At 36.3% G+C, this 142,630-nt stretch overlaps 4 protein-coding genes across 5 annotated transcripts in view; 1 reads left to right on the top strand and 3 right to left on the bottom strand.

Annotated features, from left to right (window-relative positions):
• Window positions 1-23,194: 23,194 nt before the first annotated feature.
• On the bottom strand, window positions 23,195-24,530 carry LOC123235077 (protein FAM209B-like). Its single transcript, XM_044661129.1, has 3 exons — window positions 24,279-24,530; window positions 24,159-24,170; window positions 23,195-23,532 (listed from the first exon to the last, which is right to left on the bottom strand). Exons 1-3 carry the CDS (start codon window positions 24,528-24,530, stop codon window positions 23,272-23,274), a joined length of 525 nt encoding a protein of 174 aa, XP_044517064.1. The 3' UTR covers window positions 23,195-23,271.
• Window positions 24,531-27,837: 3,307 nt separating this feature from the next.
• RTF2 (replication termination factor 2) lies at window positions 27,838-103,755 on the bottom strand. The gene is made up of 9 exons (XM_044663836.1): window positions 103,621-103,755; window positions 91,965-92,059; window positions 91,431-91,524; window positions 90,083-90,222; window positions 87,589-87,667; window positions 39,919-40,032; window positions 30,531-30,585; window positions 30,347-30,442; window positions 27,838-28,400 (listed from the first exon to the last, which is right to left on the bottom strand). Exons 1-9 carry the CDS (start codon window positions 103,687-103,689, stop codon window positions 28,222-28,224), a joined length of 921 nt encoding a protein of 306 aa, XP_044519771.1. The 5' UTR covers window positions 103,690-103,755; the 3' UTR covers window positions 27,838-28,221.
• Window positions 66,617-79,348, top strand: LOC123237143 (beta-1,3-galactosyl-O-glycosyl-glycoprotein beta-1,6-N-acetylglucosaminyltransferase 7-like). Of its 2 annotated transcripts, XM_044663834.1 has the most exons (5): window positions 66,617-66,780; window positions 68,573-68,684; window positions 71,370-72,414; window positions 74,276-74,371; window positions 79,075-79,348. In XM_044663834.1, exons 3-5 carry the CDS (start codon window positions 71,430-71,432, stop codon window positions 79,299-79,301), a joined length of 1,308 nt encoding a protein of 435 aa, XP_044519769.1. In that variant the 5' UTR covers window positions 66,617-66,780; window positions 68,573-68,684; window positions 71,370-71,429; the 3' UTR covers window positions 79,302-79,348. The 2 variants fall into 2 exon arrangements, with proteins under 2 accessions (XP_044519769.1, XP_044519770.1); XM_044663835.1 differs by lacking the exon at window positions 68,573-68,684.
• A 10,889-nt stretch (window positions 103,756-114,644) lies between the features above and the next one.
• Window positions 114,645-142,630, bottom strand: part of CASS4 (Cas scaffold protein family member 4) — a 58,743-nt gene continuing 30,757 nt past the window's right edge. The window contains exons 2-7 of the mRNA XM_044659631.1: window positions 138,674-139,111; window positions 128,035-128,139; window positions 126,715-126,786; window positions 120,380-121,759; window positions 117,601-117,678; window positions 114,645-115,112 (exon numbers count right to left, since the gene is read on the bottom strand). Coding sequence (XP_044515566.1) covers window positions 114,702-115,112; window positions 117,601-117,678; window positions 120,380-121,759; window positions 126,715-126,786; window positions 128,035-128,139; window positions 138,674-139,111 — 2,484 coding nt within the window. The 3' untranslated portion in view covers window positions 114,645-114,701. The remainder of the gene's footprint in view (window positions 115,113-117,600; window positions 117,679-120,379; window positions 121,760-126,714; window positions 126,787-128,034; window positions 128,140-138,673; window positions 139,112-142,630) is intronic.

The following is a 142,630-nucleotide window of genomic DNA, read 5'->3' as shown; positions in this document are numbered from 1 at the left end:
ACCCCCCAGTTTTTCAGTCCAGTGACACTGACCTCCAGGTTGTTCCAAAAAGAGATTCCATCTCTGGACTGTAAGCTTTTTCTCCGGTTATCCTCCATTTGAATGCTCTCCCTTCTCCACTCAGCCTACAAACCTCCCGGGCTTCCTTTAAATCCCATTAAGATCCCACCTAGGGCAGGAAACCTTCCAGAACCTTGCCAGTGCCTTCCCTCTAGATTATTCCCTACTTAGGGGGAATATAATTTGCTTTGTGTATGTTTGATCATTGTCTCCCAGATTAGATTGTCAATTCCTTGAGGGCAGGGATTGTCTTTTGCATTTTAGCATCCCCAAACAGTGGGAGCTCACCGAAGGTGTTTAATAAAGGCTTTTTGTCTGATTGATTCCAACCCATCTTCTCCTGGCTAGCCTCCAGAATTCTTTAGGACTTCTCCAACTTCACCCCACCCAGGAAACTCTTTTCTAGATAGAACTCATCATCCTGTAAAATCCCTTTAACCTAAATCCTCCACCTATTCCTTACTCTCTGCCTCCCTCCAGAAGTTAAGGACCATGAACTTCAATCCTCCATTTAAGGAGAGGATTCTCCTCATTTCTCACCTGACTATATACAACTCCAGGGCTTCTTTTCCATCATGCCCCTCTGCCAGGTAGTCCCACCTTTCAGCTTCCTTTTGGGTGTTTTCTTCCTTCCGCATTAGACTGTAAGGAACTAGAGCAGCTAGGTAGCAAAGTGATTAGAGCACCAAGCCTGGAGTTAAAAGGACCTGATTCAAATTTGGCCCCAGACACTTCCTAGCTATATGACCCTGAGTAAGTCACAACCCCAATTTGCCTAACCCGAACCACTCTTCTTTCTACCTTGGAACTGATACCTGTATCTATTCTAAGACAAAAGGCAAAGTTTTTTTTTAAAGGTTGTAAGGGACTGCCCTCCCCCCCATCCTTAGAACTTAGCACAATACCTGGCACATAGAAGGTATAAAAAATAAATGTTTATTGACTATTGACTGTCCAAACAGAACTACTCTCTCCCCACCAATTTTCAGTCTCTTTCCCTACTAGTTACATCCATACTACATTCAAAAATGTCCAAGTCTCCCATATCCTTAACTCCTCTCATTTGCTTATGATGTCACTCTTTTTGTCTAGGTCCTGTAACCATTCGGAGTTTGCCTAGTTTCTGTCAAAGTGTTCTATGATTTTCCCAGCAGGTTTTGCCAAATAATGAGTTCTTGACTCAAACTCTAAACTTGCTAGACTATATTAATTTACTTCTATATGTTGAATATGTAATCTGTTCTACTGATGAATTGCTCTCTTTCTTAAGCAGTATTCAATTACTCTTTTTTTAGGGGGGGGGGGGCGGGTGAGTCAAACAGGGGTTAGTGACTTGCCCAGGGCCACACAGCTAGTAAGAGTCTAAGGCCAGATTTGAACTCAAGAAAATGAGTCTTCTTGACTCCAAGACTGGCACTTTATCCACTACACCACCCTGGAAAGTGAACCAGAATGGGGCACATGAATGAAGATGCTGGAATCTAAACCAAGTAGAGAAGTTGGTGCCAGAAGGAGTTTTTTGTTCTGCCTGACAATCCTTCCATCTGAAGAGCAGAAGCAACTGAGGGTAGTGATGAGGTGGGAGTATTCTGGCTTTGGGAACCTGTTTCAGTCTGGCTCTAACCTGTCCCTCCAGTCTCTTTATACATGACTCTCCTATCCACACTCCTTAATCCATCCAACTAGAATCTTCTGCTTGTTCATCAAATATGAAGTGGGTAGTCATTCTGTTGATCAGAATACTGAGGTCTTTTAGTATTGTTTTCCTTTACATTGTTGTGATATTTGTATGTCATTCTCTTGGTTCTAATTATTTGACTCTTCATCCTTTCATATAAGTCCTCTCACTGGGATTAAATCTCTACCACTTAGTTGTGTGACCTTGGGTAAGTCACCAGGACAATAATTAGAACTAGTATTTCTATAGCAATTTTAAAAAATTTGCAAACCTCTTTACAATGTGTTATCTCATTTGATCCTTCAAAAACCTTGAGAGATAGGTGCTATTTTCTTGTTCTTGTTCTTGTTCAGTCACGGCTGAGTCTTGGTGACCCCATTTGGAGTTTTCTTGGCAGAGATCCTAGAATGGTTTACCATTTCCTTCTCCGATTCATTTTATAGATGAGAAAATGGAGGCAAACAAGGTGAAGTGATTTGCCCAGAGTAACACAGCTCGCAAGTATCTGAGGCCAGATTTGAACTCTGAAAGATGAGTCTCCCTGACTCCAGGCCAGGTGCTCTACCCACTGTACCACCAAGTTGCTCCAGATGCTATTATTTTTATTCTCATTTTACAGATGAGGGAACTGAGGCTGAGAGGTTCAGTGACTTAGCTTTATCACTCAATACCTATTTCCATAGTATTCCTTTTAATACAAGTACTTCTTCCAGAAAAAGAGCACTATTAGAAATTTGGGAAAAGAGATGATATGTTTGGTTGGAAAGGATAACACATCATTTGATGTAGTTAATAAACAAATGAATATCAATCTTTTCATGTGTGTACTTGTAAGGTGTTAGTGGGGCCTACAGACACCATTAGAAGTAGTGATCACTTTTATAGAAGTATTTCATGCAGAATCTCCAAGAGAGATGGGATTGCAGAGGCCATCTAGTCCAATCTCTAGCTACTTAGCTGTGTGACCTTGGGCAAGTCACTTAACTCCCATTGCCTAGCCCTTACCACACTTCTGCCTTAGAGCCAATACTAATTATTTATTCTAAGATGGAAGATAAGGATTTAAAAAAAAAAAAGAATGAAGGACAAGAATTTCCCACTGGTCTATTCACCTACTGTGAGAGGAAGGGAAGTCATCTTAAAGTTCCAATCTCTAGCTACATGGGAATCTCCTTTACTATAGCCCCTATGGATAGTCATTCAGTCTTTGCTTGATCATTACTATAAAAGGGAGTCCATCAGTTTATAAGGCAGCCCATTTCATTTTCAGACCTGTTAGAAGTTGTTCCTTAAATTTGTCCCTCTACAACCTCCATCCATTACTTCACTTTCATATTAAACAGAATAAGACTAATCTCTCTATCATATGATTGATGCCCTTCACATTCTGGAAGACATCTATCCAGCTCCTCTTAAGTCTTTGGCTTCTTCAGGCTAAACATCTCTTATTCTATCATCTGATCCTTCTATCTCTTGATTACTGAGGAAAAGTGATCGGAGTAGGCTTCCTGGAGGAAGTGAGATTTGATTTTGAGCAAAAGACTATCCCCTGCCCTTGAGGAGATTACAGTCAAATGGGGGAGACAATTTGCAAACAAATATATACAAAGTGAGCTATATAGAGGATAAATAGGAAATAATTAACAGAGGAGAGACAGTGGGATTAAGAGGGGTTAGGGAGGGCTTCCTGTAGAAGGTGGGATTTTACTTCACTTAAAGGAAGCCAGAAGGTCAGTAGCCAGAGGATTCTGCTGGAGAGGGACCATTTTGACTGGAATGAAAGGGTATATATGGAGATGTAGCATAAGACAGTAAGTAACAGGGCTGGGATTTGTCCGAATTCCTTAATGTTGGAAAGGTAAGCCCCTGCCACTCAGCATCACATGATCTTAGGTTAGTCTTAAATGCACTAAGGCTCAGATCCAAAAGTATTTTTTTTTTAAACCCTTGTACTTTGGTGTATTTTCTCATAGGTGGAAGATTGGTAAGGGTTGGCAATGGGGGTCAAGTGACTTGCCCAGGGTCACACAGCTGGGAAGTGGCTGAGGCCGGGTTTGAACCTAGGACCTCCTGTCTCTAGGCCTGGCTCTCAATCCACTGAACTACCCAGCTGCCCCAAAAAATATTTTTTAAAATTATACAAATGTGAACAAAAAGGAGCTCGGGCACCTGTAACTTGCAGTGATTCTATTGCTTAACCCAGTGGTTCCCAAACTTTTTTGGCCTATCACCCCCTTTTCAGAAAAAAAAATATTACTTAGCCCCCTGGAAATTATTATTTTTTTAATTTTAATAGCAATTAATAGGAAAGATAAATGCACCTGTGGCCATCACCACTTCCCTGGATCGCTGCAGCACCCACCAGGGGGCGGTAGCGCCCACTTTGGAAATCACTGGCTTAACCCTTTAGTGTCTTCCCATGGGCTTCAGGGTTCATTACTTGATTAGCATCTGACATAAAGGTTCTGGGTCCCCTTTTAAATGGCACCTTGACCACTTTTCCAAGGCAGAGTAACAATCAAATCTTTTGTGGCTTACTTGGCATAAGTCAGTTTCCTGGGCAAGGTGAGTGGAAAGAGAATCTTTGATATTTAGCCCAGCCTGGCAGCAGATCCTCATCTTCTCTGAGAAAGAGTTTAGTGGTGTGAATAGGTCTCTCCCATCACTTCCCTTCTCAGCTCCACTTGACGAATCCCATTTGGGAGTATTATTATTGACCTTCTGGCCTCAGGTTTCTCCATTACAATCCACCCTCCACACAACTGCCAAAATCATGTTTCTGATCTGTAATTCTGACTACTTCAACCCATGTTCAACAAAGTACAGTGGTTCTCTTCACAGAGGGGGCCCGCCAAGGATTAAGACCTCCTGGGTCTAGCTATTATTGCCATTGATACATACTATATAAAAGACATAATTTGTACAAACATGTTTGTCTCCTGGATGATGCCTTTTGTGATGTGGGAAGGAGGGGAGGATGTGAGGTGATACCTCAGAGTTGTTTTGATAATACATTTTTAAAAGCAATAAAACTTTGTTGTTGTCGTCCTGTATCTTATTCCCTAAGGGTCCTCCTTACTAAATCCATAGCAACAGAGAACTGTGTCCATTCATCTTTGCATCACTACGGACACTTAGCACTTAAAAGTTTAATAAATACTTCTTGAATGGATGAAAAAAAAAAAAAGTCTGGTTTGCATGGCTGGGGTATGGGAGATCAGTGGTCATAGTACCACTGGGACTCCCTCCCACCAACAGCTAGATAGCCCTTTGGCTTCCAAGATGTTCAGCTACAACAAAGTCCTTTTACTGAACTGTTCTTTCCCAGTGGTGTAGAAATCATATAAAGGCCATGAGCATGACCCTATTACACCTTGTCTTCTCTTTGGATGTTTGTTCAGATATGGTAAGCTCAGTTCAAGGCAATTAGCCAATGTTTTTTATGTACCTCCTAATTGCAAGTGCTATACATCAAGAATGGCCATTGGATGCAGAGAAAGGAGGTTGGATGACAGAAGGGTAAAGGATAAAGATAGGGACTAGAGCTGCTGATTCTTTGGTATTCAGAATTCCTGGAAAAATTCTTTTTTTCAATGCAGAAGAACACCTTCTTTGAAACTTAAAAAATTTTAGAGAAATACCCAGATGGAGCACTGGGCGGCAAAGTAATTTGCCCAGGATCACACAGCTGAGAGGACTTGAACATGGCTTTAAGACTGGCTCTCTATGCTAAGACTGCCTCTCATAAAGGGGGTGGTAGCAATGAGAAGTGGGGTCCCCAAGAAGAACATACAGAACAATTATCAGATCTATGTGTCCATTAGCTATGCTGGTTCCTCTTTTCAATATGCTCCCAGTACTGTGCAGGTTACAGTTTGCTTTCAAGAGGCAGCTGAGGCTACTACTCCTATCTTCCTTTCTTTTCATTTTGCTTTTTTTCTTCCCTCAGATTAGCACTTAAAGTCCCTCCCAATGTGGCTTCAGACTGCCTTTCCTGGTTTATTTTACTTTACTCCCTTTTGTACATTTTACATTCCAGTCTAATCTGAACAACCTACTTGCTATTAATTGAATTCAGCATTCTAATTCAGAGAAAAAGAGAGAGGAGAGGGAAGGAGAGAGAAAGAAAGAAAGAAAGAAAGAAAGAAAGAAAGAAAGAAAGAAAGAAAGAAAGAAAGAAAGAAAGAAAGAAAGAAAGAAAGAAAGAAAGAAANAGAAAGAGAAAAAAAGAAAGAGAGAGAGAGAAAAAAAGAGAGAGAAAGAAAGAGAGAGGGATGGAGGGGGGAGAAAGGAAGGAAGAAAAAAGAAAGAAAGGAAGGGAGGAAGAGAGAAAGAGAAAGAGAGGGAGGGAGGAGAAGGAAGGAAGGAAGAGGGAGGGAGAAGGAAGGAAGGAAAGAAAGAAAGAAAAAGGAACTAATGAAATATATACAGAAGAAAGCAGAAGGAAGTTCAGAAGACAGATCAACAGGACAGATTTGGTACTACTATATTAAAATGTATGTGTGTGTATATATATATATATATACATATATGTTATACATACATAACATATATGTTTAAAGCCAGGATATATATAACAGATGAAAAGTTTTATACAAAGTCATCTCTTCCAGAATTCTTTGTATAAGGACATTTTCATGTTTGTTGATAATTTTTTTCTTCATAAAAAACAAATAAAATAAAAATTTTAAATACTTGTTGGATTGGATTAATCTATGTAGGGTCTTTTTTTCACTATTTTAGACCTCTTGTCCAGGCAACTCATTTTCAAACTCAGACTGTACAGTACCCTTCTTCCTCCTTTAATGACTCATCTTGAAGTGCTGATGACTTTGGGACTCTTTCTGAAGATAGGCCAAGTGTCGATCATCTAAGGATCAGTCTAGCTATCTAGATTTAGCTAGTCCCCATCAATTGTTGGCTATCAATTGATGAAATTTCATAGAGATGATCCACTAAGGCCTGGAGAAGGGATGATTGTGCCCTAATGGAAGGAGCAGCCATAGTGATGAAATCACAGATCTTTTAAAGTATTGAAGGATTATCATAGACATGTCAGTCAAGATTATGCAGGTAATTTGGAAAGGATTCATGGAGGCAACTTTTAGTCTTAATCAAAATGGGGCCAGGCAAGGCCATTTCTCTACCAGACTTGTTGGTGTGCAATCTCTAGATTGATCTGATTACAAACAGCTCATCATGCCTGTTAGGATTGCCTTACATTGTCCCCACATGTCCCTGGGGATGAGAGGTAGTGTGGGAGGAGGGTGGAAGGAAGCAAAGCAGATCTGGCTCCCTTTGAAGCTTGACTGAGAATCACAGAATTCCAATTTAGACTTTTTCCCCTCGACTTTTGCACTCCTCAAGAGAGAATGGTTTGCTTTTAGCTCATAGCTGACTTGGTTTTCCTGATGACAAGAGGCAGGGAGCTTCCATCTGCCTCAGCTGTTGACCTTGGTGCCCTGAGAGCCTGTTTTGCTTTCCAGTCCTATGGTAACTTCTGCCATTTTGTCCCAGTTCTGCCTTCTGGGGCTACACAGAACAGTCTAATCCCTTGCTCTCTCTTTCCACTTGACAGGTTTCCAATCGTCATCCTTTTCTAGGCTAAATGACTGAGAGAGTGTAATAATAAAAAAGAGCTATACAAGAGCTATAGATTTGATATGGCTTCTAGACCACTCTCTATCTGGGACACTAATTGAGCATGGGTCAGATAAAGGGAAGCCTGTATTTCCCAGTATGGAGCATAACAAGTACATGCCTGTTCCCTCAGGAACCACATTGCCTGTAAGGCTCAAGGTCCCAAAACTTCAGCTTATTAGCAAGATTCCAAGCCTTCGAGTTTCTGTAGAACACTGCTGGCAAAGAAGGTACAGTATCACAAGGAGACGGGGAAGAAGAGAGAAAAGTGGAGCCGTATTGGGAAGACGGCAAACACATCCTGTCTCATTAAGTTGACCAGAACCAGAACCAAGGAAGACTGGACAAGCAGACCCTGACCCTACTGTGAGAGGGTGAACTAACAGAGCTGCCAAAATATTTGAGGTATTGTTTTCTCTAGGTAGGAACCTGGAAAAAAAGGGAAATTTCCCCTCTGGATTATGCTGGGAAAGAGGAGAATGGGAGTAGATTATGCTGGGAAAAATTGAGATTGAGATGTGGGAAGTGGGTATTGAAATGGTTTCTAATATTGTTTGCTTTATCTTCTTTTCCAATTAAATATGGTACTAACATGGTATACTTATTCCTATTAAGTTTCATGATTTATTGCTTTTATGCTATGGTTTGTCCAGGTTTTTTTGTTAGCATATCTAGATCCAAATTGACTTTAGAAGTTCCTAGTTTTACCCAGGGGCTCGAGCCTAGTTTTGGTAAATTAATTTCCAGAGTGCCTCATGTTGAACTGAGTGATCTGTGGTAATGCCAGCATAGAAAAGAAAATGAGTTTACGTGCAATGCAGTTCTTGGCATCTCATTTTAAGAGGAGCACTGTCACAGCCTCGATAAACTTTGATGCAATCTTGAGATTCTTCTATTAATGTGGCTCCTTAAAAAGTCAATCTATTCACTGCTGGAATGGATGAAGACATTTGGCCAGACCAAAATTAGAGTGTTACTGCCTATGGCTCCATTTCATTGTTGGCTCATTTTGACTTAATGGCCAACCAAAACTCAGAAGCCTTTTTATTGGGGACTGTTGTTAAGGGATGTCTCTTCCATCCTATACTTGTATAATTGCTTCCCCCATTTTAAATGTAGAAGTTAAGGATCAAAATCTAGGACAACAGCCCCATACTTCTTTCCTAATGTTTCATATTGCCCTAAGAGCCCAAGACTACTGCCTCATAGTTTCTTCCTTATTCAAAATGATTTTAATATTCTTCTCTCCCAACTGTGTGCCACAACAGGCATGCTTATCAAATTAATGACAATAATTTAAATGAAAACATCCACCAACCTGCCACGCTAACATTTTAATTCATCTAGGCGTGTACATTTAGTGGCTTACCCCGGGACTCTTAATTCAGCCGTGCCCTCTCTGAGCAATCAAATCCAGAAGTATTAATGAACTTACCTGTTTATCTAGCCTACAATTCCCTTTCTTATCCACAAAAATATCATGAGAGACTTTTTCTCCTATACCCTATGTCTTTGGTCATCAGTACCAGTACATTATAGTTACTAATGAACCCATGTTAACTCCTAATGATCATTGCTTTCATTTCTAGTTACTTACAAGTCATGTTGAAAAAAATTTGTTCATTTATTTATTCATTCACTCAATAGAGTAAGCAATACCAGTGTACACAGCACTTTGCTAGACCCTGGTAGAGATAGGTAGAAAGATAATCCAGGATGCTATAGAGTTATCAACTGGGGATGCCACAAGCATAGATAACTACACTTATTTATTTATTTACTTATTTACTCATTATTACTTATTATTTATTTGTTTGTTCGAGCATTTATTTATTTATTTGTTTGTTTGTTTATTTTTAAGCCTTAACTTCTATCTTAGAAACAGTATTGTGTATTGGTTCCTAGGCAGAAGAGGGGTTAGGGATAGGTGATGGGGGTTTAATGACCAGGTTATACCGCTAGGAAGTGTCTGAGACCGAATTTGAATCCAGGACCTCCAATGTGTGAAAAGAAATTTTTGGTTCTCTTTGTCTATTCTGAGTTTACACTTATGAAAAGGGAATCCTTTGTTCTCTTTGCCTTATTGGAGTTAAAACTTTGGTTAACAATAACTTAAATACTCCTACTTGGTACCTCACAAGATTGTGAGGACTTAACTCTCCTTTGTCTACTTTTGAATTAATTAACAAAAGCAATACACCCATACTTAACTTTACAGTAAGAGAAACTCTTACTACAGGAGTTTGTACCTTCAAAAGGAAGATTCCCCTACTTAACCTTAAGTAGGTGGAAGTCTGCAACCCACTGGGCTAGACTGGGTGATAACTTAGAAATGAGTGAATCCTAGGAGAAGAGTTAACACCTTTAGAAGTGACAAGTCAATCCCACAGACACTGCCCTTGGGCAGGGCTGGACAATTTGGAAACTGTGATTGGCCCCTGTGAAGAGGGGCAGGAACAGGAAACCACCATAAAATGCACAAAATCCTTGGGCTGGGGAGTCTTGTGAAGTTGAGTCTCCTGGAGAGTGTCTCCTGGAGATAGTCTTCAAGGGTACTTCATTGGAGATTTTGGTGTGAATCGTGGCTCTAACTTAGATTCTGACTCCTGGGCTACTTCGTTTGATGAGTGAAAAAGGCTGACTCCTTTCTTAGTTTCCTAAGAGACTAGCTTTCATCTTGGAGGAGGCCTCTACTTACTCACTACCAGCCCTCCTGGCTGAGGACTAGTATAGGTATTTTCTCTAACCTCTCTCACATTTCTCTACTTTATTGTTTCCTCTCTAATTTGGTAAATAAACTTCTAACTGGAGATATAAATAACTTCGGTGACCACATTATTTCATATAATTTAAGTCCAACCACTAAATTTAACCTTTACAAATGTCTAGGCCTGGCTCTCAATCCACTGAACCACCTTGCTGCTCCCAGTTTTATTTTATTTTTTCATTTTTAAAATTTATTTTAAAAATATCTTTCCACATTTACATGATTCATTTTCTTTCCCTCCCCTCTTCCCTCCTCTTTTCCAGATCTGACAAGCAATTCCATTGAGTTGTACAAATATTACCACTTGATACTTATTTCCATATTATTCATTTTTGCTATAGAGCAATTTTTTAAAGCCTAAACCCCAGTTCATATACCCATATGTACAAGTGATAAATCATATGGTTTTTTTTGCATTTCTATTCCCACAGTTTTTTCTCTGAATGTGGATAGCATTCTTTCTCATAAGCCCTTCAGGAGTGTCCTGGATTGTTTGCATTGCTGCTATGAGTAGAGTCCATTACATTCGATAGTTCCACATTGCTTCACTTTCTGTGTACAATGTTCTCCTGTTTCTGTTCATTTCACTCTGCTTCAGTTTCCTGAGATTCTCCCAGATCTTATAGAAACCTCCAGATCATCACTCCTTACAGCACAATAGTATTCCATCACCATCAAATACCACAATTTCTTCAGCCATTCCCCAATCGAGGGACACCCCTTCATTTTCCAATTTTTTTGCCACCACAAAGTCGTTGCTGCCATTTTAAACAAGATTTTGTCATTTAGAGAACACTCACTGAGGAAATCTCTGTGCCAAAAAGCATGTTTGGAACTTATAGTCTGAGAGAATGACTTCAAGAGAGCCTGAGTGACTTTTCCAGGCTTATATACCCAAGGTGAGTCAGGGATGGGCTTTGCACCAGGTCTGCCTGACGCTAAGGCCTATTCTCCATCCGCCATACCAAGCTGCCTCTCAAATGATTATGATAAAAATAAACAGATCATAAATGCATTGGAATGATGGAACACCATTACCAAATGTGTGGGATCAGGGAAGTTTTCATGGAAGAGGTGACATTATCTCTGGGATTCAAATGGCTAGGAAGTGACAGGAAAGGCAAAGGGTAGAGGGAGGACATTCAGGCCCAGGACAGAACCTAAGTGAAGGCACAAAGGCAGGAGAGACCCGGGACTTTGGAAGAGAAAAAAGTAATCCAATTTGACTAAGCAGGGAAATACACAAAGGGAAGAAATGGAATAAAAGGCCAGAAAGTTAGAAAGTTAAAGTATTTATTAAGATGCTTTATGTGCCAAGTACTGTGTTATAAGCTCTGGAAATAAAAATGGAAAATCAAAACAGGCATTGTTCTTCAGGAAATCACATTAAGGCAGAAAAGTGGTATGGGCTAGGCAATTGGGGTTAAATGACTTTTCCAGGGTCAAACAGATAAAAAGTGTCTGAGATCAGATTTGAACCTAGGACCATCTGTCTTTAGCTTTGACTCTCTATCCACTGGTGCTCACATTCCAATTGAGGGAGATAATATAGGAGAGAGAATTCAGCTGTAGGGCAGATGGTAATGGTTAGGATTAGCCATTCCTTTCCCCGAAACCCAGTCAGACAATCCTTTGGAAGGAGAGATTGTGGTAGGAGCAGAGCAGAGGATGGCCTGGCAAATTGGAGGAAAGGAGCCCAAGTTAACCAGGTGGCTTCCACCCCTTTGGGCCTGGTGGTGGACACTTCAATACCATTGTCACCAGATGGCAGGGGGGTTTGAAAGCTAAGCAAAGAATTTTGATTTTTATTTAGTAGGCAGTAAAGGCTGTTGTGGAAAGTTTTGGAGTGGGAGTAACATGACTACTAGATCATTGTATCAGAGGAACCTAGATTTAGAGCTAGAAGTCCCCGTAGAGATCAGTGGATCCAACACCCTTATTTTCCTGCTGAGGAAATTGAGGCCCAGGGAGACTGTAATCTGTATTTAACAGTAAGAAAAGTTATTCTTCCAGTTTGGCGAAAAAAGGGGAATTAGGGGAAAAGCAGAGGTGGGAAGACCTGAAGAGGTTATTGGAATAAACCATTTGGATATTCAGAGACTTCAGTATGAGAGTGGTTCTTGGATTAGAGAAGAGGATACAGGCACTATAGATATTAGTTATTATTTTAAATGTTGTCCTAGAATTGATGTTACCGGGTAACTGAAGAAAAAGAAGGATGAAAGAGAAAGAGATCAAAGATAACCTGAAAAATTTCTGACATGGGAAAGATACTGGGTGAAAGGTGCTGTTACAGACAGAAATAGAGAAATCAGAAGAAGAAGGAGCCAATTATATAGGAAAGCTAATTAGCTTAATTTTAGATATGGTAAATTTGAAGTGTTTGGGGATATCCATGTAGAGATAGAGGAAAGGAAACAAGCATTTATTAAATATCTCTTGGATGCTAAGTGCTTTTACAAATATTGTCTCATTTGATCCTGGGTGTTAGTGCTATTATCATTCACATTTTGCAAATGAAGAAACTGAGGGAAAGAGTGATTTAGTGACCTGCTAGTAAGTAACTGAGGCTTGATTTGAACTCCAGTCTTCCTATTACAGACCCCAAATTCTATCCACTGCACCACCCAGATGCTTCTCCCCAACTCAAGGTGTCATGTAAATAGTTGGAGATCAGGGTATGAAGCTCAGAAGAGAGATTCAGGCTAAGGATATAGATTTGGAAGTCAGATATGCCCAGAGGGTGTTATTGAAGCCATGGAAGAAGGATTGGGTTTTAGTAAGAGACTTTTTTTTAATGTGTTGCTCAATTTTCAAGGCTTCTCTTCCTCTTTTTTCTTAAACATTTTTTTGTTTGTTTCAAGGAGGGCAAAGGGAAGAGACACAAAGGGAAACCTAGATGCTGTAAAAACAAAAGATATCAATAAAATGTATTTTTTATTATTTTATTTTTTTAATTACATGTAAAAACAATCTTTATACATTTGTTTTTTAAACATCTGAGTTCCAAGTAACCTCCGCCCTCTCTCTCCTCCTCCTTCCCTGAGAAGGCAGGCAATTTGATATAGATTATACATGTGTAGTCACGCATAACGTATTTCCATATTAGTCATGTTGCAACAGAAAACAGACCAAAAACAAAACCCAAGAATAATGAATAAAGTGTTGTTTTTATCCTTCAGTCTGCATTCAGGCTCCATTAGTTCTTTCCCTGGATATAGATATCGTTTTTCATCAATAAATCCTTCAGAATTGTCTGGGATTATTGTATTGTTGAGAATAGCTAAGACTTTCATAATCAATCAAAGTAGGATATAGGTTACTGTGTACAGTGTTCTCCTGCTTCTGTTCATTTCACTTTGCATCAGTTCACGTAGATCTTCCTAGGTTTTTCTGAATATATTCTGCTCATCATTTCTTATAGTACAATAGTATAACATCACAATCATATGCCACAGCTTTTTCAGCTATTCTCCAATTGATGGGCATTCCCTCAATTACCAATTTTTCACCATCACAAGAAGAGCTGCTATAAATATTTTTGTACACATTGGTCCTTTCCCTTTTCCTTTCACCTCTTTGGGGTACAGGCCTTATTATGGTATTTCTGGGTCAAAGGATGTATATAGTTTTATAGCCCTTTGGGCTATAAATTGCTCTCCAGAATAACTGGATCAGTTCACAACTCTATCAGCAGTGCATTAGTATCACTATTTTTCTACATCCCATCCAGTAGTGATTTAGAGCATTTTTTCATATGCTTATAGATGACTTTGACTTCTTCTGAAAACTGCCGGTTCATATCCTTTGACCATTTATCAGTTGGGGAATGATGTGCACTTTTAAAAATAAGACTATGCTCACTATATTTGAGAAATGAGACCTTTACCAGAAAAAAAAAAAAACTTGTGGCAAAAAGATTTTCCCAGTTTCCTGTTTTCCTTCTACTCTTGTCTGCATTGGTTTTGTTTATGTGATTCCTTTTTAATTTAATGTAATCCAAATTATCCATTTTATATCCCATAGTATTCTATCTCTTATTTGGTCACAAATTCTTCCTTTGTTCACATATCTTCTAGTTAAAATATTCAGTTCAATTGTCCTCAGGCATGCAGTGCCCTTTACCACCCTGCTCCAGGACATGGATTGGGAGGGGTTCACCATATTGGTAAAGGACTTAGTTTGGATACTTGAGCAACTTTAACCCTACGGCAACTCAGAAATCCCAAACTCAAGAGATCCACTAGCCTCAACTTCCCTAGAAGTTGAGACTAAAAGCCCATGCCAACATACCTAGCAACCAAAGAACAATTTGTACAATACTGGAAAGAAGAACAGTCTTGAAAGACTTAGAACTCTGATCAATCTAGTGAAAAATTACAAACTCAGAGGATCAATGATGAAGTCTCCTACCCATCTCCTGACAGAGAGGTAATAGACTCAAGGTGAAGAATAAGACATTTTTTTAACATGGCCAATGTGGAAATGTGTTTTATTTGATCATGTATATTTTTTCAAAAAGCTCTTACTTTCCATCTTGGATTCAATACTGTGTATCAATTCCAAGACAGAAGAGCAGTAAAGACTAGGCAATCAGGGTTAAGTGACTTGCCCTGGGTCACATAGTTAGGAAGTGTCAGATTTGAACCCAGGACTTCCTATCTCCAGGCCTGGCTCTTAATCCACTGAGTCACCTAGATATCCCTCCATGAAGCATATTTGTTACTAAAGGTTTGGTTTAGTTTAAGCTGATCTCTGGTATCTTTTGAATGAAATCATGAAAAAGTGAGCTAAGGATGCACACCAAGATTAGTAAAATTCTTCTGGTGTTAAAGGCTCTTGGATTTATCTATAAATTCCATCCATTCATGCCTACTTATTCCCCCTCCTTTCTTGAAGGTGAGAAGGGGGAAGAGGTTTAACCCAGGCAGACCAAATCATATGTAAATAACCTGTGATATGAATAGGGGGTCCAAGATGGCAGCCCTACCCATGCTCTCTTCTCACCTTTGTGGGGATTTGTTTTACCTAATCCAATTGAAATGAGTTCATTCTCTTTGATGGAGATTCAGAAGGAAGCTTCCACTTCAGTTCTCTCAATAGATGATGGAAATGAGGCCACTAGGTGGCTGAATGAATAGAGTGCTAAGCGTAGAGTTGGGAGGACATTGGTTCAAATCTGGTCTCAATCACTCCCTATCTCTGTGACCCTGGGCAAGTCACTTAACTCCGTTTGCCTAGTTCTTTTCCTTCAGTCTTAGAACTCTCATTAGGACAGAAGGTAAGAGTTTAAAAATAAAATTAAGAACAAAATAGACGATAGAAGCAAAATAAAGCCATGGCTTGGGGACAGAGTAGCAGAAAGCAGGATGACTCAACTTTCTTATTATTGTTCTGAACGAAGCTTTAACAGATCTTTTTTGTGCCCAGTTTTTGTAATCTAATTTCAAAGGCTCAAACCCTGAAGGCCAAGCCCGCAAAAACAGCGTTTATTTTTTGATCCTGGGATCTTCTTTCCATATTTAATGTTGTTATTGTTATTTTCATCTGAGCTCATTAGAAAGCTCTTTGCATTGGTTTCTTTTGCACGTTTACCTGTTTTTTTTTCCTTCCCTCCAATCCATCTCCAATCTGCTGTAAAATTGATATTCCTAAAGTGCAGGTGTAGATCTCAGCACTATGTTGCCCAAGAAGCTTTAGTGGCTCTTTATTGCTCTTAAGATAAAAATACAAACTCCTCTCTTTGGCATTTAAAAGCTTCCACAGTCTGGCGCCAGCCCATCTTTCCATGCTGATTTCACTTTAGCTTTGGACTGCAAACTGGAATATCTACTATTCCCATCTTCAGTCCCCATGACTTTGCACAGTTGCCTTTACCCAGAAGGCTTTTCCCCTCCTCATCTCCACTTCTTGGAATCCCTGGGTGCCTACAAAGCTCAGCCCTAAAGTCATCTTTTCCAAGAGGTGTTCTACTACTCCTCTCATGAGTGTGAGCTTTGTATACAGCCTATGTTTATGTATTTGTGAACACGGTTGATTCTTTCCCCGTTCCTTACACCTCCCTAACCCTCACCCCTAAATGGCATTCTACTCCTTTAGGGAAGAGACAGTAGGCACTTTATAAATGTTTACTGGTTGAACTGTCCCTGGGAGAAGTCAGATTTTCACACCCGAGAAATCTTAGCTAGTTTTCTTGTGGCACAGGAGAAGAGCCCTGGATGTGGAGGGTTTAGTACAGGGTTCAAGCCCTGGTTTGGTAACTGATGTTACAATTGGGAACGTGATGCTCAATGGTGAGATGAGGGTCATGGTACTGCTCAAGCTTACTTCATAAATATTGTTGAGCACTCCAGGTATATGAAGTGCTTTGCAAACATAATGTGCTCTACAAATGTCACTTTTATTATTATTATTAATTAATAATTAATTGTTATTAATATTTTGTTATCATTGTTATTCAGAGACAGCAGCTAATGGTACAGTGGATAAGAGATCTGGATCCGGAGTTGGGAAGACTTGAGTTTGAATCTAGCCAAAATGTAACTATGGGCAAGATACTTTTTAAAACTTTACCTTCTATTTTAGAATTGACACTGAGTCATAAGGGCTAGGCAATTAGAGTTCAGTGACTTGTCCAGGTCATACAGCTAGGAAGTATCTGAGGTCAAATTTGAACACAGGACCTCTGGTCTTCAGGCCTGGTTCAAAATCCATTGAATCACCTCGATGTTCCTTTGGACAAGATACTTATCCTCTGTCTCAGTTTTTCTGTAAAATGGGGGTAATAATAGTAACTACTTACCCACTATTGTCATGAGGATCAAATGAGATACTTTGCAAACTTTAAAGTATTATTTGTGGTTGTTGCTATTATTGTTATTATACCTCTCTTTTTAGAATTTCTGGCACTGGGATTATGCCACTTTCCCTTGAGCTTTTTGATCTCTTTAAGAGTCTGGATGTATTCAGATTTCTCTTTTGTCACCATTATCAATTCTGGAGTGATTGTTGTTAATAATAAATAACACTTATATACCACTTACTATGTGCCAGGAACTGTGCTAAGTGTTTTACAGTTACCTCATTTGATCCTTACACTGACTCTGGAAGATAAGAAGTATTATTTTTATTCTCATTTTATGGATGAGGGAACTGAGGTTGTGATTTGCCCAGGATTACAAAGCTAATAAGTGTCTGAGGTCAAATCTGAACTCAGGTCTTTCTGATTCTAAGACCAGCACTTTATTTTTTATGCACTTCCAGGCTGCCCCAAATCTCTTGGTTCTTAATGCTTCCATCTTCATCCTCTACTGCTCAGAATTATTTGTCAGTAAGGGAAGTTAAAAATATTTCTCTTGGCAGGCAAAGAAATCAGCAGAGAATGGTTGTCATGTAAAAGCAAAGCACCTGTGGAAATTGGGAAGGTTAGCCTCCCAGTGGATGGAGACGGTTGAATTCTAAGTCCTTCATCACTACTGTTTTGTTTCAATATAGAATACAAAATTGTAAAAAGAAAGCATCTCTCATCCACCCCTGGTCAGGCTCAGTTTGCACACTGATTACATTTGTTGCCTTCTTTTTTCTTCATTCATGTTCTCCATGAGGTTACTCCCCTCAGAATTTCTTATATTTTTCTGACCTATAGATCCAACAAAAGAAGAGTGGGAAGAGGCATTGTTTCTTCTGAAAAGGTTTTAGTTCTAAGTATTGGGCAATAGCTCCGAGTTTGGACTCAAGAGATGTGGATCTGTCACAAATTAGCTGAATGACTTTAACCAGCTACCTCTGGACTACTTTCATCATTTGGAAAATGACATTACAAGTTGGAAGGGACTTAAATAAGTAGCAACAATTCCTCCACCACCAATAACAACAGCTAGCATTTATTTAGTGCTTTACAGCTTGCAGCTTTACAAATATTATCTAATTTTATCCTTAAAACAACCAAGGGAAGTAGATGCTATTATCTCCATTTTTTACAGATGAAGAAATTGAGTTAGAGGTTAAGAAACTTGTCCAAGGTAACAAAGCTAGTAAGTATCTAAGGCTATAATTGAACTCAAGGGGGTCTACCTGACTCAGGTCCACAATTCTATCCACTTGCATTGGTGGGGCTGGACTATAAGTGCTCTAAAATGATATTTTATCAACATTTGGGAAAAAATTCATTTTTGCTTAAAAGCTCTTGGTACTCTTGGTACATTAATAATTTTAAAAAAGCATCTGAGACTAAATGTATTTTTCTTGATTTAATACCTAAAATGGAAAGAAGCACCAAAGTGCTTACCAGGAATGATGTGGTAAAAATCTTGTCACATCTGTTGTGTTTCATTTTGTCTCAGTTTTTCCTAGGATTTTACTCTCTCTGGCTAAAAGATTTTAGTTTAAAAACTTTTGATTAGGTCAGCTAATCTGACACACTTTATTCCCAGTCTTCATGAGATATGTACTCCATGCCTGACCAGATGCCAGTCACTCTGGCTGAAGGGGAGTTTTGAACCAAGGTCTTTTGTCTTTACCACTTACCTCATAAAAATGGGGATAATAATACAGCCTACCTCACAGAGGTAAAGATGCTAGAGGTAAAGCATCTTGGTAAAAATTAACTCACAATTCCACATTGCTGAGTATTTTTGAGTCCTCTAGTGCTGTACAGAGTTAAGAAAATTTTGGAGTTGACACTTCATTGATTTGGGGGCAACTCTCTCCCACTTCCCAGCCAAAGTATAATAAGGTGTGTATACATTTTTATATTATAGTGATTTTGTGTGAAATTCTCAAAACAAAATTCCCAACACTGCCAAGATTACCAGGTACATTGAAGAAAGGGCCTATGTAAGAGGTTGAAAGTAGGGGGTAGAAATTGGCTTGGAAGAAATAAGCTTGGAATCTCTTTCATAAAATAGAGTGATTGTGGTATAAGTTGCAGTAGCCAGACTGCCTTCATTTCAAGCCTGGACTAACTCATGAGCTAACAACAAATGAGCAAATCTTCTGTGGCCAAGAAATCCTACCAAGGATTAAAACTTGAACCAAATCTCTTTGGTTGAGTATAGCATAAAGTACATTGGCTTTGGAGTTTGAATCTTTATATATATGTATATATTTTTGTTTCTTTGAGCCTCAGCTTCCTCATCAGTAAGATGAGGATGATGAATGAATTGATGAAAAAAGCATTTATTAAGCACTCATTATGTGAGGATACATTAAAAAATGAAGAGAATTCCTGTCTTCAGAGCATTTATACCTTAGACATACCTTAGACCAGCTGTGTGACCCTGAGCAAATCACTTAACCCTCATTGCCTAGCCCAGTGGTTCCAAAACTTTTTTGGCCTACCTCCCCCTTTCCAGAAAAAATATTACTTAGCACCCCTGGAAATTTTTTTTAAAATTTTAATAGCAATTAATAGGAAAGATAAATGCAACTGTGGCCATCACTGCTCCCTGGATCGCTGCAGCACCCACCAGGGGGCAGTGGTGCCCGCTTTGGGAATCACTGGCCTAGTAGTCCTTACTACTCTTCTGCCTTGAATTCAATACACATGACTGATTCTAAGATGGAAGGCGAGGGTTTTTTAAAAAATAAAATAAAATCAGTGTGTGTGGGCTAAGTCCAAGAGAACATAAAAGACTGACTTTCACTCCAATAATATCTCCAACTCTACCTGTATAATGATACACAGTAAATATGAGTTTTAAATAATCAGTCTCATTCTTTGGTAAATACTTTGAATGGATACTACACATTTCCCATACCAACATCTAGAGATTTATTCCTGGTCTTCCCTCACAGCCAATTTAAGGTACATACAGGAAAGCCATTCTGATCACTTTATAGTCATGATATAGTCTTGGCATCATGTGATTTCTGGATGTTTGCAAAATAAAGACCCCATTTAAAGGAGACAGATTATGCTACTACTGAAGAGACTTAGAAGAATAGGGACTCTAGCAAAGCAATTTCTACACATTCCAATGAAGGCTCCATTCCTCAGAACACTTTGCCTTTTAAGGGGACTACACTGTATGAGACAGCAGTCATTTTTTAAAAACCCTTACTTTCTGTCTTTGTATCAATTTTCAGACAGAAGAGTAGCAAGGATTAGGCAACTGGGGTTGTGAATTGCTCAGGGTCACACAGCTAGGAATTGTCTGAGGCCAAATTGAACCTAGGTCCCAGATCTGGGGATCTAAACACTGCATTATCTAGCTATCCCCAATCATTTGTTTTTTAAAAATCCAATTATATGTATAAACCCATAAGAAATTTTAGATTTATTGTTATAGAATCTAGACTCATACATGTTCAAGAAAGTCCCACCACTCAAAAATGAGCTCTTGCCATGCAATAGATTTGTTCATGACTTTCAGAGAGTCCAATAATTCTTAGATTGTCTCTCCTGGTTCTAATTTCAAGGTCAGTTGTTTTTTTTTCAATGAGATATTTCTTATTGCCTATTTTTTCATTCTTTTCATTTTGTTTCTTGATGTCACATGAAGTCATTAGCTTCTATTTGCCCAATTCTAATTTTCAAAGACAAATTTTCTTTCATGACCTTTTGGTCCTCCTTTTCCATTTGGTCCATTCTACTTTTTTATGGAACTCTTTTCATTGGATTTTTTTACCTCCTTTTCCAGTAGGTGAATTTTTTTTTTAAGAAACTAATTTCTTCATTGATTTTTTTGGGTGCCTCTTTTTCCACTTGACCAGTTTTACTTTTTTAAGCTATTTTCTTTTTGCATTGCTTTTGTTTCTTTATTCCATTTTATTTTACCTCTTATTTAATTCCCTTTTAAGTTCTTCCAGTGCCTGAGACCAATTCCCAATTTTTGCTAAAGTTCTGCATGTGCTTGCTTTGCTTTTACTTATCCTCTACTGAATCAGTGCCTTGCTCTTTGTCTCCATAAACATTTTCCATAGTTAAATTTTTTTTTTTTTTGCTCTTTGCTCATTTTCCTAGCCTTTTTTTTGCCTGTGGATTGGGCATTCTGAATTCTGAAAACTGTTGATTCTGTCTCCTCAGCTGATGGCTTGCAGGTTTTGAGCACAGTGAGCTATTTTGCCCTGGAGCTATGGGCTTCACCAGTCTTGAAAGGGCCAAGCTCTATGGACTTGAGGGCCTCACCAGGGCTGGTGCCAGTAAACTTCACAGAGAGGGTGAGAGGTGCTCTGCTGTTGGCTTAGGCAGGGATGCAGGATCCCAAGGTTGGCCTATGCCCAGGTTCAGAACCTGGTGCAGTAGGTGGGGGGTGGTCAGCCAGTACTCCTATGTGTGAAGTTTTACTTCATTTCACTTATCCTGTGAAAATTCTCTCTGCCTACCTTTCAAGTTGTTTTCTGCAGGAGAGCCCCCTCACTCCATCTTCTTGTTAGATCTCTGACTTCAGTCATTTTGAGGCACTATTTTATGGTTGGTTTGGGTTCTTGGAGCAGTTTTAGCTTTTGCTGCTACTAAGCTGCCATCTTGGCTCTGCCCCGAATGCAACATATTTGTAAATTGGTTATTTGGAAGTTGGAATATATTTTCCATCAAAACACTTTTATTGATTCCCTTCTACTAATTCAACCTCATTCAGTCATTTCAGTTGTGTCTGACTCTTCATGACCTCATTTGTGATTTTCTTGACAAAGATAGTAGAGTGGTTTGCCATTTCCTCCCCCAGCTCATTTTATAGATGAGGAAACTGAGGCAAACAGGGTTAAGTGACTTGCCCAGGATCACATAGCTGGTGTTTGAGGCCAGATTTGAACTCAGGTTTTCCTGATTCCAGACCCAATACTTTATCTACTGAACCAATTCTAGCTGCCCATTAGTAGTCACGAACACAAATGCTGACTGGCCAATCAGAAGGCTTCTCTAGACAAAGATTTTTGTAGCCAGAATGGTATGGGGCTACTCTAGGCCTATATTGTAAATCCAGATTTTCAGGTTGCTTCTATCAAATTTGTATTACTCCATTTATATACTTCATAATAGCAAACAACCAAGGAATATTTGTGTGACTGAATCAGCATCAAATTTCTACTTTATTAATGAAAAAAAAAAAAAAGGCAAAATAGCTCCACTTTACCTAAATCAGAGGACTATGGTTTGTACACTTCACCAAAATTTCCCCAAATTTCCAGTGACTGCTTGTTCCTCTTAACAGTTCATAATCATCCTGTTGGCAAAGATTCCTTTTTGTGGTGTATATGCTGCTCTTCAATATTTTAGAGGTTAATCATTTATATTCTACTGATGGAAAATGTGGTTGCATTTCATTTCAGTGTAGGAATAGTTTTCATCATCCAAATGTTCTGAAATCACATGAACTTTATTAAGGATTGTACTAAACATTTATAAACAAATACACATTTGCTAATTACTGGCTGAAATGGAAATCCATTTCTTCAGCTTCCGTAATGTGAAACACACAGGGGAAAAATGATGGATCTAAATGCAAAAGTTTTCATGCTTATAAAATCTACTCTTGAGGAACTCTATGCCACCACCATCAATATCAAAGGACAAGGGGCAAGGAATAAAGAATTTTCATCTGATCCAATGTTCAAACTCTTGGGAATGGTGAGAAGAATTATAGCTACATGACACATTCTGCAGGGTTGCATAGTCACATTCCAAAAGCCATATTTGAATTTGGCCCAACTTTAATACCATTGTCTTAAAGATACCAGGAGCTCTCTATTCAGGCAGCTAAATCAAAGGCTATATTTCTGAAATGTACATTATCAGGACAGAAATAATACTCTTCACTGAACATATATTTTTGTAATTAGGGAAGGAAAAAAAGTTTTTATGAAAAAATTAGGCCCTTTCCACAAATGTATTTTTCCAATAATTCTCCAGACCCAGTTAAAACAGAGAAAAGATCATTAGTACTATGGCCAAGGAGAAAGTTTCCCTTGCAATTTTGGAGAATGTGTTGACTAGTAACATAATTCCCCAGTTAAAAATAAAACTTGAAGTCACCAGTTTCACATGACACAGAAGTTAAAATTTTTGAAATATTAAAAAAAGGTACAAATGAGGAAATCATTTTCTTGGGAATAGTTTATTAGTTTGCATAGTGTCTGTCAATCATTCGACTTTTTTTCCTTCTCCTACTTTGACATCCAAACCAATCTAGTCAGAGTCATCTTCTCCCCATATCTCATATATTGTAATATTGTTGTGTGGATCTGAAGGGACTTCTGAGTCTGGGAGTTTGAGGGAACTACCAGTTGCCATGGCGACTTTGAGACTTCGCACTTTAGACACAAATGTCACCAGATCCATCTCCAGTTGGGTTAAGGTATTCAGTGCATAGTCTTTGTTAGGGGCAGCATTCTGATTTTTCTTTTGTAGGGAGCGGTATGGAGAGCCTCCGCTGTTTAGGTCTTTATCCTGTCAAAAAAAATATTAGTAATGAATCATTACTTGGGGGACAGTGTGAAAGTCAGTCTAAAGTAGTGATTCCTGTCAAAGTATAACAAATATATTAGCTGACCTTCCCCACCCTCACCCCAAGTGACAGGATAAACCTACATATTATAGAATCATATTGAATTATATTATTATATTTGTATGTTATAGGAAATAATTACAGAATTATCAGGTTAGTCGCTATAAAAGACAGAGCTGTATTCAAAAGGATAGTGAGCCAATTTTCACCCATAAAAGCTATTTTCTTTTATCTGAAGGACATCCCAATCTGTGAAGTTTGTGTATTTGAATCTCTTGTGTAAATATTTTTTCCAAGTTAGTGAGCTCCAGGATAAGGCCTGTGGATAGTTCCTGATAGTTAATCACTGAAGAAATAAAAGTTCCTTGGGTTGTCAAGTTTAGAGAACAAGTTTAAAGGGATCATTTTGATAGGCTGAGAACAAGTTTAAAGGGCTCATTTGATAGGCTGATTCCCACTATGAGTTCTAAACCTCTCTCCATTTTGGTCAGGTTCTTTTCCTGATATATAGTAATTTTTGAATCCAATGATTTCCCTGTCACAGGTATCTTCTGTCCCCGACATTTACCTCTTCTGACACCTGTATTGAAAATAAAACCTGATCAAACTCAGACACAGACACCATGTGATCCAAGATATAAAGGCCACACAATCAATACTTCACTTCCATTCAAAACTGGATCCTCACCTTATTTTTGACACCTTCCCCTCGGAATCTTACTATAGCATAGAGTAGTCCAACAAAAAGCAGCCAGATCCATTTATTCCCAAGCCAGCCTTTGGCCTGGTCGGACAGATTCTGCCTCATCCGAAAGTGGCCTCCTCCGCAAGGCAAATCACCCACAGGTTCTTTGGCTTTCTCTTTCAGCGAAGAGAATATAAAGGCATACCCTAAAGTAGTGCCCAGCAGGAAGAACAAAGAGCATTTCAGCATATGCATGATGAGCAGAGTGGGAAGAGTATTCGCTCATGGTGAGTGTGTTTCCCCAGGCATCTGGGAAACTGAAAGCCAAGCTGTCTTTGTCTGTTGTGACATCACCAACTGCCCCAGTCACCAGAACACATCACAGCTGCTCTGGCGATGGGGGGTGGGGAGAGGATAATGACCCAGACCACTGGGAGACCACAGGAGAAGGCCTAACGCCTGTGTAATGTCAGTCTTTATTCCAAATGTCTCTTCCCTTACAAACAATACCTAGAGTTCTAGGAATATAAGTATCATAGATTGTCAACGTTTAAAAAAATATACATAAAAAGACCTAGATTGTCAATGTTTAAAAAATATACATAAAGACCCCAAACTTAGTTACATATGGAGTTACATACCAATATCTATCCTAAAATAGGGAATTTTTTATACTTACTCACACAAGGCTTTAATATCTTTTTCTTTTTTCTTTTAACTTTATTTTATTTTATTTATTTACCAATTGCATTAACACATTTTCACGTAAGTTTTTATCTTTTTTTCTTTTCCTGAGTATCTGCTATGTGCTGCCTTGTATTAGGCTGCGTTGTAGAAGGAATACAGATAGTCTAGGAGAACACAATCCGTTTCCATGGAGCCTACAGTCTAGTTTGGATAACTGCGTGGGCATTTTATATCATGACTTCCTTTGACCCTATTTTGGTTAGATAACCCTTTAGAGGCTTTCTGTTGCTTCCTGAGTAACTTGGCAGTGCTACTCCATAGAATGGATTAGAGGAAGAAGAGACATGAAAGCTGGGGAGACTAATCAGGAGACTGTTTGCAGGATTTTGGTTCAATTCAACGAACAATGAGTACCAATGTGCTAAGAACCAGGCATATGGACACCAAAATGAGTTATTTATTCATGACACATGAGAAAAAAAATTAGCAATACAAGATAGGGCGATATTGGGGCAGAATAGCCTGGGGCTGATGATATGGTGGCCTAAGAGTTCAAAGAAGGAAAACAAATGACAGGTAAGCATAGTCAGAAGTGAAAACTATGAGAGGGCATGTAGGTCCAACCTGTGTATAAACAAGAATCCTCAGTGATAATCATGAAGTCAGAGAAGACTTTAAGGAGAAAATGAAGATTTGTGGGAAAAAGTTTCATAGAAGAGCTAATAACTAAGGAAAGAGCTAATAACTAAGGAAAGTCTTAGAGGATATTTTAGGTAATGGATATATGGAAGAGGTGATGATGCATTCCATAAAACATAAAATTCCTAGGAGGGCAGTCATGTAGCACAATGGATAGAATTCAGGCCTGGGGTCAGGAAGCCTTGGGTTCAAATCTGCCCTCAGATACCTCCTAGGCTAAGTGACCCTGGGCAAGTCACTTAACCCCAATTGCCTGGCCCTTCCTCCCCCCCCCCCCCATCTACCTTAGAATTGCTACTAAGACAGAAGGTAAAAGTTTTTTAAGAAAGCCAATAATCAGGAAATTATGCTTATTACACAACTGTTTTTCCTTTCACTTTTATGTTAAAAAGTACCATCAGCTGGTAGATCTTTCATTTAAAGAATGGCAACCAAAAGGATTAAGATAAAGACTAATTTTAGCTCATTGATGAATATTGAATATTGAATTACAAAGCTGAGTCTAGAGAAGATAAACAATAGTTAAGGATATCTTCATTTAATAAAATTTTAGGTTCTGGTGAAAGAATACATTGATTTCAAGGCTATGAAGGCTCATATTTGGCATATCTTCTCATAGTCACCAGCCCAGATTAGAGCCTCATCACTTCTTGGCATTAGGAAAATGGGAGTGGTTTTCATATGCCTGGTTCTTAGCACATTGGTACTTAATGTTTGCTGAATTGAACTGAAACCCTGCAAACAGCCTCCTGATTAGTCTCCCCTGCTTTCATGTCTCTTCTTCCTCCAATCCATTCTATGGAGTGGCACTGCCAAATTACTCAGGAGGCAATAGAGAGCCACTTGAAGGGTTCTCTAACCAGATTGGAGTCAAAGGAAGATGAATTCCAACCTGATAATTTGTCCTCCATAACATGGCACCAACCTGATTTTCTTGCTTTCTCTCTCTCTATTCCCCTACACTGCAGTTATAATGCAATACTATTCCCATAAACACTTCAGACTTTCTTACCTCCAATCTACTGAGCATGCCATTCTACTAAATTGCTCTTCCCTCACAACTCCACTTGCTGAAATCTTACACATCCTTCAAGACCCAACACAATACCTACCTCTTCCATGAACACCTTCCTCTATTCCACAAATCAGATGTGATCCCTTACCTCTGAGCCCCAGGAGCATACTACCTTCTACTACAGAACTGCATACTTTTGGAGTTGGAAAGGGTGGCAGTAATCATTTAAATTCAATTCTCTCATTTTACAGAGGAAAATGAGGCCTCCAAAGAGACAAAGTGATTATCAGTCAAGGACACTTAGCTATAGTTAATTGTGTACTTAGCTCCTTGAGGGCAGGCAAGCCTAGGTTCAATCACTGATCATTTTTCAGTTCTCCTTTTGCCTCCAGCATCTGGCACATATATAATGCTCTGCATGGAATTGGCACACAGTGCTTGCTAAAATGAATAGCTTATGAAAGAAGACTCCATTTAACAATTAAATAGCTAATAACTGCAAGATGACCATGCCAGGTTTGGATAAAACATGGGGCTGCCCTTTAAGGAACTTGCATTCTATTGGAAATGAAATTTATATCAATCAAAATAACCAACTTCTATTAAAATAATTATAAAATGAAAAAAGAGGACACATGTAGTCACTTTGCATTTTTAAATGGAAACATTCAATGAGACTTAAGATTAACAAGAAAATTTACAGTGTCAGAACAATGATTTTATAAGAAAAAATTCTTATATGAAGAGAACACCAAAGCTGGCAACAAAGAACTAAGACCTGGAGAGGCAGAAAGATCCTAGGGGGCTCTTCATTTGATTACACTGATCAAGATTCATTTGGGTCATGTTAATGTCCTTTGACATTGCCCAACCCATTAGCTCATCAAAAAACTGTTGTCTTTTTCCTTATCTGACCCTTCACCTTGCCTACATTTTATATATACAACACCAGTGTCAAACTATATTCCTTGTATTTTTAAGGTCACAGATGGAAGACATTTTCCTCTTAATTATTTTAGACAAGTCCAAACTATCTGGCTCCTTCTATGGCTGAAATTAAGGGTATGACCTCTTCTGAAATGCCCCTAAGAGACCAGAGTAGGTATACTTTGCTATTAGACACAAAAGACAAGTAAGCGGTAGTTTCATTATTAGTATATACTTTATTTTAACTTAAACTGGATCTGAAATATAAGATGAAAAAGGCTGTTGTTAGATTTTTCATTATTTTATGACCAAAACAATGAAAAATTTTAAAGTAAAGATGAAATACAAATTTACTTTAAGCATTTGATGTCTTTTAATATTTAGTTTAATATTCTCCAATGATAGGCTCTATAAATACTGAATTTCTCAATTACCTGAGCATATGCTATCTTTCCTACACACTCAATAATTACAACTATTATACTTCACATAGGCAAGGGCAAGTTTATAAACATTTTCCAATATAATAAACCAGATAATATCAGATTACAATGACTACCCTAGGCAAAAACTATTCTTTCTTGGGGAAGAGAAGCTAATATTACACAGAATAGTACTTTAGAAGCAATATGATGTGTGAGTAACCCAATTGGAAGACTCCTCCTTAGAGCGTTTGGCTGAGCTGTGTGTTGTAAAAATTGATTTGTAGGCCTCTGATTCTTCACTGTCTGCTATAGATCTCTTGGTGGTTCCAGAGGAAGACTTACTGATTTTTCCTGAGGAACTTCCATTTGTTCCTAGAAAAACAGAAAAAGCCAAAGGCACCAGTTTTAATTCTAACATTATCAAGTTAACATTATTTTTCCTTTTGAGAGAAAACATTCCATATTGCATTTAATCATAAATGTCAATCTGTTCCTTAAGCACATTTTCCTCCTATCTTCTTAATAATTACAAATTATACAAGTTACATAGTCACAATTCCCAATTCTCCAATATTGACATAGCTAGAAAATTTAGTTCTGGGTTTGGTCAACGAAAAAGGGTAATTCATTAAGGTAATTTTATTTTATATAATACATCAGAAAAATGTAAACATTTTCCACATAAAAGATGAATTGCAAAAGAGCAATGGATTTGGAGAGAGTGGAGAAGACTGAGTTTCAATACCTGATTACTGCTGCCTTTTTTTTTTTTTTTTAAACCCCTACCTTCTGTCTTAGTATCAATTCTAAGATAGGAGAGTGGCAAGGGCTAGGCCAGGGGTCGGCAACGTATGGCTCTCGAGCCATATCTGGTTCTTTTGAGGGCCAGATATGGCTCTTTCTGCAGGAGCCATAAAGTCCATTTTTTTTCAGGTGCTGTTACAGGAGCGTGTACTGTGAGCACTGTACAGCTCTCAGGAAATTACATTTTAAAAAATGTGGCGTTTATGGCTCTCATGACCCCTGGGCTAGGCAATTGAGGTTAAGTGACTTGCTCAGGGTCACATAGCTAGGAACAATCTAAGGCCAAATTTGAACCTAGTCCTCCTGACTCCAGGCCTGATGTTCTATCCACTAAGCCATTGAACTGTCCAGGTTGCCTATGACTAGCTGTCTGGTTGTGACTGTCACACTTCTTCATCTCTTATTTCAAATAATTCAATTAACATTGTTACTTATTTTACAAATGAGGAAGTTGCCTCATTTGTAAAATAAGTAACAATGTTATAAATGAGTATCAATATTGAAAAGATTTGTCCAAATCAGTGTCAGTAGCAGTATCACTGTTTTTTCCAGTTAACCTTTTATCCTAAATGAAATAATAACAAATTGATACTAATTTCAATTTCGGATTTTCTTATTTGTCTACTCCTTTGAGAACAGTAAGATAATGGTGAAAAAGAGATGCATATCTAGTTCTTTCCATCCTTTGGCAATCTGATGAAGCCTATAGACTCTTTTCAGAATGTTTTTAGATGCATAAAATAAAATACATAGCATTACAAAGTAAACTAATTATACTGAAATAATTATCAGAATTTTTAAAAATCAAAAACCCCTGCCTATCTGTACACCAAAGGGATCATGGATCATAAAAAAGGGGAAAGGGCGTATTTGTACAAAAATATTCATAGCAGTTCCTTTTATGGTAGCAAAGAACTGAAAATTGAGGGGATATCTATCAAATGGGAAATTGCCGTACAAATTGTGGTGATGGAATACTATTGTGCTATAAGAAATGATAAGCAGAATGATTTCAGAAAAAGCTAGAAAGAACTACACAAACTGATGCAGAATGAAATAAGCAGAACCTAGAAAATATTGTACACTGTAACAGCAATATTGAATGATGATCAACTGAAACAGACTTTGTTACACTCTAAGCAATACAGTGATCCAGGACAATTCTGAAGGACTTATGACAAAGAATGCAATCCACCTCTAGAGAAAGAACTGTCTGATGCAGATCAAAGTATACTATCTTACTATCTTTCACATTAGTTTATGATTTTATTTTGAGGTTTTGGTTTTCTTCTTATTCTCTTATTCTTAGAATATTCTCTGACCAATATGGAAGTATGTTTTGCATGATAATACACATATAATCCAAATCAAATTGCTTATACCATTTCTGAAGGGAGACAATTTGGATCTTAAAATTTCAGAAAACATATGCTGGAAATTGTTATTATATGTATTAGGAAAACATTAAGAACCTCTGCCCTAAACAAACAATTATTTTCTCTGAATAAACAAACCTGCACTTTTCTGGGTAGAGCTGAGTTTCTTCTCTCTAGAATTAAGGCTTGTTTCTTCATATTTCCCACCCTTAACCTTTGATGGCCCTGGAGACTCTATAAAAGAATTAGAAATATGAAATTAGGAAGGGAGGGAGTGAAGGAAATAACTTTTCAGCACAATGAAGCTATATTAAAATGTTACCTTCAGTGACATCTGGCTTAGAAGCTGATTCTACTGCCTTGGATTTCTTTGATTTCTAGCAAAAAAAAAAAAAAAAAGGAAAAAGGGAGGAAGATGAAATATGAAAATATTCTTAAACAAATAGGAAGAATCACATTGACAAAAGTGACTTTGAAATAGATGTAGGTCTATTGGCCATGTTAATGTGCTTTAAAATAAGAGAATTTGTTCCTCCTGGAGTACACCTCTGAGACTCCATTAATTCACAGGAAACACAGGATTGCAGAGTTGAAAAGGTACCATAGAGATCATTTGATTTCTCACTTTATAGGTAAACAGAGATTCAAAAACTGTAGTGTAATTTCCCAAAATTTATAAGTTAGTTTAGTAGCTGAGCAAGTACCAGAACTCCCTTTTTGACTGAAAAACATAAATTTTGATAAAGTATCATTCATTTCATAGCCCAGTATACACCTATTAAACATCAGCTAAATGAATAATTTGATGAATTTCAATCCAATATTTACTAATCCTCTAATTATTTTCATTGCACTGTATAATGAACTGAAGATACAGAGATGAGATAATACCACATCCTGCTTCCAAACAATTTAGAATTTGCTAGGGGATGGATGATTACAGTCAAAATTAAAATAGGGTAAGTGCCACAGCCTGGGCTATTTTTTTCAGGAAGGTGTCCTTCCAGCTAAAAATTTCCTAGAACACTGCTAGATTTATCTTCTAACCCCTTTTGAACTTTTGCTTGTATTACACCTTATCCTGTGAATAAGGCCTCCTACTTCCTACCCCACCTTGCCCCAAGCAAAAATAAGAGGGATCACAGGATAATGGATTTTGAGCCTGGATAGGACTTTAAGAGGCCACTGCAAAGACCATCTTTAAAAAAAAAAAATCTGCCTTCTGTGTTATTTGTCCCTCATTTTCAAAAAGGACCAATGACATCCTGACATGGTATCTTGACTTCCACATGAATTGGATTTAAGTGAGGCAGAGTTGCACAAAGTCATCAGCTTCACTCTCTTTCAGTCATCCAAGTCAGAACAACTGGTTTTGGTCTGGAATGTGGTGGATGATGTTGGTGTCTCTGATATCTGACTAAGTGCTTCACAGCCGCCACTTTATTTAGCTGCCTTCATGGCCATTGGAACAAATTGTTCACATGTGCCCATTCCATAGGTGAAATCTTCACATATTTGGGGTAGATCTCAACAGTCTAATTTTATTTGTGTAAAAAGTATTTTATAATTATGTTGGTTCTATCTGTGGTCATTTTAAATTGAGTATCTCTCTCTTCTTGCAGGACTTTGTTAGTGATATGTAAAAATGCTCTAATTTTGTATCCTGCTACTTTATTAAAATTATTGATGTCAACTAACTTTTTAGTTGAATTTTCTCTTATTCCTATTGCTAGCATTTTTAATACTTTGTTAAAGAATATTAGATTAGTAATAATGGATATACTTGTTTCACTCCTGATCTTAGTAGAAAGGCTTCTATTATCCCTTTTATAAATATCACTTGCTAATGGTTTTAGGTAGATGCTTTGTATCATTTTAAAAAATCCTTAATTTATATACTCGTGCTTTCCAATGTTTTTAAACAGGAATGAGTATTGTATTTTATCAAATGGCTTTTTCTGCATATATTGATGTAATCATGATTTTGATTTTTATTACTTTTGTAATTAGCTTGGTCAATTATGTTGATAGTTTTCATTATAATAAGTCATCCCTGCATTACTGGCATTAATCCTATTTGGTCACAATGTATATATATAGTCTTTGTGATATATTGTTGTAGTTTCCTAGTTAGTATTTTATTTAGGATTTCTGCATCCATAGTCATTAATGAAATTTGTCTATAATTTTCTTTCTCTGTTTTGGCCCTTTCTGATTTAGGAATCAGTACCATATTTGTTTCCTAAACAAAAAAGAAAAACAAAAAAAAAATTTGTTTTACCTTGGTAAAAACTTCTTCATCTCTTTATTTCAAATAATTCATTTCACATTGGGATTAATTGATCTTTAACTGGTTGAATTCACATGCGTCCATTTGGTCCTGATGCTTTTTTTGGGGGGGGAGGGGGCAAGACAACCATTTATGGCCTGTTCAATTTTTTCCTAAAATAGGCTTATTTATATATGCTATCTAGGCAGTTTATATTTTAAACATATTCTTCCATTTCATTTACATTGTTGACTTTGTGGGCATATAATTGAGCAGAATAATTCCTAATGATGGCTTTAATTTTCTCTTCATTGGAGGGGTATAGTCACCCTTTTCATCTTTAATGCTAGGGATTTAATTTTTTTATATTTTTAAAAAATAAACCCAACTCCATTGGAGGGGTATAGTCACCCTTTTCATCTTTAATGCTAGGGATTTAATTTTTTTATATTTTTAAAAAATAAACCCAACTCCTAGATTTATTAATTCAATATTTTATTGATCTTGTTTTTAATTTTTAGGATTTCTAATTTGGTGTATAATTGGGAATTTTTAGTTTGTCCTTTTTTCTAGTTGTTTTTTTTTAACCTTACCTTCGGTCTCAGAATCAAAACTGTGTATTGGTTCCAAGGCAGAGGACTGATAAGATCTAGGCAAGTGAGGGGTGGGGGTGGAGTGTTTAATTGCCTTGCCCAGGGTCACACAGCTAGGAAGTTTCTGAGTTGAACCTAGGACTTTCCCATCTCTAGGCCTGGCTTTCAAATCCACTGAGCCACCTAGTTCTTCCCTTTCTAGTTTTTAAAATTACATTCTTAATTAATTTATCTGTTCTTTCTCTATTTTATTAACAAGCATTTAGAGATAACAAGCAATTACTGTTTATTATTCTATATCCCCAAGTTTTGATATGTTACTTCATTATTACCATTAATACCAAATGTATTGTTTTTTTCTATGTCTTGTTCTTTAACCCATTCATCCCCTTACGTTATTTAGCCTTCAGTTAATTTGTCTTTGTGTTTCCATGAATCCCTTCTTATATACATTTTTTATTGCATTATGGTCTGGAAAGAATGCATTTAATATTTCTTCTTTTCTACATTTAACCATAATGTTTTTGTGCCCTAAAATAGGGCCAATTTTTAAAAAGACACTATGTACTGCTTCAAAGGTATATATTCCTTTCTATTTTCACTCAATTCTCTCCAGATATTTACCATACTTAAGTTAGCCAAGATTTTGTTCATCTCCTTGACTTATTTTTTTGGCTAGATTTATCAAGTTCTGAGAGGGAAAAATTGAAGTTCTCTACCACTATTGTTTTGTTATTTCTATTTGGGGCTCATTTAAGCTTTTCCTTTTAAAATCTAGAGGCTATCTTTGGTGCATATAGATTTCATATTGACAATGCTTCATTATCTATGGTATGTTTTAAGATAATAGTTTCCCTGTTTATTCTTTCAATTATAATCTCTCTTAGCTTTAACTTTGTAGAGATCATGACTGCAACTCTTGCCTTTTTTTTTGTTTTGTTTCAGTTGAGGCATAGTATATTCTGTTCTGGGCATGATTTTTACTCTATGTGTGTCTCTCATTTTTAAACATGTTTCTTGTAAACAGCTTATTGTCGGGTTCCAGTTTTTGATCCATTTTTCTGTTTCCATTTTATGAGTGAATTGATCCCATTCATGTTCAAAGTTATAATTAGTAGTTGCATATTTCCCTCCATTTGTTTTTCTTTTCCTCTCCTATCAATTCTAAGACAGGAGCAAGGGCTAGGCAATTGGAGTTAAGTGACTTGTCCAGGGTCAGGTAACTAGGAAATATCTGAGGGCACATTTGAACCCAGGTCCTCCTGACTCCAAGCTTGGCATTATATCCACTGTGCCACCCAGCAGCCCCCAAGATACTTTTGGAATTAAAGTATCTTTATATACATTTAGACTAAACATGGGGGCCTCTAGAGCAAAGAACTACTTTAATCAATGAACTTGATTGGTTAATTTTTACCATCAAATTTCCCAGTAATAAAAATCTTGGACAATCTCCCCTTCAAAACAAAAACAAACCCAGTATGTAGCAATATAAAACTTGTAAATGTTTAAAAACTAGATTTGTCAGTCAAGATCTAGGTTCTAGGTCTGGCTTTAAGACTAGTTGGCTATGGAATCTTGGACAGAGCATCTGATTTCTCTGGGTTTTAGTTTCCTTCTCTTACAAAATTAAGGGAGTTGTGTTATAATATCTTGAGTACCCCTCATAGTCCTAACATTTTACAGTTCTAGGAATCACTGGAATATAATTTTCTCTTTAAAAATTAAGTACTATTTCATTGGCACCCAGGAGATGGTGCTAAAGAGACATTTCTAGGACATTTTTAGGAGGTACCAATCCATCAAATGCATCACCAGCAAGGGAGGAAAAAAAACCCACCATACAAAAAGGAGAATTTTTGTTGTTAAATGAAATTTCCCCATCTATCTTTTTGAGATCCAAAGGTCCTGCTCACATAAGGCACACTGCGTTGCAAATTCTCATATAGGAAGTATATAGCGCAATGGGAAGAGGGCTGGACTTGAATCCCAAATTGCTATTATCTGCCTAACCTTAATTCCTCAAAGGGGCTCATCTGTAAAAAAATGAGATTGATACTAGATGATCTGAAAGGCTCTTTCTAACTCTGAATCTATGATCCTAATTGGGGTGAAAGAAGGACACATTCATTTTTTTTTTAAACCCTTACTTTCTGTTTTAGAATTGATAACTCAGCACTGGTTCTAAGGCAGAAGGGGTGGTAAGGGGTAGGCAATGGGGCTTGAGTGACTTGCCCAAGGTAACACAGTTAGGAAGTGTATGAAGTCAAACTTGAACCCACGTCCTCTCAATTCCAGACCTGGCTCTTTATCCACCTGAGCCACCTAGCTTCCTCAGATAATCATTTCTTAAAAAATGAGTGAATTTAGTTTTAAAAAGGTCACAAATAAACTTTAAAGACATCAGATTATATATTAAATATTCACTTCAAGTGGAAACCATTTTCTAAACATGGCAACAAATCATAAAGTAATCTAGCATCATGTAATAATCGTGAGGTAATATTCTGTTCTCTTGGTAACAGAACTGTACATAATTTTCACTGGATTGAAAAACATTTTTCTTTTTGTCTTGCTTTAACTACATTTCCTAATGGATGCTTCTCTGTCCCTGAGAGTAAGCCCTTATAACAAAGAAAATGAAAGAAGGGAATGAAATGTTCATCAAAACTAACATTTACATAAGCTTTTGAGGAACTTGGCAAGCCATTCTCTGGTGGTTTTCTTTAAAATAATAAGCATTTTACTAAAAGTGATTTATTAGCAAAATGAAACATGATTAAACAAAGTTCTAACTTTTAAAAGCTAAAAGCTTCTTCAAAATTCTCCACTGCTCATGCTTAAAATAAAACCTTTCTGATAAATTGCTCCCCATTTTGGAATAATGATTGCTGTTAAATTTTTACTGCATGGCTTATAGGGCTTTAAAATACTAGTTAAGGAAAGAAAATGAATGTAAGGAGATTGACTAACTTGCTCTAGGATCCCTAAGCTTTGACTAAGGTCCCTTCCAAGCTCTGACAATTGATGGTCTATGGTTTTGTTCAACTTAAAAGTCCAATGTGTTCAACCCAATAAGATTCAATTATACACTGAAACATTTTACCAGCTTTAAAACAAATCTCAAACCAAGGGTATTACTTGTCAAATCAGGCCACAGTCACTACATTAATAGGATGCTGGGGAGAACAAGTTCTCTTCAAGAGCCCCACTTCTGAACTGATGCCATTCTTTAAACCACAGCTGTTGGCAGTGCTATATACCAGTGGTTCTTTAAACTCTTTGGTCTCAGGGCAACTGCAGGAATTCTTGCCCTGCAAGGGCATTTATTTATGGGTGTTAAACCTATCAATATTTACCACATTAGAAAAGAAAACATCTTAGAATTGTGAAAATAGCTTTGATTTTACAGACCACCAAAAAGTTCATGAGATTGCCCAAGGAGTCCCAGGTTGGGGTTCATACCTGGAAAACTGCTGCTTTACCCAACATCTTTATTAAATCATGTGTGTAAACCTGAGTCAATGAATGCCCTAGGAGCTCTGGTGATGTTAAATGTGTGAGTGTTATCCCTCAGGGCTCTCTGTCATGGGTCCTCTTCTCTTCTTTCTCTTATAATCTCTCCTCGTAGAATTATAAACTCTTTGAGGGTAGGTACTGTTGAAATTTTATTTGTAATGCAAGAACCTGGCAGAGAGCCTATTATAATAGGCACTAATAAATGTGAGTTGAATTGATTTGGTAACCCCTAAGATCCTTTCTAGGCTGAAATCTATAAGAGAGATGATATCTCAATAGCTCCCTAGGTAAAATTATCATCTTTACCTAGATAATTTCTAAATCTATACATCCAGGCTTAACATCTCCCCTAACTAAAGTCTCATTATTACTGCCTCCTGATCTCTCCACTGGAATGACTTGTAGGCATCTCAAACACAACAAAAACAGAACTTGTTTCTCCACCAACTGATTTCTTCTCCCAATTCTCCTCTTTCTGTTGAAGTTACCATCATTGTTTCAGATACCTAGGCTCTCAACTTTGGAATCATCCTTGATTCCTTCCCTCAACTACTTTCTACTTCTAGATCTAATCAGTCACCAAGTCTGTCATTGTCATCATCAACATCACTATTATTTATATAACACCTACCATGTATGCACTGTGCTCAGCACTTCACAAATACTATATCATTTGAACATCACAACAACCCTAGAAGGTAGATGCTGTTAATATTCCCATTTTTTACAGATAAGAAAACTGAGGCAGAACAGAGGTCAAATGGCTAGCCCCAAGGTCAAAGTGTATGAGGCTATATTTGAATTTAAGTCTTCATGACTCCAGGGCTGGCATTTTATCTACGTTGCCACTAGCTGCCAACATTTCTATTTTAACATCTCTTGTACTTGTCCCTTTCTCTCTACTCTCAGAGCTTTATACCTATAGTTTAGGTTCATTACTCTCACCTTTACTGTTTGAGTAAGCCTCCTAATTAGTCTTCTTGTTTCTCAACCACTCCCTTTTGAACTCATCTTCCAAACGGCTGCCAAAATGATATTCCTAAGGTTTGATCATGTTATTCCATTATCTACTTGTTTCCTCTCCAGATTTTGATGACTCCATAGGATAGATGACCAAATCCTCAGTCTGGTCTTCAACAATCTGGTGCCCCCTCTCCCTCTGTATTCTTTTATAGTCCAACTGTCCTGCTAACTGCCCTTCCTATTCAACATTCCATTCTGGCCTCTGGGAATTTGCACAGTTCCTCTCTTTCATGTCATTAATTTTATTTGCCCCTCACTTCCACCCTGGAGAGCCCTTAACCTCCTTAGAAAGATGCAACCTCCAAAAATGAGTTTTTTCCTAATCATCTCATTTATAGCACTCTCTTTTTCCTGAAGTTATTTAGTGTTTTACTTTGTATATATCTTATTTTTACTTATGCACATATTTTGTCCCTCAACCCAGAAAGAAGGTAAATTTCTGGAAGGTATGGGACTGTTCTGTCTCATCTTGATATCCCCATATCTGAGTCACAGAGTTACAGAATTTCCAAGTTAGAAGAGACCTCAGAATGTATCTTACTCCATACCCAAAATGACTCCTTCCATAATAACATACCTAATAAATAGTCACTCATTTTTTGCTTAAAATTTTCCACTGGTGGGCAGGTGGATTAGATCTATAACCTCCAGTTCCTGAGGCAGCTCATTTTACTTTTGGAACTCTCTAATTATTAGGAAGTTTGTTTCTAGGAATTTTCTACCCACTGCTCTTATTTCTACTTTCTTAAGCTCTAACAGAAGTCTAATTCTTCTATCTGAACACCCTTCAAACATTTGAAGACAGCTGTCATAACTCTTAAGTCTTTTCTCCAGGGCAAGTATAACTAGTTCCTTCAACTAATTTTCCTGTAACATGGACTTTTACCACCCTGATTGCCCTCCCCTGTATTCTCTGAAGCTAATCAATGTCCTTCAAAAACATAGAACTCTGTATTGAACAAAATATTCTAGATATGATCAGGGGAGGTAAAGGACTGAGAAAGTCTCACCTCCTACTTTCCAGATGCTAGGTCTCTTTAATGATTTTTTTAGCTGCACATCATAGTAATGACTCATAATGAGTTGGTAGTCCACTAAAACCATCTCCTTTTTCAGACAAACTAATGACTAATTAAGCACTGTCTTCCAAGTGCAGTGTTTCAATGTAGTAAACGCTTAAACATTTCTAAATTGAATTATTTGTGCCTTTGTTCATCAAATCTATTTCTGAACATTCTAGAATCTTGTATTTCATTACACTCTCGAATTTTTAAATTTTACTCCTTGATTTGGTGACAATATAATATGGAATATCAAAACATTTATACAAATACTTAACTTGAATGAATATCATATTTAGTAGCAATACTATTTTAATATTATTTTTATTTTTTTAGGAAGTGAAACACTTCAGAAGTGCAATAAGTGTCTCAGATATCCTTAAATCTCAAGAAGTTTTGTGTGAAAGGAAGTTTCTAGTGGCACTTCTCAAATATGTGCTGACCCAGCAAAGCTCATATAGGTTGGATTATTTCACCTCTGATGCTCCTTTTAACTTTTCTATGATTTGCTTTTTCATATTCTGGTTAACTCTTTTGGGGACATATGAACTTCTTAAAAACTTTTTTTGGAGAAAATATTCCAAAATGCATTATCTACCTTAATGTCTTTTTAATACAGGCCACTTTTTTCCCTTAAAAATTCGTATTTTTATCAGGCTTGTGTTGGGTACAGTGACAAACACTTATACTCCCTGAACTATTTCTCTACATAGGACATCATCTCCCACCTCTACGAATATCAAATGATCTGTGATCAGTCTGAGGATTCCAGGATCGAGAATTCTTTCCACTGTGTAGATGTCAATCTTCAGATTTATTAGATTAAAAAACTCTCAACAAATTTCTTGTGGTATATAAAGGTTAACTAACTTACTCAAGGTCACAAAGCTAGCAAGAAAGGCTAGATTTGAATCCTTATCTTCCTGAAAGCAACCCTGGTACTCTATCAGTTAAGCCACACTGCTTTTATATAGCTATAACTGAAGTGAAACTAAAGAACATTAAAACAATAAGTAACTCTAAACCCTTGAATAGTTAACTGACCATTGCTCCAAGTATCAAGACTTTGTACCAAGGCCTTCTTGTGGGCTATTAAGAAGCTGAAGAATAACACAAATTGTATTTATCCTCATTAAAAACACATTTATTATTATTCAGCTGAATACCAATCTTGCCAAGAAACCATCTAAAACCATTAAAGATAAACACATTGGTATATATGCTGGAAAAGAAAGTATATTTTACCTTTTCCAGTTTCATTTTTAGTCGTCTATCTTCCAATCTCTTCTTTAACACATCCACATCCTCTTTATTGCCATTAAGCACAATGACATCATCTTCTTGAAAAGGGACACCACACTGGAGTAAAGGGAAAAAGAAAACAGAAGTCGTCATCTCAATGCTGTTACACCAGAGACTCTCACAGTCACTTCTTTATTCATCCTTTGCTTCTTGACACTCAGTGCCAACTTTATGAAACATGTTTTGCTTTCTAAGTTCCCTTCTCCTTTTCCTAGGTTTTCTATTATATGTCACACTCCGGAGTTCAGGGGCAATATATTTCCTTACTCACTCAACAAATACCAGCACTCATTTAGCATTTACAGGTGCAAAAGTGAGCAAGGGATATACAATCTGAATAGTCACTGGCAGGGTAGGAAATGAATACAGTTTTGCTCAGTCACCTGTTATTCATCTTTACATCACCATGCACAATATCCCTTATTACATATATGCCATTAAAATATATAATATAACAACATTTATATAGACCTTACTACATGTGTCAGGCAATGTGCTAAACTGTTTACAATTATTGCCTCATTTGATCCTCACAATGTTGGGAAGTAGGTGCTATTATACCCATTTTAAAAACAGAGACTAAGTCACTTATGCTCAGAGTCCCACAGCTAGTAAGTGTCTGGTGTGGAATTTGAACCCAGGTCTTCCTGACACTAGGCCAGCACTCTAAACACACTGTGCTGCCTCTGTCTCTAATATGTATACAAGAAAGGATAGGCAGAATCACATAAGACTAAAATTCCATAAGGAAAATCCAGGAAGAATGGGCAACTCTCTCAAGAATAAAATTCTGAGGATTAAAAAAAATCAATTCCAAAGAGGAGGAAAATTAAGAAGGTACCTAAAGATAAAGATATGGATACACAGGAAACTCACCAACAACCTAAGATTTTAAAAGACATATGTAAGCCATGAAAGCAAAGCAAAGTAATGAATACTAATAACAGAATTTACATATCTCTTTGAAGTTGCTAAACTGTTTTTTAGGCACTATTTCATTTGAGCTTCAGTAAATAGATGTTATTATTTTTTATAGATGAGCAAATTGAGGATAAAAGAGGTTTAAATGACTTGTCTAGGAGGCCAGTTTAGAACTCAGCACTTTCTGACTCCATATGTGTTAAAAGCACTAAAGCTCAGGACAAGCTGAGATTGAATTTTGAAAAGTTATAATGGGGAAAAGAAGTCAGAGGGGAGGCTCACCACTCTCAGAGAAGGCAAAGTTGCTCATCTCTAAAGCTGTGCAAAGGAAAGGACAGAATGACATGGCCCGATATAGAGGTCATACCCAAGATAAGAAGATAAGAAGGAAGGCGCTGGTGGCCTTCCAGTCATCAATACCAAAGGAATGGCATCCAGAAAGACCAGTGAGATTGCTGAGTTGAACACATGCATCCCAAAGGGTAGGATGAGATATACAATCAAATATTTTGTTGAAATCTAAATACATTATTTATACAGTATTCCCCTGACTAACCAATCAAATAAATAACATTTATAAAGTGCTTCCAAGTTTGAAAAATATTTTACATACAGTATCTCACTGCTGTTGCTTCACAACAATCTTCTAAGATCATACTTACAGATAATGTGTCCTTATGGCTACTTGGTCTTGATGGAGCTATCAAACCCAACCCGTTCTATAATTTTTTTTGGAATGAAAGTCAAGCTCATTTTCCAATAGCTTGCAGAATCTATCTTTTCCTTTAAAAAAAATTAGGATAATTCTTTTTTTCCACTCCCCTCAAAAAAGAAGCCTTATGGGTTTACCATTTGATGCTACCCTGTGAGGTCACACAGCCTCTCAAAGCTTCATCTATCAAGGAGAAACACAACCTGCACCTGCATACATCACAATTATGAGGACTTATGAGATCACAAGATCACAAGATTAGAATTAGAAGGGAATTTAGAAATCATCTAAACTAACTGCCAATGGATGTATGGCCCCAATTTGAAGAAGAGGAAGTGGAATAAGTACAAAGAGGCCTTCCAAGCCACCAAGGTGTTGGTGATGCCTAACAGGATATTAAAAAGTAACCAGCAACTGGTGGCCATTACTGAAAAGGTGAAAACTGAAATCTAGCTGTTGATCAAGAAATGCAACATGATCAAAATAGGAGTTCAGCTTATTATCCCCAGGAAAGAAAATGAAAATAACTGGGTATCTAACAAGAAGGGGACAGATGCAGAACTTGGGACTGTGGAAAGTAAAACTGCATCTTCAGATTTCTAGATGTTACATTTTAAGAATCAAAATTAGTTTCTGAAATAGTTAAATTTCCCTATGTAGAAGAATATTGATGCATGGTGACAGAAACTTATAAAAAGGAATATATCAGCTTTGACTCATCATATCAGAACTGAGGAACAACCCTTGAGCAGCAACGCAGAGATGCTGACCTGAGGCTAAAGGCCAGGGAACTCTTGAGTTTGGCTCAAGACTGACTTTGCCTTGTTTGGTTACATGACTATAAAGATGGGGAAACTGTCTCAAAATAGTAATCACACTCCTCTTCTGTTTTTAGTTAGAGTCTAATGAAGCACTCAGGTAGTTCTATGATGTCTTTGCTGTTTATTTCAAGCCTCAGGAACTCTCCCTGACCTGTCCTACTGAGTCTCATTTTTAGACTCTTTGCACATGTGTTCATGCAAAAATGCATTTTCTCTTGAATTCTCCCACTCCACTATATCCCTGAACTCTTAATCTGCATGTGTCCTTTTCAGTTAGCTGGTTAGACATCGGCAGAATTTGAAGTGAAAGAGCTTAGTGTTTCTTTGAGGGAATTCAGTGGAGGTAGGGGTGGGGAGGATTATCCTTGCCTTTCTGTGGCATAAAATCTTTATTATTATCTGTGCCTTGCTGGTGATGCTATTGGGAGGTGGAGAAGGCTGGAGAAAAGGGAGAGAAGAGGTTATATTTTCTAAATTGCATCTCCTTAAAATCAGGATTTGGGGAAATATTACTCTTTCTCCTGTCTCTTTCATAGGTTTTTTTTCAATGTCCTTATTGTTAGGTTTTCAGTTTTCCATATGTAGCTCGACCACTACACATAATCCTGACCTTGTTACCAGATCTCCCATGCTCTTCAAGAGTTCATCTTGGCTCCAAGGGTCCATATGGAGGAAGATTCAGCTGAAAGGCACAGGCTTTTCCAGTTGAGCCAAAAGGTCTTAGGGATGGCATCCTATGATTCGCAGCTTTGTTGGGAATTGTTACTAAGACCACTGCCCCAACTAGGCTATATTATATTGATACTGACATTAAGATAAACTGAAGCACAAAGTTCTGAGCACATTGAATTTGTAAGGCTGGCACCTACCAAAAAGGGGGTCTTTAGCTCACTGGCAAGCCAAAAAACCCTGAACACAAGCAGACCATTTTTATAGATAGACAGAAGGAAAAACATCCAAAAACTAGAAGGCAGCATCACAGATGGGGAAAACAGCATGATTGATTACAAATTCTGCAGCATTAGAGGCATGGGGGACAATAGGATAGGCTAGAAATTTGGAATACAGGTCTAGCAACAATTCCTTCTTCCTTTTGTCATTATGGAAAGCTCATTGGTGGTGCCCACCTGCACGACTAGTTAGTGTCACAGCAATAATAGATTAAACTTTCTTTAAGGACAGCCAGTGTTGCAGAGATAACATCAGACTCTTTAACATCTACCTGCACCCTTCAAGGATAACAGATCTCCTTGAAATAAGAATAGAACAAAGATTAGCAAGAAAACTGAAGTTCTAAACTTAACTCGGAGACAGAGTGATTTATAGGAAAGCTGAACTTCCAAGTTTAACTCAGAGACAAATAAATGTGACTTAGTTATGCAAAACATCAGTAACGATACAGAATTAAATCTATTTCGGGGCATCTGGGTGGCTCAGTGGATTGAGAACCAGGCCTAGAGATGAGATGTCCTAGGTTCAGATCTGGCCTCAGACACTTCTCAGCTGTATGACCCTGGGTTTTAAAAAAATCTATTTCAAAAAAATGGAGACAATATTAGTTTGATTTTCGTAGTTACAAATGGGAGGGTGATGTTTTCTGAACCTTAGATCCAGATGCTACTTTTGGGTTTCTTCCTTTTTCTTAATTTGCATTTTTTGCAGGGCAGATTAGAAACATGAACAAATTGCTATCTTTCTTTTGAGAACTCTCTGGACAAATTCCATTCTTTCTTTCTTTATAAAAACCCTTACCTTCTGTCTTGGAATCAATACAATGTATTTGGTTCCAAGGCAGAAGAGTGGTAAGGGCTAGGCAATGGAGGTTAAATGACTTGCCCAGGGTCATACAGTTGGGAAGTGTCTAATTTGAACCTAGGACCTATTGTCTCAAGGCCTGGCTCTCAATCCACTGAGCTACCCAGTTTGCCTCCTCCATTCTTTATTATAGGTTCTTTGATCCTCTTTTGCCTCCCTCCCCAAATTCTGTTACCCCTGAGAGAGGAAATTTACCCTTACCCCTTTTGATGTCTCAAGTGTGACATCATCCCCAATTTTAATCTTTACACCTTTCATTGAGTCTGCTTTTTTTAGCCAATAAATCCTTCTGTGTGTGGCTCTTTCTATGTTTACTTCCATCTTTTCTTCCATTTTTCTCTCTCCTCAGTTTCCTGCTGGTTTCCACTTAGGATGAATCATTACATTATAGTGAAGAAGTCAAGACACTGTCTTCCCATGAATAATATTCAGTAACAAATTGATTGTATTTATTGGGTTTCCCCCAGATCCTATCCCCATCCCCAACTTATTATTTTTCTCCCTTTCTATCATGTCCTTTGTGGTATTGATTATTTTTTTGTTTAGTGGATTATTCTGATGTTCCCAACCCAGCTTTCCCAAGCCTTATACTATATTTGCCTCCCAAAATAATAATGTAAATTCTTTTACCATATCAAGAAAATTAAAAACAAAAAACCAAATTATATAAAATGCTTTCTAAATTAATAAGTGTTATAAAAGAAAAGAAAAAGCCCTGGTATATTCCTAAGGCATATATCTAGTATCTATGAGAAGAGTTAAAAAATTTCTTAGGTCTAGTAACTACTACCCACCTCTGGTCACCAACATAGGTGCAAATGATATTGTCATAAGTAATATAGAAAGCATCACTAAAGTATTACATTTTTAAATTTATTTCAGTTAAAATTTATTCTCCCTTCCAACTCTTCATACTGAAAAAAAAATCCTCCTAACAAATATGTGTTATTAAAGCAAATTCCTACAACAGCCATGTTCAAAACTGCATGTTTCATTCATTATATAGAGTTATTACTTGTTCATCATGAAGTAGATAGCATTCTTCATCTTTGGAATGATGGGATCAGATTAGAGCAAGTTAGGTGTGGTGCAACTAGATAAAGCCCTGGACCTGGAGTTGGGATGATCTGAATTCAAAGCTGGCCTTAGATCAGTGATGGTGAACCTTTTAGAGATGGGGTGGCTGGGCCATGCCCCCACTTCACCCCCACCCACCCTAACCAAGTGTCATGTCCACCTCTCACAGAGACTGAGAACCACACCCTTCCCCACCTCCCCTTACCACAGACAGGGAAGGGAGGAAGGGCTCCCATTGGGCTGCTAGGCAGAGGGGCAGGGGAAGTGAGGAATGTCCTCAGGTGGGCATGGAGAAGGGGAGGGGAATAGCTCCACCACGAGCCCCTCTGACTTTCTAGTAAGGAACTCTGATGGGTGACAGCAGGCGAGCCCACAGAGAGGGCTCTGTGTGTCCTTTTTGGCATGCATGCCATAGGTTTGGCATCACTGCCTTAGATACTTGCTAGCTGTGTGATCTAGGGCAAGTCATTTAACATTTGCCTGTCTCAGTTTCTCCATCTGTAAAATAAAGATGATAATAATATCTACCTACCAGCATTGTAATGAGGATCAAGTTCAGTAGATAAAGAATCAGGTCTGGAGATAGGAGGTTCTGGGTTCAAATCTGAACTCAGACACTTCCTAGCTGTGTGACCCTGGGCAAGTCACTTAACCCCCATTGCCTAGCCCTTACCACTTGAACCAATACTTAATATCTTTTTTTTTTTTTTTTTTTTTTGCGTTTTTTTAAACCCTTAATTTCTGTGTATTGGCTCCTAGGTGGAAGAGTGGTAAGGGTGGGTAATGGGGGTCAAGTGGCTTGCCCAGGGTCACACAGCTGGGAAGTGTCTGAGGCTGGATTTGAACGTAGGACCTCCCATCTCTAGGCCTGGCTCTCAATCCACTTAGCTACCCAGCTGCCCCCTTAGTATCAATTCTAAGGCAGAAGGTAAGGTGTTTTTTTTGTTTTTGTTTTTGTTTTTTAAAGAAAATTACTGATGGCCAAATGGATGATGAATTGGAAAACTTGAGGCAGGCAGACCCACTAGCAGGCTATTTAAATAGTTTAGATTTGCAGTAATGTGAGCCTGTACCACAGTGGTTACAATCTTAGAGAGAAGGGGGGGAATAATCAAGAGATATTGGAAAGGTAAAGTTGGCAGGCTTTAACAATAGATTGGACACAAAAGGTGAGAGATAATGAGGAGTCAAGGATTAAACCTAGGTTATAAATAAGCCTGAGGGATTGAGAGGATAATGGTATCTAAAGGGGAAATAGGGAGGATTTAGGAGGAAAGATAAAGAGTTCTGTTTTGGACATGTTGAGTTTAAGATGTCTACTGGACATCTAATTCAATATGTTTAAAAGGCAGTTAGAGATGTGAGACTGGAAGTTAGGACAAAATAGGTAGATTTTGAGAATCATCAGCATATAGATGATAATTAAATCCATGGGAGCTGATGATATCACCAAATGATAAAGGAGAAGAGGACCCACCTATGGATAGAGGGCATGATCCTGGATAAGGATCCAGCAAAGTCAGAAAGATTGGTCATATAGACAGAAAAACCAAAAGAGAATGGAGTTCTAACAACTTAGAAAAAAAGGAAGAAAAGTAAAAAAAAAAAAGAATAGTGTCAAATAATGTCAAAGTCTGCAGAGAGGTTGAGGAGAAAGAGGATTGAGAAAAGGCCACTAGGTTGGACAACTAAGAGATCTTGGGCAACTTTTAAGGGAGCAGTTTTCAGATTATACAGGGTTAAGAGAGTGAGAGGAGAGAAAGTGGAGGTACCCATTACAAATGATCATTTCTAGGACTTTACCACAAAGGACAGTTTTGTGTCATTTGCAAATTTGACAAACATGTATATATCATCTATGTCTTCAAGTTACTGCCAAAAATGTTCAAAAGAACAAGACCACCGAGTTATTCTACTGAAACCTCCAAGCTGCTAATGACTCAATAAACAACTCTTTGGGTTCAGCCATTTAAGCAGTTCTGAATCTAGCTAATTAAATCACACTTTCTTTTTAGCTTACCTGAGGAGCATGAAGGACTTTATCAAATGCTTTTGCTAAAATCTAGTTATATTAGATATTAAATCTAGTATATTCAGAATCCCCCTGTATCTGTTAATTTGATAACTGTATTTTAAAAAAAGAAATAAAATTTGTCTTACATGATGAAGTGCTGAAGCCATGATAATAATTTGTAATCAATGCTGCTTTTTCTAACCTTAACTTTAAGATGACCTATAATTTTACTAGAAATTTAAGTCAAACTTACTGATCAATGATCTGAAGTACTTTACTCTATTTCCTTAGTAAGAAATCAGGACAAAGTTTTCCTTTTTTCCAATCCTGAAGTGCCTCTCTTTTTGAAGATCATTCAGAATATTTTTACCAATAACATCCACCTACCTATCCCAGGATGTGATTTAATCTGGCCAAATGACTTGAATTTATCAAGAGTAGTTCATTCCTGTCTCGACCTACTGATCTTGGGTTTCAGCTGTACTTTAGGCACGTCTATTTATTTTCCCCAATTTGTCATGCTCCAAAGGAAAAAAAAAAATGAAACAAAATTAGGACCTTTATTTTCTGTCATCTATTATAACCTATCTACAACATGGTCTTTTTTGAATCTCTTCTTTTCTCATTTGCTAAAATAAAAACCTGTTATCTGTTTTCCATGCTAATCTCAGTTCTAAGCTTTTAGTACTTTTAACACTTCCTAGAGTACCATGCTTTGCTTTTATATATTTAACCTGTTAACTGCCCTTGCTTCCATGTCTTCTCGAAATTTATGTTGGTAGATGGCTGACAACTTTGAATTCCTAACCATGACTGTTTCAATAGGTGGTCACAGAGTTTTGTCCACAGAAGGAACCCATTTTAGTGAAAGGAAATAGTATCTTGTAAGCATCAGGCCTACAAGATGGGTGAAAGACTGTACACTCTTACTGTTAAGACCACAAAACGATAAGTAGTTCTACGAAAGGCAAAATGCACAAATTCATTTGAAAGGCTCGGTAAATATTAAGAACAAGGATAGGGTAACAGCTTAAGACAATGGATTTGCTCAGTTCAGAATCTGTTCCTGATTACATCAGAGGCTATGGAAAAATGGCCTAGTATCTCCTAGCTAAAATTCACATATTAGCAACTATCATCCATTCTGCTACTTATTATCCGTGTGACCATGGACAAGTTACTCAAACTCTGGGAAAAGTCCTTATCTACAAATGATGGGGTTGGAGTAGATCACCTATTAAATAAGTCTCTTCCAACTTTAAATCAATGATCATACATCTTTCAGCAATATCCCTGGTAAACCAATCCTTCTTTTACCCAGTCTCTACTACTTTAGGCCATGCTGAATCTGCCTTAAAAAAACAAACAAAACAAAACAAACAAAAAAAAAAACCAAGCTACTGCTGTCTGTACTAGTCTTGGAAAGATATCAGAAATCATTTGTGATTCATGACAGGATAGCAAATATAGATTTGTTTGGCAAGAATAGCGAGCATGACAAATTGCTGTCTACTTCTTCCAGATAACAAAAATGGAGGATCATAATCTTGTTCTTGAGAGTCTAAGAATGAAAGAATTTAAATATATGCAAATGCCCTTTAACATAAAACTAGATCTTATTATCTTTATAGCTTCCTCAGATCTCATTCCAATGGCAGTGTGCAATTATTAGTTATCAAATTAACACATTTATTATTAACAGAATCAGGTAAAAAATGCTCATATTTATCTTCCCCAAACCCTTTGCAACAGACCAGGCCTCTATATCTGCTATACTGGGATCTTTAGAAATTCCAAGGACTGCTTTATGATCTCTGAACTATCATTTACCACAATTACAATTTACTTTTCCTGGAATGGAAACTAAGCTAGAGAGCAAAGTTGGCAACATTCCCCTTTTCCATTACAAAAATTCAGGCAACTCTTATCTAATTGTCTTTTCATTTATATGGGGGGGAGGGGAGGAACAACCCCTAAAAGCCATGAAATTTTAAGTTGTATTTTTAAAAAAAATTTCTAATAAGGCAGCTGGGTAGCTCAGTGGATTGAGAGTCAGGCCTAGAGACGGGAGGTCCTAGGTTCAAATCCGGCCTCAGACACTTCCCAGCTGTGTGACCCTGGGCAAGTCACTTGACCCCCATTGCCCACCCTTACCACTCTTCCACCTATGAGACAATACACCAAAAGTTAAGGGTTTAAAAAAAATTTCTAATAAGAATGAAGAGAAATTAAGTTCAAATACAATTTTATTTTAGTCATTTCATTATTATCTTGATGGCTTACGTACATGATACATCTATTAAAAAGATGTAGCACAGACAAAATGGCTGTTTTCTTTTAAATTTTGTACATCCTTTATCTGTTTGAAAAAAGATAAATATTTATGATTTTAAAAATTTGATAGATTTTTGTATATTTTTTCATGTTTGGCATTGGTCCTCAACTAAAATTCTGCTCCAAAATGGTCATAGGGTATTAAATTCAGCAGGTGTTAAATTCAGATCATCCACTAAATAAATGATGAAGGAGTTGTACACTGTCAGGAGAGGAAGTGTCCATAATGATGAAAATCAGAAATTAAAGATTCTTGAAATACTTAAGTAAGCTCAGTTTTCTAAATTAAGCCTAAATGTCCATTTAGTGTATCATGCCAACATTGAGTATAGAACCAAGATACTGACGTATTACCTGCCAAAGCAGTAAGTGTTGAAGCTTGAGTTAAAAAAAAAAAAGGGACTAGTGTTGAACCTATAGTTGAGATTTCAGGATATAGCTCTCTTTTATATAAGTATTTTGGGAATGAGGACAGCTTTTTTTTTCTTTTTAAAAGGTCATTTATTTATTCAGGCAGTGTAATGAGAAATAGCACAAAGAGTACCATAGTCTGGACCATGAATTTGGAATTAGATGCCAACACATATTAAGAATGTGACCATAGGAAAGTCACTAAATATCTTTGAGTTTAAATTCTTCAAAAATGTTTTAACTTAATCACTTTCTCTTCCCAATAGAACCCTCCTTGCAATAGTCTTAGTTTTCTCATTTTATAAATGAGAATAATAATAGGGTTACTATGAATAAAGTGCCTGGTAAACCCAAAGGTGCTAAAAAATGTAAGTTATCAAGAAACATTTATTAAGCATTTACTATTTATAGTAAAGTGGACTATAGATAAAGGGAATCAAATACTTCTTCCACAATGGAGACCTTCAAATTCCTGAAGACGGCCATCATGTTCCTCCCTCTTCTAACTCTCTCCCTCATTTTTCTTTAATAATATTGATAATAGTTAATGTTTATATAACACTTTAGAGTTTTGCAAAGTGCTCATATTATATACTATCTCACTTAGGCCACAGAACAACCCTGGTAGTTGAAGTGCTTTTATTATCCTATTTTACAGTTTAAAGAAACTGATTCTAGGGTTTAAGTAATTTGTATGAGGTCACACAGCAAGCTTCAAATTTATTTTCCTGACTCCAGGTCCAGAGATCTATCTATTATACAACCAAGCTGTCTTTCTAAACAAAACATCTCTAGTCCCTCAAACCCATCCTTTTATAATATGTTCCTACTTTCAACATTATTTTCCAAGTCAAAATCAAGCAATTTAAACATCAAATGTTTAAATGCTCACCCTGTTTCTGTTTCTATATTCTAAAGTAGTTTCAAGTCCACTGCCTAGCAGCCTGAACCAAATTAAAAAGCAATCGGGAAATTTTTAACAAAATAACTAAAAATATAATAAAACACAGATAACATTAAATCTTAAAACTAAAACAATATGGGGCCCCCTGGGGTTGGGATTAGTGACTTCCTTTTCTATTTGAGTTTGACACTGCTGCTCTAAGGTCTATCTGTTAGTCTGTGGTCTAAGGAAGGGGGTTCTTAATCTGATGGCTGTGAGCTTTTTTTTTCTTTTTAACTATATTTCAATGTAATTGGTTTTCTTTGTAATTCTAAGCATTTTATTTTATGCTCTTAAATATATTAGTCTAAAAAGAGGTTTATAAGTTTCACCAGATGAACAAAGTGGTCCTGAACACAAGAAATGCTTAAATTGGTCTATGATCTTTTCTAAAGCTGACATTCTCTGTCATACAAGGTACTCTGCTAGACTTGAAACTACAATTCCAAACCAAAAAAGACTCTAGCTTCAAGAGGCTTACATTTTCCTGAGGAGAATATAACATGTATACAAATAAATATAAGTGAACAGAGAAGGAATTGGATTAACAGGTAAAAGGTAAAGAGATAACAGAGATGGCTTGGGGCCAGCTTTTAAATTTATCATCCAATATCTCTTGATCATGTAATGCAATGCTTTATGCCTGTGTTTTTGTCTTACTGGATATAAGCCCTAATATCTCACATATGAAGAGCTCTACTCTAGTAATTTATAATTTCTTGGTTGAGTATTTGTTAGTTGGATGAATGAATCCTTAGCCATAAACTTATAAATCTGGAAGAAGTAGAAAGCAGCAGCTCAGAAATGGAGCCCCAAAGGAGCAAGAGAATACTTTTTAGTAACTACTATAAATGCAAACTCCGTTATGTCAAAATTAGCCTCAGCACAGTCCACTACAAAGTACAGTAGGGTCACAAGGATGCTACATGGCACCGCATTTTTCTATTCACATTATGGTCATTTATTTCTTGGCTTTTGTTGAATGAAATCATTAGTACCTCACTTCACAGACCTGAACATCTTGATAACAACTTTAAAATTTACATCAGACTAACTAAACTCCAGTACTTGTAGAAGAAAATAAAAACATCAACATTATTCTACTCATACAAAAGGAAAGTCTTGATTCTTTCAAGGAAACATTTCAAAATTTTTCCTTACAAATAGCAACATAAGGGTCATAAGTTGAAGGAACCAGAAATAAACAAAATTTGTATTTATATAATTAAGTACAGGACTCAGCTGATTCAGATGCATCATGAGGAAAAAGTAAAGAGATTATAAAAATCTCTACCACTTAGAGCCCATTTTCTGTCTACTCCCCTTATTTCCAAGGGGTTTGGCCATGTCAAAGGGACAGATTACAGTGTATACCTTTATAAGCAATGAAAGTGGAAAGATTTTAAAGTGAAAGCATCTATCCAGATGAAGGAAAAAGAAACTCCATCTTTGCAATGTATTTTGACATAGCTCTAGCAAAAGTTGAGTTCATCACCTATAGTTGTAGAGGATGGAAACACTTGCATAGGTTTACCAGAGTCACTAATGTAGGGTATTCAGGAGACTGAAGTGTGAAATATTTAGATTTTCCTGAAGGCTAATATAAAGTTGACAATTTTTTTCTAGTACTGGTTTGCCCTCTTAAAAAAACATTAGAAAAATAAGATAGGTATAACATCTGGTTCTAGCACAATTTATTTAAAGCAGAGGAATTTTATCTATTATTGCTCAAGATTTTAGCTAAAAGAATTCTTGGCTTATATAAATCATCACCTTTTAACCTCTACCTATGAGTTTCCAAATATGATGCTATGAAAAAAGAAAAAAAAATGCTGCACTACGTTGAACTGATGCTTTTGCTTCTTCTCTATTCTTCAAAGACTTACAGCTAAGAGACCCACAGGTCAAAATAAATGAGACTGAAATTCTCAGGGGACAAAAGGGCAACAAAACCTGCCAAGCAACTCTGTTCATGTGATTCATGCTGGATCTGTTGAAAGAGAGGACACTGATAGAAGTCGAAAACAAATCCAGGAATGAACCCTGCTGTGATTCTGCTCCGTGGGATCTGAGAGTTGCCTTTTAGTGAGTGTTTCCTTTAATACTGTTGGGATGTAAGTGGCATGTGTTAAAGCTGGTATTCGTTTGGAACAAAAATGTTTTTATTTGCTCCCTTCAGATTTAAACCAGCCATTATGGCAGTTATATTTTGAACTGAAGAGTCCTTGGGCATCTCTTTTCTCACAGAGCAGCTGTTAGCATTCTGTTTAAACCAAGGAAAATGAATGGAGACGTTAAAGTATCGGGAAAACTATGTTTGAAATATGCAAGTAATATTCTTAAATTCAGATGCAGAATAGAGTCATTAATGCTATAAATAGAGCTCTCTTGTCCTATACTGTGCTAGGACTAAAAGCCAATGATTTCATTCTGTGGTGTCAGTTATGCCTAAAAAAAATCTTGTTTTTCTTTAAAAAAAAATTACAGTCCTTATAATTCAATAAAATTCTCATATAGAGTTTAATGATATTTATCATCTTTATTTGGTATGTGAAGTTTCAGTTATAAACATGTTTTGTAATTTATTTTATTTTGAAGCATTATGGCATTCTTTAGGGTATCCTCAACATTATTTTAGGACTAAAAACAAATTTAAATTACAAATGTGCACTTTTCGTTTCGGTAAGTATGTCTATATTTTAGAGGCTTTCTTGGACAAATAAAAACTGCATAATTCCATCTAGTCTAAAAAGTAGAAGAAATATTTTTAAAACATTTAAAATTTAGTAGAGAACATGAGGCAAGCTAGAGAAAACATTCAGCTTTATATCACCATATTCTTAGGAAAACTTTGTTCTCTTAAGTTTTTCATAGTTAAGTCATTCTGTCAAATTATTTCTCTAGTCTTATATATAAAAATTCACACAGTGAACTATTAAATGCTTTAAAACTGCATGCTATATATACTCAAACATACGCTAAAGGTAAGAAGCACCTAAACAATCTCCTATATTTATGCAGAACATATTCATCACTAGGGAGGTATACAGTAAGCTTGAGGGAAAAGGGGGTGGGTTTAGAGAGAAAACGACGAACCCCACTGGTGAAGAAAAAAACATTTGCTACAAGTGGAATCCCGTTTAAAGAAACTCAAAAGGCTTTCACACACACACAAACACACAATTTTCTACAGCTAAAACATCAGGTACTGATATTAATTTTCAGGGCAAAAGAATTAAAATACTGTATCTCTCACTGGTTCCCATCAGTTAGGTAATTTGAAATATACCACTGTGCCATAGAAAAACATATATTGCCACTTGGGAAGAACAGTATATGCCTCATTAACCCTTACAACCCATCTAAAAAATCAAATGCAGAAATGTAGCTAACAATAAGTAGAAATCTCTTTAGAACTGGAGTATTCTAGGTATTTCATATATACATAAAGATTAACTAACTTACATAGACTTCATTACAAGGAATTTTTCTATAAACTACAGGCAGTAGTTGACAGGATTCATGGCTCCTAATATGGGTATTATGAGATATCTTTTATTAGAAATAATTATAAAAAACTAGTTCATCATGTAAACCACCATTCCTTAACTACAACTTTTACAAAACTGAATCACCGGAGGAATTTACAGGTACAGAAAGGAAAAAAGAATTAAATCTTACCAAAAAATAAAAGAAAATGCAAAAATCATTTATAAGTGATTGAGATGTTTAAGAATTTCTGAACCTGAAAATTGTTTTCTAACAATTTTAAGTTTACATAAAGCTGAAGTGATAGAATTTGGGTAATCAGCTTAGATTCATGATCTATAAATTGCAAAACAGATTATTCTTTAAAGACTGAGAAAGGGAAGATCAAGTTAAATGTACATTTGAAAAAAATTGCCTATCAACAAAAGAAAAAAAAATGGGAACTTCAGAAATGACAGAAACCTTTCTGTCAAATATTTAACATATAGGTACAAATAATTCTCTCCTAAAAAACTTAACTGCATAAAACCTAAGAGTTAACTAAGAAGAATCACCACAGACATATATATTTCCTGTCAAAAAATTTATATTAGAATCAATATAAGTACTCTAAAAACATGTAAATCATCACTTTGACTTTTAGCATCATTCATTTAGCTATCAAAAATGTACCAATTATAGTATACTACACTCAGTAAAGACAAAGATATGAGGGGACATATAGATTGCTCAGTGGATTGACTGAGAGCTAGGCCCAGAGATGGGAGGTCCTGGTTCAAATCTGGCCTCAGACACTTCCTAGCTGTGTGAGCCTAGACAAAATGCTTATTAAATCCACTGCCTAGCCCTTACCACTCTTCTGCCTTGGAACCAATACACAATATTGATTCCAAGACAGAAGGTAAGAATTAAAAAAAAAAAAAAGATAAAGATACAAAAATAATTTAAAATCTTGCCCTTAAGGACCTTATAATTTACTAGAGGGTGAATGACACAGATATACAGATAAATGCAATTCAAATTCAAACAACAAATTCAATAGAGTATAAAAATGTTGTCATATGAAGAAGAAGTCATTTCCAATTGGGAGCATTAGAAATGGTTCCATGAAGAAAACAGCGCTTGACTTGGGCCTTAAAGGATGGATAAGACACAGTCAGAGACAGGAAGGCAGTCAATGTGGTATATTAGAAAGAACACTAGGTTTGGAGTCAGAAAGACCTGGATTTGAATCCAGTCTCTAACACTTCTTAGCATGAGGAGGTCTAACTACCTATGTCTAGTGTTTAAGTGCTTTTTTTTAAAAAACAGGGGGGGGTGGGGGGGGGAATATATATATATATATATATATACATATATATATATATTTATTTAATGTCTGTTATGTGCCAGGCACTGTGCTAAGTACTTTTCAAATATTATCTCATTTGATCCTTACTGAACTAGTTTGGGAAATAGATGTTATTATTTTCCTTATTTTATAGATGAGGAAGCTGAGGCAAACAGAGGTTATATATGACTTGCCCAAAGTCACACAACTAGTAAGCGTCTGAAGTTGGATTTGAACTCAGGTGTTCCTAATTCTAGGCTCAATGCCCTATCAACTGTACCACTTAGCTGCTCAGGTTAACAGTTATATGGTGAGACTGCAATCTCTTTCCTGACTCTGGATCTTTGAAAGCTGGGTTGTCTACCTGGTTAGAATTTAAGCTCCTTAAGAGCAGAGACAGCTTCCATTTTGTCTTATCTCCCACAGAGCTTGGTACATAGTAGGCAATTAATAAATGCCTGCTAATTGAATGACTGGAACATATGCCCTCATTTCTAATTTTGTCACGATCCCTCTTCGTTAGATATTACTTCCCATGTAAAACCTTTCCTAATCCTTTCCCCAGCCTCTCCTCATATTCACCTAGAACACTTCACTTGGCACTTTTCTTTGCTCCCATGTAATAAAACAAATACTCCTCCCCACCCCCCAAAAAGCCTTCAATAAATATCTGCTGAATTGAAATCAGAAAGTAGTGGATGCTTGGAGAGTGAAAACTTTGGAGCCTCCAACAATGAAAACAAAGAAGTGAGGCAGAGAGCCCTATCTCTTACACTCATCTCCACCTCTCCATTCTACTGAATAATCCGAATTAGTATGGAAAGGCCTTCATCACCAGTGTTATGAGGCAATTAATCCAGTGTCCTAAATGGCTTCCAATCTCCAGTTTCACTCTTCTGCAATCTATTCTTTGCATAACTGAAAAAATAATCTTCCTAATGCCCAGGTATGACCATATCATTCCCCTACTTAAAAAATGTTCATGGTCCCCTTATTTCTTACAGGTAAATTTCTTAGCCTGGCATTCAGGACTCTCCACAATCTGGCTCCAACCTTTCCATCACAATACTCCCTCTTTTCACAAAACTGATGTGAGAATAGCCAAACTGAAGATCAGCCATGTTCCCTTGATTTTGTTATCCTTCAAGCCTGAAACACAATCCTTTCCTCATCTCAATCTATTGAAATCCTTCAATGCTCAGCATAGGTGCCTTTCTTCATGAAACTTATTGATCCTCAGTTGAAAATGTTCTCACTCTTCTCAAATTTTTCTCAAGAATTTGTCTTTGCCTCGTCTCCATTTTAAAGTCTTTTTTTTTTTTTTTACTTTTACTTTCTGTCTTAGAGTAAGAACACTAAGACAGAAGGACAAGAGCTAGGTAGATGGGATTAATTGACTTGCCTAGGATCACACATAGCTAGGAAATGGCTGAGGTTATATTTGAACCCAGGTCCTCCCAACTCCAGTACTAAGGGTCTATTCATTGTGCTACCTAGCTGCCTCTCATATTGTCTTACTCTGCATACTTATTTGTCTCTCCACACTCGCTTAGACTGCAAACTCTTTGAGGACAAGAACTGGCTAGTTTTTCATTCTTTTATCTCTACTGCCTAATACATGCCTATGGAATGGACTTGCTGTAGGCTCTTAGGAATAAGTTTAGTAAATCAATTCCTCTCAGTTAATCAACAAACATGGCCATGTGTTCTGTTACATCAAGCTTTTATTAGCACTAGTTTTGCTAAGGACACCTTGATTGGCAAAAGCAGAGATACTGAGATTAGAAAATGCATTTGGTTTTGTAAACTTCACAGACTTTTAGCAAAGCAAAAAATGATATCCACTATATAATTTAGATACATTCACTGAATATTCTTAAATTACACACAGGAGGGCTTAATGGGTTCACCAAATTTCCCAGTTATTCTTCAATGTTCTTTAAGGAAAAACTACCTGGCCACAAAGAGTTAAATCCATTGGGGATTTTCATATTATTCACTAGATCTGTTAGCAATCCAAAGGTTGAAGCTGCAGCAAGACTATTTATAATCAACAGCAATGCAGTCTCCACAGATCTCATTTACAAAGACTGGCTTTGCTGCCTTAAAAGGCTTGTACTGGAACAATGACACAAAGCAAAAATCTGGGGGCCAGCAAGCTTCCACTCCATACTGCATCCTAGAGGGCATCAGTTTCCGAATTTTTAAAGGGCTTGCACCTGAACAAAGGTTCTACTGGGCAACTTAGTGATGCTGGACTAATCCAACTAAGCAGAAAGGTACAGATTAATATTTAACTAATTTCATGTGACTGTCTTAGAACGTTGTAATGAAACGCTCAGCCTGAGTACTGCCTGAAGGATAATGGATTACATGTGGGATTTAACTTCATTTAGCTATCACAAAGTACAGGGGGTAGGAGGGGCATATATATATATATATTTATATATTTCCTTTGGTTTTTCTATAGAAGGCATGTTTAAAAATTTTATTTTAATATTAAAAATTCTATACTTTATCAATTTTCCCTGAGTGATAGAATCCTAAGGTAGCATGAACCACTATAATGTAGTGCTTGACAACCTTTTTATTTGATGTTCTGATTGAAAATATTTAATATACAAAAATATGTATAAAATGTAGCAAATTTATAATATGTGAATTATTCAAAATTCTTGGGATATATAAATAGGAATAACCTTTTCCTTTGACAAGGGGGCTTAAATTATTACATATTTTAAATTTATGAAAATGCTATGCAATAAAAATTAAAACAATAATTTGAGAACAAGTTTATAATGTAAAAAATCCATATACTTTATGTTAGTCTTAAAACCAAGAAAGACACAAGCCTACTACAAGTTAGAAAATCACACCACTTATTTTCTGTAAAAAGAAACTGAAAAAAAAACTACTTCTAGCTGTTTGTTTAAAATGCTGAGTTCTGAGTCCATGAAAAAAGCCTTAACTTCTAATTTTCCTCCTTTCATGTCTGTTATATACTTCTACTTTGAATGTTATTATGCAAAGGATAAGCTGAATACAGCTTCAACTCACTTTTTAAACTAGCATTAGTTTTAATGATATATGAGGGGCTTGGGACAATAGATTTCAAATTAGTGACAAAATACAGGTTTGCAAATGTTGCTTTCCCCATCAAAGATAAAGCAAACAAGATGTAAACTTATTAAGAATTAGAACTGTGAAGCACGATTAGCTTTATTTTTAAAAAGAACTTTCCTTATTACATATGGATATGGGGGAGTAAAGGTTGCAGAGTAGCAGGTGCAATGAAATGACTAGTTTTGTGGGATAATAGTTTAAATTCCCAAATGATTTATATTAATAGCAGGAAATGATAGAAACGTGCATTTGTTCATCCAGCTCATTCTCTTATACTCCCTGACACTAAATAAATATTAATTGATAATGACATTAAGTGTTTATCCTAATTTAATAAGCATATATTATTGTCACTCTAGAATTTAGTAAAACAAGTTATCAGATCAATCCAATGAGGAACCATAAAAATGCAAGATTTTAAGCAAAAGTTCATTAATATGTGATTGATTTAATATGAATGATAAAACTTTCTCTGTATAGCTGATAGTGCTTCTTTCCCCTTTAAAAGTTCAAAATCAATTCTCATTTTGATATGCCCAGATAACTTTATCATGTAACAAATGGCCTTAATGAGATAGTTTTTATAGAATTCAAAAGTTTTATGCTTGATATGGAAAACTCCACAAATCAATAATTATGAAAATGATTGCATTATTTCAAGATCCCTTTAAAAAAAGAACAAAGTTTTCATTATACAATTTTCATTCCAAATCTATTACCAGTACGACTCTCCAAAAATGATTTGACTAACAAAACACACTTATAATTCAGTTTATGCAAAGACTTGCTTTAAATTCTACTAATAATAAATGACCCAGAATATATAGGAAGATGACCTACTGTCAGAATAGTTGTTTTGAATTTAAATCTTGGTTATGATGAACCACACCTAGGTATTCACATAAATTCTGACCTGAGACACAACTTGAAAGAGTACAAAGTGAAGCCATGAAACAATTTTTCTCTTACCTAAACCAAGTGGGCTGCATTACCATAAATAATATTTTCAAAATGGCATCATGTCATACCCTCAGCCCTCAAAATTGAGCTCATATTTAAAAACTAATTAATTAATCCTTAAATTTGCCTACATATTAGATATATATTTTCTCTCTACACTGAGAATTTTCTTTCCATCTTAAAGAAAAATAGGTTAACCAAGTTTGAAGGTTCAATTTTTGCTACCCAATAATCTTAATTTATTCTTTATTTTGTTTTGGAAAAAAGCCAGGTCCTTTTTTGTAAGGAACACTGGAAATCTGCTTCCTTGTTTATGTAATAAAGTTAATTTATTTATAAGGAATAGTAATTCATTACTGTGATTTAGTTTACATGTCATTTCTAAGAATTACTAGATGCATTTTTTTGGGGAAAATTCCTATAGCCTGTATGCATTTCCTAAATAACAAACTTAAAAAAGCATGCATTTGTATGTGCACATCTATATGAATTTTTTTTTACTCTGGGAATGAAGGAATTCTCTATGTTTGCTAAAACAGAAATCATATTCTAGTACAATAGATTCAAGCTATTTAAATTTCTCATTGTATAAAAATATTGTCTGAAATTCATGAATTAGCTGTCAGATTTCTGTTATTTTATCTAGAGCAAAGGCATGACCTAGAATTACATTTTTATTTAGTTTTGAACTTGAAAAAAATTTTGCAACACATACCACTTGGTGTTTACCAAATCAAAGTAACATTTTTTTTCCTTCCTGGAGTATTCCCTATTGAAAGGCATTATCATATGTTAATCCCTCAATGCATGCACAAGCCCTTTCCCCTTTCCTCCTGGGGCTCCTCAGCTACTGGGTACAGAACGTCCACCAGCTCATCTATTTTTGGAAATGTTTTGTTCCTCAAACAGAATGGTAAAGAGCCCAAATAAGCCCATCTCAATCTTGCCGGGGAAATGACTGTATGGCCACTTTCCAAAAGCTATTTCTCTCATGTTTCCCAAGTTCAAACCTAGAAAAGGAAGAATGGAATAATGGATCAAATACTAGACTTGAAATAAAGAAGCCCTGGGTTCAAACTCTGTATCAAATGCTTTCCAGATATGTGATGATTCTGTTCATTTAACTATTCTGTGCCTCAGTTTCCTCATCTATAAAATAAGGGAGCTGGACTCAATGCCCTCTAAGATCTCTACCAGTTTTAAATCTATGATCTATGGTGACTCAATGTCAAAAATTCAAAATAAGAGAGAAAAGCATAAAAGATCCACTAGAAGTTGTCAATACATTCCATATTTACATGTCTTGTCACAAGCTCCTAAAAACAAAATGTCTAGAAAGCAACATTTTTCCTTAGACATATGCCAAGTTCATATGCTGCCAAATGTGTAGTCACAACATAGTATCAAATGGGTTCAATATCTAAGCTTGTTTGCAACAATATTTCACAAGCTTAAAAATGGCATTTCCTCTGTTATCTCCTTACAGAATTTCTTTGTAAGCAAGGACTGTTAACATAATCTTTTTATCTCCAAGGCCAAAGCTGAAAAAAATTGGAAAAGAGACTCTTGATAAATCCTAAAATCTTCCTCAACTAAATCTGTTTTCCTATTATACAAGCATTTCCCTTATCTGGAGACCACTTATTTGGCAACATTGTAGAATACAGCAGTGAACCATTAATCATTACATTATCTGTAAAGTACTTCTTTTTTAGTTTTAAATTCTACGATTCCATGATCCAGAAAGTAATGCAAAAAAGCTTCTAAGCAACCAAAACAGACATTGCAGTGTATGTACTAAAGCACCTGAACATTATATTTACAGAAGAACTCCTCTGGTTCTCATTTACAGTCTATTTATCTTTATTTTGTACACAGTTCCAATAAGCTTGCTTAATTGGTTTCATAGCCTACAGCAGGTCAGAACCAATAAATTAGGGAAGGGAAGGCCTAGCTAGATGTAGGCACCCTGAAAAAAAAATAAAACAAAACAAAAAGTGACAGCTCGACAGTAGGGGGAAACGAAAGAAAAACTATTGACAAAAACCAAAAGGAAGTACAATCCATGACTTTTCAGTGTGGGATAAAAACAGCCCTACATTTACCCAAGGACACTGCTATGTTGCATCAGATCATAATGTTTTATTTTTATAATGATGATCCTATGTTAAACATTATATTCTAAGAAGTCGGGTAGATTTGAAAAGCTTTCCATTAATTTTTTTTTAAGTTTGGACATTTAAAGAAGTAAGCTTCAATTATGCATAGAGACATTTTATCTAGACTACATATTATGCCAGATAAGTTAAGTGCTGCTATATTCTTTCTAGGTTATTCTTTATTAATTGGGATGGGGGAGGGTTGATTAACATCCTTTAATAACAGATAATTTGGGACACAACTTCCTAAGGAAACAATCTACTATGTTTTATAGTACTACTTCCAGAATACAAAATGAACTGGGGGGGGGGGCATCTTATAAAAAAGCTGGATTCACTTTTAAATAACTATGTATTAAGCATGTACAGTATGTAGGCTATACCAGAGATGAAAAAGGACAGTCTTTGCCTTTAAGGGGTTTATGATACAGTAGGGAAGTGAGACACACAAATAACTACAATATGAATTCATAGGGTCATAAAAGGCCCCCAAAGGCCACCTTGGCCAATCCCACATTTTTTTTTTTTAAGCCTTGTACTTCGGTGTATTGTCTCATAGGTGGAAGATTGGTAAGGGTGGGCAATGGGGGTCAAGTGACTTGCCCAGGGTCACACAGCTGGGAAGTGGCTGAGGCCGGGTTTGAACCTAGGACCTCCTGTCTCTAGGCCTGACTCTCACTCCACTGAGCTACCCAGCTGCCCCCCCCCCCCCATTTTTTTAAATAAGGATTCTGAAGTCCAGGGGAGTTAAGAAATTTGTCTAGATTCACACCAGGTAGTAAGTAGCATTACCAAAATTGGAAGCCAAATCTAGTGTTCTTTCTACTATTCTGACACCAAGGAATAATATAATAATACATTAATAATATAATACATATTATATAATACATTAATAATATAATACATAAAACATTAAGACATAAGAGAGTCTAGGAAGAAAGAAATGCTTCCAGTTGAGTGAATCAGAGAAGGCTTTATGGAAGGGGTAGCAACTGGGTTGGGCTTTAAAAGAAGATAATATGGGGAAAGTAAGTTCAAGTAAGGGGGCAGCTGGGTGGCTCAGTGGATTGAGAGCCAGGCCTAGAGACTGGAGGTCCTAGGTTCAAGTCCGGCCTCGGACACTTCCAGCTGTGTGACCTTGGGCAAGTCACTTGACCCCTATCGCCCACCCTTACCACTCCTGGGCTAAGGACGGTCCCTAGCCCGGATAAAAAAGGAGGAGGGTTGGGCGTGGGGCTAGCAACCCCACCCTGTAAAAACTACATCTGCTAAAGAAACTGCAACCTAAAGTAGGGACAGCTGGGCTAGCTCAGTGGATTAAGAGCCAGGCCTAGAGATGAAAGGTCCTAGGTTCAAATCCGGGCTCAGACACTTCCCAGCTGGGTGACCCTGAGCGACTGTGTGACCCATTGCCTACTGGTTGTGGCCCTATGCTCCTAGAATGGAGTCCCAGGATAAAAAAAAAAAAAAAAAAAAAGTTCAAGTAATGGACAAGAGAGTATGCATTAAATGTCCAGAGGCAAGAGATATTAATAAGATGATGTGAGTAATCCAGTTTGGCCAGAGTGTGGATAATATGAATGGAGTAGTGGAAAGTAAAGCTAGAAAGGTAGGTTCAAGACAGATTGTGAAAGGCTGTGAAAGGTTTGTAAGAAATATAGTTTTTTTGGTAGGCAATGGAACATTGTAAAGTTCTTTGGATGTGTATTTCAATATATTTCTCTGGCAGTCTTATGCAGGATGGGTCCATAGGAAATCTAGAGACCAAAAGGCTGATTAATTTCAGAAGTCATTAGGATAGGATTTTTTAAGAGAGAGAGAGAGAGAGAGAGAGAGAGTGATGGACCTTTCTAGCTTGTCTGGTAAAGTCTACAGATCCCTTATCAGAAATTTTTTAAAAGCATAAAATATATACGATCACAAAGGAAATTAAAGGTTAATGAAAATAAAGCTGCATTTTTTCCCTAAGTCCTCTGACCACAAGTTAAAACCTAAATTTAGTAGGCCATTCATTGCTATGCATTAGAGCTGATCAAGGACTTCAAAGAAAAAAAAAGTGTCAATGTAAGTGGAAAAGATGGAAGGGACAAGATAGTAATATGTAGATCTATTCAAGTCCTCAGTAATCCAGTGTACTGGGTGTGAGAGAGAGGTAAATGTCTAAGATGACCTGGAGAAATGAAAAATGAAGATGACCTGCATCATGAAAAATATGGAAATTACAAGATGTTTTTTTCCTTATAACGTATTTAAAATATAGTTCAACTCTAAAATAACGCAATTTTACTGAACTTTAAAACTTTAACTGTATTATTTGTAAAAAAAAAAAAAGAAAGAAAGAAAGAACACTTGAACCACTTACTACAAAATGAAGTAATCAATCTGAATAATTGTTTTTTTTTCCTCTCAGGAGAGATTCCTGCCTGAGCCAGTATTTCAAACATAATGAAAGAGCATCCCTGGACTATGTAAAAAACCTGCACAGTCAGGATACATGGATCCTATCTAACATTAAACAGCAGGTGAACATTTTTAAAAATTCAACCTCCTAAGAACAATTTATGAAAAAAAATCTGATAACTGAAAAAGAGGTACAATTTGTTTAATTTATAACAAATATTAAATCATAAGAAAATAGGACCTACCAAAAAGTAGTAGTATTCTCAAGTAATGGTATAATATTTTATAATGACATTTAGCTAAAGTCTAATTCCTCGGGGAAACAATAAAAATGAGATTTAGAGAAAGTAAGATTCATTGGGGATCAGTTAATCCAAGAGCCTCATTTTATTTAAAAAAATACATTATATTGATGTTTTTGTTTTATGAGTCACTTCCTGTCCCCCCTCCAGATTGATTCTAATCTTTGTGACAATGAAAAATAAAGCAAAAACATCCAATACAAAGACCATGTCTAATAATGCATGCAATATTCTATTATAGTAGTTCCTTACCTCTATTGTGGAATGAAGAAGTTGTCTTTTGAGACTGTCAATGGTTTTTTTTCTCCCTACCCTTAGCTTCCATCTTAGAATCAATACTAAATATTGGCTCTAAGGCAGAACAGTAAGTGCTAAGAAACTGGGTTTAAATGACTTGCCTAGGGTTATACAGCTAGGAAAATGTCTAAAGCTAGATTTGAACGCAGGACCTCCTGTTTCTAGGGCTGGCTCTCTATCCACTAAGCCACCTACAGCTGTCTCATGTCATTGGTTTTTCATTATTCTTTTCTCTTTCTTACCCGGGCTGTATCAAATCAGTTGCTGTTTCATCAATTCAACCTTCAAATCACCCACATCTCCTTCTTCCACTCCACTTCATTCAGTCACCACTCTATTCCAAGCCCTCATGATCTTTCACCTGGACCACTACAAAAGCCTTATAATTAATTGTTTCTCTACTCCCAGTTTCCTCACTTCTCTAATTCATACTGCAAACAGCTGCCAAAATGATATCTGTAAAGCACAGGTCTGAGCAGTTTGTTTGCTTTGCTTCAAAAAATTCAGTACTCGCTTTTGCTTCTATGATCAAATATAAATCCCTCTGAGATTTAAAATCCTTCACAGCCTGGCTCCAATACATTTTTCCTGAACTTATTTCACATTACTTCCCTCCTGCACTCAAACTGACCTACTTCCCATCCCCTACATGTAACAGGACACTTCACCCCATATATAATTTGCACAGGATTCTCCTCTGTGCCCTTAATAAGCTTTCCCTTTCTTCACCTAAACCTCTTACCCAAGCTTCCTTCAGGGAATAGCCCAAGTGCAACCTCCTACAAAAGGGAGGCTTACTCTAATTCTTCAAATTTTCCTCTCACCCCTAAAGTACTTAGTGTGTGTTTTGTATTGATTTATCTTGTGCACATGGCATTTCCCCTCACAGAATGATTATAAACTCCTTGGTGGCAGTTTTATTTTTGTCTTTATTTCCCTAGTGTCTGGCACAGTATCTAGTAGGTAGTCAATGGATTTCAACTTTCTTTTAATGTTCTTTTATTTTATATTGTTATAATCATATATACAATTTTCTGTTCTGTTTATTTTGCTTTGTATCAGTTCATACAAATCTTTTAATAATTCTCTGAATTTCTCATTTTGTCACTTTTTACTACACAATGTTTCATTATAATTATATACCATAGTTTTTCCAGCTATTCCCCAATTCATGGGCATCCACTTTGTTTCCAGTTCTTTGTAACCATGAAGAGTGCTGATATGAAAACCTGCAACTTCTTCATTTTACAGAGGAGGAAACAGAGGCCTAGAGAAGTTAAGTGACTTACCCAAGGTAATACAAATATTTAAGTAGAGAAGAGCCAAGGTTTAAGCCTAGGTTTTTCTTTTTTCTACTACTCCATAAATCCACAAGCATTTTCAAATGTGTAAGTTAATAGAATTATTAATATTTCCACTTAGACTATATGTTTTTACTTCCTAACATAATAGGTTTGTAGATTTAGAGCTGAAAAGGACCACAGAAGTCATCGAGTCTAAACCCCTCATTTTACAGATGAAACTGAGGTACAGAGAAGTTAAGTTGGGTAATTACTGAAGGTCATGTACCCTATCTAGTGTGCCATGATGCCTTCCAAAAAACAAACAAAAATTACAATTACTGTATCACTCTTGTTCTAGGTACTCCATAAGAGTATTCAGCAATTAATTGAGGTGGTGATCAAGATTCAAAAAGAGTAAGTAAAACTAATATTTACCACTTCTAAAAAGCAAAAGGAATGATTAAAAGTTCAAGGGGAGGAGAAAACAAGGGTCTGGACGATTTATTTTTGAAGTTTTCATTTTGAAATGAGATAAGTGTATATCAAGCAATCTTCTTCCCCTGCTTTTCTCCCACTTCACACTTCCATTCTATCCTCTTAGGAAAAAATACTTTATACTTGCCTCGCTTTCTTTACATTTTGAATTTTTTCCACTGAAAATTGGATCCACACTTAAGGTTAAAATGGGGACACGCTGTCGAATAGAACCCAGGTGCCTACACATTCTGGGGATACTTCCCTCAGCTTCTTGTTTACTAAGGGGCAGATCCTTTATGGATTTTTTTAGACATCCTTCTGTTGATCTTTATCCCTACCATCCCATACCAATTTTACCCTCTAAATCCAATTTTGGGAGTAAAAGCTCTACTAACTTGGGTAGCATAAAGATATTAATAAAATGAAATGGCTGAGACCTATAAAGGAAGAAAGGAGAGATTGATATGCACTAATTAATGACGACGGCAAAAACATAAAACCTTGTCAGTCTTTTCCTTTTCATCCCATAGAGGGTTTATTAAAACCCTCCTTCTTTGCAACAATCTCCCACAGGCCACACTAGCCCAATTTAGAAAGGTAATATTTTTGCTCCCCATACTTGGCAGAAATATTGTAGGGTATGAGGGGATACTCAGCTCACATGCCCTTTATTCAACCATCATGGGACTATTTCTACCATATTTCCTCTAAACTTAGAAGCCCTAGATAGACTCAGTCTCTCTGGTACAAAAAACAAACAAAACAAAACCCAGAACTCTTAAAGGCAGTCACTTTATTTTATTTTTAAAGAACCCTCACCTTCCATCTTAGAATCAATATTATGTATTGGTTCTAAAGCAAAAGAGAAGTAAGGGCTTGGCAATGGGGGTTGAGTGACTTGTTTAGGGTCACAGAGCTAGGAAGTGTCTGAGGCCAGACTTGAACCTGGAACCTCCCATCTCGTGGCCTGGCTTTCAATCCAGTGAGCCACCTGGCTGCTCCATAGCCAGTCATTTTAAAAAGGGGGGCTTCATACCTTGTTTAATGTTGCCTTAACCACTACATCATTAATGTGACTTTAAAATTCACAAGGATTTGGTTCACTGTTGAAAACGAACAACAAAAGGGTGTGGGACTGCTTCCTGACAGCTTCCTTTAAACCTTGAAGCCTCAGGAGATTTCAGATATGTTTTTCCTCCAAACTCATAAAAGTTCCTAGGCAATTTTGGAAGCAGTGGAGAGGGCACGTATGTACAGGTAGAATAGGAAGAGAAGAGGAAGAAAGGGAGGCAAGAGGAAGATTATGGCTTATTCTTAAAAGGAGGGGATATTCTTTTCTAACTCAAGGAGGAAATCTTGTAGCTAGAAGAGGCTTCATGGCTGAAGAGAAAACAGTGGCCAAAGAAAAGAGGTAGGAATTCATGGGAGAAATAACAGATGATTTTAATATGGACAAAATTACACAGGGAGCTAGCTCTACCTACCTTATACAACTTTGCTATGAATAAAGCTCTTTTTGCTACAGGAATTCGAGTTAACTCTAGGTGAAAAAGAAAGGGTTTATTCTAGGAAATAAATTTACTCAATAACTACTCTTTTGAAGATATAAATATTTACGATGGGAAATTAGGGAGATACCAGGGAAAAGCTTATAATAATATGCTCTCTTCCTAAAGAACCAAATCTCACGGTTACCAGGTAACCTTTTTGTATCTGCTCTATTTTGAAGGCCCTGCCAATTTGAAACACCTAATACACCCCCAGGAAAGGGAGGGAACTCATCTACACAGCAGTAGGAAAATTATGGCTCCTTATAACTGGTAACCACTGGGAAGGGAGAGGTAAAAGGTATTTTTGTTTATTTGTTTGTTTGGGGGGAGGGGTATAATGTAAAAATGTTGGTACTCTCTTTCCTTGTTTCTCACTTGATTTTTTGAAGAAGACTACCAGGAAATGACAGCGAAAGTCTAGCCAGGACCCAGGGGGAAAAATAGAACAAAAATGGCAAAGTTAAAAAATAACAAAAATATTTGAAAGTAAAAATCAGTTACCTTTCATAGACTTTTTTGATCTATGCTAATTGGTCATTTTTTTCCAACCCATCTCTTAGGGCTCTTGCTAGAAAAAAGCTAAAATAATGCTGTATTAATTAGACAATGAATGATTCTCAAACTAAAAGTCTCTTGAATATAACATTCTGCAAATCTTCACTATTTTAATATATTCCATATTCATCAGGCTTATCGGTTCTCAGTTGTTCAGAGTTTATTTATCTAGTTGTGAATACTCCCTCTCTCCACTCTCAGTTTCTCTCATTAGCCTCTAAGTAGGTGAGTAGTAATCAAAACAGATTGAAATCAGTATTTTTCAATTTCTCAGGTCTATTAGATATGTTTTGGAGGGGGGTGGGGGAAAGTAAACTATTTTAAATGAACCTTTTGCATTATCTTGAAATTGTATTTATTTTATCCATAAGAGTATAGTTTTGAATGTATATCCCCAAAAGATGCCTTATGTGTAAAAAGCTTTAACTTAAATACAAAAGCCATAGAATGTTAAAACTGAAACCATCTTCAACTCTCTGATTTTAAGTAGGAGAGTGAATTTAACCAAATTTTAAAACAAAATGAAGCAAAGAACTATATTCAATTTTAAAGAGAGAAATAAGTTGTGTGTTTTGTTTTTTTTAAACCTTACCTTCTGTCTTAGAATCAATACTGTGTATTAGTTCTAAGGCAGAAGAGTAGTAAGGGCTAGGCAATAGGGGTTAAGTGACTTGCCCAGGGTCACACAGCTAGGAAGTGTCTGAGGCCAGATTTGAACCTAGGACCTCCCATCTCTAGGCCTGGCTCTCAATCCACTGAGCTACCCAACTGTCCCCCAAAAATAAGCTTTACTTTTCTTAACAGCAAGCTTTTACATAATCAGGAATACTTCACTAATTTTCTCCACAATTAAAGCCTAGCTTAACAAAAGAGATGGCAGAAGGGTAGCTAGGTAGCTCAGTAGAATAGAAAGCCAGGCCTAGAGATGTGAGTCTTGGCTTCAAATCTGACCTCAGACTATAACACTCCACGCCACCCTCTCCTCTAGTCCCCCTCTCCCGACTGCCTATCCCTTACCACTCTTCTTTGGAATCAATACTTAGTATTGATTCTAAGATGGAAGGTAGGAGTTTAAAAAATAAAAAAGAGATGGAAGGATCTTCCCCCAAACTCATTTGTTATAACAGATGAAAACATTTTACAGCCTAAGGAAATATTCAATGACCTTTAAAAAATAAAACATTTCATTGTGATCTGGATCTTATAGACAGTAATAAAAGACAACATCTTATAGCAAATAGAGAGTTAAGAACTGGGTTCAAGTTCCTTTTCTGAGATTATATTGAAGGTGCTCTTAATGTCTCAAAGTCCTCTCTCTGCCCAAACTATAAATTGCAGAGTAGCAACTGCAATACATAGGGAGAAGCAGCTTCCTTACACTGGGTTCCATAAATCAGTGAAATCACAGGCCACACTTAAGGCTGAGAGATCCCTTTAATTGTGAATGTAAGAGTTTTGCAGGAGGAAGAAGCCCCAAAATGTATCTGGGAGGGGTCCTAGTGGTTGTGATCCAGGGATTAACAGAAGAAGCTCATACCCTAGGTTTAGGGTCAACAGAACCTATGAATGTGAGGCAGGTTGCTCTCAAATGGGCAAAAAGGGAAATGAATTGTGGTGATTGCAATTTGGTTGGGATAGAGTCTGGAAGGAGTGCTGGGTGATAAAAGCCATAATTCCTTTGGGAAGTTAGCCTTTTGGAGCTTTTGGTTGGGGTGACTGTGGCTCTAGGATTGTGGCAAACAGTCCCTGAAGAACAAGGATCATCCCTCACAGTTGTGGGTTGTAGCTAAAATCATAACCCTCCAATCCATCCAATGGTAGAATGTAATCTCCCTGAGATCAGGGCCTATTTTTCATTTTGTCTTTGTGTTCTCAGTGCCTAGCAAATAGTAGGTATTCAATAAGTGTTTGTTGGATTAGATTGGTCATGGCAAAAAAAAACATGAAAAAAAGGCAATGTAAAAAGAAAAAGGCAATATGAGAGTAAAATAAGAGAGATTTTTATCATTATCTTCAATATCTATATCCAAAGGAGATAACAAAGTATAGTGATATTAAATGACCTAGCTCTTAATAGGTGGTGAGCCTGAGCAAGTTACTTCATTTTTCTAAATCTCAGTTTCCTTTTTTGCAAAAAGAGGGACAATAAAACATTAGTTACTTCACAAGGCTACTATAGTAAAGAAAGTTGCATAAAGTGTAAATGCTAAATAAATGATTTACTATTGCTATTCATAAGAATATGGGTTAGTATACGCATACATGTTATACATAGATTAGGTTTTCTAGCAGTTCTTTTGTGTTTTATTTTATTTTGGGTAGTATTTCTGTAAAAGCAAAGCAAACAAAAATCTCCCAAAAGTTTGCTTTTAAGTTCATTTTTTAAAAAGCTAACCTTAAATTTCATGTTCTTTTTTTTAGGAGGCTTAAACAAATATTTGTTCAAACTATGGTAAGAAGAAAGTGCTCATAGGATAAAAAATGAACCAACTGGATGCAACAAAGTCAGGATTTTTAGTGTGCATTGGTATTTGCATTTTTATCTTCATTTTTCTTTATGTGAGGAATACAATTCCAGATGAATCAAAAGAAGAACCAACTTACCCAGAATCAACAGAGTGTGGCTTTTATCCAGATGAAATATGTTCAGCCCTTTTTGAAGGGAAAGGGGCTGCCCCTCAAATTGGACAGCTCTGTCAACAAAACACTCAACAACCTGAAATAAACCCTTGCTTAGAGAAACCAGGCAACTGTAACTGCTCTCTTATTTTTCATGGACTACATTTCATAACAAAACCCCTGTCTGCAGAAGAGGGAAATTTCTCCTTGGCATACATCATAACCATTCATAAGGAGTTAGCTATGTTTGTGAAGCTTCTCAGAGCTATTTATGTTCCTCAGAATGTTTACTGTATACACATTGATGAAAAATCCCCCCAGAATTATAAAACTGCAGTGAAAAACCTGGTTGATTGTTTCAAAAACATTTTTATTTCATCAAAGAGGGAGACTGTGATTTATGGTGGATTTTCAAGACTACAAGCAGATATTAATTGTATGAAAGACCTAGTGAGCTCCACGTTTCAGTGGAAGTATGTAATAAACTTATGTGGGCAGGATTATCCAATCAAGACAAACAAAGAAATCATCCAGTATATAAAAAGCAAATGGAATGGTAAAAATATGACTCCAGGAATAATTCAGCCTGCACACATGAAATACAGGACACAGCAAAGTTACAAAGAATATGTTCATCAAGGAAATGCTTATGTTTATCCAACTAAGAAAGAAAAAACCGATCCCCCTCACAACTTAACAATATACTTTGGAAGTGCCTATTATGTACTCACTAGGCAGTTTGTTGAATTTGCATTGACAGATGTCAGGGCAAAAGACTTGCTTGAATGGTCAAAAGATACATACAGTCCTGATGAACATTACTGGGTTACTCTGAATAGGTTAAGAGGTAAGATAAATGATAAACTGTCTGGGATCTAAGGGATGGCAGGAAGCAGTGCTGCCTCAGCTAAGTTTTATTTCATTTCAAACCTTATCTATTCAAACATTTTTCCCAAGAGCTCTTTAAGTTTCTGCCAAACATGATACACATCCCACGATAGGAATAAGAAGGCACATCTCTTTATCAATGGTATAAAACCAGCCAAGACCCAGGCCTCAAAACCTGTGGAGTTTGACTCTGCTCCTTCCTTTCCCCAAACAATTATACAGAATTTAAAAGCCTTGATTTGAAAGTTATGAGACTACTTCAATACAAATATTCTGGAATGCTATTTAGAATGAAAATGCTATTTGTAATGTTTAAGGCTATTACTGTCTCTGAGCTATGTTTGTCAGGCTCTAAATTTAATCAACTATTTAGGAGAAAGAATTAAAACAAGGATATAAAATTTATTTTCCGTTATATTATCTTTTAAAGAAATTTGTTTTAAAATTGTTCCAAGCCTTAACAAAAGAAAACTAGTGCATACTCATAGATTTAAAAAAAAAAAGAATCCTTGTGTGGCTAGTTTATAGTTAAGGATGCATTTTGTGTTCAAGAAGAAGTTTCTCTTTTAGTAATGCAGCTAATTTAAGTCCATATTGGATTCAAACTGGAATGAGTTAATGACCAAATGGTCTGATCCAAGACAAAAAGACAACATATTGAAAACTCAGAGGTGAAAAAATAATATGCAGAACATATCATCACTTGTATGATAATCTTAGATTTAATCCTCAGCTGATCACCTTACTGGTTGGCTTCCACTACAGATTCTCCAGCTGGTTTAAACCATAGTTGCAAAAGATTAACCAGCATTCCTTAAGCACTTTCTATGAAATAAGCACTATGTTAGGCTCTGGGGATATAAAGAAAAAATGAAACAGTCACTGATTTCTACAGATTATTATGGAAAATACATTATGAGGGGAAAGTGCTTTACAAATGCTACATGATAAGGACAGAAGAAATAAAATCTAAATACATAGCTATGTTATATAATGTGGTCAATTATTTTTTCTTCTACGTTGGAAATGCCAGACTTTATCAGCTTGATTTTCCTTTAGTTAACAGAAGTAATGTTTCATGGGTACTTAAGAGCTAAAACCTGCACTATTTATGAAAGAGTTTAAGAAAATATTTAGAAAAACAGCCATTCTGTTTATGCAGCTAAAATGGATAAATACAAGTTTAATGGCTAAGCATTAAAGTGACTCTTGATAGTTTAAACTAACGTAAAAGAACATTAACTATTGCATTCTTTTAATGGTGCTGGACCTTTAATGACCCAGATGTCATTGTCAATAGTTAACAAAAGTGCTGCAAGGTTGGTTTCTTTTTCTCCTTTGCAGAAGCTATGATCTCATTTTCAGGCAAGACAGTAAGGCAAATATTCCTACCTAATCCTACATAAAGAGGACAGAGAAATCCTTGAAGGGAATAATGGTAAGCTGAATTTCACAGAATTTAGAATTGTGAAGGACCTTAGTGTTCATCCAGTCTAGCTCTATTATTTAATAGATGAGGAAATAAGCTCAGAAATCATTTGGTAACTTGTTCAGTCACATAGATCGTAAGAGGAAGATAGGGTTCAAAACTAAATTCTCTTAATTCCAAATCCAGTGTTCTTTCTACTAAACCATATGGTGTTATTTTTACTCTTTTACCCAGCAAAATATAAAGGCACTTACTGCTGTTAATCACTTCCTAGACGTATTTTAATTCTATTCTAAAACAATCAGCTTACTAGTTCTTGTACTTGAGAAGGCATTCTGGGGGATAATTATAGTTATTTTTAATCTTCCCCAAATGATTTTTTTCCCCTTAGATGCTCCAGGTGCTACACCAAACGCTGAGTGGGAAGGGCATATTCGGGCTATTAAGTGGAAAGATATGGAAGGAGTTGTCCATAATGGATGCAAAGGTAATAATAAATATCCAATTATACTCAAATATACAGTTATCTTTGAAAGACTGTAGAGAACATGAGGCATTAGAGAAATAGAAAGGACAAATGTTTGAAATTTCATGTAAGTGGGAAAATGATAGCATCTATAAGCTACAGATCAGTAAACTTGATTTCAAATTGCTAGTAATGTTCTAAATCATACTATGTCATGAAAGTCATGATTTGTGAAATCTACATGTCAAGAATAGGTCAAGTCAGATTCTCCTCTTCTTTTTAAAACAAGGCAAAACACTAACCAAAGTCTACTTGTGCTCCTCTTATGTGAGATGTGAGAGAAAGGGCAGAATAGGGATGCAGATTAAGAACTGGCTGAGTGGTTGCTTCCATCTCATGTTGGCAGAAATCTTGAGTTATCATCAATGTCTGAGATTAAAGACTGAATGTCTATTAAAAATACAGGTGACAGGGGGTGGGGGATGGCATGGGGAGAAAGCATGAGAACTGTGTTCAAGTATCTGGACCACTTTCATATAGGGAAAAAGGATTAGATTTCCTTGTCTTGGCTTCCAAAAAGAGGAAGTAGGAACTGGAGATACAAGTTGCAGAGATAATAGATTCCAACTTGAAAGAAGAAAACATTTCCTACAAATCAGAGCTGCCTTGGGAGTTAAGTGGTTATCCTTGACCATAAGTCTTCCAATAAAAGCTACAAAACCACTTCTCAATATGGAAGGGATTCTTGGGATGCATGTGTTATGCAAGCCGGTATCTTAAGATCCATTGCAATCCTGAGGTTTTATAATATTCAAGTGGCATAAGAATAATATAAGCACTGGCTCTTAAACAGTATTGTTCCACTTGTCAAGAAAATCTATAAATGAACTAGAGATTATAAACTAATTCTCAATATTTAAATAGGATAGATATAATTATAAAAGTTTATAATAAATCAGTTATCCATCTATCTCTTCCAGTTCTCTGCATGTGTGCTAATATTGCAGAGAAAGAATAGAATGTGTGTGTGTGTGTATTTGTGTGTGTGTGTGTGTGTGTGTGTGTGTGTGTGTGTGTGTGTGTGTGTTAAACCCTTACATTCTGCCTTTGAATTGGTATTAAGTATTGGTTCTAAGGCAGAAGAGCAGTAAGGGCTAGGCAATTGGGGTAAAGTGACTTGCCTGGGATCACACAGCTAGGAAGTATCTGAGGTCATATTTGAACACAGGTCTTTCTGTCTCCAGGCCCGATTTTCTATCCGCTGAGCCACCTAGCCACCCCAAAGATATATTTTTAAAATTAGGCTTAAAAGTGCAACGTTGTTTAAATTTTGGATCAAAAATATTTAAGGTGCAAAATTCAACCCCCATATTGCAGTATGTTTTTGCCCATTAAATGAATAGTCAGTTGCATTCTTAAGCAGGAAAAAACTTGAGCCTATTTGTTTATCTGATAAAAAGACACTAACACAGATTGAAATGAAAAAATTGATTCCTGTCTTTTAAGGAGCTTGCTATTGAGGGGGCACACACATATTTCGGATATGACAAAATGAATTTCACTTATGTATGGGTCATAAAGTAAGAAGTTTTGAGACAGAAAATTTTACCCAAACAAGGGCATCTGTGGCCCATTATACACTAAGCATTTTTAAAGAGTAAGCCATTTCTGACTACAAAGCAATCTCCTGTCCATTGTAATGAAAAGCAACGTGATAGTAGCTCACTTTTAGGTAGCACCTAAAGATTTCCTGAGCACTTTACATACGTTGGCTCATCTGATTCTCCCAATCACTCTGTGAACTAAATAGCCCTATTATCATTATTCTGTTTTACAAGTTTTATGAATATGAGTGACTTGTCTAGTATCATATGATGAACTCACTTTGAAGCAAGGCAGTATTTGAATCTGGGTCTCCTGACTCTACATTTAGCACTCTATCCATTATGGCACACTGCCTCTCATCATGATGAAAATAACCTATTTTCTTATTCTTATGTTACAGCGAGTTTGATTTGTATACGTTGAATCAGGTCTAGAGAACAAACTTGCAAATTCACATGTTCAAACTCATTGCAATTCTTCATTTGATTATGATACATTGGTTATGCAAATGAATCAGGTGTGCCAAGCCAAGGGGCTAGCAGAAAGCCAGGCAGGCCTGCCTAAAATAAACAGGCTGTGGACTTAATGAGAATTTTGATCAAACAACATGGTCTATCACCTAGAGTTGGGCCACCTAGTGGATTTTTTGCTCACAACAATTTATGAAAACCCACCTACATTAAGGCCTAGAGGAGAATTGTGATCTTAATGGAGGAGATGTATTTATTGATTAAATTGCTGATCTTTTTTTTAACTATTAGAGTAAGAAAAAATATGATCTTTAAGCAATAACATTCAATGGCATGATCCTTTGACAAGTAAATGTTGAAGATGTAAGATTACTAAATTTATTAAAGCTAGAAACTAAGGACTACAGGAGTTAAGTGACTTGCCCAAGGTCTCACAGGATGACAGTAACAAAGTGAGATCCTTTTGTAGATAGTCTATTATTTTTTTATTTAACAGCTGCTTACATGTCCAATAAATGAATACACCAAAGATCAATCATTTTATTGGCTCAGGGACTTCCTCCAGCAATATATATCACAATCCTCTCTAGCAGGTGACCTTTGAGAACTGCTGTAAACTAAAAAAAAAAAAAATCTTCACCCTGAGGCCAACTTGGTGAGAATTGGTACTCAGATTAAGAGATAAAATATACAAATAGCAAGTAATACTTGTTGATTTAGTGCTAGATAGTTTACTACTAGTTTAATACTAGAAGCCATTCCACTTTAGTTGAATCTGACACAGCATTTGTTCCAATGTCATAGCTTTTAAGAACCCAGGGTTACTTCTATGCCATATTGGGATTAGGGTAAAGGTGTCAAAGTCATATAGAAACTGGCAAATAGCTGTTTTATTGTATTTTTTAATTTGTTTTGCTAACATTTCCCAATTACGTTTTAATCTGATTTGAGCCATTCTAGGGTGTATTGTGAGCTGCACGTGGTGTGGGTCTGACGTCTTTGTATTAGAGGATTTGGCAGTAGGTTCACATATCTAAACATTTAACTACTTTTTCAGCCATGTAGAATTATTTATATATTTATGTTTATATGTTGTGATTACATGAGTTTTTAGAGATTTCATTTTTATCAGAAGAAGCTGGGGACTGATACTTATTTATGTCATTTGTGTCAGTTGTCATGTAACAGAAAAGATGGTACATAAAATTATAAAGAACTGTCATTATTATTAGTAAGATAAGAGAAAGAATTGAATGTTTGAAATTTTATGACACAATTATTTGTTTTTTCCAAAGTTTAACTTTTCCTTTACTAGTATTATTTTGCTTAAAATTTGAAATAAAAAATTTTATTTATATTTTAACCACATGTTTCTGGCCATCCCTAAACATGTCACAATATAGAAAAATTTAATTCAATCAACAAATATTATTTAAGCACCTACTAGGTCCAAGACACTATGTGAGACTCTAGGGATAGAATGACAAAAATGAAAGTCACATATATAAACCCATGGGAAATTTATCCTTTCCTGAGGTGGATATGACATGTATAAAACAACATGGAGAGTGATGGGTATAATAGATTGCTCAACAAAATATGCTAGAAAAATATGAAGAGGAAGAAAATATTTTCAGCTGCTTGGAGGGAGGGTTTAGGGAAAAATAACAGGAAAAGCAGTGCACTAAGCTGAGCCTGTAGGAAGAGATGAAAAGAACACATTCTAGGAATGGAGAATAATCTTCATTAATACCAGCAGGCTGGAGATAAATGTAGCTGAGAGGAATATCTGACAGGATTGGCTTGGAGTGTTAGAGGAAATGAAGAACAAAACATGAAATCTGGCTCGAGAAGTACTCACACAGAAAATCTCTGGTCTAAATTTTATAAAAAAATCTAAACTTAAGAACTCAAAAGTCAAGAATGTCCTTCATAAGCCCCACATCTATGACCAGGCCACAATGAGGTATGAATTATTAGTCTTTTGTGTTATCATGGGACTATAATTTAGTAGATATAAAAAAAACCAATGCAACATCACTTATTATGTTTTGGGGTTTTAAGTTCTAATTTTTAAAAATGTTATTATAAATAATAAAATTAGTTATAGTCTTCATTTGAAAGTTATCCCTTAAGAATTTAACATATTTGCCCATCTAGCCTAACAGAGTAGAACACTACAAACTTATGTGGCTTCATCCCATCTTTCAGAGTATTCACCAAACCTTAGAATCACCAATCAAACAATTCTGCACAACCTCAGAGGAAGCAGTATTGATTTTCCTTATTTTTGTAAACTCTCCCCTCCATTAATTTTTTTTCCTTTTTTCAATCCTGGTTCCCTTGTACTTCTAGCCAAAGGATTCCAGAGCATTCACCCATAGCAGCCATTAAACTTTGTTCAAAAACTATAGTCAATGAGAATAAAAACTTCCAATTAGCTATTTATAAGCCAAACTCTAAAAGCCCCTGCCATCAAAGCTACTATGGAAACCTAAGGTAACCAGTTTAATTTCAGTGCACAGCAAGCAGACCAACAAACTCACAGGTGATATCCTATAACACAAAGTTATTTTACAAAACTATGATTACTGTGTAAACAAAGGCAGATGAGCTTGTACTAACTATGTTTTTAATTTATCTTAACAGGACATTATGTTCGAAATATTTGTGTATATGGATTGGGAGACTTGCAATGGATTATTGAATCCCCTCACTTATTCGCCAACAAATTTGAACTCACAAGATATCCACTTGTTATGGAATGCTTAGAGAGAAGACACAGACTTAAAGTACTGAATCAAGCAGAGGTCCCTTCAGAATCACACTGGCATTTGCAAGAGACTTGCTATTTTAATATGAAAATAAACATTTGATCTACAAGTAATGCATACTGTCAAAGAATAAAGAGAGAAACTATCAAGTCTTCTGATTTACTTTCTTATTTATAGTAATCTATACTCTGATTGGAAATTAAGGGAATACAGATCCAAGGAAGGAAACGAGTGCAAATGCTGAAAATATAGGACATTATTCCTTTTATAGTTTAGACCTAAAACCATTAAAAATTCAACAATGGATTTAGAAACAGACTGTCATATGCTGAACTTTCATAAATTCAGAGAAGAAAGCACAGAAAAAGCAAAATATCATATTAGGCTTTTTTGTTTTTGTTTTGAACACTTACCTTCCATCTTAGAATCAATACTGGGTATTGGTTCTAAGGCAGAAGAATGATAAGGGTTAGGCAATGGGAATTAAGTGACTTGCCCAGGATCACACAGCTAGGAAGTATCTAAGGCCATATTTGAACCCAGGACCTCCCATCTCTGGGCCTGATTCTCAATCCACTGAGCCACCCAGTTGCCCCCATCACATTAGTTTTTGAAGAAATCTTAAAAGTTAAAATTGCTTTATAATATGATTTACTGAAAACCAAAATAATTTTCTTTTACATAACTAGAAAAAATCAATTAACAAGCACTTATTATGTGCTAGGAACTAGTAATACAAGGAATGCTTAAGAACCAATTGAAGGAGAAAAAAGCTGGATAAAATGAGCAAATCATATTTTAAAATTCTGTACTATCTTACAGCAAGCTGTAAAGAAACTACTTTACTTAAAGTAGTTTATCTTTGTTTATCTACAGCTGATGGAGAAACAAGCAACCCTGCTCTAAGAATCCCAAGCTATGATGAATACTGTATTTCTCTGAAATGAAAAGGAATTTTAGTATGGTAAACAGTAACACTAAGGAGAGTCTGTTGTTTAACTCAAGATTGTCAACTAACATTTTTGGGGGATAACTTTTTTTTTTAATTTAGAATATTTTCCCATGGTTACATTATTCATGATTCTTCCCTCTTTCCCTCCCCACTCCAGGAGTTGATGAGCAATTCCACTGGGTTATAAATAATTGAACATTGTTCATTTCCATGTTATTCATATTTGCGGTAGAGTGATCTTTTAACATCAAAACCCCAATCATATCCCCATTGAACTACATGATTGATCCTGTTTTTCTTCTGCATTTCTGTTCCCACAGTTCTGGATGTGGATAGTGTTCTTTCTCATAAATTCCTCTGGATTGTCCTGGGTCATTGCATTGCTTCTAGTAGAGAAGTCTATTACATTCAATTGTGCCATAATGTATCAATGTCTCCGTGTACAATGTTCTTCTGGTTCTGCTCCTTTCGCTCGACTAACATTTTAATGTCATTATTTGACTTAAATCCCTCCCCAAATCAGTGATGTATATTTAACAAATGCCTATCAGCACCCTAACTTAGAAAGTATAAAGATATAAAGTATCTTTCCTCCAAAAGAATTCAAAGCACCTCAGAATAAAAAATGTGAATATATATGTAATGCAATAATACCACAAAAAGTAATAAGGGGAATAAAGAAAAAGCCAAGACAAAATGGCATAGAAGGGCAATATGAAAAAAACGTATGGAATATAAGGAAATTATGAGAGCCTTCTAATTGGCAGAAGTATACAAAATGGTGGCAGAAACACAGGACATTGCCCTTGAAAGCATGTAGTTGAAAAGAAAGTAGAATAATATACCTGAAGAAGAAGAACCAAATTAATCTTAAAATGCAACCTTTTGGGAAAACATTCCTTACAAGATATATGTAGTTACAATGAATATTTAAGAACTAAAAAGTTTTTAAAAATAATTTTAAAAGGCAATTTATGATACATTTATAACAACTCTCCTAAAATTAACACATTGGAGACAATATAAGATATTTATTTGAGCCTGGTTGTAAAGGTTCAGCTTCATCATAATTCTATTCCCGGTTTTCAACTATAAAGTAAAAAAATAAGTAAAAATTGTCTTTCCAGGTTATTTAATCAAATGCCTGAGATAAATTAAGTTTGGGCAAATGACAAGTTAAGAATTTTCTCAGCATAATTTTTTTTTTAGAACCCTTAACTTCTATGTACTGGCTCCTAGGTGGAAGAGTGGTAAGGGTGGGCAACGGGGGTCAAGTGACTTGCCCAGGATCACACAGCTGGGAAGTGTTTGAGGCCGGATTTGAACCTAGGACCTCCTGTCTCTAGGCTTGACTCTCAATCCACTGAGCTACCCAGCTGCCCCTCTCAACATAATTTTTAAAGGTATTAAAGCAGGACAGTAAAGTCCTGTTTAATTATTTCTAATTCCCTTTTATCAATAAGAACAATTATGGTGATAAAGAAGGAAAATATTCAGGAAGGCAAAAACTGAGTTCTGACAAATGGGCACTATGCTAGTTTGGAAGAATTTGAATAAAAAAGGAAACCTAAAAGATCTAGTCCAATTCCAGAATGAGAAAATTAAGATCTAGAGAGGTTAAAGGTTGCACTGTCAAACATCATCCTGAGTTAGTAAGAAAAGAAGAGATAAAAAATTTGGTCTCTTAATATACTATCCCTATGTATTTTCTCCTGTTCCCCAATGTCTCTCAGTTGATAGTGTTCCACTGAGAGTGCAGTTTGACTTAAAACTACAAAAGTCTTTTACTTTTTTGAAAGTGATGCTCAGGTTACTAAAAGAACTAGTAATTCTAGTTGCCAATTAGGATATAACATAGAATTATTAAATATTTTTTGAACCACAGCTATAAGTAAAGAGCCAAGTGGATCCAGAAAGTTAAGGAAAACATGAGCATTAGATGTTACACAAAAGTATAACAACCTATGAAAAGGATTCTGTATATCAAGTTTTCAGGATTTTTTTAAACTGAAAAATGTTCTTTGGTTATTTCGTTGAGCTTGATAGAAATGGCTGTTTCTATCTTGCTTTGAAAATATGTCATTGTGGATTCATATAACACAAATGTGTCTTGTTCATTTTTGTTATTGGAAAAAACAGGGCTGAAAAGAGTCACCAGACAGAATGGCTCTGGATGTATTATTAAAAGGAACCCCAACAGCCTCATAACTCTTGGATAAAAAAGTTCAGTATAGAATCTAGACAATTAGTGAGGTTTCTTCTCTTATTTAAAACTTATGCACTTCCCAGCTGTGTGACCCTGGGCAAGTCACTTGACCCCCATTGCCCACCCTTACCAATCTTCCACCTATGAGACAATACACCAAAGTACAAGGGTTTAAAAAAAAAAAAAAACAACTTATGTACACACATCTAAGAACCTAGAATCAATATGGTTACACCCTATTTGTTGTTTCTTCTAATAAAATCCATTTACTTATAGTTACTGATATAGTAGAACTTTTTCTACTATATTAGACTTACTTTACAAATATTTTTACTTATTTACTTAAACTTTGCAAATATTTTGCTTTCTTAACCTAACCAGTCTGGAGAACTAGTTGAAGTCTACTATTTCTCTAAATACACCAGTAATATAACATAGAACATGGTATTGTTTCTTGCCGGGCACTTTATATTCACTTCAAATTTGTTTCTCATTACAACATGAGGCAAAGAACACTGTGGGGAATACAATTAAATTTTCTTTTTAATATAAACAAATCATTAGCAAACAGAAAACCTAGCAACCACATCTCAAAGGAACCTATTTTCTAAAACCACTGCTCATTCTATCTGCTTTAAAACATGGAACAAGGACAATTTCAAACACATAGTCTTGTGTATTAAACTGGGTATTATTAAGACAATCAGTGGTAGAATTAATATAAAAGTTGGCATTCCTAAGTTAGGATTCACCTGTCAAATATACTGATGTTCAGACCTTTAGATTTGAAGTGATGGAAATTTTCTCTGAAAGAGGAAACAAAGAATAAAATAGCTCACTAACTCACAGTCTACATGGGTAGTACTCACAAAGATTAAATTGTTAAGTGAAACCACAATGACTATTACATAGTATAGGTAATACAAACTAGAGTGGTGCTTGATGAAGTCTTTCCATTTAGTATATTTAAAATTTGGAAACACCACAGAACTAAGAATTTAGTCTTGGGAACTAGGGTTAGTATTATTTGAAAGAACATTCTGCTTGGACAAATTTAATTTTTACTTTAATAGAAATAAAGAATCTCACAGCTATAAATCCTGTTTAACTTCCTCTTCTTACTTACAGCTTAAGAAACAGGTCCAGGGGAGTAGGTTCAGTGATTTACCCAAAGTCAAACAGTGGTAGAGACAAGTCTAAAACTCACATTTCTTGACCCTGAGTCAAAGGCTTTTTCTACTCACCATATCCAGTTATTTGCAAAATCTAGTAAATTTATGAAAATAATGTAAATATATTTATAAATCATATTGTGAATAAAAGAACAAGAAATTATATTTGAAAGACACTTGTTTTTTCTGATTTTTAACTGTTTTGAAATACTAAAGACCACCAAAGCATTTTATATATCTTTCAATTAAAAAACAAAAACCCACTTAAACTATTGAAAACATTTTTTTAATTTAAAAAATCCTTATATCTAATTTATCTTGAGATAAATGCATTTGGTCAAAGACTCAGTGTCTTTCTTTCAGGTCTTATTAAACACCAGAAGATGGAAGGGGCATGAGGAGAAGTTTAAGATGAAGGGAAATTTAACAATAGAAATAGCATGTAACCAGCTACTTTCTATCTATTAATACATAGTTTAATTTTTGTGTGTGCTGTTTGGTACTTGCCACATCTAATCCTTGTAATGTATCAGTATATTAGAGAAAATGTTTTTATTTTATATGGATATAAAAATGTGTTTTGAGTTGGTTGATTCATCTTTTTGACATAAATTCATTCATTTAACATGTTTAAATGTTTATGTGCAGAGCAAATTAGTAGGTGATGATCTGGGGAAAGAAACATAATTTAGATAAGAGTCTTATCCCTCTCTTTATAGAGTTTACAGATCAACTTAGGGGGAAGTGTTTAGCAAAACAATTCTTTACAGATTTTTATTTTCCACAGATGTCTAATGCAGATAATGGAGTTAAGTATTCATTTCTCTAGGTAGAATAGGGTTTTTATTTGTCCCAGTTAGACCTTAAAGAAGATAAAAACTTTGAAAAAGCTGCATTTATCTCGAGATAAATTAGATATAAGGATTTTTAAAATTAAAAAATACTACGAGAAGTCAGAAAGAGGTCAAGCACTGAGGAAACAGTCAGGTATCACATATGATTTAGCAACTATAAGGGAGCAGAGAATATGGAATAAGATATTCCAAAAGACAAAAGATATAGGTTTACAACTAAGAATAACTTAAATAGCAAAACTGAGCATCATCTTACAAGGAAAAAAAATGAAATAAAAGGCTTCTAAGCATTCCTGATGAAAAGACTAGAAACTGAAATACAAGCATAGGAATAAAAATAAAAAGGTAAAATACAAATGAGCAATCAGAAAACACTTTATAAGGATGAAGTAATGGGGAGAAGGAATAATGTAAGCATACCTCAAGACCTATGATGTAACCAGGGGATCAAAGGGGGAACCAAATAAATAGGGCCCTTGGGAGTGATTTTTATTATGTTTTGATTATCTTAAAAAAAGAATGGTGAGTAAAAAAGCATACAATGGGGAAGAAAAACAGGAATGGGGGAATGGGATTCAGAAGGAAATAGTTAACTGGAAAAAAATCTTTGCGACAAGTATCTCTGATAAAAGTCTCTCTATATAAGGATATATAAGGAACTGATAAAAATTTTATGAATAAGAGTCATTCCTCATCTGATAAATGTTTAAAGGATATGAATAGGGAGTTTTCAAAAGAATAAAAAATTAAGCTATCAACAACCAAGTGAAAAAATACATTCAAAATCAGTAATATTAAGGAAATGCCAATCAAAGCAACTCTAAGGTTTCACTTTATATCTTTCAGATTGGCAAAGTTGACAAAAAGGGAAAATGACTAGAGTTGGAGGGGCTTCGAGAAAATAGCCACACTAATGCACTAATAAATACTGGAACTGGTAGTTTGTCTAGCCATTAAAAAAAAACAAAACAAAAAAACTCTTACCTTCTGTCTTAGAAATGACACTAAATAACAGTTCTAAGGCAGAAGAGCAGTAAGGGACAGACAAATGGGGCTAAATGACTTGCCTAGGTTCATACAGTTAGGACATGTCTGAGGCCAAATTTGAACATAGATCCTCCCATCTCTAGGCCTGGCTCTCTATCCTCTGAGGTATCTTACCTGCACCTAGTCCAGCCATTCTGAAAAGCAATTAGGGAGCTATGCCCCCAAATTCATTCAACTGTACATATAAACCCTATATATACCCCAAGGAGACCAAAGAAAAAGGAAATGACCCATACATATAAAATACGTTTAGGTAGCTCTTTTTGTGGTGGCAAAGAACTGAAAACTGGGGGGAAACTAAGAGGTATCCATCAACTGGGGAACAGCTGAACAAATTATAGCATATGAAAGTAATAAACTACTATTGTGCTAAGAAATACAGTTCCAGAGACTGAAAGATATGTATGGATTAAGGCAGAGTGAAGCAAGCAGATCCTGAAGAACAATTTATATTACATCAATACTGCAAAAACAATTTTGAAAGATATAAGAACTGACCAATGTGTGATTCCAGAAGACTAATGGGAGCATTGCACCTCCTTACAGAATGGTAATGGACTAATATGCAAAATAAAACACATTTTTGGATACTGCCTATATGGTAATTTGTTTTGCTTGACTATGTAATATCTCATTTTTAAAATTGTATCCTCAGTGCCTGGCATAGTATTTGGTATACAGATGATGCCTAATCAATACTTTTGCATTCGTTTATTTATGAACATTCTATTAAAAACTGAATTGTCATACTAAACGGAATGGCTAAAAACGTGGTTACCTATCATTAACCTTCTCTGAGCTTGGACCATAGATAGCACTTTGTTTTACAACTGTTTAATGCACTTCTCATGTAATACTGTATATTAGCATAATTTGTATTTATGTCACAGTCACCTATCTATGAAGGCAAGGGGTTTCTTATAATTTCACAAAACTTTGTATTCTCCCAACATCTAATACAATTTTCACTGCAAATAGCAGCTGTGATGTAGAAAAATGAACAGGAAATAAATTACAGCTATTTTTCCTGGCAACATCATTATAACAATTAACCTCCAATCTCACATCTCCGAATGCTTTTCAGGCATCTCAAACTGGATGTTCAGTAGACATTTCAAACTCAATATGTGCAAAACAAAATTAATCTTCTCCAACTCTTCCCCATTACTGCATAAGGCAACATCATCTTCCCAGTCCCTCAGGCTCAAAACCTAAAAAGTCATCCTAGATTCTTCATTATCTTTCACCCCACTCCATATCCAAGATGTTTCCAAGGCCTGCTGATTTTACCTTTGCAACATCTCTTGCATATGCCACCTTCTCTTCTCTGACACTGCCATCACAGTGCAGACTCTTATCACCTCACGCCTTGATTACTGCAAGAGCCTTCTGGTGAATCTGCCTGCAACAAGTCCCTAACCATTCAAATTCATTCTCCATTCAGCCACTGTAGTGATTTTCTTAAATTTAAAGTCTAATCATGTTACACACTCACTCCCAACTCAATAAAACTCTAGTGGTTTCCTATTGCCTCCAGAAGCAAATACAAAATGCTGTTTGGCATTCAAAGCCCCTTCATAACCTAGTGCCCTCCTACTTTTTCTGTCTTTTTTACATCTTGGCCCCCAACAAATACTCTTCAATATAGTGACACTAGCCTCCTGTATGTTCTATGAACAAAACATTGCATCTCAGTTCCAAGTATTTTCTCTTGCTGTTCCCCATGCCTAGAATGCTCTCCCTCCTCCACTCCAACTACTGACCTCCTTGGCTTCTTTTAAGTTCCAACTAAAATTCTACTTTCTACAGGAAGCCTTCCCTAATTACTTAATTATTTCCTATTTATCCTGTATATAGCTTGCTTTGTATATATTTATTTGCATGTTGTCTCCCCTATTAGATTGTAAGCTCCTTGATGGCCGGGACTATCTTTTGCTTCTTTTTGCATCCCCAGAGTTTAACAGTGTACCTGTTACATAGTAGGTACTTAATGCTTATTGACTATTACCACTATCAAAACTTATGAACTTTACTGGTTCACCACATAACTATTTATGGCTTCTTAGTTATATAAAGTTGTAGAACTATGCTTTGTGTCAAATAAAACACTACTGTCAACAGACTGTATGACAGAGATGATAGGGTTCATAGAACTTACTGTATGACAAACTTCGGCTTTGATTTCTTTCAAGGCTCGTTCAGAAAATACACAACCACAGCAGCGCAAGAAGCAAAACCTTGACAATAAAACAAAAATATAATTATTAATACATTCATATTTATTATAAATAATTACAAGGTAACAATAGTATAATTTAACATAACATTAATTATAACAAAAATAATAAACAAAATTGATAGATAACATAAATGCATTTATTAATACAAATTAATGATTTTATTATTACCTAAAATTTATTGAGCATAATTTGTGTTCATGCAATATATCCACGTGTTATTTTACAATACAGTTTTAAAAGTCTGAATTCTATATGTAGTAGGTTAACAAGCCCTGTGAAAAAAATATGTCAAAGGGATAGAACATTCATCTCCTTTTTCTGTTTCTTCTTTCATTCTTTGGAATCTTGATTTCTAAACTGTGAATTAAGTATCTTTAAAATCTTGGGGGTTAAATGCTTTTAATAATCTTGGTAAAAAAAACCATTATATCCAGAAAAAGGTAATTCACATTATAATTTACAATAAGATCTAAGAAGTTAAATGCCTACTTTCCACATGACCCCTTGTGGCTGATTAGGGAAAGGCATATACCCACAATGCACAATACATCAAGGAAACCATTCACCCTAAATTTTCTACAATAATCCTCATTTTATTTTATTTTTTTTTACTTTTAAAGAGGCATTGCAAAATCACATATAGTCACCCATCTCCACAATGAAGGAGCTAAAGATATGTGGGCTTTATTTTTACTACTCAAGGAAATGCTAATTAAGGGGCTAACCAATGTTGAAAGCACGTCAACTATTGTCCTTAGACTTTTCAGACATAAAGACTCTGACTGCGCCTAGAAAATGGGAGGCTAGAGGACATTTATAGCGTCACAGCAACAAAGAATGAAACAGTGGCTCAGGCTTAAGATGGACCAGCGGATCTCTAATATAGGAAGATGTTTATCATAAAATAAACTTTTAAATGTCTAGTTGGGCTATTGCTTAAAAATTCTCTGATTAGATCTACATGGGCTATTTATTGTTGTCTATGAAGAAACATTTGGCTGATAACACAATGTTCACTGCCTAAAGTATATTACCCATACAAAAAAATTGTTACCTCTATTATAAGGAGAGAAGACAAAGATAAGTTCTTCTTTTATCAAGCAAAGGCTTGCATATTACACAAATGGATCTGTCACTTCAATGATGTGGGCATTCCCTTCAACAAGAGAGAGAGCTACCCATCCATGTATCTATCCAATGTGAATCTTACCATGTCGTTCCATAAATTCACCACAGGAAGTTCACTCAGTGCTAGAGGCCTTTCTCATTATTTCTTAACACTGAGAAGACACTTGTAGACTACAAGATCTGTTCTTAAGTTAAATCTTGCTTTCAACACATGACCAGTTTATCTTTTTTTGCTCACACATATTAAAAAATAATTTCATTTACTTTAGTTCTCTTTCATAAGTTTTTTTTTTTTTTAACTCTTACCTTTTGTCTTAATATCAACTCTAAAACAGAAGGGCAAGGGCTAGACAACTGAGACTAAGTGACTTGCTCAGAGTCACACAATTAAGAAGTGTCTAAGGCCAGATATGAACCCAGATCCTGCTGACTCTAGACCTGGTGTTCTATCCACTGTGCTACCTAGCTGCCTCCTTCATAATATCTTGCTTGTGATTTGTTATAGTGTGTTCACACACACCATCTGCGTATTGTAACAGGAATTTAACTAAAGTGATCTTTTATACCAAGGTTTCAATAAATGTAAGGATCTCCATTAAAATTCAACTTCTAAGCCTCATTTAGCCTCATTGTGGTCAGGTGACCCTGAGTTTTCAAAAACTATACCAACAGAATGCACGCTCTGTTAAGTTTTACTAAGCTGAAAACATTTAGCTTGTTGTCCAAGGATCAACCTAGGGAAATTAAAAGAGGCTTAGCAACAGTCTGGTCAAAATATTATGAAGGTATTTATCCACAGAAATTCACAAAGATATTCAACTAGTTCAATAGAAGGGATGTGATCTGTGTCAATGGAAAGAGTACCCATGTGAAGAAAGAAATTACTAATCTTTAAAGTACGGAATTGAGAAGAAATTCAAGGCTACTCTTTATCACTTTCTGCTGGGCACAGAGCCAGTACATTAACCACACACTCCATAACATTTTTCCATTGTGGTAATTTGTAGCTGTAGTTACAAGGAAAAGAGACTCACTTTATGGGAAACATTTGCCCCTTGCTTCCTTTCCCAGGGACAAGTATATCATGTGGGAATATTGTGGAGAAATGTTTAAAATAAAAAAGTTCTCCTCAATCCCACATTAAGCTTTCTGACTAAACTACAACAAAGCACTGACTGGACTTGGAAATTACACTAAAGGGATCAATGTGATGAATATCTACTTGTGAATTAATAGCACCTTTAGGATAAATGTTCAGGCAGGACTTTATTGTGAATTACTGACCTGTGCCGACCATTCATCTCCAGGCCTACAACAGGGCAAATAAATCGGGCACGTTGGAGATCATCATATTTGTCACCTTTTGTATTTCCTTTATCACCACTCCAGGCTGGATTATCTGAGAGCTTTAACTCTGTCACATTCTAGGAAAAACCACCAACATTTAAAATAGTTTATATACTAATCATTTCTCCTTAGTAACTCATAAAACCAAAACAGAAATTACTATTTTATTCCCTCTCTACTCAAACTTTCATTCATCATTAGTTTTTGTATACCATCCCCTAACTGAGGACAACCCTGATCTCCTAGTTGCTAGTATTTTCTCCCCACCAAAAAAGTACTCTGTATTTGTTTATGTTTGTGTGTTGTTCCCTATTCCCAACCAAAGAAACATAAGCTCTTTGAGGATAGGGATTCTATTGCCTCTTAAAAAAAATCTTTGTATCAATAGTAAATAACAGATTCATTACATACTAATTGCATAATAAATGTACTGAAATGAATGAATTATATCATCTAAATTACTCCAAACTGGGATATAACATTACTCTAAAATTATGGAAAGAACTAGTGTTTCGCTTATCCACAGATGAGCAAAAAAAATTTTGATCATTTTGATTTTTAATTTTCAACCTAATTCAACCAACACATATTGAACATTTGCTATATGCAGTATTTTGAGAGGAAGAAATAACTTTCATTACTAAAAATTAAATCTTGAGACAAAAATTGTACTAATCCAATGATAAAAGTAATTTTTTCTCTTTATGAAAGAATTATCATTAATAATAATTTCCACAAGACAAATGAAAACATAAGAGCATGACATAATGTTAAGAACTAGTCTGAGAGACAAGAGACCATCCAGACCCCAACTCTCCCACTGATTAGTGTGACCTTGAAGCAAGTCATTGAATTCTTACACCTTAGTTTCTTCATGTGCAAAATGAAAGTGAAGCATTTTTTTCATTTTTATATTTTAAAATTTCATTTAAGATCTAAAATTCTATGAAATTATTTTCCAAATCTAAAATAACAAGAATTTCCTTTAATAATTAAAATATTACCATATGATAATGACGTTTGTATGATAGTTTATAGCTCTGAAAACTTTTTTTTGATATATATTATCTGATCTAATCCTTTACACTTTGTAGAGAAGGCAAATATTATGCCTATTTTAAAGATGAGTTACTGGAGGCTCAAGGATGTGAAGTGGCTTGGCTAAAGTTACATGGCAAGTTAGTGAAGCTATTACCCCCTTATGATTCTCATTTTTAAGCATAACCAATAACAATAAAAGCAAATATTTATGACCCTTAAATTATTTCAGAATTATTAGTATTACCTTAATGCTCTTAATGTGAGATGCTGCCTGCCCAAGGGCTTTTTCATTAGATTTGTCCAATAAAAACTCAATCACTGCATCTTTGTTATAAAGTCTGTAACAATAAGAGGTAGTGAAAATGTTATAATTAAAGAGAATAATAAAATATCTTTGCTAAGGGAGGCAGGATTCATTGAATGCTTAAAATACTTATAAGGATGGATAAACTATATTTGACAATGGAACGTATCACATGACAAGTATATTTTGGAGAAATATAAGAAGAATATATTAGTTATCAATCAAGTTGACTTAAGATACGTGTGGTATGTACAAGGAAGGCAACTAATTTTAAAAGTAGTCCTGAGGCAGGGCTGGGCTTGAAGAATATGATTCAGATATCTGCTTGGACAAAAAAGGAATCCAGAATGAAGGTATTTGCTGAGGATAATCCACAAATGGATAGGTGACAAATAGCTAGCTCTATTTACAAATACAAATTTACTTGAAATTCATTTTAAAAAGAGAGTAATAATTCAAATAATAAAAGTATACCTGCCAAGTTCACAAGCTACTATTGGTCTTCTTAGTATTTCTTGGCTTAAAGTACAGTAGTTCCATTGGGCCACTAATTCAGCATTTTTGTCAACCTATGAATTGAAAAAAGAAAAAAAAAGATGCATTTGCTTTCAAGTTATTTCCATCTTCTATTTGACATGTGGTTCAAATTTCCCCTATGATTTGCTCCTTCATTCCCCTTCAACCACACATGGAATCTCAACACATTCTAGAAGTATTCTACTTCCTTAATTAGAAACTCTGACATTCCTTTATCAGAACATATCATAACTCCATCTCCTATGTTTCACCTTTCCTAAAATAATGCTTCATCTTCACCTACATCTCCAGTCCCTTCATTCCTTAATACTTTCCCAGGCCATCAGTGCTGCTCTGACTTTCCAATTTCAATCATAGAGTAGTCATTTTAACTCCATACTCTCTTCTGCTCTTGAATCAACTTGTTCTACCCTGGCTCATCTCTTCCCAAACTTCAGCTCTGGACTATTGTTCATCCTCTTCTGTTCCTAACTAAATGGAACTGAAAGAAGTCACACAACTGTGCTGAATGAGTCCAATAAAAATCTATGTTAGCCAACTTCAGCTGGGCCTTCATTACAGCAAGGCAGTCCTTTTATTTCTAACTAATTAATTCCCAGTCTCATTCCTTAAAGACGCTCTTCCAAACTTTTTCTTCTTTACTCAAATCTCTTATTTCCTTTCTCTACTTTTCAGCAGAAGACCTCACCTCTTATTTTACTGAGAAAATTGAGGTCATTTGACAAGAGCACTCTCTTCTTCTATTCTCTTCAGTTCAAACTCCTTTGATATTATTTTCCACTTATGCCTAGTCTCTGATTATTAATAAGGTAACCCTTCAACATTAAAGAATTGTTGGTGGAGTTGTGAATTGATCCAACCCTTCTGGATGGCGATTTGGAACTATGACCAAAGGGCTCTAAAAAACTGTCTGCCTTTTGATCCAGCCATACCACTGCTTGGCTTATAACCCAAAGAGATCATAAAGAAAAAGACTTGTACAAAAATATTTATAGCCTCGCTCTTTGTGGTGGCAAAAAATTGGAAAATGAGGGGATGCCCTTTGATTGATGAATGGCTGAACAAATCTGGTATCTGTTGGTGATGGAATACTATTGTGCTGAAAGGAATAATAAACTGGAGAAATTCCATATGACCTGAAACGACCTCCAGGAATTGATGCTGAGTGAAAGGAGCAGAAACAGGAGAACATTCTACACAGAGACTGATACACTGTGGTAAAATCGAATGTAATGAACTTCTGTACTAGCAGCAATGCAATGACCCAGGACAATTCTGAGGGACTTATGAGAAAGAACGCTATTCACATCCAGAGAAAGAACTGTGGGAGTGGAAACACAGAAGAAAAATAACTACCTGACCACATGGGTCAATGGGGATATGATTGGAGATGTAGACTCTAAGCAATCACCCTAATGCAAATATTAATAATATGGAAATAGGTCTTGATCAATGACACATGTAAAACCCAGTGGAATTGCTCGTTGGCTATGGGAGGGGGAGGGAAGAAGAGGAGGGAAAGAACATGAATCCTGGAACCATGGCAAAATATTCTAAATTAATTAATTAAATAAAACATTTCAAATAAAAAAAAAAGGTAACCCTTATCCTTGGCAAGGCACACTTGATCTCATCCCTTCTCTTCTTCTTTAGGAGATTGCCCCTCACTCACTTGAATCTTTGACTTTTCCCTAATAATTTTTCTAATTTCTTCAAAATGACCAAGTCTACCTTGTCCTCAAAACAACTACATGCTGCCATTCACTTAAGCTATCATGATATAGACTTCCTTCTTTCCCGAGTTAAACAAACAAATTAAAAAATCAATCTATACTCGCTACCTCCACTACTTCTCTCCTTTACTCTTCAACCCTTTTGATGAGGGCTAAAATGTCCCACAAATCCTGCCAAGTAGCTGTATATAATCAAAAGAACGTAGAAACAATAAAGTTTATTAAAATAGTACCACCTTTTATATAAGATAAGAGAGCTGCTTAGATTCTCTATTATGAAAAAACTTCACCATCAATCTTTAGATATAACCTAGGCCTATGGTGGAGAACCTATGGAATGCATGCCAGAGGGGGCACTCAGAGCCCTCTCTGTGGGCATGCTCACACAGAGTTCACCAGAGGGACATGGGGCTGGGCTGGTCCCCCCCATACAAGTACACCTGAGGACATCACCCTCTAAAAAGTTCACCATCACTGACCTAGGCCATTGGTTGGAGTCTCTGAACAGCAAGTACAGGTGGTTGTTTCCCAGTCACACAGAACTGGGTTTATACAATGCTCAATTTCCACAATCACTGCCCTCCTTAGAGTCTGTGCAGAAAAGGACAAAACTTAACCAAAAGTTGCCCCAGAGTAAATTTATGAACCATGGATAAAGTAACACCAGTTCTCTGAAGACATAGGGCAACAACTACCCAAGCAAATGACTCTTTCCTTAGTAACTAATCAAGATAAAAAGCATTTCTGAAAGCTTCTCAGAGCCTTTCCACTGTCAGCCCTTTTCATTGCCATGGCCTTTCCATTTCCAGGCCTTTCCATCACTAGGGTCATTCCACTGCCTTCCTCCATCTCTCAATAAAGTTTGCTCACTCACCTTAGAGATTGCTTGAGTCATTACTTCTTTGGACTGTATCCTTTAAGATACAGCTTAAGTAAGATATAGCTTAAATAGTACTTCCTATATAAAGCCTTTTCGGATCCCCAAACTACTAGCATGTCCCTTCTCAAATACCCCAATCTCACCTTTCACATTCTGATTTCATCACATGACTGAAACTGTTCTATCTAAAGTCACTTAATGATTTATTATTTGCCAAATTTTATGGCCTTTTCTCAGTCCTCATTCTTCTCAACATAACTTCTTCATCTGACACTGCTAACCACCTTTTCCCCTGGATCCTATCTCTACTCTAGGTTTTTATGGCATTACTCTTCTATTTGTCTAAATGATTTTTCTTCATCTCCTTTGCTAGTTCACTATCCATATCATGCTCCTTAATGATGGATGTTCCCCAAGGTACTGACTGAAACCCTCTTTCTTTACCAAATAACAGAGGAGTTTCTTCTTTCTTAGGTTACATGAGTTTAATGATCAACTCTATGAAGAACTCTACCCCCTACCCCCAGCTCTGGATAGCCAGCCCCAGTCTCTTCTTGAACTTCAGTCACCTACTAGATATTTTAAACTGAATGTTTCAGAGATATATTTTGGACGTAACGTGTCCCAAAACTGAACTCATGTTTTCTCCAAACCCTCTTCTCTTCTGAATTTCTCTATTTTTATCAAAGTCTCCACTATCTTTCTAGACTCCCAGGTTTCCAAACCTGACATTATCCTCAACATCTCACTCCCTTTCATCCCACATATTCAATCAGTTGCCAAAGTTTGCCATTTTCTACCTTCATATCTCTCACTCTACCTTCATATCTCTCATTCTCCTTCCCCTCTCTCTTCTCATAGCTACCAGTTTCAATTAAGTCCTCATCATTTGTTACATAAATTGCAATGTCCTTCTAAATGGTGTCCCTACCAATTTGATTAATTTCAGTGACTCTCTATTATTTCAAGAATCAAATATAAAACCTTCCATTTAGATTGTAGGATTATTCACAACCTACCTTAACCACCTTTCTAGCTTCATTGGAAGGCAAACTGGTCTTCTCTCTTATTCACAGAGGTTACTTCATCTCCATACCTCTGTGCCTTTGTATTGGCTATCTCCTAGGCTTAAAGTGAACTTTCTCCTCACACATTTCCCTTTTCCTTTAAGATATAGCTTAAATAGTACTTCCTATATATAAAGCCTTTTCGGATCCCCAAATTACTAGCATGTCCCTTCTCAAACTTTATTATTTATTACTTTTATTTTACTACTTTGTATTTATTTGCTTTTACTATCTTCATATTTTAAATCATAAATGACTAAAACATTTCTTAAGCACTTACTATGCACAAAGCAGTATGCTAACTGTCAGAGACACAAACAAAAAAAAATAAGACAGACCTGGTTCTCAAGGAATTCTCATTCTAATGGGGGAGATACACACAGAAGGTTTCAGTTGTAAGTCAGATGGAAAAGTAGGGTGGAACATAAAGCAGATGGTAATGCCTCTTCTTTAATGTCATTTCCACTAATAAAAATCAGACCAGTTTCTGATGTTGAACCATTTGACAGCAACAAGGTCTTTGGTGACAAGAACCTTCGTTTTCTGGATAGAGAGATATGGCTGTAACACTGAAAGAGCAATTGCTAGGCTTCATCTTGACAGAGGCTGCTTCCTTGCTTCAAGCAATGCACTAAGCTTTGCAAGTCATAAAACTCTTAGGTTTAGGCTCCTGGGCTGTCTCCATTAGGGTTTGCGGGGATGAGGAGGAGGTACTTACCAAGCTGGTTGTGGTGTTTTGACATACCTGGCACATGCTTCTCCCTCAGGGTACCTTGCTACTTCAACTAGGATAGGTTGTTTTCCCTTTATATAGCAGTTGGTGGGGATGGCTCATCCTTCTCTAGGATTTGCTTTCCCAATAGCAAATAAATATTCTGTATATTTTTATATACATACTTGTTTCCCCATTAGAATATAAGCTCTTTAAGAGTAAGGATTGTTTCATTTTCTGTAGTTGTATCCTTAGCACAGCATGAAATGTGTGGCACATAGAAGGCATTTAATAAACATTTACTGATTGACGGTTGGAAATGAAGACTTGATTACAGAATTTTAGAATGACAGAATGTTTGAATTTAAAAGGATCTTAGAGATGACCATTCTCCTTGCCAAGATTAACTACTTTTCATGTACCCATGATCTCTAGCAGACTGTCTCCACTATAATTCTTACTTTCCCTCTAATCCTATATTTCTTCTTATCCCATCTCCTTCCCTGCCACTACCAATTCCCCTAGTTATCATCTTATACTTCCCCACCCCCAAAAAAATTCCATCTGAACTCAATGCCTCTACTTCTCCTTTCACCCTCTTCTAAATTCTTTGCAATTTGGCTTTTGACCTCATCTTTAAATTGAAACTGTCCTATTCTGAGTTATCAATGAACTCTTAACTGCCAAATCTAATGACCTTTCTCAAGTCTTAATCTTCCTGATGGCTCTAAGATACTAGGACTATCTTCTCCCCACAGAATTTCTCTCTCCTTTCTAAGTTTTCATAACACTGTTCAGTTCTTTTGATTGATCCTTCTTAGCCTACATTATCATCTATACTCATTAATCCACAAATTAACATACTCACTATACTTTCAGCATAATTCTTCTAAGTGTCTATTAAAACCACAAAATTTAATTTTGTGTTTTTATCTATCAATTTAAGTTTAAAAAAAAAAATATATATATATATATAAAATCTGTCCACCAGAGGGCACATTATAACATTAAATTTGAGTAAGTTGACAGACACTGAGCCATAAGCCAGAGTACTATGAAATATACAAATACAGGAATACAAAATCCTGAGAAATATACCTAACCTGATATTTCTAAACATGTAAAAAGATATTATATAAGCCTTTATGCCCCTAATGTCAATCTTCTTCCCTTTTCTTTTGAGAACAGTTTCTAGTCTATTTTTTCATTTTCACACTTGCCACTCATTAGAACAGTTGAAGAAGAATGGATTACTAGACCTCAAAAGTCAATCTATGGAAAAATAACTAATAGAAAGGGTATTAAAAAAGCCCTCTTCGTATATACTCTCCCCTCCTGATGCTTGAAACTTTATTGTAGGTGATATATTTTTGTTTGGTAAAGTATTCTTCCATGTTTTCTAAAATTCAAAAACTCAGTTGTTAATGCATTGTTTCAAACTTCTTAACATTAGAGTTCATCAGAGGCCAGTGGATATCTGCACAAAGTAGGGCAAAGGAAGGAAAGGTAGAGATGCTCAAAATTCTTCTTTACAGGTTAACAGAGAGAAGTCTAGTGCAACAGGTAGAATACAGATAAGAGTAACAAGCAGGACACCTAGATGGGAGTCTAGTTTCTACCACTGACAAAAGGAAGCTGGGAGTGACTAATCTCTAAGGCACCTCCAAACTGAGAATTATACTAGTAATTTTTCCTGCCATGCCAATATTTTTACATAGATTGTAATCCCAATAGAAAGTGTTCTGTCCCACTTCAAAATTTTCTGGATCATCTTGTTTAGATATCTCCTACTTATATATTATCACCCCTCATCAAACTTAATCTTTGTTTATGGTCTATTCTCTCTCTTCCACCTCTCAAACCACTCATCCCCCGAGTGTACAACATAAATTCTTTGAACAGGCAAGAGGGAAAGCTGTGTTATTTTAAAAGAAACATACACTCCTTTACTACATCTCCAACAAGTAATTATCCACTATAATAATAAAAGCAGCTAACATTTAAATAGCCCTTACTATGCGACAAATACTGTGCTAAGTGCTTTACAACATCCTCACAACCCTACAAATTTAGTTGCTATTATTATGTCCATTTTACGGATGAAGAAATTGAAGCAAACAGAGGTTAAGTTCCTTGCCCAGGGTTATACAGGTAGTAAGTGTCTGAAGCTAGATTTGAACTCAGGTCTTCCTGACTCCAGGCTCTGCATTCTATCCTTTGCACCTCCAAGCTACTAATACTCCAGGAGCAGTACTACCACAACCCTTATACCAAACACCTAATACTCTTATTGCAACCTAGGACAGCATTAGATTTTTGGTCATCCTTGTCACTCTGCTGACTCAAAGTGAGCTTTCGATCCATTAACACCCTAAGATGTTTTTCAGATAAGCTATTATCTATCTAGCCACTTCCCTCCTCAATCCTATACTGGGGTAAAGTTGATTTTTTTTTTAACTTAAATGTAGGACACTATATTTGTTCCTGTTACATTTCATCTATGAGTCAACTCTGTTTGACAAGGTCTTTTTTAGTTCCTATAATAGAATAGAATAACATTATTCTAGGGTTGTTGTTTTTTTTTGTCAAAATACAATACTCTTTTTTTTTTTAAACCCTTACCTTCTGTCTTAGAATCAATACTAAGTATTGATTTCAAGGTAGAAGAGTGGTAGGGTTTAGGCAATTGATGTTAAGTGACTTGTGCAGGGTCCTACAACTAGAAAGTGTCTGAGGTCACATTTAAATCCAGGTCTTTCCATCTCTAGACTTGGCTCTCTATCCACTGAGCCACCTAGAATGAATGCCTCATTCCTTTTTCTTTAAAAAGCAAACAAACAAAAAAAGACTTTGAATATGATAAGCAAGTCATATATACTAACATCCAAATCACTGTTAAAAATGTTAAAAAGCACAGTCCCAAGTCCATATTTCTGAAGAACTCCATTAAAGACAACATTTCAAAATAATACTGACTACTGTTTGGGTTCAGTCACTTTAATCACTTCCAAAATCATCTAAGTACACTAAGTTCTACCCTATATCTCTCCATTCAATCCACAAAAATAGTACAAGATGCTATGTTAAACATTTTTGTAGTCACATAGTCATAGAATAGGTGACTAATTCCTGTCTATTGAATTAAATACAGTAATGATTTAAATTTTGTTTAAAAAGCCATTTACATGACAAACTACAGAGTTGATATCACAATTTAAATCCAAAGCACAAGTACCTTGTAATATATGGGGGTTTTGAAGGAAAAGAAAAGTCAAGAATGATCCTAAGGCTCCAAGATTACACTATTATGATTTGGAGATAAAAGAAACCTTAACTGACGTCAAGTCCAACTTCATCATTTTACACAAGAGTAAAATGAAGTCCAGAGGGTTGAATGATTTTCCCTATAATCATAGGGTAGTAAGTGATTTAAAAGTTTAAATTCATTTATATTAAAGCCAGATTTAAGTTCATATTTTCTGACTCCAGAGCCAGCTCCTTTCCCAATGTATCAACTGTCTTTCTAAACCAAAAGATAAGCGGTTTGATTTCATTTGTATACCCTGATAAAATGAGATGCAAAATAATAAAGGCTTTGCAAAGTTATACAAACATAAGAAACCTAGTTCTACCGCTTAGGACTTCGCTCTACAATCCCTCTACTCAGTCTTTGTTCTGGATTTCTCTATTACTCCTCCATATAAATTTAAGAATACTAGAGGTAGAGGCAAGTGGAGAGAATCATCAAGCCCTAACTCCATCACTTAGTAGCCCTAAGTCAAGTCACTTAACCATCCTCCAAGTACTTATACTAGTAATCTTCTGAATATACTTTGCCTATCAAGGCTACTATGATGGGGGTCTAATATACCCTGGATGTCTCATCTCATGAGAACATCCAAGTTACAGCTAGATGGTAATAGTGGGTAAAACTGCTGGGCTTGGAGTCAGGAAGACTTGAATGCAAACAGCTTCAGAAGCATAGTCATTTAATCTGCCTGCCTCAGTTTCCCCAACTCTAAAATGAAGATCATGATAATACCTACTTCAGTGGGTTGCTGAGATGATTATATTTGAAAAGCACTTAGCACAGTGGCTGGTACATAGCAGGCACTTAATAAATGCTTTTTTTCATTCCTCTTAAATATTCTATAGTTGGGCCAAACTAAATTACTCTCTATACCTTCTTGCTCTTTCATTGGCCCATTCCTTTGCTCACATGATCTCTCATGCCAGGAATGATTTTTCTTCATCATCCACCTTCATTTATCAATGTCTCTCCCTTACTCCAAGGCCCAACTTGGTTGTTACTTCCTCACTGAAGCTTTCTCCACTCCTTTCTTTGCTACCTCAATATAAACACATAGCAGAAAGCAATCTCTCTCTGGAGAAGCACAGTGGAAAGATCACTAAACTGGAAGTCAGGAAAACTGGGCTTGAGCTCCAGTTCTACTAGTAATTTCCTTCAACCTTGAGCATCTTTTCTATGTACCTGCGAACTATAAGATTGTTAAGGGTCTCTTCTGAATGAAATACTAGAATATTAGAACTGTATCAATGTATGAACTTCTCCTTTGCACACATTTTACTCTATCTTACCCCCAGTAGAATGTAAGTTCCTTGAGAATAGGCTTATGTAATTTTTTAATCTTTGTATCTCCATTACTGAGCACAGATAATTGAACTGAAAATGTTGAGATACTTCTAGTTGTAGAATCATGAGAAAATCAGTAACTATCTCTGAATCTTAGTTTCTTCTTTGTAAAATGGGGGTAGTAATACTATCATTATCTACATCACAGAGACATTCAACAAATATTTATTGGAATCCTAGTATGTGCAAAGGACTGTGCTAGGTATATAAAGATTAGAAAAATACAAAAAAAATCTAGCCTCTGCCTTTGAGCTTATAGATAATACAAGGTAATTTGAGAATATTAGAAAGGGGGAAGGATTGGGGGTTAGAAGGGGGTGGTTTGAAAGGCTTCACAGAAGAAGTGGAATCTGAGTTGAGCATGGAAGGAAAACAAAGGTTCTGAATGGCAGAAATGAAGGAGAGTTCCAAGCATGGAGGATGGTTTACAAAACTACAAAAAGGTATAGATGGAAGGTCAAGTTGGGGAACAGCTAGTAACCCATTTTGCATGAAACAGTGCTTGAAGGGTAATACTGTAAAATAAGACTAGAAATGTAAATCAGAGTAAAATTGTGGAGATATGGGAATGCCAGGCTCCAGAGTTTCTATTTAATTTTGAAGGCAATAGTGAGCCACTGATAATCTTGAATGGGCCAGTCATTCGGTCATATCTATGCTTTTAGAGGATTATTCTAGAAGCAAAGTAGAGAGTGAATTGGAGTGGGGAGACAGATGAAGCTAGGGTGATGAGTTAGGAATTTATTACACTTCCCTGAAAAGATGATGTGGGTCTCAGTTAAGGCTTGGAGTAGAGCAGAAGAGGGCAGGTCTTTATAAAGGATATAAATGTAGAAGCAACAAGACTTGGCCAAAGATTAGATATGGGATTGTATAATTAGAATTTGCTCCCTAGGACTCTTAATTCCCAGCATCCCACTTCTGTTCTCCTGTTAGGTCCTTACATTTTGGAGATAAAGTTTGTGTGTGACTCTGCCTCTCACTTTTCCCTCAAACATGGCTGGGAAAACTTTTCTTTATTCAGGCTTTTACTTTTGTCCTTTTATTTCTTCTACTTCAAGTGATCATTAATTTTAAAAAAGTGATAATTAATAAATCTTATTAAATCTTATAAAATATAATACTTGGAGTTATTGGATATTAATTTTAATCTTACAGGATTTAAGGGACAGGAAAAAAGGTGATTTGGAGGTTATTAAAGCTGATAACCTGATAACTAGAAGGATGGCAATGTACTTACTGGAAATGGCTAAGTTTGAAGTGGGGAATGTTTAGAGGAAACTGCATATTTGAAATATTTATGAGACTCCCAAAGAGAGAGGTCCAGCAGTAACTAGACATGGGTGTGAGTGATGTGATGTGATGTGATGTGATGTGATGTGTGTGTGTGTGTGTGTGTGTGTGTGTATTGGGGGAGGGGAGGACATCTGGTGGCAAAGTAGAGAGAGCATGGGACCTGGAGTTAGAAAGACAGTAGTTCAAATTCTGTCTGAGACATTTACTAGCTGTGTGCCCCTGGGCAAGTCATTTAACCTCTTTAATGCCTCTGTTTCTTCATTTGTAAAATAGGGATAATCTTAGTACCTCCCCCAGAATTGTTGTAAAATCAAATGAGATAATGACAGTTAAGTGCTTAGCACAGTGCCTAATACATGAGTTATATGCGTTCCACACTCCAGGATGAGAATTCTTCACATGTTTGAGGTAGACATCTCCCTCACTCACTAATTGGTTTGAGGTCTGTCAGTTATCCCCAATCAGGTTTAGTTTGCCTGTTGAGATGGTTTTACAAAGGTGTAGCCTCTGTGCATGTTACAGCTTCTTGGAGCAACAGGTGAGAGCCGGGTGATAGACACCAAAGGTGGATGAGCAGCTGTGAAAAGGGCTCACAAGCCCTCACACCAAAGGTACTAGTTCTTCCTGAACACCCCATACAACACGCAGGGATCTAGTATAGAGACCTGAAGGACATCCACATTGAGAGCAAATAATGATCCTGAAAAGAAGATTGGGTAGGAAAGACAAGTAGGAGGAGAAATAGTAGAGAGGAGGGTTATAATAGAGAAGAAAGGAGATATTCCCAAAAGTGGTCGACGGTATCAAAAATAACAGATCAAAGAAGATGAGTACTGATAAAAGAAAAAGTTTTTGGATTTAGTTAAGAAGTCCCTAGTGACTTTTGAATAAAGTTTCAATATAGTTAGGGATGGTGGCGTTAGATGCTATATCATGAGAGTTGAAAAATTATAAAGAAGTGGGCAAGTTAAGACGAGTGAGGGTTATTTATTTTTTCAGGTCTGAGGACACCGGAGCGTTTGTGGAGGCCAAGAAAATAGTCAATCCGTAAGGAAAAGCGGAAGAAGTAGGGAAAGATCAAAATGTCGAGATCCCGACGGAGTCAGGGGGAACTGTCACAAAGAAACTATTCTGCGTTTAAAAAAAGACGGGTGGTTATTATTCAGCTCCATCCCCAAATTCATTTCAACTTCCCCGGGAAGCAGTTATTTCATGTGATTCTCCTCCCCCACATTCGGCCCCGGCTCTGACCTTCTCCACCTTCTTCGGCCCCTTCACCAGTTCGTGCCTCTTGGGAATCGTGCCCCCATCACAGCCCATCTCTCCTCAGTTCGGTTCGTTTCCGCAGTCTGCCCTACCGGTCGTCGCCAGAACCAGCTCGAGGAACTTCCGGCGCCCTGTGATGATGCAAGAGACTCCCGTTGCTATGACGACAATGGTTGTCGGCGAGGGCGGAACCCGAAGGTGAGAGAACTGAGTCAGTGGTTCTTATGGAGATGGTTGCCAGGGAGCCGCGCCTTCCACAGTTGTGGGAGGAGACGAAGGTGCTGCGCTCGAGAGCGGGCGTAAGGTTCTTTCCTCGCCTTTGTCTTTGATTCACTTTCCTCTCAGTTCTGCCCTGCTCCGGCCTGGCCAGGCTTGTTTCTTTTCTTCTTAGTCTTTTCTTCCTTCTCATCCTGCCCGAGACTCTTGAGCCCCTGATTAGGGGCTAATTTCTACATTTTCCACTGGAGGACCCCCCCCCCCCGATTGTTCCCTCTACTCTTGGGAAGATCCTAGAAAACTTGAGGATCACCCCTTCAACCCCGCTCAGTTTCCCCATCTGTAAAATGAGAGGATCGGATGAATACAGGGGTCCTTAACCTTTCTTGTTTCATGCCCCTTTGGCAGTTTGTAAAAGCCTATGGACCTCTTCTCAGAATAAATATCGAAGGAAATGCTAAGGTTAGAGGTTAGTGAAATAAATATTTAAATTTTCCCCCATCCAAGTTCTTGGAATATTGGGGAACGAGGAGCCTAAGAACTTCCCATTAAGAACCGTTGGACTAAATGATCCTGAAGGTCTTCTCCAGTGGTTATAGGCTGTACACAGGAAGTAGAAAATAGTGAGCATTATAAGCACCAGACAGAAAATGAAGGGATCTGTGTTTTATTTATGGCTCTACGCTTTAATTGTCTTTGATCTTAGATGAGTCGCCTAACATCCTTGAACCTTAAACGATTGGGCTAGACTTAATAATCTCTAATGTTTAGAGCTGAAATTCTATAATACAAATAAGGATAATCAGTCCTTGCCTATCTCACAGAAATGGTATGAAAATCAACAATCATTAAGTGCCTACTATGAACCCATACTATATAAAATTATTAAATTAGGGGTGGGGAAGACAAATAATGAAACTTCTTTGTCTCAAGAAACTTATATTGGGGGGGGGGAGAACAAGTACTTATGAATGAAAAGTAATTCTGTATTTCCTTATGAAGAAATGAATAAAACACCAAGTGCTTAAGTCTGTGCTAAGTGCTAAGGATACAAATAGAAAAATATGACAGTCTGCTCTCAAGGAGCTCAAATTCTAATGTGGCAGACAACATATATGGAAAGTTTCCACAACAAGGCAAGATAGAAATGTCATCAGCAAAGCAGATGATGTCTTTTTTGAAAATGACTTCTCTACTAAAAAAAAAAAAAATCACACCAGTTTCCGATGTTGAACCATTTAACAGAGCCAAAGGGCTTTAGTGACAAGAATTTTCTTTAATGGGTCTTCCTTCAACAGATGTGCCTTTAGCACTGACAGGAACAGTTAGTAGGCATCATCTCAGAAAGAGAGAGGGTCCCTGGAATGCTGACTATGGGTAATAGACTGTGAAGCATTGCTGTTCCCAAATCACATGGGTTCCGGGACCTTGGCCATCAATGTTTGATGGGAGATTATAATAAACATGGTAATGTGGTTTGATTTGCATGGCACATGCCACTCCTGTATCTCCTTTTGGGGTGCCTTGCTGCTTCAGCTAGATTGGCTTGCATATCCTGTGTATGGCAGTTGGTAGGGATGACTGTGTGCTTCTCCACAAGAGTTACTTCTCTGGATTATGTGTGTGAAGGTTTTTCTAGAAGCAGGACCAAATAATTATATAGGAAGTATAAATATACAAGGAATAAATATGAGAATGCAAAATCGATATAAGGTATTAGAGAGGGAAAGCAGTAGCATTGAGGATTAAGAAAAGCTTTTTAAGAAGGTGCTGCATGAGCTATTACATAAAGCAAGAGAGGGATTCTATGAGGCAGAGAGGAAGACAAGGCACAAGAGAAAGCTAATGGAAAAACTTGGGGAGGGGAATTCCTACATGAGGAAGAACTTGGTTGGATTGTAGAGGGCAGAAAAGGGAGAAATGCACAATAAAGCTAGAGCAGTTTATAAAGGGATTTAGGAGCTAAGAAGAGGAAGGATCTGTGTTTTCATTTGGTATAGGGCAGTGATTCCCAAAGTAGGTGCTACCACCCCCTGGTGGGTGCTGCAGCGATCAAGGGAAGTGGTGATGGCCACAGATGCATTTATCTTTCCTATTAATTGCTATTAAATTTTTAAAAAAATTAATTTCCAGGGGGATAAATAATATTTTTTCTGGAAACGGGGCAGTAGGCCAAAAAAAGTTTGGGAACCACTGGATAGAGTAAAGGTGTCAAAATCCCAGCCTCTGCCTTTAAAACTCCTGAGGAAGGACCCAATTAACTTGCTGTAAAAAATTTTTTCTCTCAGTTTTCTGCATTCCTTCTAATTTTGGTTGCATTGTTTTGTTTGTGAAAAACCTTTTAAACTTAATGTAATCAAAATTATCTATGTTCTTTATTTCTTGATTAGTCAAATTCTTTTCTTATCCATAGATCCAACAGGTACACTATTCCATGATCCCTTAATTTGCTATAGTTTCTATGTTCATGAACCCATTTTAACCTTATTGAGGTATACTGTATGACGTGTTATCTATATCTAATATCTGTCAAACTGCTTTCCAGTTTTGTCAGCAGTTTTTGTCAAGTAAGAGCTTATCCCAAAAGCTTGGATCTTTCAGTTTACTAAACATAGATTACTATGTATACCTAATCTATTCCAATGATCTACTCATCTATTCTTAGCCAGTATCAAATAATTTGTGGTTTTCTCTGTAATTATTAATAGGGATCTATTTCTATTTGAATTCGACACCACTAGTAAAGGGAATTCCTGAATGAGGAAACTTTCTTTACCAATTGCAGTTCTATAATCTCAACAGCTTATAGTTTTAGAGAGCTGATTAGAACACAGAGAAGTTAAATGACTTTCCCAAGATCACCCAGGTCACACAGTTAATGTGCCCAAATCACAACTGGAACTCTCATTTTCTGGGCACCATAGCCATTATGGTAATGACCATATTATTTTATTTCTTGCCTAGACTATTACAATAAAATGCAGGTGGATCTGTCTGCCTCAGGTCTTCCCCCATTCCAATTCATCCTATATTCAGCCACTAAAATAATTTTCTAAAGCATAGATGTGACCATGTCACCTCCTACTCAGTAAACTTTAATGGCCTCCTATTGCCTCTATAATCACATACAAAAATGTTCTCTGTTGGTTTCAGAGCCCTTCATATCCCAGTCCCCTGGTACCTTTTAAGTCTTTTTTTTAAACCCTTAACTTCTGTCTTCATATTAATTCTAAGACAGAAGAGCAGCAAGAGATAGGCAATTGAGGTTAAGTGACTTGCCCAGGGTCACACAGCTAAAAAAATGTGTGAGGCCAGGTTTGACTCCAAGTCCTCCCCACTCCAAGCCTGGTACTCTAGCTACTGTGCTACCTAGCTGCCCCTTCTTTCCAGTCTTCTTACATTTTACTCCCCAACATATAACTCTTTGATCCAGGGATATGGGTGTCCTGGCTGTTTCACAAACAATCACTCCAACTCTGCTTCATTTTCTTTGACTGTCCCTTATACCTGGAATGTTATTTCTTCTCATCTATGCCTACTGGCTTCCTTAGCTTCATGTCTCAAATCCCATCTTTTTTTTTAGATATTTTATTTTTAACAATTTTCCACAAAGTTTCCACAAAATTTTCCACAAAGTTATATGGTCCAAATTGTTTCCCTTTTCCTCTTCCCTCCCCCTTCCCAGAGATAGTAAGCAATTTGATCTGGTTATACATGTATTATGCAAAACTTATTTCCATATTGTTCATTTTTGGAAGAGAATAATTATATAAAACCAAAACCCCAAAATAAAACCCCGAATAAACTAAAGTGAAAAATAGTACACTCTTCTGTGCATTCCAGCTCCAATAGTTCTTTCTCTGGAGCTGGATAGCATTCTTTGTCACAAGTCCTTCAGAATTGTCCTGGCTTGTGTTGCTGAGAGTAGCCAAGTCTTTCAAATTCCATCATCCCATAATATTACTGTTACTGTGTACAATAGTCTCCTGGTTCTACTTATTTCATACTGCATCAGTTGATGTAGGTCTTTCCAGCTTTTTCTGAAATCAACCTCTTCATCATTTATTATAGCACAATAGTATTCCATCACCATCATATGCCATAGTTTGTTCAGTCAATCCCCAATTGATGGACATCCCCATAATTTCCAATTCTTTGCTACCACAAAAAAGGGCTGCTACAAATATTTTTTTTAAAGTAGGTACTTCCCCCATAAAAAAATCTCTTTGAGATAAGTCTTAGTATTTGGTATTACTGGATCAAAGGGTATGCACTTTTTTATAGTCCTTTGGGCATAGTGCCAAATTATTCTCTAGAATGGTTGGATAAGTTCACAACTCCACCAACAATCCATTAGTGTCCCAATTTTAGCACATCCCTTCCAACATTTATCACTTTCCTTTACTGTCATATTGGCCAATCAAATAGGTGTGAGATGGTACCACAGCATTGTTTTAATATGCGTTTCTCTAATCAAGAGTGATTTGGAACTTTTTATATATGATTACTGATTTAATTTCTTCATCTGAAAACTGGTTGCTCATATCCTTTGACCATCTGTTAAATGGGGAATGGCTTGTTTTCTTATAAATTTGACTTAATTCTCTATATATTTAAGAAATGAGAACTTTATCAGAAAAAATTTTCATAAAAATTCTCCCTTCTAATTTTGATTATAGGTTTTATTTGTTCAAAAACTTTAAATTTAATATAGTCAAAATTATTTATTTTACATATTATAATGTTCTCTATCTCTTGTTTGTTCATGAATTCTTCCCTTCTTCATAGATCTGACAGGTAAACTATTCTATGTTCCTCTAATTTACTTATAGTATCACCCTTTATGTCTAAATCATATATACATTTTGACCTTATATTGATATAAGGTATGAGATATTGGTCTATACCTAGTTCTACCATTCAGTTTTCCAGTTTTCCCAACAGTTTTTGTCAAATAGTGAGTTCTTATCCTAAAAGCTTGGATCTTTGGGTTTATCAAACTTGACTGCTAAGGATTCTTACCCCTAATCTATTCCATTGCTCCACCAATCTATTTCTTAGCCAGTACCAAATTGTTTTGAGATGTGGTACTATGCTAGGCCACTGTCCACATTTTTTTTTCATTAATTCCCTTGATATTCTTGATCTTTTGTTCTTCCAGATGAATTTTGCTATAATTTTTTCTAATTTTATAAAATAATTTTTTGGTAGTTTGATTGGTATGTTACTGAATAAGTAAATTAACTTGGGTTATATTGTCATTTTTATTATATTAGTTCAGCCTAACTATGAGGATTTAATGTTTTTCCAATTGTTTAGATCTGACTTTATTTGTGTGAAAACTGTTTTGTAATTGTGTTCATATAATTCCTGTGTTTCCCTTGGCAAGTAGATTCCAGGTATTTTATTTTGTCTGGAGTGATTTTAAATGAAAATTTTCTTTCTAACTCTTGCTGCTTGACTTTGTTGGTAATATATAGAAATGCTAATGATTTATGTGGATTTATTTTGTATCTTGCAACTTTGCTAAAGTTATTAATTTTTTCAACTAGTTTTTTTAGTTGATTCTTTAAGTATATATCATATAATCTACAAAGAGTGATAGTTTTGTTTCCTCCTTACTTACTTTAATGCCTTCAATTTCTTTTTCTTCTCAAATTGCTAAAGCTAGCATTTTAAGTACATATTAAATAATAGTGGTGATAATGCTCATCTTTACTTCACTTCTGATCTTATTTGGAAGACTTCTAAGTTATCCCATTGCAGATAATATTTGCTGATGGTTTTAGGTCAATACCACTTATTTTAAGGCAAGGCCCATTTATTCCTTTCTAATGTTTTTAAAAGCAATGGGTGTTATATTTTATCCAAGGTTTTTTCTTCATTTATTGAGTTAATCATGTGATTTCTGTTATTTTTGTTATTGATTATGGTCAAATATGCTGATAGTTTTCCTAATATTAAACCAGCCCTGCATTCCTAGTGTAAAGCTGGAAAGATCTGCGGGAACTGATGCAGAGTGAAATAAACGGAACTGGGAGAACACTGTACACAATAACAGCAATATTGGATGATGACTATTTGCGAAAACTTGGCTGCTCTCAGCAATGCACTGATCTGGGACAGTCTTGAAAGATTTATGATGAGGAATGCCATCCACTCCAGGGAAAGAACTGTTGAAGTTGTCTTTCACATCAGTGTATTTATGGTTTTATTTTAGTGGGTTTTTTTATGTATGAGTTTGCTCTTATAACAATGACCAATATGGAAGTGTGTTTTACATGACAATAAAAATCAATTTTTTAAAAAAGAGAAAAAGATTGTTCCAACATTTATGAAGTTTTATATTATTAATGCCATAATTTCTTTTTATCTCAAGAAATGTCAAAAGATCTGTTCTCAATACTTTTATATATGTTGAAAACCATATTCCATTCTGCAGCTTAAAATGTACATATCTTTAAATTTTTTTTTTAAACCCCTGTACTTCGGTGTATTGTCTCATAGGTGGAAGATTAGTAAGGGTGGGCAATGGGGGTCAAGTGACTTGCCCAGGGTCACACAGCTGGGAAGTGGCTGAGGTCGGGTTTGAACCTAGGACTTCCTGTCTCTAGGCCTGACTCTCACTCCACTGAGCTACCCAGCTGCCCCTTTAAATTTTTTAATAAGTTCAGCTTCTGAAACAATAGCTGGGTTTAAATCTTGCCTTTTGTCACCTGTGTACTATTAGAAAGCTCTTTAACCTTTCTGAATGTCAATTTCTTCATCTGTAAAATGAGCAAGTTTGACCAGATGACCTCTAAAGGTCCCTCCAGCCCTAAATCTGTGATCCTATGAGCACCTGATCATTTTCAAGAGGAATCACCTGTTACCAATATCTGTAGTAAGCCTTGACCCTGCCACCCCACACCTTCTTCACTATGTATGAAAACAGCGCTAGGAAAGAACTCTATTGAGGGAGTGCAGGGAAGAGGGCAGATATAGGGTTTGTTGCTTATGTAATTTAAGTTTATAGTTAATGAGAGATAATTAGAGAAGATTATGGTTAATATAAAGAGATTAGAGAATTTATGTCTATTCTAATTCATTATTTTGGTATTACCATGCATTTCCCCTAATTAAATAGTTTTTTTTTAAACTTTTACCTTCTGTCTTAGAATTGATACTAAGTATTCTCTCTCTACATATACAGAGAGAGAAACATATATGTATATATGTGTATGTATGTGTGTGTGTGTATATATATATATATATATATATATATATATATATATATAAGAGCTAGGCAATTGAGGTTAAGAGACTTGCCCAGGCTTCACCGGCTAAGAAGTACCTGAGTTTGGATCTGAACCCAGGACCCCTGTCTCCAGGCCTAACTCTCAATCCACTGAGCCCCCTAGCTGCCCTAGTTAAATAGTTTTTAACTATGAATTTCAGGTTTGACTAATGTTAGTATACTAGAACTACCAGTCAGAGGAAATGTTTATTGGGTGAGTGGGGCAATAGGATTCCATGATTGATAAACCATAACTGTCAGGTAATTCTCAGAAAGAACAAGGAAAGAAATATCAAGAAATTGAACTGTAGGTGATCAATATAGTCTGGTGGCAGAATACTTTCCTTTGACCTGCCCCAAGTGTGGGAACACATTACCCTGGTTCTAACTGTGGATAGTACCAAACTGTTTTACAAGTAATAAGCCATATGTAAGCATAACAGCTTACCCAGGCAACATAATGAATGAGATAAAGGGATTTGGAGGCAGAAGACTTGGGTTTGAATCCTGGCTTTGTTGCTTGTTCCCTATGTGACCATGGGCTTGTAGCCTCTTTGGGCCTCTGGGTTCTCAGCTATAAAATTAGCTGGTTTGACTAGATGGCCACTGAGATTTCTTTTAGCTCTAAATCCATAAAATTAAGAATAAGATGAAGTAACAAACAAACTATAATAACCAACATAATTTTGGTAATAATAATAACTGACATTTAAAGAATACTTTACATATTTTCTTGGAAGTAGCTAGTGACACTATGGTTAGAGCACTGGACTTAGAGTCAGGTAGATTTGAGTCCAAATCTAGCCTCAAACACGTACTGTGTGACTTTGGGCAAAGTCACTTAAATGCTCTCTGCCTCAATTTCTTCATCTGTAAAATGAAGGTAATAATAGAATCTACCTCACATGTGTAAGGATAAAATGAGGTAATATAACATTAAAGTGGTATGTAAATGTTAACTATTATTATCATCTTAATCTATTAAGTAAAAGATTTGGGATTTTTCCTAGGTAATTACTTCCCCCAGGCCCTGCAATCCAAGGAATTGAAAACTTTGAATAGTTTGAGAGATGGTCTTTGGGTTCTGATAGTTTTTGTGGTTACATAATTCATTATTCAGCAGCCTATCTGAAAAACATCATTTGTACATCAGTGGACATATTCAAGGTCTTTCTAGATTAGTAGAACTACACAAATCTCTATTATTCTGTATCTCTTTGAGAATCAAAGGTTACCTTCCTGCTTAAAAAAAAAAATCTTTACTCTCTTTCTTATTAACAACTCCAAGACAGAGGGGAAAGGGCTAGGCAATTGAGGTTAAGTGACTAGCCCAGAGTCATACAGCTAGGAAGTGTCTGAGGTCAGGTTTGAACCCAGGTCTTCCCAATTCCAGGCCTGGCTATCAATCCAATGTGCTACCTAGTTGGCCTCTACCTTCCTGCTTCAATGAGGCATCCAAATACGACTTAATGACACCAAACAAAAAGTTATCACCCAAAATGGTATGAAATCCAAACTTTAGATAAAACAGGGAGGTGGAAGTAGGAAAAATCTAAACAGTCTTCCTACGAGTCCCCATTCTCTTAATGAGTTTGGTATTACTCACAGGAGTGGTTGCTTCTAATATCACCTTTCCCTTTTCCCTTCTGTGCTGTTTCCAAGGACAAACACATGTATTTGGCCAATTTTTTTCCCACTATGTTTCTTTAATCCCTCAAAATAGTTTTTGTTCCACTTTTTAAGATTTCAAAAATGGTCATCCTGCTAAATTTATTATACACTGAAAATTTTCTCCTCCCATTTCAATTCTTCAAAAAGGGAAGAAAACGCATTTAGCTAAGAATAGCATTTTTCTACTGTGGTTTTACTTTTTCAGTTTGTTCTTTGTCTTTAGGAATGAAGTCCTTGATTTGGATTCACTTTTATTTTTCTCATTTAAAAATAAAAATTGAATCAAAGATGTAAATTCATTTTAGTAACTTCATTTTTACACATAGCATGGGATTTTAGGGCCTAACAAAAGGATGCATTGGATGCCAGTTATAAACATTGTGTATCTCCACCCCAATTTCACTGTTCAAATTTATGGAGCAAACTTTTGGGAAGAGAGGATTCTTCTCATTCCAGGATTCTTCTCATTCGAGGAGCCTTGCTAGATGAGAACCACCAAAATTCCAAGAGCTAATCTTTGTTTTGTGTATAACATGATACTACTTCCTATGTGTACATGTGGCCAAGACAGATAAAGAAGGCATGGCTCTTAGCCTAGAGAACTCAAGGAAGGATGTGACCACATCTTGAAAAGGAACTTTACTAAAATTTCTTAGAGCAAGGACTTTTAATATCTTGAAGAGGTGGAGATTACTTGAGAATACTTTTTACTACTACCATTCTGTACTTCCATTTGTTTAAAGGAATATGTTACTTTCAAAGACAGATTGTTATTATGACAGAGACATTATAAATTGACTTCACCTTTTAGACATGTTCTAGAAATAGAGTTAAAATGCAATACATAAAAATGATCTCTTTTTTAATTGTCCTAAATAGGTTTTATACCAATTTCTGAAGAAAACCACTAGACAAAGATCTGTTAGGAAGACAATGATGCTATAATTAATGTTCATAACTAAAATTATTTAAATGTTATTATATTTAAATAACACTATAAAAATATACAGAACTGTGATGATTAATGAAATATAAAAGTGTGTTCACAATACATGAATTTGTCAGCATACATGTCACATTCAAAATAAATTAACAGAAAGTTCAATAGATATAAGAAAATCCACATATTTTGTGTATAACATGGATATTTAAATTGATTAAAATAAAACTTCAGAGAATGACATTTTAGTGTGTAACAAGCAATTAAAAAAAGGTTTATATTTTTCTAACAAAATAAATTCTAAAAGGTTGGGGAAAGCCCTGGTATGCTTTTCATTAAAAAAAGGAAAGATGGACTATTAAAAATTCATTTTAACTAATATAAAAATGGACTTCTATAAAAACAAGCATAGGACTTAGAGTCACTAAACCTGGGTTTAAATCCCAGCCCACTCATTAGCTATCTAACTATGAACATTCCACTTTATCCTTCTGAATTTCAGTTTCCTCATCTGTAAAATGGGCATAATGATCCTTTGATCCTTTGCTTCCCTTACATTGTTGTGAGGGAAGTTTTTTGTAAGCCTTCAAGAGCTATATGAGAGTTCCCTGCACTCTCAACTTTAAGAGGTCCAGGACCTCTTAAGAGGACTTTTTATCTTTCCCAGTGCTCTGCACACAGCAGATACCAACTAGAGATTTATTGAAAAACTTGAATCAAATCACTACTTTACTTGCTGATCCCAGATATACTTAAAATCTTTGTTTAATAATGCTTCACTTTCTGCCAGGATTTGCTATGGAACCAGTGTCCTGGAAATTTCTAGCAACTTGGTACAATAGTCCATTAGGTTCTGATAACAGTACCAAAGTATATGGGCTATACAGAAGCTAGTAGTAAGACCAACCCAGCAAGGATTGCCGAGTCTTTATAGTAATACACAGGAAGAACTGAAGTGAGATCTCATTCTAGCGTTTCTCTGACTAGTTGTGTGTGTTTGCATAACTTATCTGCCTCCTCCTGAAGTTCTCTTATTGCATCAACATTAGGATATTTGAGGACTGCGTTCTTGGTGGCCACAGCTAGATTCTTCAATAAGCCACAAAGCTTGCTGCTACTGTAGAGAATCTCATTCCGAACATCCTTTTCCTTTGTCTCTTGGCAAAGGGAATCTACCAGCTTTTGACCTATCATGATGATCAATTTACTCTGGGTGATAAAAATTTCAGGTGGCTGATTATTGTTAAGGCTGGTATTAAATATGCCAATAGCCTTAAGAAGCCCACCAAAGTATAGTCTACAATGTTCTGAAAGGCTGATTTTCTTCTCTGGATCCTGTCTACTCAGCAGTTTGTGATTCGGAGGAGAAAGGCTCTAGAAAGAAAGAAAATGGTTCTATTAATGAGAAGTAATTAATATTTAATTGTTAATTTCTGCTTTATATTCAAGAGGTAACATGGTATAGGAGAAAAAATAGTTACATGGAGATTATTAGCTTTGAATTTTAGTACAATTCTCTTATAAAGATGGCTAGCTAATCCTAGCCATGCAATTTTGGGCATGTCTTTACAGCCAGAAAATTTCAGGGCTGGAAGGGAAAACATACAGAATATTAGTTACTTAAAGGGACTTTAATAAATAGTCTGAGTAGTGAGAACCCACAGAACATAAAATATTAGAGTTGAAAGGGTCTAGAGCAATGATGGTGAACTTTTTAGAGATCACATGCCATGACCCACCCAGAGACTGCATGCTGGTGCCTCTCTCCCTGACAAGTGCCGGGAACACCCCACACCCCACCTTTACCCCACGCAGGGGAATGAGGAAGCACTCCCATTGAGCTTCTCAGCAGAGAGCTGGTAATGTGAAAAAATGTTGTCAGGTGCAGTGGAGAGGGGAAAGGGAGCAGCTTTGCCTTTCTAGTAACAAACCGGGAGGCAGGCAGCGTGCATGCCCACAGAGAGTACTCTTTGTGCCATCATTGGCACATATACCATAGGTTTGCCATCACTGGTATTCTCTATACCAGTGGCCAATGTTAGAGGTAGAAAGTCCCTTCAAATAATTGAGGGTCAAGTATATAGGATATTAGGAACAACTCACATTTCTATCAAAACACTCAAGTCTGAAATATCTAATACAGAGGAGTCAAACATGTGCTGGCCAGGATGGGGACAGAACCAGAATAAAATGTAATTGGGAAATACTTAACAAAATTAATAAAAATATAATAAAATAAAAAATACAATATAATAAGACAATAATATGTGCTTTACTAAGTCAAAATTTGAGAGACAGGATATATGGTTTAATTGTTCAGTTTCTAGTTGAGTTTGATATCACTGATTTAGTACAAGGGTTTGACACCTGGTTGGGTGAAGGGATTGCATGAACTTAGATGGAGGAAAAATTCTGAGAAAGGATCCAAAGGCTTCACCAGACTGCCAGATAGGATCCACAACACAAAAAAGTTTCACAATTTTTGAGTGCTGAATGTTTATCTAATATTGGAGGGGGAAAAACCCTAAGAAGGGAAATGAATTGTCCAAGGAGAACCACACTTTTCTGGACATTAGATTCTTCATGTCTAAAATAAGAATAATAATCTCTACCATTCCTACCTCACATGATAATTTTGACGATCTAATAAGATAATGGATATAGAAGCATTTTTAGAAACTTTAAAATTATTAGTGGAAGGAGATTCTGTTTGTTATTCATCAAATAAAGTTGTGACCACATGATATGGAATAGTAGGTGAAGTCCAAAGACTTCAATTTGAATTCTCCTTGGTGTGTGACTATGGTTACATCACAATCTCTTAGTCTCAGTTTTCTCATTTGTAAAATGGAAGTAATTAAAATTTTGGTGCTTCACTGTTTTCATGAAGGCAAATTAAAAAGGATTATGCAAATATACGTTATTATTATCCACAAACAGGTAGCACCAAAGTAAAATGATTATTTATGGTACTGTGTGAACATGGCATCTGGATATTAAAAACATTTTTCTTTGGAGCATTATGTAGATCAGAAATATTTAACCTTTTTTTTATATCATGGACTCTATGGGCAATTTTCAATAGTGTTTTCAAAAGTAAACTCCTTAGGAATGTGAAGGAAACAAATTATGTCAAAGTAGATTTTAAAATATTTTTTAAAAAGTTCATAGATCCCAGGATAAGAATCCCTGATAAACAGATGAAGCTTGAAATAAGAGTATTTTTAAAAAATACAATAAAACATTTCATATGTAGTGCCTTTTTTTGTGATTTGAGAAGCTTGAAATTTGCTACTGATCTAAACATTCTAATCAGAAGAACAGATTTCTCTATATTAATTGTTTAAAGTGTAATGAATATAATTCTGAAATAATTGAGGCAGTATGGCATAGTGGGAAAATAAAGGATTAAAAGACAAAAGACTATGGTTCTAGGGGCAGCTGGGTAGCTCAGTGGATTGAGAGCCAGGCCTAGAGACGGGAGGTCCTAGGTTCAAATCTGGCCTCAGACACTTCCCAGCTGTGTGACCCTGGGCATTGCCTACCCTTACCACTCTTCCACCTATAAGTCAATACACAGAAGTTAAGGGTTTAAAATTAAAAAAAAAAAAAAGACTATGGTTCTAGCCCTAGCTTTTTAGCCTTGGAGAAGCCGCTTTGGATGAGATGATTTATCAAGTCCCTTTTCATGTTGGGTACATGTACTCTAAGATCTTCTTAGAATTTTTTAAAATCTAATAATCCCTTTTGCTGTTGGTACATTAGATTATTCATTGCCCTAGGAAATGTTCTTCAAGGAGAAAACATTTTAATCAGAAATATTTAGAAGAAAAAATAGAAGAGAGTAAGCACCATACTCTACCTTTGTTTTAAGATCTTTTTTCTTCTCTGTTTCTTGTTTGAAAGCTGGTTTCTGTACATCTTCCAGGGTCATTGTCTTCTGAAACACAAGCATACCGTAAAACATTAATTTATTTCAAAACTGCTACTATTTTTAGTTTTTTTTAAAAGCCTTGAGATGGCTTCTCTCATGCAACCTTCTGTTCAACCATGTGCCTTCTTTTTTATTGTCTAAACACAGGCAGTACTCTTTTATAGGAGAAATTACAGCCTGTTCTGATAAATCTATTAATAGTTTAATATAATATTTGCCCTCTTTTCTTAGCTTCCTCCAAACTATATTGTTTAAATATGAAGATTTAAAGTAATATATGTGAATTTTTTTTATTGAAATCATAATGTTATGTACAGAAAGAATTTAAACATTTCAGAGGCTATACTTGTTCTAAAATTACACAAGGCCAATCGTGATAGGGGCTTGCATTCCATAAATTTTCAGTAGAAATCTATTGCTGTTGAACTACTTTCCTAAATGTTAAAAATATTATCTATCCTATGTAGAAGTCCCCAATTTCTGTCCTGGGCCTTTTCCCCTTCTGTGGCTCTATACTATCTATCTTAATAATGTCATCAGCCCCCCATTGGTTTGATTATCATTTCTATGCAGTAACTTCCTCATCTATATATTCATCTCTAATTTCTCAAATCCTGAACTTCCATTCTGCATTACCAGATACTTATTGGATTTAGACTTCTGGATGTCTCATAAGCATCTTAAATTTAACGTGTCCAAATAGAATTTATCTTTCCTCCAAACTCACCATCCTTTTAAGTAGATCCATTTCCGTCTAGGATACCACTATCTTTGAATTACTGAAGTTGGCAATCCTATGGTAATCCTTTATTCTTTACTTTCCCTTCAACTCATGTTTAATCTGTTATCAACTTTTAACCACCATCTTTACAAATATCTAAAATTTTCCTTGTCCCTCAAATCATAAGATCATCATCCTAGTCCATATTCTCATTAATTCTCTCTTCGACTTTCAGTATCCTTCTAATTGCTCTCTCTGCCTCAACTCTCTCCCCTTTCCAATCCATTCTCCATTCTGTGACCAAATTGATATACCTAAAGTATGGAGAGGAGCATCCTATTCCACTGCTAAAGAAGCTTCAGAGGCTCCTTATTGCCATGGAAGGTTCAAATATAAACTCTTCTGTTTGACATTTAATGGCCTTCATGATATGACCTGTCTTTCCACATTGCTTTTTACATCACTCCTCTCATGTATTCTATATTGCCACCAAAGTAGCCTATTTCCTGCTTCCATACCTGACATTCTATCTCTTCCATCAGTGTTTTTACACAAGCTATTCTCCATACCAAGAATGCAAACTCCACCCCTAGATTCTTTCTGGCTTGACTTAAATTCCACCTTTTATGAGATCTTTCTTTATGCTAGTGACTTTCTGCCCTGAGGAAAGAGATCAGTCAATAAACATTTATTAAGTTTCTATTATGTGCCAGGCACTATGCTAAGCACTAAAATACAAAGAAAAGCAAAAGATAATCCCTGCTCTCAAGGAGTTCATTCTAATGGGGGAAGTGTTATACAGGGTGGTAAGGTGCTTCAGTAGGATGGGCCTGATAAGCTGGCCCAAGACCCCACAAATGGTGCCCAAGCCAAAGTGAATAGGTGAGAAGCTGTATATTGATCCATGCAGCTCCTCTGGTTACTTGGCTTGGGGTTGGGTTAATGGATAAGGTTTATAATAAGGATAGTAGTTGATAAGGTTGGATTAATTCGGCTGACTATGATTTATCCATCAGGTTGTCCTTTAGAATGACACCAATCTTCATTTAATTTAGTTTAAGGCTTTAAAACTACTAAACTCAAAGGGGTAGGATCCAGGATAAGGAAAGTGGTGTTGGGGATGGCTATGCTAATCTAATGGGAGCTAGAGTAAGCTAAACAACCACTAACAAGTTGGCAGCTGGCTGGAGAGGTTCCTCTCCCTCATAGGTCCTGGTCAGGCCAGCCTGTGGCCTCGACCAGGTAAGAGGAAGGTTTATGATCTTCTTCTTGATAGATGTGTGATGTATATCTCTCAGCCCTATTCAACAACAGGTGAATTGATTACTTGAGGCAATAAGGTACAGATGCTGGAGTTGCAGGTCTATAGGCCTACCCACCCTCACCACCCAGGACCCTTCTCAAGCCTAAGACCCTGAAGGGCTCAGCTCCTGGGTTTTTATAGCAGTGGTAGCAACTGTCTTTTGCCCTTGGCTCATGCCATCTGGGTAAATTCTAAATTCTGTAACTAAATGTCTGTCACTCAAGTTGGTTTCCATCTTCTTCCCAGAGGTTGCCTCTTATAGAAGACAACATTAAACTATATGTATACTATATATGCACATATATATGAGAATTTGGAAATATTTAGTTTGCATATACTTTGTATTGTTTTATCTATGTAATCTACCAACCCTCAGTAAAATTTTGAGTTTAGGGAGTTTCATTTTTAAGCTTTGAATGCTAATTCCTACTAGCTTTGCATATATTATTTGCTTAATAAAAGCTTATGAATGAATGAATACATATTATTAACTCTTCCAATTTAATTTAATTTCCAAATTTTATCTGTTATATTAAGTCCTACCCTCTGCACAGTAAAAATACTAATAATAAACAACATTTTTTTTCTGTTAAAGAGCTTCCTTTAGTTGAATCCAACTTATCCAGCCCAATCTATCCGTTTCTTCTTCTCTTATAACACATTACACAATAAATTTCACTAACCTGTGATTTATCTTGATCACAAACATTCCTCATATTTTTACTTTCTGGCTCAGAAGAGAATTCACTTTCCCTTGATTTACCAAAAGCAATATTCCCTTGGTGCAAGTCATAATTTTTTCTTCTCGGTAACTGAGTGAATGTTGCTAATTTATGTTCTGATTTAATGTGGAGTTGGTTAGCCTCTTCTTTCTCGCAGGTCTGTTTAAAAAGAAGCTTCCCATTTGCAATGATGATGGAAACAAAGCGCTTGATGTCTTCTGGAATTGTCCGGGCCACCATGACAAATCTGTCCAGGTCATCAGGATTGTTTTGAAGTTTGTCAGTAATAAGAATGTCCAGAGACCAGTTACAGTTATTCAGAGCTCCCATTGTTTCTAGAAGAATTTGGTAGGAATCTGCAATAATCTGTAGTTGCTTTTTTAGCCTGACTTGAAGATTATTATCAGTGAGATTGCTAACATTCACATTGACCAATTGGGCAAAATCTAGAAATTCTCCTACGGATGCCTTGATATGATCAGCAGCTCTATGGATCTCATCAATGTTAGCTTCCAGGAATTCTTTGAATCTCCACTTACTACTCACAAAGATCATCAGACTTGCTATGGAGCTAGCTACTCTGTGCTGTAGATCTGTTACCATCTCTTTGGCCAACTCCAAGCCCAACATAACCTCTTTGCCTGGTTCTTCTGATGAGGAAATGGATGAGGGGTCAGTAGATGCTGAAGAGCAAGAAGAGATACTGGCTCTGCTGTCTACACTGGAAATGGATAACCTATCTTGTTCTGATGGTTCAGGGGATATTGACCTTGGATGTCTTGGTAGCCACGAGGAAATGTGATAAGCACAATTTTCTGAAGCATCATTTTTCTTTTCAGTGTCTTTTCCAACCTGAGGGGCAAGAGACATCCCTTTTGGGATGTCATAAATATTGGGCATGGTATCCTGTTGTTCCATCCGAGGAATCAGAAAACTTGGAGGGACAGCATATTCAGTTCTAGGTTTCGAGGGTAGTATATCCCGAGGGAATGGAAATCCACACAGAGGCATTTCTGGGAGACTGTTTTTTTTCTGAACTGGGTGTACATTTTGTGGTTTGAGTGTCTTTGATTTATCATTTGGTGAATTTTTCAAGGTTGATGTATACCTAGGAGGTGGAATATCATAGAATACCTTCTGTTCTGGGGGACTTGATAGGGATGCTTGCCTCAAACTTGTTTTATCTGGAGATACTGGAGAGTCATAAATCCATCCAGGCTTCTGAGGATTAGGCAAAGTATTAGAGAAACCTTTTCTAACTGATTTTGTTGATGAAGAAACAACACAGGGTTTATCTCTTAGAGAAAAGACTCTTGTAGTCGGAGAGGGGACATCATAAACCTATGCAAGAAAGAATCCAATAACAACTTAATAAAAAGAATATCCCCCATGAACAAAAGCTAATTGTGCTGACTGGGGCATTTTCACTGGCTCTCCTCAGGTCTGGAATGCTCTCTATTGCCCTCTGCTTTCTGACTTCCGCTAGCTTCCTTTAAGTCTCAACTAAAAGTCCCACTTTCTGCAGGTAGTCTTTTCCTGTCATCCTTAGTGCTAGTGCCTTCCTTCTGTGATTATTTCCAACTTACCACATGTATGTCTATGTATGTATATATAGTTGTTTGCATGTTATTCTATTAGAATATGAGCTCCTAGAGAGCAGGGACTGTTTCTACCTTTCTTTCTATTCCCAGTGCTTAACACACTACATTTATATATTAAGCATTTAATAAATGTTTATTGATTGACTTACCACCTAATTGTGTAGTATCTCCACATTTTCTGTGAACCTTACTGTCTTGCCAACAACCTTCTGAAGTCAGACAAATATATTATTAATCTCATTATCATTTCCTAATTGGGCTCCCTGCCTCAAGTTTCTCTCCACTCCAATCCATCCCCACATAGTGATTTCTCTCAAGTACTGATCTGATCATGTCACATTCCCCTATTCAGAAAATTCCATTAATTCTATTGCCTCTAGGATAAAATATAAACCCTTCCGTGTGAATTTTAAAGGTTATGGTCATAGCCTGACCATAACCTATCTTTCTAACCTCATTTTTAGGGTATTTCTTTAGGGTGTTTTAGGGTGTATTTCTTCTCATAATCCATAGTCCAACAAAACCAGACTTCTCTTGGTTCTTCAAACATAGCAGTACCAATTTCCCATCTCTGTTTGCAAAGGCTGTCCCTGATGCCTCAAATACACTCTCTCCTCATCTTTGTTTCAAAGATCCTTCTCTTCAAGATGAAGCTCAAGCATTTTCTTCTCTATGAAGTCTTTCCTTATTCCCTTAAAGGCTAATGTGGCCTCTCCCAAACTACCTTGTATTTATATTATTTATCTTGTATATTCATATATATATATATATATTACATGTTTCTCCCATTGGAATGTAAGTTTCTTGAGAGTAAGGACTTTTTCTTTTTGACTTTGGATCCTCATTGCCTAAAATGCTATCTGACATATAGGAATTGTCTAATAAGTGCTCTTTGATTGATGTGCAGATGAAAAAACACCAGTTCTAGATGTTAAATAACTGCCCTAAGCTTATAAAACCAATAAAGAGTAAAACCTCTGAGACTCTATCCCAGTTTCCTTTGTTCCCAATTTCATTGCTTCACCTCTACTGAACTGAAGGCTAAAAAGTTGCAGCAATTTAAAATAACAATAGCATTAATTAGCAATAATAATAATAATGGCTCACATTGAAGGTTTTTAAAGAACTTTATTCCAACTTCTTGATTTGGAAAGTTGTATAGAACACTCAAAAAAGCACCTAACCATGAATTTCCCTTCAATTTCTATATTACCAAAACACACAGATAATAAGGAATTAATTAAGCCAATGAACATTAGTAATTCCAAAGGCTGTCAGCAACTTTCTGATATTACGCTCTAATAGATGCGTGATTTCTCTACCTCGAATCTCTCCCCACTTTAGTCCATCCTTTATTCAGCTGCCAAATTAGTCTCCCTAAATCGAAAATTTGAGTATGTCTTCCTCCTACTCTATAAACTCCAGTGGGTTTCCTGTTACCTCCAGAATCAAATATAAAATCCTTTGGAATTCAAAGTCTTTCACAACCTGGCCCCACTTATATTTCCAATCTTCTTATACTTTATTCCCCTTGTGTACTGTGATCCAGTGGCACTAGCCTCCCACAAAGCTCCATCTCCAGACAATTTTATTATCATTTTAATACTCTCCAGGGTATTTTCATTGACTCCTTCATACTTGGAATACTCTCCCTCTTCATTTCAGCCTCCTGGCTTCTCTGGCTTCCAGTTCCAGTTAAAATTCCATTTTCTGCAAGAAATTTTTCCCATTCCCTCTTAATCCTAGTACAGTCACTCTGTTGATTATCTTCAATTTGTCATAGTTGTTTTCATGTTGTTGCATCCATTTGTTTCAGGAGTTCTAACATTGAGTGGTTGCTTCCCCCACAAGATTCCCATAAATATCATCTCTCTCTCTCTCTCTCTCTCTCTCTCTCTCTCTCTCTCTCTCTCTCTCTCTCTCATTGAGATCAGGGACTTTTTTTTAAACTTTCTTTGTATCTCTAGCACTTAGCACACTGCCCAATACATGGTAGGCACTTAATAAATACTCATTAACTAATAAATCTTATTCATATGGGTGTGCTCTCCAACTATTCTGTATGACTTGTCCATGTTCTTCCATAATTTTGTCACAGGGGATCCTTCTGTTAATTGTATGATGGTAAAGACATAGTCTATAGGGAATATCACTTTCAAAAGCCTTGTTTCTTTTTAATATCTAATAAAAATGCCTTTGAGGTTTGCATAATTATTCAAAAAATTATAAAGATTAGAAAGTAAACTTATAGATAATCAGTTATTGATGTTCTCTTGGTTTCCTTTTTTGGTGGTAACAAAGTCTAAGTCCTGCCCCTCTCCCCGCCACCCCCACCCCCCCCAATGCCTTTGGAGTCTTCTTTTCCTATAGATCTCTTAGGAATCAGTTCCTCAGAGCCTTCAAAATATTTCACCTTCAGAGTGGATCTTTGTATAACTGTTACAACTGCTTTTCCTTCCCCCTTTGTTTTCTTCAGTGGCATTTTTACTTCCTTTTTGAAACTATAAGATTTGAGTACAAGTATAGTACTTCCGTTGTCCTTGATAAGGAGAAGAATTTTGTTGGCTGTCTTTCCAAAGTTTATTTAAAATGCTTTTTCCTTTCACTGCTTATTGCTATTTTGTGATACTGCTCATAATCTTCCACCATTTTTTCTCCTTAAGATTTTACAAGCAATTTTACATTCCAAACCTCACTGTCAGATCTCTCTGGTTGGCAACTTAAGTATTTGCTGATTGTGGTGGTTTTTTTTTTTTTTTAATTTTTAAACCCTTAACTTCTGTGTATTGACTTATAGGTGGAAGAGTGGTAAGGGTAGGCAATGGGGGTCAAGTGACTTGCCCAGGGTCACACAGCTGGGAAGTGTCTGAGGCCGGATTTGAACCTAGGACCTCCAGTCTCTAGGCCTGGCTCTCAATCCACTGAGCTACTCAGTTGCCCCTGATTGTGGTGGTTTTTAAGCTCTTTTGTTTTCCTTATTATGACAACTGATTTACTTTAGATAAACTATGTGAAATTGTTATAATTGTTGTCAATACTCTTTCTTCTACCTATTCCCACTTGTTGGTATTATTAACCTGTTTAAATAAGTCAAGGTACAGTTGTTTAGACATCATAGTTTTTCTTATTGTTATTTTTTAATTCTAGCTTTGCATTAATTTTTTATTATTGCTCTTACAAATCAGTAGTCTACATGGATAGCTTATGGGTTTTCCCTGTCTATTAAAATATAATCAATTTCTACCTATGTTAAATCAACAAATATTTTGATACTGAGTCACTTCATTGCAAAGGTGAGTATAAGTGATGATGCTCTATGGAAGTGGCCTTATTTCTTCTTTAATCCTTCTTTTTTCCCCTTAAAAGGGAACCAACCAACTGAACAAACTCTACTCTTTTTGTTATTCTTAGATTTCTTTGCCATCTTCAGCCTGTTATAGGTTTTGGCATCACTGGAACTTCTCTTATAGGACCATGTCTCACTTTCCTATCCCTTCTCTATTATCTGCCCTTCCTTCATTTTTCTATGTGGGTTTTATAAGTGCGTCAATGTGACATTTTAAAAATAACTTCTGGAGGCAGTTGGGTGGTTCAGTGAATTGAGAGCCAGGCCTAGAGATGGGAGGTCCTAAGTTCAAATCTATCCTTAAACACTTTCTAGCTGTGTAAGCCTGGACAAGTCATTTAGCCCCCATTGCCTAGCCCTTACCACTCTTCTGCCTTGGAACCAATATACATTATTGATTCTAAGACAGAAGGTAGAGATTTAAAAAAAACAACAACAAACAACTTCCTCTTTTCTTTTTCATTGCTATTTTGTCTGTGTGTGTGTGTGTGTGTGTGTATGTGTGTGTGTGTGTGTGTGTGTGTGTGTCTTAAAAATTTCACTTATGTGTGCTTCTCTTCATTCCTGGGATGACCTCTTATGTAGGATTTTAAGTCAAAGACTACCTTTTCTTTTTCTTAACCTTTTTAGATCTATTCCCTAAAAATCTAAAGCATCGCCCAGCTTTCTTTAATAATTAATTCTGATATTGAAGCTTTGCTTCCCCTCCCAAGATTCCCAAAATTTGTGTGTCATCTCTCTGTCTCTGTTTCTGTTTCTGTCTCTGCTTCTCTGTTTCTATCTTTTTCCATCTCCATACTTAGATTTTTCATTTATTTTCTTATAATTTGCCAGACTGGAAATGCAATGTGGCTACATATGGACCGAATCTTGCTGCTGATTGGTACAGAAGCTTTGACTTGCTCCTTCTCCAGCTTGGGCCAGTTCACCCCTCTTTAGGTAGATTAGTGTTCCTGGTTCATCATACTGGTGTGGTACTAATGCAGACTTTATTTCTGAGGTTGTTGAAGACTCTTCAGCTCAAGTAAACCTCCAACTTCTGCCCTCCTAGTATCAAGGATTACAGGGATACACCACCACCCCAACCATTTCTATATTTTTTAAAGGTTTCTTGATGCCTTTTGTTTTTAAAACAATCATTTCCAGGCCAGATAATCTATAAATTCCCTTCTAATTCTGAAATTCTGTGATCCCACCAGTTGAACCCAAATCTTCTGGCTTTAAATACAGTTCTTAATTTCCTCATTCTATTGGAGTCAGTCTAAGATAATTTCTGGTGCTTCAAAGCTTTTAATAATTTCATAAATATTACTAACAAATATTTATGTTATTTTCTACATCATACTCACATGTCTCGTTGGAACATGAATTCCTCCTTTTTCAGAGCTTGCTGGAATGTCATATACTTGTTGTTCCTGTTCCTAGGACAAATTCAATAAAGGAGAACAGCAAAATTATCATAAATATGATCAATTCAGGTCATAACCTCCTCAAGCCTCTCTTTAACTAAAGAAACATATTTGTGAAGAATTGAAGGAAGACCTCCAAGTTATGGAGTTCTTGTAGTAACAGTATCATTTACTGATGAAAATATTTAATCTAAAGCTTACTTTTCCAACTTATCTTACCTATGGATTTACCTTTCCTAAACATAAAACCTAGAAGAATTTACCTCAACTACTTGATTTAATTTCTGTGTCTTGTATTTAATCTCTACACGCCAGAAGAACAGATGAGTCTGAGTTCAAATAAAGTTTCTAGTAAAAAAATAACAAAAATTTTTTGGGGAGTTTGCTTACACCACTTTTATTTTTCTTTACATGATAGCATATGTTGGGCATCAGTCTCAAAGATTAGCATGACTTACAAATTTTAATTTTCTACCATTGTGAAAATATTAAGGCAACTTACAAAAATTGACTTAGGTACATAAATTTACAAGTATACAAATACAACCTTTTTTAGCCCTAGCTAAGGATTGAGTAATTTCTTAGGGGAAACATAATTGGTTCCAAAGGCTTGGATTCAACATTTATTTTTACCCCTTAAGTATAGTAGCAATAAATATTTATTCATTGTCATCATTGGATTTATATACCATTTCTTATTGAATAAATTCCTACTCAGGTGCACCATCATGTTATAGATGTGATCCTAAGTTCTTGAAGGCCATGGGAAGTATGAGACCTGGGAAGTATTGTCAAGCTGGAAAGCCTTTTAGCACAGGCCCATCCATGACATCAGTTGTCTGAAGACCAATTTTGTTCAGTTCATAAGAGCCCATCACCAAGCTGATTGAAAAACGATAAATTTTTTGGTCACAGCAACTCTTGAAGACAATTGACCAAGTTATAGAAAAGTAGCAACCTTCTTTGGTAAAACAAAGTAGGTAGGTAGGTACAAAGGGTACCTACACTTATGAAGTCCTAGAACTAAAGCAGTTCTAGGACTGAAAGGATAAAATAATCTGGTATGTATATGCTAGATTGCAGATACTTGAAAGTCTAGCTAATGCCAGTGGCATGTTATTTGGCATTATAAGACTTAAAATTAATTGAAAAATAAATAAAGCTAAGATATAATTATCACATTAGATTAGACTCCAACTCTAGAAGTATAACATGACACTTCTGAATATAATACATTCTTTAATTAGAAGACAGCCTCACCTTAGGAATCAAGCGGCTTTGACTTTGTGGGGATGGAACATCATAAACTTGTGGATTAATAGTTGATAAGAGGGCTGAAATTGGTCTGGGAAGTGTAACAAGGTCCTGAGAAAGAAGGAGAAGGAGGATATAATTAGGAAATAAAAATCTTAGACATTAAAATATGTTTTCAAAGTTAATTTCTAATTGATAAAGATTTTTCTAGTACATAACCAAATAAAGTAGAGAGATAGTAGTGTAATGGCAGGAACCCTAAGGTTGGAGTCACAAGTCTTAGGTTTAAATCTTTTATACTTAATAGCTCTATGATATTTATTCCTGTGATTTTGGGTAATATTAACAAGATATTTATTTTTTCTGAGCCTTTGTTTCCTCATCCATAAAAGTAGGGATAACAAATATTTGCATTACATACCTTATTTATTTATTCATTCATTCAACATGTGACTAACAAAAGTTTGTTAACCCCTCTTACAAATGTAATAGATTTTCTGAAGTATTCTCCTAACCTTCACTCATACTAACAGGTGGATCCCAGAGAATAACTGCTATATCTTCCTATCAGGATTCAAATGGTACCCCATAGAGATTGGGAGTGGTGGTTTTCTAATGCAATATAATTCACAAGGCCCTAATAGTGTGCTCTCCTCCATGGTGATCAGTTAATATTAATTAGCCAAATGTAATTAGATTTTAGGAAAGGGTATTTACTAAGTTGGGATAGTAAGACTAATTGGTATGAAATAGCTCCCCAAAAGTCTGTGACGTAATCTCTCTTTTTTTTTTTTTTTAAACCCTTACCTTATAACACTGTGTATTGGCTCCAAGGCAGAAGAGTGGTAAGGGTAGGCAAAGGGGGTCAAGTGACTTGCTCAGGGTCACACAGCTGGGAAGTATCTGAGGCCAGATTTGAACCTAAGATCTCTCATCTCTAGGCCTGGCTCTCAATCCACTGAGCTACCCAGCTGCCCCTGACCTATTCTCCCATCAATATTATAGAGTCCAGAGGAAAGTAGGCTCAAGCATGTATTATAAAGAAGTAATTCACAGTTCCTAGAAACCCTTTTGCTGGAGTTCTCAAGATATTCCCATTAAGCATGGTATAGCTTTTCTACTGGTCTGCTTGAAAGTGTCGTATTTTTAGATTGTCCTTGATTCTCAAAGTAGCCACTGTTCCAGGGATGCTTCTAGGGCTAGGATATAACAAGAAACATAAGATTCTCCAACCCTTTAATGTTCACAAAATCCTCCTCTGGTCAAGTAGGGAAAAGGAATCTAAGACAGAGATCAGGGACCAGGAGTTCCTTTCCCCATCACCAAGTGTTCCTTCTCAGGGAGTTGGCTAAAATGATTCTCTTTTATGTTGGGAAATGATTATATTATCCAGCTTCAAAATTGGATTGCTATTTTGTAGATGATCCACAGGGTAGGATCAAATTTCTGTATCTAATACCAATATAAAGCCTATTTTGTGTATGAGGTGAGTCCATTTCATTCAATGGCTTTCAAAGCCTTTTTTTTTTTTTATCTTTTATCAAATACTTTTCAAACTTTGTCTGAAGTTTATAACTGATTGGTTCAAAGGAAATTTCAGACTAGATTCATAACTAGGTCACATCTCTTTCTGATTGGTTTAATTGATAGACTATCTCATCTGATAAAAGTATCAGACCAGGAGATATTGTTTGTTACTTTTAGTGGTGATAAGGGTGATCTGACTGATTCACTCAATCCATCCCGACCCTTACACAAACAAATACCTACTGTGTGCAAAACATTTTACTAAGCAGTTGGGTAGACACTAAAACACAGCTTCCTGCCTTTTTGGGGTTTACAATCTAGAAGGGAGATAATGTGTATAAGCATAAATAACTGTTGTTTTGACAAAATCTAAGCAAGAATTTCATTTTACTTTTTGGCCTTTTCATCTCTATTACCTAATAAAGTACTTGACACATAGTGGATATTTAGTAAATGCTTGTTGATTATAAAGTTGTAAAACAAAATATGTAAAAAACAAGGTCATTATGAGGGGATGAGGTAAGGCTTCAAGGGAGATGTGGTATTTGAGTTGGGCTTTAGAGAATGAATAGGAAATGCAACAAGAGACAGAAAACAATCCAGGGATAGGGAATACTGTGAACAAAAGCCAGGACACAGTAGAATACATTGAAAATTTGGAAGGTAGGCTTAAGGAAGATATAGTCTAGAATGTCTAGGAACAGGATACATGGAAAGGAATAATAGTTATTATTACCTATAGCTAGAAAGGTAGGGCAACACCAGATTAGAGACCCTTGAATGTCAATCAAAGGAGTTTAGTTTTCTTGGTAAAAGGAATAAGGTAACTAGAATGTGGGATTGTTTGGGACTTATATAAATGTGTATTATTAGTACTAAACTATTTGGTGTTGTGAAAGGGAATTTTTATTCCCTTTGTCTATTTTAAGTTAATCAATCAAGAATTAAAGTGCCCCTACTTAACACTTAGTAAATCACTAACAAAGAAAGTTCAGGCCCTAAAAGACCATAAGAACTGCTGCCTCCCTCCCCCCCCCCCCCCCACCAGTGGAGAAAACTGTATATAAGTAAGAGATTCAGGCATTCTTGGCTCTCCATTCTTGGCAGCTCTGGAGCATGAACTCTGGTGGGATTCTTGGCAGTCTTGGCCTCATGTGCCTTGAAGATTCTTGGTGGTTTTTAGCATCTTTTGGCTCTTTGGATTTTGGCTCTTGCTTCCTTGGTGTGAGAGACTGCCCATTCTGGCTCAGCCTCTTTAGCATTGGTTTTTGGTTGTTGGAATGCCTGACTGGAGACACTCTCATGGACTGGTGAGATTCAGATTTGCATTTGCGATCTGGAGGCACTAGGATTAGGATTTAGGGTATCTTTAGGAAGGCGATATTTTCTACCTCCTTCCTATATTTCCCACTTTAATATCTCTACCTTGCTGTAAGTAAAGCTACCAAACAGCCTACTGACTCATAATTTAACTTTAATTTTTATAAATGGTGACCACAACAATTTCTTTTTTAACCATAATTATTTTTGTTAATCCAAATTTTTAACTATTATATTTGGCAACCAATTTTAATTATTACAGTATATTTTGGAGATTATGCCTGCTCAACAATATAATTTCAATAAATCCATCCTTCTTAATTTTGTAAGTGATCTGAAAGATTAAATCTTTCTCAATTGCATCTTCTTTTATGTAAACCAATATAGAGGATGTATGATTTAGTCAAAATAACCTAGTTCAAGAGTCATGAAATCTAGTTTTCAGGCCGTGGTGTTTTAGTATCTTGTCATGTGACTTTGGTCAAGTCACATCTCCTCTCTATTTTTTTCCCTCCTAAAAATCACAGGTCCATGATCAATCAACTAATCAACCCATCAATCACTAAGGTCTATCCAACTTTAACATTATAGGAAAAACTAGATTTAAAGAAAACACCAATCAGGTTGAGATTATTGTCCATATATGGCAGAGGAAGAAAGGATTAGAGGATTAAATTAAATTGAATTGAATAAATATTAAGCACCTACAGTATGCAGAGTACTATTCTCATTATTAGAGGAACTATACAATTTGAATGAAATATGTGTAGGGATATACTGAGAGATGTTTCATAACCAGCTCTCTGGGGGAAAAATGTATCCAGCAGCATAATTTTAGTTTTGGTCTTCATTATTTTTTGAAATTTATTTTTTTACTTAATTTAGAATTATTTTCTGTGGTTACATGATTCATGTTCTTTCCTTCCCTTCCTCTTTCCCCCCTCCCATGGCCAATGAGCAATTCCTCTGGGTTTTACATGTATCATTGATCAAGGTTTGATCAATTTTCTTCAGCTAGAGTCTAGACTGTAAGTCTACCTAGAGGGTCCATCTGCAGTCTAGACAAATCTAGACAAACAACAAAAAAATCAAACAAACCCTGATTTATAGCATTTACTAAATTCCAATGCTCACACTGAAAATTTAGCAGTCATCTCTCATAAGCCTATATAAGCTGTTTCTAGCATACTGGACATGTGCTTTACTGACAAAGTGTTTATAGTCTAACAAGGAGAGGTAGCACATACAAAGTAACCATTAAACAAAATAATACATGATCTGTGTATAGTAATACTGCAAAAAAAAAAATTATATGTGGTCTGAGAACCAGAAAGCTCATTACCAATGGGCTAAAGAGAAACAATTTGAGGAAACTTCACAAGGATTGTGAAAAAGCTATGATTCTTCAGTGTTTAAATTCTGTGGACAAAATATCATTGGATTATCCTATTACCTAGGAGGACCTTCAGATCTCAGTCAGATGAATTAAAAGAAAGCTAGTTTCCTTTTTTTTTCTTTTTACCAACTAACAATCCATTTTCACCCAAAGTTACTCGGGTGAGAGTGTTACTAACAGCCCTGATGTGTTTTAAGTTCATGCAATTTAACTGATTTTGTTGAGCACTGCATAAATGAATGAATAACCAGTAGGAAGGCTCAAATCTTCAGAGGGCAAAGGAGGATTTTCATGAGAAAACTTCTAGTAGGGAATTTTCAGATACAGTGAACGTATTACAGAAGTGCCCAGTTCTTCTCAGAAATCATGCTTAATGAAGAATGCAATTAGAGAACCAGAAATATAGAGAGTCAAAAGGAGTTGGGCAGCTGGGTAGCTGAGTGGATTGAGAGTCAGGCCCAGAGATGGGAGGTCCTGGGTTCAAATCTGACCCCAGACACTTCCTAGCTGTGTGACTCTGGGCAAGTCACTTAACCCCCATTGTCTAGCCCTTACCACGCTTCTACTTTAGAACCAATACCAAGTATTGATTCCAACTAGGTTTTTAAAAAATAAAAGAAAAAGAAAAAAGGAAAAGAAAAAGCAAGGGATTATAAGGTACTAGATAGAAACTCCAAATCGGGAACTAGTTAGTATGGGATGACTTGTTCAGTAAAGTTGATCTATGATACATACTGTGAAATATGAAAAAAAAATTTCCTTTCCTCATTTTAGATTCTTAAGCTTGATCTTAAACCTGAAACCAAATAGATTTTAAATGATTTAAAGTAAGAAAGGCAGCTCAGTTTATAATGCTAAGACAATTGGAGTATTGTTGCTTTTAAAGTAACCTATAAGATCTCTGCCCCTAGGTTCTAGTCCCAGTTCTGCAACTAACTCACTTTCTGAATTTAGCAAGTCATCTCATATGTCTAGGCCTCAATTTTCTCATCTCTAATATTAAGGATTTATACTAGATGAATGCATAAAGCCAGGGATGATAATCACTAACTCCTTAACAAAATCAGAGGAATATAGTTAGAACTTATGTCCTACTATCCACCTCTTCCACTAATAAGTGTAGGGGCTAGAGTTAGCTGATTTTAAGGTGCCATCTAACTCTAATCCTATAATTGGACCTCTTTGTATGGCCAGTAAATGCTCAGATAGATTTATGCATTTTTGTTCCTGTGGTTATTATAAAATAGAATGATTATTCACTTGTTCAGAAATCCTTAGGTTTCTTTCTACCTTGTAGCAAGGGAAATCATCAAACTTTTCTTGGTTCAGTGGAATGAGTATTAGCTTCATAATCAGAGCACCAGGACTCAAATCCCTTCTTTTTCACTACCCATGTGACCTAGAACAAGCTACTTAATCACTCTAGGTCTCAGTTTCTTCATCCTGTAAAATGTGGGGGTTAGATTAGATGGTTCCAAAGATCCTTCTTAGGTCTTTAATTATGATGCTATGACATGACAAATATAAGAAAGAAGAAATAAATACAACACAATGAGGGACTGAAAGACTTGAGTGTTTCCAAAGTCTTTAACTAGAACCGAAAGTCTGTATGTCAGTCTCAGGAGCTCCACTTCAGCTTCTAGGGAATTCTAGTTTTTGGTTTCCTTTTAGTTTCACCACTAATTTGTCACTACTAATGAAAGCACATTACTAAAAGACTATTGCATGTGAATGATGAACAAACATTTAAAAAAGCAAGAAAAAGACCTCTACTCCAGCATCAAACAAAGAATCAGGAGCCTTGAGTTTGAGTTCCAACTTTAAAACTTACTGTGTGTTCATGCGCAAGTCTTATAGCCTTTCTGAGGCGGTTTTCTTTTCTGTGAAATGGGGATAATACTGCATTATTTCTGAGGGAAGTGCTTTGCAAACCTTAAAACTATTATGCTATTATTATGTCATAGTCTAAGTTCTATTTCAAAGAAAATGATTCTACAAGAAGCAATATAGTCTTTTTAAAAAAGCTTTACTGTCTGTCTTAGAATCAATACTGTATATTGGTTTTAACAGAGAAGAGTAGTTAAGGGCTATAGTCAGTGGAGGTTAAATGATTTGCTCAGGTCACACAGCTAGTAAGTATCTGAGGTCATATTTGAACCCAGGGTCTCCTGTCCTGGTTGTCAATCTACTGCGCTACCTAGCTCAGTGGATTAAGAGCCAGGCCTAGAGATAGGAGGTCCTGGGTTCAAATATCTGACATTAGAGCCTATGATCTTCCCACTGTGCCATGCTATATGTTCTTTTAGTTGAGTAAAGAAATTAAAAATATGGTTTTATGATTAAAATTATCTCAAGAGGCTGATTTTGGGGCAAGAATATAAGTTTATTGGTTATATCAGGTTTATTGGTTAGGCCAGCCTCATAAAGCGATAAAGTGATTGATAAAAGTTTTCATGGCTCTTTCAGGACCAGGGATGATCTGAGCTGGGTCAGGTAGCTTAATAAATCCACTTTGGGGAGCTCATTATTCAGCTCCTCCCTTGAACATCCCAAGACATCTTTAATTGGTGGTAATGAATTAATCAATGTACCTGCCCCTCCCTATCCCCAGAGGTGGACAGGTCACATACACAGGAAAAGAACCCTTGTCTCCTTCATTTATTAACCAAATTCTGTTAAAAAGTAAGATATTCATTGGAATTCCCAAGGTCAAAGAAGATGCAAAAAGCAGCAGACTGAATGGTGTCTCTGACTCAGATCCCGGATATAGAAATATATGGAAATTCTCCCTAATATATAGAAATTACTATAATATATGAAAAGTAAGTCCCCACAATGGAAAGGGCTAAAATTAAATACTTAGTAGCTTGATTTCTTTCAACAGACTGTGTAAAGGACAATGGTAACTTTAAAGAGTCAGCTGCCCAGGGAACAGCTGAGCATGTGAGTGTAGGATTTATGGCAGTTGTTGCAAAGAGATGCCCTGAGCTGCCTCCTGCACTAAGCTGAATTGACAACTTTATGAAGTTTGTAGTGAATACCTAGCAGTGTTAGAGCACAGTGCAATTGTTCCTTGTAACAACTGTGCTGTGGTATAAGATGCAGCTCAGGGACTTATGAAATGCAAACTATTCAGAGTCTTTTAATAACATGTACTTTCTGATGCTGACTATGAAAAGAGCACTGGATAGTAAATTAGTAGATCATTAGGCTTGGAGTAGCACAAAAAGATGGCAAGCTGAGAATCTTTCAATAGAGACACAATTTAAAAACTAACATTCTCAAAGGTAGCATCATTTGTCATTTGCTGGAAGCAAAACAAATGTGGCATTGAAATGTCAATCTGAGATAATAAAGGAGGAAATGGTTACCCTCAATGAGGGTACCTAGGTCTATCTTTCATTTCAGTATTTGGTAAAGCTTTATTGTTTGGAGGGAAAATACTTTATGCTCTTCTTTCCTTTGCATATCTTCTCTTTGAATCAATAGAAATGTATCTTGGCTGTGTCCCTATATTTAATGAGTGGCATGAACTTCTTTCTGGTACTATAGCAAATTAGAAGCTTTAAAAAAAGCCATTAGAGGGGCAGCTGGGTAGCTCAGTGGAGTGAGAGTCAGGCCTAGAGACGGGAGGTCCTAGGTTCAAACCTGGCCTCAGCCACTTCCCAGCTGTGTGACCCTGGGCAAGTCACTTGACCCCCATTACCCACCCTTACCAATCTTCCACCTATGAGACAATACACCGAAAGTATAAGGGTTTAAAAAAAAAAGCCATTAGACCATCCAATTCACTGTGATATTTGTTAAATGCATAGGAGAGCATTTTTTTAATTAAAAAATATTAGTCATAGGTTAATAGAGCTAAAAGGGCCCTTTGAGATTATCTAGCCCAAGCATTCCATATTATAATGAATGAAATCAAGGCCCATAAATATGAATGACTTCACAAAATCACAAAGTAAGCTCAAGGCAGAGCTGGGAATAAAAACTCGAGTCTCCTGGGCAAGGCAAATTAAAGATAGTCTTTACCCCCAAGGAACTTATGTTCTACTCTCTCTTCTTATTCATGTATGAGGAGAAAACTATTGAGTAACGTTTAACTCATTATCCAGTTTAAAAATAAGTGTAACACTTCATGGAATGTAAATTAATTTTAAGAATGGAAATGCATTGTAAGTTTTTTGAATTTGTTAACTCTAACATATACATATCAACAAAAATTCACAGTTGATAGGGGCAGCTGGGTAGCTCAGTGGAGTGAGAGTCAGGCCTAGAGACTGGAGGTCCTAGGTTCAAACCCGGCCTCAGCCACTTCCCAGCTGTGTGACCCTGGGCAAGTCACTTGACCCCCATTGCCTACCCTTACCACTCTTCCACCTATAAGTCAATACACAGAAGTTAAGGGTTTAAAATTAAAAAAAAAAAAAAGTTCACAGTTGATAGAGAGAAAAATAGTAGCTTAAAAATAGACCTTAAACATATTGTTTTTTCCTTTTAGGAGATGAATTTGCTTTATGCCATTCCCCACTGGGTATTGATTTTGTTCTTTCACTTTTTTTTCTCTAAGACTGATAATAGGTACATTGAGTGATCTATACTTTATGGGAGGTTCATAAGATACTAATCAACAAGAAGGTTGGGCAAAACTCAGGAAATGTCCTTGACGTGGGTTTGTCTGTTTCTTTCCTAGTGTATTTAACTAGGGGAAAGTAGCCAATGGGGCAGCATTGTGTATTTTTTTGCGTAATTTTTATTTAGCATAGCACCTTGCATACTATATATGCTTAAGAAATATTTGAGTAAAATTTAAATTAAATTAAGCAAACAATCCAATCAATTAATAAACGTTTATTAAGCATCTGCCAGGTATTATTCTAAACAGAGACTGGATCTGCTTCTATGTAGTTGGTTTTTAAAAAAAAAAATCCTTATCTGCCATCTTAGAATCAATATTATGTATTGGTTTAAGGTAAAAGAGGGGTTAGGGCTAGGCAATGTGGGTTAAGTGACATGACCAGAGTCACACAGCTAGGACCATATAGTTTTATCATTACCACCATCACCACCATTGGCAACAAAGATTTCTTAATCACATACTTTGTAAGACTAAGGATTAAAAAAAAGGCAAGATACTTGGTACTTGCCCTTGAGAGTCTTATAATCTAGTTAATGGAACATAACACAAGAATGACAAATGATGATAGATTTGTTGTTTAGTCATTTCAGTTGTGTCTAGCTGTTGGAGATCCCGTTTGGGATTTTCTTAGTAAAGATACTAGAGTGGTTTGTCATTTCCTTCCCTAGCTCATTTTTATTGATGAGGAAACTGAGGCAAAACAGGGTTAAGAGACTTGTCCAGTCAGTGTCTGAGTATAGGTTTGAACCCATATCTTCCTTATTCCAGGACAAGATATTTTATCCACTGAGCCACATAGCTGCCCAATGATAGAAAATAGCATAAATTAAATACCAGAGATAGTTATTGTTCCAAGAAATCAGAGAAGGGAATGATCATCATGTAATGGATAAGGGAAAGTTTCATAAAAGCTTGGAAACCTGACAGCACCATGGCTAGAGGGAGAAATAGAGGCAATAGCAACTAGCTCTTAGCACTAAAGCTAAGAAAAGTAGCAAAACTGACTATTATTGATATGTGGGGGCAACATATAGCTTTGAGACTTAAGGAAGAAGAAGAATGGAAGCGAATTAGGCTTTTTGTAAAGAGAGATTCAGACTCAGTGGAGCTCATCAAGGTTTGGAAGGGATATGACTGCATTGTTCATTGTCCTTGACGTTTGTTTGTCACTGTTTTTTTTCCTAGTATACTTACCTAGGGGAAAGTAGCCAGTGGAGCAGCATTGTTTATATATTTCCCTCTCCTTCTTGAGCATATTGTGTGCTATAGCCACACCTGATACCTCCCTGGTGTCTAGAATTTTGCTACAGGTGAGTCTGGGATGAGAAAACTATTCTGAGACAACTAGGATGCATTTCTGACTTTGCCCTCTCCACAATGAAGTATGTTTGAGAGCCCCCAGATGTAGCAGGCCCAACTTGGAAGGGTTGGATTTAGAAAGTAGGTGAAAGACAATTCTGATAGGAAAGGAAATGATGGGAGGAAGGGATGTATGGGATGTTTGTGGACATCAGCAACCAATTAAATTCATTAACCTAGACAAGAAAATTAATCAGATAAACACACAGTACTAATTCTATGAGATAAACACATAGTACTAATCCTATCCTTACAATATATTTCTGCTCACCATTATTTCCTGAGCATTCATTGAATAACACCAGTTACTCACTTTCAAGCTTAGGCAGCAGTCATTAGATTTTTTCTTATAAGTAGTTTCTCAAATTCTAAATTGAATATTTCTTGATACATGCCAAGGTACATACCTGTTTAGCAAAGCTTAAAGTCTTTTCAGTAAAAATTTTTGCTGTAGTCAGTGGTGCAGGTTGTTCATACACTTGATCTATAGAGGGAGAAACTGCAGGCTTGGGCAATTTCACCCAACCAACCATCTGCTCATATACACCTGGTAGAGGAGATCTGTTGATCTCAGAGGGCCCATGGTTAGTCTTTTCTGGACTGCTAGGTAATTCTTCCAAGCTATTCTGGGAGGAAAGAGAAAATCCACCCTCTTGAGCATCAGTCAGGAGATGGAGACGATTTGCAGGAGCCAGCCCTTGTCGACCATGAAGTGAACACTTCCACCACCCCTCACTTTCAGGAACATTCTTTTCTAGAATAGTCAGGATATCTCCTCTCCGGAAAGCCAACTCATCAGCACATTCAGCATTGTTATCATATAATGCTTTCGCCAAGATACACTGCTGAGGGAGAAAAGATTCAATTATTAATAATACCTGGTTTTGCTTTTGAAAGAATTTTCACTAATATGCTTTTCTTGACAACAATTCTGAGGCAGGAAGTAGCCTCTATTTTGTAACTTGGGGAAACTAAGCATAAGTACATAGGGTCACATTTGTTTAAGGTCATACAAGTAGTCAGTGGCAGGGCAGTCTTCTAGACTCCTACTATTTCTTTCCATTGCATACCATATTGCCCTGTCCAATGTTTATTAAAAACTCATTCTTGGGACAGCTAGGTGGCTCAGTAGACAGAGAGCCAGACCAAGATAGAAGGTCACTAGCTGAGTGACCCTGGGCAAGTCATTCAACCTCAACTGCCTAGCCCTTACTGTACTTCTGCCTTGGAACTAGTAGTTAGGATTGATTCTAAGATGGAAGGTAAGGGTTTAAAAAAACAAAAAACTCATTCTTTCAAAAGGTTACAAAGAGTAAATCTCACTATGTTAATATTTCCTCCATGTTAAATTCCAACAGAAAATGTGGTTTTTATGGTTAGTATTTATTGCTGATAAACATAATCCTAACTATACCAAAGTCTTATTTTACTCTCTCATCAAAATATGGAAATAATATTGGGAGTACAAACGATGCCGAGTCTTGAGAAGGTGGGAAGACTTTTTGAGTACAAGCCAGGTGACAGTGTTTGTATGTCTTGGGTCCAAAGACCAGCCTTGTTAGATTCAGTGGGGTTCATTACCAAGAAGACTGGCCACTAGGAGATGGGATTTTTTTTTTTTTGCTCTAGCAACCTCAATTGGTGAAAGGAATACCACTAATACCACAATTCCTTGAAGTTTCATAGTTAATATAGTCCCTTACACCAAGCCATATGTATCTACAGTAAGAGAGTTTTAGTGTCTAGTGTCATTCAGTGATGGGCAAACTACAACCTGCGGGCCAGATGCAGCCCCCTGAAATGTTCTATCCAGCCAAGTGGCATTATTCCTAATCTGATGAAGATAATGAGTAGGATACAATACAATGAAACTTTGAAAGAGTTGCTTTAGAAACAGACTGACAGATGAGCATTTCCTTTTCTTTGGCCCCCTCTTTAAAAAGTTTGCCCATCACTGGTCTAGATTGTTGCCCAGGGTCAAACAGCCAGTAATTAAGGGTCTTAGGCCAGATTTGAATTCAGGCCTTACCTGACTTTAGACCTAGCACTCTATTCACTGTGACACCTGGCTGCTCCAGTGCTTAGACTACCCTCTCTCTTTAGTTCTATTTCTCAGAAATGTAGTTTCTTTCAAAGTTGAGCTCAGAAGCCATCTCCTGAAAGAAGAGATTGCAGATCCTAATAGTACCCTTTCCTTCAAATTATTTTGTATTTATTTGACTGCTTAAATGTTGTCTTCCTCTCTTCTCCAACCCTCTAAGAGTCCTTCCCTTTCCCACTAAAATATAAGTTCCATGAAGGCAAATGTTTCTCATTCCTATTTTTCCCTTTTGTCTTTGTATCACCACTGCCTAGCACAAGGCCATACCATAGTAGATGCTTAATAAAGGCATACTAAATTGAGTTTAATTACTACTGTGCTAATTTCTTAGAATGAAACTTGATAATAGTGAAAATGATTGGTAATACATCCTCTTTACTGATGAGGATGTGTTTCCATCCACCCTCTACTTCCTATACTCACCAAAAAAAAAAAAGTGTCTGAAATCCTGTGGTTTACTGTATAATGTAAGCCTTGGTTTCCACAGAGGTTTACAGAATGTGTGATCAAGTTGTTAGAAGCAATCAGACTTTCCTTCTGGCTGTAATATAGGATCTGAGGATTACTGGTATAGTAATAATAATAATAATAATAATAAATAAATAACATTCATATGTACCGCCTATGTGATAGGCATTGTATTAAGCACTTTACAATTATTTTCTCTTTTGATCCTGACAACAACTTTGGGAGGCAGGTATTTTATTATCCCCATTTAGTAGCTGAGGAAACTGAGGAAAACAGAAGTTAAATGATTTACCCATGGTCACACAGATATTAAGTGTTTGAAGGCAGATTTGAACTCAGATCTTCCTGACTCTAGGCCTAGTGCTTTATCCATCACACCACCTAACTGCCTACATAGTCAATATAGTGAGAAAACTAAATCCCAGAGAGGTCCCCAAAGATCACACAGGTAATAAGTGACAAAGGCAGGATTTGAACTCTAGTTTTCTGACTTCAGAGGCAATACCCATTCTGCTGTCCCATGATAACTTACGTTAAACATAAAAGCTACAAATCTGGAATAGAGGGATTGTCTTCATTTAGTTGTAAATTCACTAGTACGGGGGCAAACAAAAATAGAAAACAACTATGAATAGCCTCATAGTGGTCAAAAAAATCATAGATCTTTTCAGTCCCATATAAAGACACAGAGGCCCAGAGGTTAAGTGAATTGCTGAGAGTTCATACACATAGTATGTGCCAGAGATAGGAGCTGAACAAAGATCCGTGACCTTTGCTCTTTCCATCAGATCATGACTTGGGGTGAAAAAAAAAACCCACACGTTTGTGGGAAACTATCTTTATTTAGCTATTAATTTACTAGCACAGGTCCCATGAACAGGCAAAAAAGGGAACAATCTGTGATTAGAACCACCAGTGGTCACTCAAGAGACTAAAAACCCCAGTATAAATGTTTATATATAAGTGAGCAAGCATAACTCATTAAGCTATTATTATCTATTAATATCTTAGCACAGCTCTGCTTAACAGATTGGAACACAGAGAACAGGACTCTATTCCCTAACATCACAAAATAGTTCGGTTTGGACTAGGGGTGGAGGCTAGCAGGGAGAAGGGAGGAGGTGCTTCAAAAATGCACGAGGAATAGGCTGGACAGAATTTGTGAAGGGACAGTGCAGAGGAGAGAGAGAAGAGAGGGAATAAGCATTTATATAGCATCTACTATGTGATGGGTACTGTGCTAAGCACAGCTTTAAGGTAAGTGATATTATGATCCCTGTTTTACAGTTGAGGCAATTGAGTCAACCAGAGGTTAAGTGACTTGCCCAGGGTCACACAGTAAGTTTCTGAGCTCAGTTTTGGACTCAATTCTTCTTGACTCCAGGCCCAGGGCTCTAACCACTATGATACCAGTTGCTTCAAGAGGGGGGAAACTGCTCAGAGTGTAGGTCTAAGTAGTCCAACAAAGCAGACAACCCACCAGAAATAGTTCTCATTATTGGGCACATGAAATAGGGGAAGCTCAGAGGGGAGTTAGAAGATGACGGAAGTAAATTTCCCTGAGTTTGCAGTTTTACACCACTAGTCCATATTCCTTCAAGTTCAAATGTGAATGAGGCAGCTAAGTTTAGAGAAGTGCACACATCTCGATTATTTTTGGTAGTGGGAGGCAGAAAAAGCAGGGGTAACTGAAATAAAATGTATGCTAGATGACTGGATTTGAAGATCCTTCAGGAATCTAGGACTTTCAGTTCAGATATTTGTTTCAGACTCTTATCTCCCCCTCCCTCCTTAA

The sequence above is a fragment of the Gracilinanus agilis genome, chromosome 2 (genome assembly GCF_016433145.1).
Source record: "Gracilinanus agilis isolate LMUSP501 chromosome 2, AgileGrace, whole genome shotgun sequence".
In the NCBI taxonomy this organism is placed as follows: Eukaryota; Metazoa; Chordata; class Mammalia; order Didelphimorphia; family Didelphidae; genus Gracilinanus; species Gracilinanus agilis.
The sequence above is the reverse complement of the archived record's forward strand: the minus strand, read 5'-3'. Positions and strand labels throughout refer to the sequence as shown.

What these genes read in the sequence shown, in the direction of transcription:
- LOC123235077 (XM_044661129.1), bottom strand. Translation starts at nt 24,530, where the DNA reads ATGCATATGCTGAAATGCTCTTTGTTCTTCCTGCTGGGCACTACTTTA.
- LOC123237143 (XM_044663835.1), top strand. Translation starts at nt 71,430, where the DNA reads ATGAACCAACTGGATGCAACAAAGTCAGGATTTTTAGTGTGCATTGGT. An exon ending in TACTCTGAATAGGTTAAGAG is followed by an intron (nt 72,415 to 74,275) that starts GTAAGATAAATG and finishes TTTTCCCCTTAG; the next exon opens with ATGCTCCAGGTGCTACACCA. An exon ending in TGTCCATAATGGATGCAAAG is followed by an intron (nt 74,372 to 79,074) that starts GTAATAATAAAT and finishes TTATCTTAACAG; the next exon opens with GACATTATGTTCGAAATATT.
- RTF2 (XM_044663836.1), bottom strand. Translation starts at nt 103,689, where the DNA reads ATGGGCTGTGATGGGGGCACGATTCCCAAGAGGCACGAACTGGTGAAG. An exon ending in GTAGCTTGTGAACTTGGCAG is followed by an intron (nt 91,525 to 91,964) that starts GTATACTTTTAT and finishes TTATTGTTACAG; the next exon opens with ACTTTATAACAAAGATGCAG. An exon ending in GAGATGAATGGTCGGCACAG is followed by an intron (nt 87,668 to 90,082) that starts GTCAGTAATTCA and finishes TTTATTGTCAAG; the next exon opens with GTTTTGCTTCTTGCGCTGCT.